The sequence below is a fragment of the Bacillus rossius genome, chromosome 3 (genome assembly GCF_032445375.1).
Source record: "Bacillus rossius redtenbacheri isolate Brsri chromosome 3, Brsri_v3, whole genome shotgun sequence".
Classification (NCBI taxonomy): Eukaryota; Metazoa; Arthropoda; class Insecta; order Phasmatodea; family Bacillidae; genus Bacillus; species Bacillus rossius.
The window spans coordinates 24,390,079-24,534,257 of NC_086332.1; the positions used below are offsets into that span (position 1 = coordinate 24,390,079).

The 144,179-nt window shown below is 38.4% G+C and overlaps 1 protein-coding gene and 2 non-coding genes across 3 annotated transcripts; 2 read left to right on the forward strand and 1 right to left on the reverse strand.

Annotated features, from left to right (window-relative positions):
- Positions 1–1,909: 1,909 nt before the first annotated feature.
- Positions 1,910–1,982, forward strand: Trnak-uuu (transfer RNA lysine (anticodon UUU)). Its single transcript has one exon. It is a non-coding gene; the product is annotated as a tRNA-Lys (tRNA).
- Positions 1,983–14,293: 12,311 nt separating this feature from the next.
- Positions 14,294–64,269, forward strand: LOC134530032 (arginine-glutamic acid dipeptide repeats protein-like). Its single transcript, XM_063364560.1, has 10 exons — positions 14,294–14,403; positions 14,458–14,625; positions 26,405–26,898; positions 59,939–60,108; positions 60,269–60,374; positions 60,464–60,641; positions 60,684–60,907; positions 61,021–61,174; positions 61,217–61,352; positions 64,063–64,269. The coding sequence occupies exons 1-10, from the start codon at positions 14,294–14,296 to the stop codon at positions 64,267–64,269; spliced, it is 1,947 nt and encodes a 648-aa protein (XP_063220630.1).
- Positions 45,397–45,469, reverse strand: Trnai-uau (transfer RNA isoleucine (anticodon UAU)). The gene has a single exon. It is a non-coding gene; the product is annotated as a tRNA-Ile (tRNA).
- Positions 64,270–144,179: the final 79,910 nt, after the last annotated feature.

The window sequence follows — 144,179 nt, forward strand, 5'->3', positions numbered from 1 at the left end:
ATTAACTACCGCATAAAATGGCAGGAAGTGTAATATCATCAAGGTAAACTATATCCTCGATCAGTCTAAAAAATAAGTTTTCAAATTCGATACCTAATCTTTACTAAAAATTAAAAATAGCATACCCATAACTACTTCGAAAACGGTTATTTTACAAAATATATTTTTATGCACCTGACGATTTATTGTGTCTGTTTATTTAGTCCAAATATTGGGAATTAATCATATATACACTTTTTTAAATTGTAAGATTTTAGCAACCCTCTTAAAATTGCAAGAGCGAAGACGCGAGTTATTAGCTATTCATTTAATAAGATTCTTCTGAGCGAAGCTTGGTCATCCAGATATTGTAAGGAAAATTTAGGTCACGCTTGACACCTCGAATGTTACAAATTTATTTACTTCCAGTTGTTATAACATTTTGAAGTCTTGTTCATGTAATTTTTAGACGAAATAAGTTATGCTTAAATTTACTGTCCATGCCGAACATTTCAAGTGGATATTATTGTAACAAACAATAGTCAGCTGAGTCGTCACTAATCTCAGCTCCAATGATATTGTCAAACTTAAGTTATTATGAACATAAATAATTGCACATAATAAAACGTAAGTTTACAAAATTAAAATAATCTAGTTTTGTTCTGAACTATAAAATTTTATTTGCAAATTAAAGCTTTTTATGAACTCAATACAAACAAAAAAGAATGGCCACTACTTTGTAATTGAGTTTCTAACGAACCTTAATAACGATAAACCATTTTATCTACCTGAGGAAAGTTAAACACAAGAAAAGTGTGGTGAAATGAAAAAGATTAATCGTTGTTTAAAACGGAGAGGTAACATTTAACAGTCGTTAATAAAACATTGTTTAACGACTGTGGTTCAATTGGTCCTTAGCCTTTTTTCATACACAACCGTTATATATATTTATAAACTGCTAGTGTGGTTAATTTATATTTTAATTTTAAAATATATCAAACGTAAATTGTTTCACCAATGAAGTCTCGTAGGCACGATCAAGCAGTATACGTCCATGCAATTTCTAAGCGCCGGATACTTCTGTTGGTTCGGCTCCTCTGCTGGAAAAAAAAAAGGTCTTGCGGGAACGATCATGGCAAGCAAACGTTCCTGCTACCTCCATCTGCCTTGTGGTTCCCGGATACTTTAATTAAGAAAATTAGCATTATTTCCATTATTTACAGTTAAGAAAACATAAAAGTTTCATTAAGTTTTTCTATTGGCTTAAACATTTCGCTACCCGCCATTTTACGAGTCTTTGCCGCCGCGCGGGGGGTCCCACCCCATAAGCTGGGCAGACAAAGGGCTGGCAGGATGTCTCTTGGAGGGGGTGCGGGGGGGTCCCACCCCTTCTGCGGGGCGGACCAAGGGCTGGCAGGATGTCTCGTGGAGGGAGGTCAAAGCAGTGCAGGGGAAACGGTCGGGGTTATGACGAGGTCGGGGAACTGTCCACTGGCCTGTATTCCCTATACTCTTTTAGCTCTCTGTATTTAATTTTTATTGATAGAAGATACCTCTACGAAGGCCCTTGTGTATCATACTCATCCGCATCACGGGCTATATTGATTTAATAAAATAAAAACGTGTAATTACTTAGGCCGTTGTTATCCCAAGAACGTTGGGCGATGAAACACCCGGGTCGCCGGATAGAGCTAACATCAGCACAGTCTATCGGAAGTACAGGCAATTAAGAAACAGGCTACGTTATCTCGCTCAAGATGATTTGAAATTAGGCTTTCATGAAGCTCGGCTTCTGTGGACAAAGTACAATATTTTCAACATATCTCTTAGAGTTAACCTTTATAGTGTTGGATCCTTAAACGGAATTGGAAATACATCACACTTTTTTGTGCCCTTTATATTCCATGTGTGATCCCTATCATCTCATCGAGCCCGGATAGCTCAGTCAGTAGAGCATTAGGCTTTTAACCTAAGGGTCCAGGGTTCAAGTCCCTGTTCGGGCGATGATTATATTTTTATAAAGGTAATATCGCGGATAATAGGTAAAGGCGTTATTATAAACATAATACAATTTAAGGTGTGTAATGTGAGTTCATATTGTAAAAATAATGATTGTTTAGCAAATTTTAGTTACCACCTTTATCAAACGTTAATTCCACGATGTTGTCATTACTAGATATTTTAAGAAATGATTTGGCACAGCTATATTAAGCAATACAATTATTTCGTCTAAAATTCACAATCAACAGCTTTGCCATTAAATTATAAATTCCAATAAAACAGTCCCATCCAAGCTTAGATAAATAATAATTAGCTTAAGTGGCCTACATTATCGAATTAACTATTTTGAAATGAAAGTAAATTTCAAACTTATTTTTCCACCAAATTGAAACACAACAATAATGAATGTAATGAAAATTGTTATGGATATAATATTTAATCTTAAATGTAGTTCTTTCATATGAAAAGAGAATAGTAGGACGTATATCAGCATGGCGCTATCGCAAATTACTTCGATAGTTAAAATATGCGGTAGCTAATTCGTTTTTGGGTTACACTACGTGTCAATCACAGGTAAAAATAATTTTTGGCCTGCGAACACTGCTTTTGACAAATCAACCACTGATAAAAACGATGAATTTAGAAAATATGAGAAACATCAATCATAAAGTGCAAAATTTCAATTCATTTTGATAATCTTTCCTCATTGCGTTTCCAGTTTATATCAAAGTTTTATCATTCATATTTTAAATATCAACTATGTTTGGGTTAAGTTACACTTTCGCATCACAAACACGTTAAATTAATTACTTTATTTCAATATTTTACGTTAAAAACAATGCGATACGTTACAACGAACAATAACATCTCCCGGGGACGATATTCCAAATTGTGCATCTAGTTTATACCAAAGTTTTATAATGCATATTTTCCATACCAAAAATACTTTGCTAATTGTACAGTTTCAAATCACAAGCACATTCAACTCCTTTCTTTATTCCAATTTTTTACGTTAAAATATAATTTTATATGTTAAACAGAATGGCCCCCGATAAAATAAATCTCTAAATTGTATACCTACATATTTTCAAACCAAATCTGTTTTCGTAATTATACAACTTTGCATCACAAACACGTCCAATTCATTTATTTATTATACAATTTTATGTTAAAATAAAACCGGATACTCAATAATGACATTATTTTTTCACTTTTTTACTTAACTTCTAGTTTAATTAATTAAAGTGCTTCCGAATTTTGTTCGGGATTGGTTTAAAGTATTTATATTTATTATTTTCAAAAGAACACATGCTTGTGTGAAATATGTCCAGAATACACTCACCGTGGTGGAATATTGCATCCTGGAGAAATGTTTACGCTTCGAGACAAAAACATTTAAAGTAGTGTTCACGTGTCCTTTCACGTGGTTTTGTCTCCCACTCGAAGATAACGATTCATTGACTGCCGATCAGTCCCGGACATATCCGAGGTTCACCGTGATTTTAGAGAATTTAAATATCCTTGACCTAAATGAGACGCGTAAAATGTAAATATTAAACATTTATTTTTACGTTTTATATGGGTTATACATCTCATTGACCTAATATAATTAACTTTTAATTTTAATTATCATCAATAAAACTTGCGAAAAATTACCGTTCTGATAAAAAAAATCGAGAATTTATTCATGAAAAGGTGGACTCTCAGTGATGTGTCGTGTCCATCCGTCATCCGTTCATACGTCAGCTGTTCATCCGTCAACTAGACTATCGATTTACAAAACTGCGCACGACCAACATAATTTTTTTTTTTCCACTTGGATGCTGCCAACTGACCAGAATACTTAAATTTTTGAGAAAATTTATCTTGTTAAGTTTTATTAATTTGAAGGTCATGTAAGCTAAGTACTTATAAATCATTAAATTATTTTTTTCGTTTTAATATTTATTTAAAATATAATTTCGAGTTACCGTACGTTATAAAGAACACTTGTGTGTCTCGGTAAATTTTTGTTTCAAGAATTAAACTTTAAAACGTGTTCAAACGTAAGTTAAATCATATTATTGAAGCAACTAAACAAATAAACAAAATAAAAACACATTTCTAAAAAAATGAGGCGCACATTTTTGAAGCTATGATTTCATCTGTCCGTCTATAGAAAATAATAATAATAACAATAATAATATTAAAAACTTGTAAAGGTTTTGATGTACGGACAGGTGGACATTTTCGGGCCATCTGATTGGCTGCTTCACGTGATCGACGGACGGATGCGGCGGATCATTGTTGAGTCCATCTTAACAAACCTAACATAATCTACCTTTTACTTTAACAACAGTTGAAAATAATTCCATCTAGTCTTTCAGTACTTTCCAGTGATGTGTAACATCTAACACCTCGGTAATGAGAAAATTCACGGGTTCTCACGTTGCAAACAAACTTATAATACGAAACTCGGACACGAAATTCAACTGCGAATTCTTTAAAACAATGCCGATTGTGATAAATAGGTATACGAAAATTATGTTCTCAACTACATTTCTTGACGCAAATCTAAAGTAGTTTACGCACTCGCCGCTAGAACCCGTTGCCGGAGCAGCTACGTCGACAATGGAAATCGTCTGATTACCAGACCGAAATTTAAAACTATAATTAAACGGCTACGATTGAAAAGCGAAAACGACTTAAAAATACTAAACCCCCGTCTTCGCACCTAATTTTCGACAAATAAATCTTGTGACACTGCCCATCTTGTTAAAATTCATTGAACAGTTAATACTTTGAAGTTTTCCTCCGGGATTTCTGAACTTTGGTTCACACCATTCGTTATAAATGGCAAAGCTGTGGTTGCACATTTCCGTTCCATTCGCGAAATGACTCGTACCAAACGCGGTATGCCGAGAGACAAGATGTCACACACACACACACACACACACACACAAAGTGTGGCTGTGTCATGGACACGGCCGTGTGTTGTACGTGAATACGAGTATGTAACAGGTAATATTTTTCAATACAAAATTTAAAATATGCTATTTTTTATTTTAACACCATATATATTCACTGTAACTATTTTACACTAATGTTTTATATATGCAATCGATAGATTTTGACGAGAGCTGACGATTGAAACTCGAACGAAAGTCGTAGCTTCTCCGAGTCAAAAGTTATATTAAATGGAAATCTCGAGAAACGCATCAAAATGACCTCAAAATGGCGGTACTTCCCCCTCCACCGCGCGCGATGCGTCACAGTTCTCACTTAGCGTAACGAATTCTCTGATCCTTTAGCTATCCAGTGGTGTAGTTAAATTTTGGATGGAGATGATAGATATGTAGCTGCAACACCAAACGGTATCCCCCCGATTTTGTTATCATTCGTTTTTTCGAATTGCCTCCCGCTATGGAAGCCATTTTAAAGACGTGATTCGGGCGTCAGACCCGGGATCGCTGACTACCGCACGGCTCGCTGCGTCACGGCGACTCGCAGCTCGCTCGTAACCGTAGAGCTGAAAGCACGACGGAAGGCCGCTTGTTCCGTGACTGCGTCCTGAAACCCGAGTGCGGCGGCTGCGCCACTCTCCGTTTCCCGCCGCGCGCCCGCCTACTACCCGTCCTGCGAAACTCGACCGCCTGCGGGCGGGTCGACAAGCTCCTTTGTTAACAACCAAGATACACGAGAACACAGTCCAATAGATCTCATTTTTCATTAAAACCCGGAGACACAAATATGATTTCTAGACACAAGAATTTAAAGCCTAATAAACTAACAACATTTCATTTACATTGTTCCGGGTACTCTACAGTTGTATAAAATAATTTATCTGGAATAAGTCTTTTTACATGTTTTACTTTTTAAATTTAATTTTCCTTTATGTATTTGGGGAGGCTATTGACAAGTTTAACACCGTTATGGAAAACACTATGGTTCATTGCACATTGCACGCGCGTATCTTGAGGTTTGATATGGTTTCATAATGATAGCAGTCAGAATTTGTAATAAATCTGATGATATTTAAATAAATATGGTATTTTTCCAATATGACACTAGGAACTATACCTCCATTTTGACGGGGGACGACGGAAGACTGTCATACTGGAAAACTACCATAATCATAAAATTCCGCGACGGAAAAGTGCCATAATGAAAACTACCCCATACAGTCCTAATTCTCGAATGACATGAGTAAATTATGTCTGTTAACTTAGAAAGAATTTGTATAAATAAGCACAATGCAAAGTCTTGTGATTCTAGTTCATGTTTTAACTCCAGGTCACTAGTTGAAATGAAATGCAATCTAGTGACAGAAAAACACAATTCCCTGACAACCGATGGTTAAGTAAGTAAAATATTGCATGATTTGTATCATATGTTTAAAATACCACGACAGATTGTCACCATCAGGTGTATAGCCATCGATAGTAGGTACCTACTGAGGCGGCAATTCAAATGATTTTATTTTACGTCATGTCTATCAAAAGAACAATAAAATAAACTTAGGCTAAGCATGAATCATTTCACAGAAAAATATGTTTACGTTACTACATCATTAATAATACACACATTATGTTTCTGATGGGCTGTTGGAGTTCAATTTTCGTGGGCTGACTTCACTACGACCTTACTTCTTAATGGCTGTGGTATTGCTTTTGTCGTGTCGGGGCTGTCACAAGATGTTGTGATTCCAGCATTATGTTTATAGCATGGGCTGAGAAAACCATTAGAAGAGTATTTTAATATATAGATCTAAAGAAAAACAATTGCCATTAAGAATAGATAAAAACAATCACAACATTTCCAACCTGATAACTGTGAATACTGAATATTTCTTATAAGTACTTTACTTGGGAACGATTTGCTGTTTAAGTTTTTTGATTGAGTATTTGTGAAATTAGGCCTATATTTTAATTGCGTCAATGACTAAGAAATCATTTAGAAGTACTCAAATGAGCTGGTTAAGTGAAAATATTTCAAAATAATTTATGAAAGCTTTGAAGTCATTTTTATGTATGTTTACTAGAGGAATAGCCTATTTATGATATATTTCTTCTTATTCTAAATGCTTGCTTGTCCGTGAACAGATTAATAGCGAGGTCAATGCAGACGGCCAAACACAACGCCACAGTAGAGCGACAATGTGAAAGGAATTAGCCATGACCTATAGTAAGGAAGCATCCTACCAATTTTCTAGCATTATTTCAGGAATCAGCAGAAGAAATCGGTGGGGCTGTATCGGGACTCGCGGCCGTTTGTTTCGTATGAAACGTCGATGTCAGCGAGTCGCTTTTAGTGTAATGGTTTAAAATAAAAACAATAAAAACGAGACAGTGACTACTTACCAAATTTTTTAATTAAAAACAGACTTTAAATGGTAGCTTACTATTAATTTAAATAAATATTCGACGAAAATTTTATTTAACATTAACCTGTGATATGAGATATCGAAGGCTTAATACCAACATTAATGTTTTTTTTTGGTGAACTTACAATCTGTTCTGCCCAGTGTTGTCGGTTCTCTATACACAAACACACGAATCACCGCGCTATCACGTCTGAGTTGTGAGCTACACTGAACATAATTTTTTTCCTAAACTAATATAAAACTAAGCGTACCTATGTTGGAGGTCTAGGTATAAAAGACTCTTAAGTACGTCTCAGGTCGAAGCCTATATTGTTAGAAAACTATTAAAGCAAGATGATATACAGACATTTTCGTCTGTTCTGGCACCTATATGTTTCGCTGTTAATAATTTAAGACGATACGACAATGGCCAGCCGAGATTTGAACCTGTGTTCTCTGGAATATGAATCTAGTGTCTTACGACTCGGTCCATAAACTTGTATTGATACCCCATGCTACAGGCGTGTGTGTATGACGATTCCATAACAGTACAAATACCTACATAGTTGCAGACTAGATTACTCCATGTAGACTATCATCGCATGTCTTGAACAATTATTGACATCTAATATTATAAAAACAACTACTATTTTTTCAAAAATACAGTCACCAAAAATTTTAATTCTCGTGTTTCGAGTATATTGTGTACTAGTGAGTGTAACTACGTGTGATTTTGTTTACACATTTACCATGGGTGTAGCCAGTATTTGTGGAAGGGGAGGGCAGAAGCCAGTCCCTCCTACGGAAACTCTTTTACAAAGATAATGCTTGAAAATACATTTTTAGGCTAGTTGACGATCCCTTAAGTGCTTTTTTAAATTCCTGCCATTGTAATTTTTGTAAAATAACATTGTTTGTCTAAATAAATCTGGCAACCCTATACTCCCCCCTTTTTTTTACTACGCTCTTGACACTACAGAATCAGGTTTCTCTTTTGAGTAAGCTTCTCTGCACTAAAACCAGTGCCTTGTTAACAAAAGTGTAAACAAATATACACATAAAACAAATAAAACACAAATCTGTTTCAAGAAAGTCAGTATCTATGTGAATTTCAACAAATTCAGTGTAGTTCATTAAAAAAAATTTGAACTGACAAACGAAATTTTAAATAATAGGTAAATTAATTCAAGATGTAGTTTCGGACATACGCCATTATTCATTAAACATATGTCATGACAAACCTAATGCCTGTTTGTGCCTTAAGAAGGGAATATATCTCTTTCCCGAAACGTCTCAACTGTTCTCTTAGGAATCATATTGTTACGAACGTGAGCAAGGCCGGGACACGTGCAGATGCACAGCTGGCTGGCGGCTGCCGCAACATGATAGCTATGCACCGCGCGCGCCTGGAAGATAACAAGGATTGTCGCTTTCCCACTCCTTCCCACCACTCCCCGCGCGGCGCCCTGCCTTTGACACGTAACTGACACCGGACAGCTGCGGAGTTACGCGGGTCACCGACACGTGTTTCGAGAGATTTCTGCTGTCGGTTCGGCGCGGAATGACGCGACTGGCCCCAGCCGCGCTCGGGAGTTCTGGAAGGTGACTGGGCCTATATATATGTGCCCGGGATGCCGGCCGAGAGCAGTCTGAGTTGAGTTCAGAGTTCAGAGTGAAGTCGGGAGCTTTCCCGCGGCGGAGTTTCCAGGCGATAGAGCGGCGAAGTCCCAGGACGAAGGTTCCAGGGCGAAGAGTTCCGTTCCGGGCGATAGTGTCGCGGGCGCGGCGGAGTTCCGAGCGAAGTTCCAAGCGAGGCGTGGAGTGGGATATCGGTGAAGGGGAAGTGTGACGGCGGCGACGAAGTCCTGCGACGGAGGACCACGAGGGGTGCTGCGGCGAGAGTTGCGCCAGAGGTGCGGCCCAGCGAGGCGTGTGGATTGTGAGAAACGAGTGACTGGAGGAAGCAACCTTTTTAAGTACAATAGATTAATTGGCATTTTCAGATTATTTGCTAAAAATGTAAATAGTGGCAATAAATAAAAATGTATGTGATATAAAAATCTTTAATTGGGCTATCCCTTTACGAACCCTGTAAATCGTAACAATATACTGTGTTAGTCTAAACTATCAAGGTTGTGGTTTTCAAAATATCTGTTTTTTCGCTCAACTGTTGCTTACCTACGTTGTTCGTCTGTGCTGTAGTCACTGTTTATTCACATCGCTGGGTTCACCTGTGCGTCTCTGTATAGCTCTTGTTGTTTCAATTTTTATCTAAGTTTCATCGTTATGTTTGCCGTTGTGCACCGTAAATTTTCATTCTAAATTGAACAGAAATATAAATGTAAACTTACATATTTGTTAATTTGTACATTTACATGAAAATTAGTGTATCACTACAAAATAGTGTTCCCATTTATGCTTTGTATTGCCCCAGTAACTCCAATATTTAAAGTTATTTGCAAACAGTTTTTTGAATAGCTTTACAGTATTAGCTGCGCATATTAAGCACGGTAAAACAAAAGAAAGTCAAATTGTTGAACATTCGATCGATTATCTTTTCCATGGTTTAAAAAAAGCTATTAATTAAAGTATAAAATTATTAGTTAAAATTTGTAATAAATACTCTGTTATACCGCGATAAACCGTAGGCCTATTTCATATATGCAAAAATAACCAAAGCCATGTGATGTACAAAGTTATAATATATTTATTTTAGTATTGCAAACAATTCCTTGTCAACAGGTTTTCAATAGAATTTTTTGTAAAAGTACTGAAAAAACAATTCTGTGAGTTGTCCAAAGTATTTTTTGTCTTTATTTACTGTTCTAGTTGCTATTGTCTCGTTCTTTGTTAGCCCACTTTGTCTGTCTGTGCTGTGATAGTACCAATTATTTCGACGTAATTTTCTATGTTTTATATGTTTTGATGTTCTCCGATTTTCACTTGTTTTCTTGTCTGTTATTGAGGTTTTCTTATGAAATACATTGTAATCAGCACTGGTGTATGTCGTAAACTATATATACTTATATAATCAATCTCCCCTATTGCAAGAACCATTAAAAAAAGAAGAATAAAATGTTTTATTAGGTATTTGAAACCCGTACGTTTGCAAAAAAAAAAGTATTAAAAATAACATTACATATTAAATGAACTTTTGATACTGTAACAGTTAAAACATAATATATGTTTTATGCTATTACACGTAGAAATAATACACAACAAAATATTTAAAACATCGTATTCCAAATTTTGTTATAATTAATATTACAAATAATTTAAATAGCGATGTCACTGCGATGTGCACAAATAATAAAAAACACTTTCTGTGGTTGTGTAATCAAAGAAGTTAATGTTTAATAATCCCGATGATTTAATTAAATTTTTGAGTGTTTCATTGTATGAAATAAAAAATTTATGCTCCTGCTAAACTCTGATTTATGTTCCTGCTTAACCCTGAGGTAAGCTATTACCAAGAATTTTGTACTCAGGAGAACTGCAAGTACCAATAAAATATAGTTGTATTCAAATAATTTGAAAATTTCTAAATAAGTAAGCAAATCTCACAAAACTAGTGTCATCTAAATTCTTAGTCTTTACAAACTGAACGATTTATTCACTACCGGTACCTGGAATTCCGGTGATGTCAGTATGCAAATGTATCTTTTAACTTGACATCTGCAACAGTATCATAGATTTAGTACTTAATTTAATATTTTGAAAACGCCTATTTGCAAGCAGTTGTTAGAATAGCTTTCCAGTATTAGCTGTGCATATTAAGAACGGTAAAACAAAAGAAAGCCAAAGGTGATATAAAAAAGTTAACTTTTCTGTGTCTTTAAAACCAAATAAATAAAATGTTTATACAATAACTTCATGCTTCTAAGCACACACATATTTTAACTAAATACACTCTTTTAATATCTAACATTTATTTCAAAATAACTTTACCATCGACAATGCAAGCTCTTACATATGTTTTTACTAGTCTATATTTCTATATAATTATTGTACAGCAGAATTGTAAGTTTGTTTGCAGGAAAGTAACTAAAAAATTGCCAGACTAGTTTTACAAATTATATTTCACTGTTATGAAATTACATAATTCATGCTGAACGAACAACATAAGAACACATAAATTTGTTCGTTACCGAGGTTAGATGTTACTGCACGTACTGCACGTGTTAATGACACACGAAACTACAGTAAACTCGTGGAATAACATCATGTCAGTGTTAATAAGACTGCAAGTATCCGCTCTACCACTCTGGTTCTGGGGTAGAGCGCCTGCCTTGTGACTTGTAGGACCCGGGTTCGCGCCCCGGCTCCTCCAAGGCGGATTGCCCAGACAAAATGGTGGCATTTTCTCTGGTAGGAATACAATCCCTTGTAACAAGTCAGGCTACCAAAGAAACGGTGGGTGGAACAGAAAAAAACCTTCCAGGTGGCTTCCAAATGGGGAGCCCGTTTCTTTTCTTGGGCTCCCCATGCGGTGGCCATTCCGGGGGTTTCTCCGGGGGAACGGAGTTTTGCAAAAAAAAAAAAAAATAGTTTTGTAGCTTTTTTTAGTTTTTAGTAACTGCAGCATTATCATTCCACCATATAATTAAAGGTCAAACAAACATTTAATTTTTTTTTTGCTGTTGTGTGTTGAACCATTTATCGGTATATATTTTCTTGAAGTATTATTGACAGTTAAATTTTAGTCACAGACTATTGACCAATACTTTTTTTTATGTAGTAATTTAGAAGTTTTCGACGAAAAAATATTTATAGACACATAAATGTTTTTCTAAAAATATTAATTCTGAAAAACCATATCGTTTTCCAAAAGGAAGATCGTCTTTAACACACACACCTATTATATGTACCTATATATACTTATGTGTATATATATGTGTGTGTGTGTACCAGTATAACATCCAGACATAAATAAAATATTCTATTTATTTCAATATGAGGAAAGCCTTTGATACTTTCCAACACAATCTTATGATTAAAAAATTATCAATTTTAGGCCTCGTCAAGCAATGTGTGGTATGTATATATTTTTTAATTCTTACAAATAGACGATTTTCAGTCACATTTGCAAATGCAATTTCATGGTATTAGGTGTTCCGCAAAGTAGTAGTTTATCTCAACTACTCTTTAATATTTAATAAATGATATTCCAACTGTAATCAGAATTGACCAAAAAAGATGCTGATGAAAAAATATATAATTGGAAAACATGTTTGTGAAACTATTCAGAAAGATATTTCAGCTGTCCGGATCTGATTTTCAAGCTAAACAAACGTATCTGAATGATGATAGCCTGTATTGTATAATATTTAGTAAAAAAACTAATTCAATTAATCATAATTATCACATAGAAATAATGACATTAAACATGGTGTCCTCTTTTAAGACCTTAGGGTTATATTGGATGCCAAGTTTTTTTTCCCACCAACATGTAGATAATAGCTACTATTAGCAACACATGAAGATCTTTAGGTCTTATTTAATTTAAATTTTCTCATCATCAAAAGATTTTAATTAGAAAAGAATTGAAAGTATGCAGAAAAAGTTCTTAAATTAATATTTAAAAATGTCAGGCATTTAAATTATTTTGATTATGCTACATTCCTATATAACCTATTTGCATTTTCTATTTATTAGACGTTCGATCAATGATGCACTTTTTATTATAACATTTTATTACTATTTTTGTTGGTTCAGACATAATGACTCGGTTTGGATTAAGAATTCGAACTTCCAATTACAGAATTAGTGACTTTTTTAAAACCATTATTAACTATAAAATGTGTAAAAAATTATAACTCTTTTTGAATAATCTAGAATCATTCACTAGTAAAAAAACTTAAGCAAAATGTTATTTTAAACTTTTGTAATCTACATATTTATTTTGTATACACCATTTTAGTTTCTGTTTAAGATTTTTGTGAAAACCAAAGTAACCAATTAGTTAACATGAACTTTATCTATCCGTGTGTTGTGTTGTTTCGTGTTTTGTCGTAAAGTTATTGATACGTATCAGTGTATGTCATGTGTTTTTTTATTATTTTATGTGTCATAATTCGTTTATACGTGCTGTACGGCAAAGACTGAATTTCAATTTGATCTGACAGTTTTAATGAAGCATAATAATATGCTATAAAAATACTTAAATATTAGCAGAGTTTATTTTGGAAAGACTTCAAGCCTGTGCAAAGCCCACCTGCATGCGATGTACGAGCCTATGTCTCCCCTAGAGCGCCTGCGCTGCTTGACCTGTGCCTTCTACATCACACAAAAATATTTTCCTTGCATTTCAGCATCTTAAAAATACATTTTGAGACTTTAAATAATTTAATATGGATATTAAAAATCTTAATATCTGATTTTTTTTGTGTTCATTCACCCTAATAATGAAAACATTACATAAGAAAACCCTTGAATATTTGCGTTGGATTTGCACTCATTAAATTAATAATGATCTACAATTATTTTAATTATTCCAGTGTGGGCCCCTTCACAGTTATGTGGCCCTCCGACGGGTAATGGACAACACTATGACCTCGACAGATCGTCGACCCCTTCCCCTGCACTGCTTTGACCTCCTACCACCTTTAGGGAAGGAACTGCTCGAAAATACGCTATTATTTTTAACTTTTACAATTTTTTAAATTTTTTATTTATTTATTTTTTGCATTTTTCTATTGGCTTGAACATTTCAGCGCCACCCATTATACATTAACTTCCCCTCACAACCCTCACAGCCCTCTACCAGAGTGGAGAGAGAGAGAGAGAAAAAAAACGGTGGTGAGCTGACGAGGTCGTAGAGGTGTCATGGTCCCCCTCCGACATGCATGTTAGTGGCTAGGTGGGGTTGGAGTACAGATGCGTTCCAGGCCAAGCCCTGTACCCCCTAGGGCGGGGGGTTTTATCGTAAAAAATATCGCGTGCATCGCGGCCGTAGCAGGGTTGTCCGGTGTCATGATTGCAATTGTGGCCATGGGCAACCCCCGAAGTAGGAAGAGTCAGGTGACGGAGGGCGTGTTGGGAAAACCTGCGCGGAAGTCGCGGGTGGGAAAGCTTGGAGGAGGGTATGTTGGTGCGCAGGTGAAAGGGGGTGGAGAGGTTCCCTCGACGCGCGGCAGATGGCAGCAGCTAGCGGTGTCGCTCCCACGCGGCGCGCCCACCGCGCTGCCGCAGGAAGTGGCTGATACTCGGCGCGCACGCGTCACGGCCGCCGCCTTCGCTTCCTCCGGGCTCCAGTTGCATCCCGCCTCCACCTCCTCCCCTCATCTGAAACAACACAGCTCGCAGTACCTATTGTGCTTCCAAAAACATGTCCCGCCAGTTTTATACTTAATCCCTATTTTGCTACACCCACCCGAAAAAATGAGTAAGTCTTTCAATATTCGCCAGAGATCTGTAAAAATATAACCACGGTAACGAGCAAATTCATGTGCTCTCATGTTGCAAATACACTTATAATAGTACGAAACTCGGACACGAAATTTAACGTAAAATTCCTTAAAATAATGCCGAGCGTGGTAAATATACGAAAATTATGTTTTCAACTACATTTATAAAAAAAATTTGATTTGATTTTATTCAATTTTTTTTTTCAAATCATAACAATTCTGAGAATTTTAAAAGGCTAGCTAAAATAACATAAATTTTTTTCTGAAACAAATTAAACCATGTTATATAGTAGTCAGTAAAATTTAATTTAAACCTAAAAAGTTCCAGTTTTATATTCCATTTCATTCTCATTATCCATACTGCACAAAAACGTTAAAAATGCAACTTTAACAGCTAGGTACCTAATTATGTAAAAAGTATGTGATACATACCTATATATATATTTTTTAATTTTGTGAAAGTTCAGCCACTCAAAAAGTTGACAAGTTCGACAGTGTGTAACAGGTAAGGTAACTCGAGAAATCTACGTAAACTAATTTTTATCTACACGAAACTAAAGACCATTAGACGTAGGGGAGACCGGGGCAAGTTGACGATGTTAAGCTTTGAAATGGCCTTTAACAGATAAATAAGCATTTATTATATCTAATTTGGTACCAATACGAAGTATATACTATTTTCTACCTAAAAACGTAACAAGGTTGTATTAATGTGTGTAGTTCTGAAGTTATTGACAAGAAACCAATAAGTTAGCACATTCGTCATCTTGCCCCAGGAGTGGGGTAAGTTGACGAACCTATTGGGGTAAGATGACGAAACAAAAATAAAAAATATTTATAGACAAATTACAAAATAGTTTTATAGATATCCTGCACTAAACAACATGCATGCTATAAAGAAGATATATTGTAACATATTTGAACGACTTTGATACAATTCCTTGCCACATAGTAACGAAAAACTGCAAGTTTTTGCTTTGAATAATGTCATCAACAATAGTCACACGCGTAATTGGAACAGTTTTCGTGCCACCACTCAGAACATGTGGGACATTGAATCCAGTCTTCATTTGGAGGTTCCACGTAAACTTCTTCACGTGCAGGGCAAGAAACACTATTTTGGCTTGATGGTTTTGCTACAGAATGATCAGAGCTTCGTTTTTCAGTTTTCTTAGTTTTTCTTTCATTTTTCTTCTCTTATTTCTGCTTCTTCTCTCTATCTCTTTGTAACAACATGTTCTTAATTGGCGAGCTTGTTATTACTGAAACTGATCCTGTACTTCTTTTCCTTGTCGCGGTTGTCCTGTGGGCTACTGGCAATGGTTTTAAATCATAAAACGATGTCTTTTTACTAAATGAACTTGCATTGGCCTTCCCAGAAGAAGGCCCTGCTTCATCGATAAGATCACTATTTTTATGGCTGGGCTAATGAATCAGCTCCTGAAGCATTAGGCATATAATTTAACCACACATCGTTTGATGCATGGTCATATTAAATTGGTATTTAAGTGGACATTGCTTCTTCACTTCCGGGAAGTTATCTTTCCGATGTAGCCGCAGCAGCAAAATCACATTCTTTGAATATCTTAGGGTTGTAAGGCTCTATCCCAGTAGCCTCAGACCCGTTGATGGCATTGCCTACAGTTGCTGCTTTTGAATAAGCTGCAGCGAAGAGATTATCCCACATTACGATCAGTTATTTGTTGTCCGGGATGTGATACCAAATAATTGTCACAGGTTTGTGAGTAGAATGTCTTCAAAGGGTCGAATAAACGAAACATCCAATGACTGCAACCTATGCGAAGTATGTGGTGGCAATCCGACCATCACAATACCATTATCACGACAAAAATTCACAGCAGCAGTCATATCTACGTCACTCCAACTTTTTTCCGTTCTCCGCTTATAATGCCTGGGCATCTACAAAAAAAAAAAATCAAACAAAATCGTTACGACTATTAACACAGGAAATATTTATAATATTATATAATTTTATTATTATTTTTCTTTTACATAAATGTTCTTCATATATGTACATCATTGGTTTAAATAACACATTTAATACAAAATAATGCTCACATTGTCATTACCTATGACAAGTTGGCGATTGCAGTGGCAAGATTGCGAATTCGTCATCTTGCCCCCGTCAACTTGCTTTACCAAAATCACTAACAACATTAAAATAATTTCTTCAACAATCTATACATTAAAATAATCCTAAAAGTCAGCGTTTCATTTTACATGTATAAACATTTTATACAAATGGACTCTTTTCTTGTAATAGCTTAACATATGCACCTTCGATATTACAACAATGGCTCACTAAACAGTTAGGCTCTCAAAACTGCCACATTCAAACTGACTGGAAATTCCGCTGCACCTGCCTAGTAGGTGCAGATGGTGACACTGAAGGTCACAGGAGCGCCAACCTTCTATCTGTGTTTCTGGATTAGTTACATACGATTCGTCATCTTACCCCGTTCGCCAACTTACCCCGGTCTCCCCTACTTCAAGCTTGCACTAACTATAGTTGTAATGTAAACAAGTAGTAGCCTATAGGATATACGTTACCTTGGTTACAAAATCATCGAAAGTTACAATACAGGAACAAAAAATCACACAACAAAAATCTCACGTACCAACGCTCAAGAAAACTAGACTAACATGGCTGACATTTTTGAGCAGTAACAGATTGATCTAGTTATGCTTATAGTCGCTCGATGGCAGCACCTACTTAACACACAAAAAAAAAGTTGAACTACATTCCACCCCGGTACCCCGTTGTGTCCCGTGTTCCCTACACGTGCTTAAGACTGGTCTCAACACTACCTGTTGATTTATTTTTCGTTTTCTCGTCATTACATTTACTTAAAGGCTATCTTAAAATTTTTAAACTCTATTGCTCCCTTGAATTTTATTTTCTGCCAGAAATATTTTCTGCGGATATTAACTAAGTGTAGTATCATGGGTGTTCGAAAGCGCACAAGCGGTGAACATTACAATATTTGTGGCGGAACATCAAATGCAAGGGAAGTATCGAAATAGAAATAGCCCTTAAGTAAACGTTATGACAGCGGCGTGAGAGGATGGGGCTGATTCAGACGGAGAGCTGGCCACGGATGCAGAGCGAGAGAGACAGAGAGCTCGACTGCAGTCCTCCCCCCTCCGGCAGTGGGCCTTGGGGGGGTGGGGGGTGGGGGGCAGGCTCCGGGAAGACAGCGGTGCGCCACAAAGGCATTCCTGCCGTCTAATTTACAAGACTTATGACGCTCAAGGGAGCGTCCCGACGCTCTTCATGTACGACCGGCGTCCGCCCGCTCCGATAATAACAACACACAACTTTTAATATGAGCCCGGAGGGAGGCCCCAGTCCCCGCGTCCCGGGGCCGATAGTCATTTGTCGCGTGCCGGAGGGTGCTCCGCCCCACCCCCTCCCGGCATCGACCCCCCCACTCCCCCTCCCCCATCGGGCATATCGCTCCCGCGAGTCGCCGGGGATGACTTAGCGCACGAACATCGTCAAACTAGGTTCATTTTTATTTGCAAATGGAACTCAATATAATCACTTGACATTACATATATTTGTAAATTTTTACGTGTACACGAACAAAGATATATCGCTACAAAAAAAAAACCTTGTTCGCAGTAATACTGGGTTCCAATTTTTGCCCGGGAATTCATAACTTTTGTTGTCCAAGTAAGTATACCTACATTAGTTAAAGGCATAGACATTAATAACAATAATAATAAAAAACAAAATAAAGTCAAATCTTTGAATTTTCGAATATCTATATTCCACGGTGAAAAAAGGTTATTGTGTTTGTGAAACACATGAATCAAAATTTAAAAACTATGCACCGATTTTCGTAAGCACGACAAGAAATATTCAGTATTGTTTCAAAAAAACGTAGGGGAGACCGGGGCAAGTTGACGATGTTAAGCTTTGAAATGGCCTTTAACAGATAAATAAGCATATATAATATCTAATTTGGTACCAATACGAAGTACATACTAATTTCTACCTAAATATGTAAAAAGGTTGTATTACTTTGCGTAGTTCCGAAGTTATTGACAAGAAACCAATTAGTTAGCACATTCGTCATCTTGCCCCAGGAGTGGGGTAAGTTGACGAACCTATTGGGGTAAGATGACGAAACCAAAATATATATATTTATGGACAAAGTAAACAATAGTTTTATAGATATCCTACACTAAACAACGTGCAGGATGTAAAGAAGATATATTGTAACATATTTGAACGACTTTGATATAATTCCTTGACTTCATAATTGGAAACGTTTTCGTGCCACCACTCAGAACATGTGGAACACTGAATCCAGTCTTCATTTGGAGGTTCCACGTAAACTTCTTCACATGCAGGGCAAGAAACGCTATTTAGGCTTTATGGTTTTGCTACAGAATGATCAGAGCTTTGTTTTTCAGTTTTCCTTTCATTTTTCTTCTCTTCATTCTGCTTCTTCTATCTATCTCTTCGTCACTCCAACGCCTCCTTTCCGTTTTCCGCTTATAATATGCCTAGGCATTTACAAAAAAATCAAACAAAATTGTTACGACTATTAACACAGGAACTATTTATAATATTTTATAATTTCATAATTATTTTTATTTTACTTAAATGTTCGTCATATCTGTACATCATTGGTTTAAATAACACATATAATACAAAATAATTCTCACACTGTCATTACCTATGGCAAGTTGACGATTGCAGGGGCAAGATGGCGAATTCGTCATCTTGCCCCCGTCAACTTGCCCCAGCAGCCGTATTTTTGCTTTACCAAAATCACGAACAACATTAACACATTTTCATCAACAATCTATACACTAAAATACTCCCAAAAGTCAGCATTTCATTTTACATATATAAACATTTAAAACAAATGGACTCTTTTCTCGTAATAGCTTAACAGCTTCAATATTACAACAATGGCTCACGAAACAGACTGCCTCTCAAAACTGTCACATTCAAACTGACTGGAAAATTCCGCTGCACCTGCCTAGTAGGTGCAGATGGTGACACACAAGGTCACAGGTGCGCCAACCGTCTATCTGTGTTTCTGGATTAGTTACATACGATTCGTCATCTTACCCCGTTCGCCAACTTACCCCGGTCTCCCCTACGTCATATAATGCTAAAAATAAACATAGCCATGTGTTCCACAAATTATTATTTCTTGGCAACTGGTTTCCAAACGAATCTTTTGTAAAAGTACAAAAAATAGTTTTATATTCAGTAATTTTTTTTTTTTGCGGCGGGAATTCATGACGTTGGTGCGCATGCGTTTTTTAATCAATGACGTCACACCGTGGCTTGAGACACTCGGGGTTCAAATATCGCGAGCTGCAGAAACGCACGCAGATGTTCTACGTAATTCGCACGGTATGAGATAGTGACGGTCAAAGGCGAATCCGGATTAAAATGGAAAGGTATCCTACCTCTTTTCATATAATAGTAGGTACCTATACAATAACAAAAAAAGGAATAACATTCTAAGTTTGAGTGGCGCATGTAAGGGTTTAGTTGGGGAGGTTATTGGAAAATGAAAAAATAAGAATTTTTGTATTAAAAAAGTTACGTTAACAATAAATGGTTTGGACAGTTAAATTATCATTCTCAACCTGCATTTTTTTTCCTGTGTGGCTTGCGAATTCAAGTGTTGTAACAACTAACCTTGCGTCACTCATAATAACACACTGCCTTTGATGAGATCTCTGATATTATGTCATAATTTCAAGGGAGGGTAGGGGGGATATATTTTACCTATTCCCCTATCCTTGTGCTGTCTGCTTCTGTTAATGTTTTAGTTCTTATGACTTCTCGCAGAAAACGCAGTTTCTCTTCTTCGTCCTGTTAATAATTTTCTCGGAAAATTTATTTTATATTATTAGTGGTTGTTTTATTTGTTTCCACTCTTCCCCCCCTCCCATACTCACCACCCTCCGCAATGCTGAGGCAGGCCCCGAGGGAAGCTGGCCTCGTTGCTTCTCGCCAGCACAGAATCAGGGGCGTGCCAGACCTGCGAGGAGTCGGTGCGGTCCAGTTGGTCTCGCGGTCCCCAGTCACTGCCGGGCTGTGAGTGGTCGTCGGAGGCTCGGGAATTTGGTACCAGTCACAGCCCTACACGTGTACTCGTGTACTCTACCGTGCAACCTCCCCTTCTTTGGAATCGGTCTCTTTACTGCTAGCTACACAGAAGAAAAAAAATGTACCATTTTCCAAGAAATAGTTTGTAATAGACACTACAAGAAACGTACAAATTGAAATGCGGTTTTTTTTTGGAGATAGTAAACCTACTAGGCCTATGTATTTGTTTATGAACATTGGAGCATAATTTTATATCTTAATTTATATTTTTAATTCTGGAATGTATTTTATTGAACCGTTGTAAAATATAATCGAATATTCAATAATTTGAATTTATTTTTTTCTATTATCCTTATTATGTTTGTTTTTAAATTCTGGAAAGATATTCAGGGAACGGATTGCAAATAACTTTAACTATTGGAGGTAGTGGGACAACACGAAGCATAGTTGCCCGGGTGAGAATCCGAACCCAGTATTACTGAGAACACACAGTTATTTTCATATAATACATAACTTTATAAATATCAGGCACGTAATAAAACATACGTACTGGCTACACGACTCGATTGGAGGGTCGAAATACGAAATGGCCAATCATAGACTCCGCAATGTTCAAGTTTTATAAATAGGCCTCAGTAAACATAGATACTTATTAGGTTAGTTAACTTTTGGTTTGACAACCCACAGGCGCTATAGCTTAAATCTATTGTTGTTGGCAAAAATGGTTGCCTACACTGTACATTGTTTTGTAAATGAAACTGATACAATCATCTAAAATTACAGATGTTTGTAAATTTGTACATTTACATGAAAAAATTGTATCTATCGCTACAAATAATGTTAGCAGTAATAGCTACTGGTTTTGGATTTTTGCCCGGGCATTTATTATTTGTGTTGTTTCAGTACCAACATTAGTTAAAATTATTTGTTAGCAGTCCTCTGAATATCTTTCCAGTATAAACTGTACAATTTAATAAACGTAATAAAATCAAAGTAGACTTTGATTGTTGAATATTGGATTATATTTTCCATGTTTTAAATAATTAATGTTTGTTTAAAACATCAATGTAAATTTTTTAATAATGCACCAATTCCGTATGCGAGACAAAAGTTATTCAGTATTATTCCAAAAATCGGATTTCGTATGTAAAAATAAGCATAACAATGTGTTGTTCACGTTTACAGTATTTTACTTGTAATATTACAAACAATTTATTTGCCGCATGTTTCTAAAGAAAATGTTTTCGTAAAATTACAACAAAAAAACATTTAGGGTCTATGTGTAGTGTGACTGTGGCAACATCTGCAATAAATGGTGTGAAATAATCAGTAGATAAATTCACAATGTTATGTTATTATTTGAGGACAGGAGAGAATCCATATCATTACACGCATGATTGGCATTTTCATTGGTTCCTGGGTAGGAACAGCAAAAATTCGTGGGTTCAGTGACCTCTAGGATAGACTCCATGATACTGTATGTATTCGGGAAAATGACTCCTGCTCATTGGTTACTGACTCGTGACACCTGTTAAATTAATGTTTGTGATTCAACAATTCTTTCGTTGAGAGTTATTCATTGGCTCAGATACCTTTAAGAAAACTGTGGTCCAATCAGCAGCAGCGAAACGTTAAACGCATATTGATTCTAGCCTGTAGCGAAATGAAACTGCGATTTTTTACGGTCTCTAAACATGGGTAGTTTGCCTCGCCTCGGACAATAAACCAAAAAGAAAACTTGGATTATTTTTAATTAACTACGGTTCATGCTAACAGAAAAGAAGAAAAATGGCATCAGCCAATGCAAAAAAAAAATACAGTAGCTAGTTTGCGTCTAATTGCATTCAAAGCGCACACGTGATGATAATTATGACGCTTTGCATGAATTTTTTTTTATGATACTTCACTAAATGAGTATCTGGTGAAAATATTTGTGACATAACAACAAATGCAAGGGCGATATCGGGATAAAATTATAGAAATATCCCTTGAATAAAATTAATTAAAAAAATGAAAAAATCAACATGGCACATGAGACCGAGCCACAATGGCCCCCCTAGTCAGCGGTGTATCTGCGTTAGTGAGGCGGGATGATAAGCGCGACGCTCGCTGATATTTCAAGCGCGGCATCGTCTCTAAGCGCAAGGCTCTGAACTGGCGTTTGGAACTATGGAATATGAGTGATTACCGTAACATTAAATGGTGGAAAAATGATGATAAAGGTGTAATGAAAATATTCCCTTAAGTGCTTTCAAAAATCCGTACCGATTGTTTATGCATTAAAAACTACTCTGAAAAACACGCCTTTTAGCCCTTTAACTCTTATAAAAATACAGTTTGAAAAAAATTATACTTATCAGCCTTCAGTGAATTCTTAAATGCTTTTCCTAAACATACCCCACTGGGCGGACATCTTGAGTAGTTTTGAAATCGCGTTGTTTTTTTTTTTGTTTTTTTTTTCCTGAAGCTCTGCACACCGTTTGTGTGCCTGGGTAGGCGGGGACTTTACGACAATGCCACGCATTCATTGGCTGCTGGCACATTATTAAACACCCCACGAGTCGCACAAGATTAGGTGTGATGGTTTTATAGGTGTTCGTCATTGGCTTCTAGTCCTGCAGGACAGTTCCATTAAGCCATGATCTTAAGAACAGGGTCATGAAGTTCACAAACATTTGCATTCTAGACAGTTGTCATATAATAACCCAAATCTAGCAGGTCTTTAGAGATGCACATGTTGAAAAATTTTTCATAAAAAATTATTTCCTGGTAGTCAATAGGTAGGCCTAAGGTTTTGTTAGTTCGCAAATAAGCTTCTGTGAGTTTATAATAAAAGGTAGGCCTGTGTATGTCCTAAAGACAGTTTCCGTACATTTACAAATATTAGGTATAGTCTACTACCTGGTTAAATTGTAACGGTGGTTTTCGTTCATTTATGGTAAATAATTCCTAACATTGTGTTAGCATGAATAAAGATTTAGACTCAAGTAATTTTTAATAATGTATTTAAGATATTAAATTAAATATAATACATATATCGATTACTTTTTAAAGAATCTTTCTGTGCACATTAATGGATAGTTCAGCAATTCGATGATTCTATAAATAGGCTATTTTGACACACATCGTTGTGGAAATAATTTTATACGGAATAATTTGGTATGAACAGTGTTTTTTTTATAGAAGTCTAAATATTAATAACATAATTATAAGTGGATTTATTTACAGAAATTTATTATTCAATTCAAAAATATATCTATTGCAAAGTTGATTTTATTTATTTTAAAATAAAAAGTAAATTCTTAAATTGAATATAATTATAAATAATTGATTCAATTTTATATAAATTATTCCTGCATCAATACGACTATGCGGTGCTTTGTGAAAATCAATGTAGCTACCTATCGTAATATACATTTTTTCACTAGAAGTGCAGCAAAATTATAATTGTTTCATTGTTTTTATTTTTCGAATGTAGGTAATCTAAGTATATAATTAATAACATTAGCCAATAGCAACAAAAACATGCTAATGGTATTGAGTTTGGCCTGGATGGAGGTCCTGCCAAGGATACCTATACCTACACATTTTCAACACAGGAAATTTGTTGTCAGAACATGAGGGTAAGCTTGTGATTTATCTGTTTTAATTTCACTGTGGTTCTTCTACCTAAATCAGTTTGTGTGAAAATGTTAGTATAAAATAATTTACCAATTTCTCTCTTTATTTTATAGCGGTTAAAGAATGGCATATCACTTAAAGTCGTGTTAAAGTTTTTATAGTTTATTTCGTAAAACACAACCCTATAGCTATAAGCGATGATCCACATCATCTCCAGACGCAAATACAGGTGTCTGCATTAAAAATAGAAATTTTCTATTCAAACTTGAAGATAATTATGGAACTTGATTTTAATAATGAATTATTATTTAACCGATAACTCAAACGCCTAGTTAGTTTGGGAGAATATTAGTAAAAAAAAGTAAGCTGTATGTATTAAAATGTCTATGGCTTCATTCCTTTGTTGTTGTGTCTAACCTGTGAAATACTTACAGTTTGTTCTTGCTTCGTGAGCATTGAAAATGGGAGTGCAATTAGCCAACATAGGCCATGATTGTTGGATTGCAGCAGTTTGGACTGCTGAGCGAGGTGGCAAGGACTTACGTTTCTGAATAATTCCGTTCCGGCCTTCCTGAAACCTATTCAGGAAAAATGCTGCCTTGGTTTCTGTTCAGGCGGCGATCGGTCCGTTACTGCTTCTAAACATTCCCCGATGTGGTGTCTTTTTCGTGTTGCCGTCACCAATCAACTAGTTTTTGGCAACATTTATAATGTTCTCCATCCACCCTTCACCCACAAAAAAAGAAGGAACCAGGTAGTCGACTCTCAGTAATGCCCCTAGACCTCTGGGAATATTAATCTTCATTTGTAACGGAAGGTTTAGGTAAGTACATATAGGATTCGTCAAAATTCAGATAGCTATGTTTCCAACCGATACCTAGTTATAATGAAGTACTGAATACGTAGTTGCCCCCTCTAATAATTGGAAAAAAAGACCCAGCAAAATTAAATATAGGTTGACATCTTGCGCATCATACTAAAAGTAAAAAAAAAATTAGAATAAAAATTTTTCGTATTGTTTTTAAGAGTCCTAATTAAAACTCTACGATCGACTTGGTATGGTTTGTTTAGCTTATTTTATGGTTGATAAATGTTCCGGTCGCTCAATGTGATAAAAAAACGAGAATTAAAAAAAATACAAATGTTTAATTGTGCGTATCACCTTACAGATAGGCTAGTCACCTTACAACACTTTTGTATCAAATAGAAAAGTATTGTCTGTAGTATAAAAATAACGTAATAATTATTCAGTCGTATGAAATAATTGATAGATACCTATAGGTAATTAATAATTTGAAAAATGTACGAGATGAGTTTAATTTGATGAATAAATTTTCATAATCATTTAGTACGACTCGTGAACGGAAGATATCTGACCGATTAAGTTTTCACGTCGTTTTCATTTTTGTTGTATAGGAGACAACGATTCCACGCTATAGAAAGCAGTTAAAAAAAATCTTTAATTTCTTGACTTATTCTAGTGTTGGCTGTGACTAGAAACGGTGACAGAGCGTTCTTGATTAACCAATTAAATTCGCGAATAGCGAAGCTGGCAGTTTCCACAAGCGTATCTGCGGTGCTGACTGAATTCCTGAATCACGCGTTTCTTAGTCCCTTCTGCTCCCGGACGCCGCAGGGAGAAAGGTTGAAAGGTACGGAGGAGAGAGGGAGTATAAAAAGTCTCGGTCCCCGCACGGAAAGAAGAGGCGTGACTCTTTTTCCCCCCCTCGGTTTTCTCTCTTCATCGCCACATCACTTCTCATAAAACAGCGGCGCGCGGGGTAGTTCCCCCTCCCCCGCCGGCGGGGCTGCAGGCCCCGCCCCCTCGGGCCAATGGGGCCCCGCGCGTCCCGCGGCCGCGGCCAATGGCAGCGCGCGGCTCGCTGCCGGCGAGGGGAGGGGAGCAGGGAGGGCGAGGACGCGAGCGCGTGTGGGTGAGAACTTCATCAGGCGCCGGCCGGGCGGTCTCGCTGCCCCGAGGAGCTGGAGGTCCCGTGGCCGCAGCGCGCGCCGTGTTGTAATTAAGACCTTGCACGTGTGCCGGGCGGGAGGAGGAGCGGGCGAGGGAGGGGAAGCGCCGCGCGCGGGAGGGAGAGATGTTGACGGCGCCGAGCGGCGCGAGGACCGGCTGTCTAGCAGTGGCGATACCGGCGTGACCGCGATGATGCAGACGCCCTTGCTGGGCTACCCGGGCTTCCCGCACTTCCTGGACCTGCGGCACCAGCACCTGGTCGCCGCCGGCTCGCCGCCCCCGCTGCTGCGGCCGCCGCCGCCGGCGCGCCCCGCCCCCGCCAAGGCCTTCACCATCGACGCGATCCTGGGGCTGCGCGGCGGCGGCGAGCCGGCCAAGGAGCGCGCCGCCCCCGGCCTGGACCTGAGCACCGGGGGCCAGCGCCGGCCGCCCCACGCCGCCTTCGCCGCCCCAAACTGCAGAAGGCCCGCAGGTCAGTAGCCTGCCTTGGCAGCATCCTCGTCACTGACTAGACACCTCTAGTATGGAACTGTGTGTTAGCTTATAGAAGCTGTGCTCTGGATGGTCATTTCTAATGCAATTTGTGCTATGTATTTTGATACATTCAGCACTTATGACTTTACTTGTTTCGCATTAGCAACGCTTTAACAAGTCGTTCTATATTAGACTTTTTAAACTCATAACTGTTTCGGTGACATACTTCGGGCGTATATGAAATAAAAAAGGTCAACTGGCTCATATAAGTATATTTTTAATCCCCTTTATATTCTACTCATAATTTTAAGGAAATAATTGAAAAACAATTAGGGAAACCATATAGTTAGTTATCTAGTTACCTAATACCATTCATAATATTTAATTTTTAACTTCAAGTAACTAATATATGTCCACCATTCAAATACTTATCGTTAGAAATCAATATCATAATTTATAAATAGGAAAATACGCCTCTTTTAAGTTTCGTAACATAAGCGTACAAATTAAAAAAGTGTTCATCTCGAAGTCGTTGAAATATGTCATACATTCATAGGTCACATGAAAATTTTATCATTTAACTACATAACCTACAAATAACATTATATTTATATTTAAGCATATGGTAATTTAGGATATAACGTGATTGTAATAAATCTTTGATAAGTCACTGTCGTATTTATTACATATCTTTTCGCTTATCACAAGCCTACCTACTACGCAATTGCGATTATTAGGGCTTATATACAAAATTTTATCGCATCGAAAATACTTGATTATAATAATGCTGGGAAGGATATTGTCCCGAATAATTTAGGAATCATAACAATTTAAAAAAGGCTTTGAAATTTTTGTTTGGTATTCGGATAAGCATAAGTCCACAATTAATAAGTCAAAAGTATTACGATCCCTAAAAGTGCATAGTCAAAAAATTGTGTGTTAATAAATTTCCAGCGGGAACATTCAAATATTTCTTTTCTTTTCAAAATTGAATGTTTAGGGAATACACAAAGCGAAACCCAAACCAAATGAATTGGCCCACATCTGTCTTTTTAAAAAGAAAATTTCAATCATTTTAAATTCTGTAACGTGTCTCAACCGACTTACGTGTATAAGGCATGGGACTACGTTTAGTACTTAATTATAGTCCAGTCACATGTGTTCATTCCTGAAGCATGCATAACTGTGCTGCCCCACAGCTTTTCAGGCAAACTCGATGCATTTGAGACTTTTTTGGTTGTTATAATTAAAATGAAAAACTAAGAAATCTTCAAAAGTATTTACATATAGGCTAGGCACAGCATTTACATAGATACAGTTTAAATAATCTTCAGATAAAAGCATACTTCCCTATTTTTTAATCATATTATAAATTTCATGTAAAACACGATCATTCTAGCTCACTGTAGTTTTTTTTGTACTTTTACAAGGATGGTTCTTGGTAACTCAGTTGTCAACGTTATCAAAGCTCTCCCTTGCAGTTTTACAAGCGATGACATTGGCAACGGGCTTTCCGAGGATTTTCCTTGTAAAAATTTCAAATATTTGTTACAGTGTTAGAAGTTGAAAGGATTTCCTCTACATAGGTTTGCTACCAGGGATACAAAAACATGCACAAAATGTGGACTTTTTTATCTAAGCACTCACTATTCACAAGTTTCTGCATTCCATTCCATCTAATATTTTTATAAAAATGTTCAGCCTGTTTGCTGTTTTACTGTAAAAATATAGGCTACAAGGGAAATATTTCATTACTTGTAGGCCTAGTGAAATTTATGTAAATTCATTAGCCTTTTTTTACTATAAACCTATAGGATGTTGAAAAATAATTTTATAGCTGTTATAAAATAAAATATATAGGTAGGGATATTTATTCTCTTCTGTACAAATTTACTTGTAATGTTGTCACTATTCGAGCATTTACTTTAGTACTATTTTAATGGGTTTTGAATTTTTTACTACCCATTTCCAAATCTATAAATTAAATACGTTCTACTTTTACCTTAAAGTAAGTTAAATGTTACTTTATAACACACATTAATTGGCTTAGTTAGGGTTGTACCTATATATTTTCTTACTAACTGTATAAACCACTATTCGAAGTGTGTTTGTTCTGTTTATCGTAACTTTATAAACAACTTTATAACGAGTACTTAGGTATAGCTTATGTTTCTCAACGCATTTACCCATATTGTCATTATTTAGGCGAGTTACAAAATAGAAAGTGATAACCTAAAAACATTTTACAATCCATAAAATTTACAAAAAATACTGAGACTAACTATAATACTTATTCTGTAATATTACAATGTAGTGAATTAATTATACAAGCTATGATTACCTATAATTGTAGGCTCTGTACTTAAAAAAAATTTAAGTTCTCCTGAAACACTAACTATCTGCGAATTGAACACGGCTACATGATGATGTAGCTATTGTTTCCGAAGAGCAAACAGGCCTCTGCATTTATTATATACCTACGATCGTTTATTTTTTTTCCAAGTGGGGCTTAACTGTGTAGATAACAAAGTCATTCGAGGCGTACTAACCAGGCGTGTCAGGGAGCCACTGAATATTTTTTTTTTACAAGGAATATTCTTGTAAACTCAGGTGCCAACGATAGCACTTGTAGAACTGCAAGGCAGAGCTTTCCACCACATTTACCAAAGGACCCAGCTTGGACGCTTGGTGAAGTCAACATCTGTGGCCTGGTGTGGGCAGCCAGACATTATACGTCAGTTCAGGCGATAACTGAACGGTTTGTTGAATACGTTATCAATTAACACCATAGACAGCAGAGTTAAAAAAGGCCCGGACATCAAAATAGTTTACTACGCATTGTCGTGCCAACAATTACTACGATACATGTTTGAAAAAAAAATGAAATATAAAAAAATTGACAAATCCAAAATGGCGGTGAATTATTCACTTTGAACGAACATTTGCCCCTCCATATTGAATTTTAAAGTATATTGCCATAAGTTGCAGCATAGTTCACGTATTAAGATCTCTTTTTTTTTACTCAAGATGGCACAGGACATAGCTGTGTGTATGTAGTCTACTTGTTATAGTCAACATATGTGGACTGGGGTGAATATTGTGACAGTTGCTGAAACCAACGTGAAATAACCACGTTCTTTGAACGGGGGACGATTGATTAAACATAATATATCTATTGGGCATGAGCTACTGCTGGTTTACTCCGTTTGTCATAGGAGAAAAAAGAAATTGTGACATGTTGGAAAACACAGGTGAATCCACGGAGTTGTCAGACGGACACAGAACGCTGACAACGACGAGAAAGTTGCAGCTACAACAGGAGGTAAATAAAGCAGAAACCCGGAAACACAACCACCGACGTAGGTACGTACGAACCCAGAGACGAAACCAAACAAATAGGTAATATGGACGACACAACAACGGCAGCACAGATTGACACAGCAGGCTTCTTAAACTGTAATTATTTTGTAAATGGATCAGAAATATTCATGCAAAACTACAGATTTTTGTAAATTCTTTAATTTACATTAAAACAACTGTAACTTATCACTACAAAATAGTGTTCGCAGTACTAATGGGTTCGGATTCTTACCCGGGCACTTATGATTTGTGTTGTCCCAGTTCCTCCAGTAGTTAAAGTTATTTATAAACCTTTCCCTGAATAGTTTTCTAGCATTAACTGCGCACATTACTAAGCACGATACAACAAAATAAAGTAAAAAATTTTAATATTGTATTATATTTTCCATGGTTTATAAAAAAACATTATGCTTGAATGAAACATCAATTATAATGTAAATTTGTGTACCAATTTTTGTAAGAAAAAATTACTATCACGAAAAAGTATTTCATATAGGTATGCAAAAATAACCATAGCCATGTGTTGTACAAAGGTAAAATATATTTCTTGTAGTAAGTATTACTAACTATTTCTAGGCAACTGGTTTCCAAAGGAATCTTTTGAAAAATACAAAAATTGTTTTCTATGTAACGCAGTAGGCTTTCTATAAGATAAAAAATTGACGCTGTCATCACGCTGTATTCAGACTAGGCCTACTCCTAATGGTAAATAAATTAATTTGAGATTGTAACCAAGTATAAAAATCTTAGGAATATATGAACTATGCCTTGTGATGCAAAAAAAATGTATAAATAGCCTAAAATTTTAAATCACAGCAAATTTTTTTTTTACACGGTTTCCACAAAAATTGCTTTGCTCAAAACTATCGTGAACGTGCATGGCCACGCTGATCAGCATCTACAGTGTTAAAAACGTTCACCTTAAGTATACGAAGAAAAATTGATTACAAAAAATTATCCCGGGATCTTCATGAATTTACTGACATCTCCGTATAATTATAAATACAAGTTTTCTTTCTACCTGGCCTCACAAGACTCATAAATTATTTTCTTGCACTTTTACAAAATATATCTTTAGAAACCAGTTGCATCAAAATAGTTAAAACACCCTATCCACATATGACTTGTGTCTGTTAAATCCAAAATTCCAAAACTCCCCCTTTTTCCAGAAAATATCAAGCGGCTCCCTCCCACCTGTCACGGGACCGTTCATTTTTTGCGAAAAGATTTACAACCGTGTGTTAAAAATTTTGTAGAATCCTCTGTGCTTTGTGATTGGCTGGGTTTATTGCAGGTACCTACATGTCAACCGCCAGTACACCAATCACAGCCATCCAGTGTGTAAGCAAACTCGTCGGTAAATGGCCCGGCCAATTAGAGTAACGGCTTCTCTTGCAGACGACCGCCAATTACAAGGGAGCAATAGCTGGTGCATGCATACCTCAATGCAGTCTAATGAGTAGGAGCAGGCATTTTTAGCGAATAAATCGGAACGCCTATTAGACTGCAACAAGGTATGTCCGCACCAGCGGTTTCTTCCTTGTGATAGGCGGCCGTCTGCGACAGAAGTCGTTGCCTTATTTGACCGAGCCACTCAGGACGCGTTTGCTACCGCACTGAATTACTGTGATTGGTGTTTTAACAATCGACATACACCTGGGAGAAAGTCACCCAATCACGAAACACAGACGATGATACAGTGTTTCAACTTTCAGCTGGTTTCGGAATCTTTTCGCGAAATATGCATGGCCCTACTAATGAGCGATCAAATTTTTTCCCGCAAAAATACACGTCCCTATGTATACGGTTTTAGCCTACGTATACGTAGGCCTACACCTTAGAGATAGGAATATAAGTACACATTAAGAGGAATGGATGTGAGCAAAAAATAACCTCGACTTTGGAAAAAATATATATGTTTTAAAATATTAATTTTCTTTGAGTAGCCTTCCTACCGCAAGCCAATAAGCCGGACAGGAAGTGCACACAGCTGTTCCTGTTGATAAACTACACTGTAAAACAAAGTGTAATTTTACACCGGAGCTGGTTGCAGCTCCACAGATGTAACTCTATTTTTATCCCACATGAGTGAGCGTGTTTTACCCTACACATGTATGTACTTGTAGAGACACAGTTTTGTTGTAGAATAAAACCAACAAAGTAGGGGTAATTTTACACATCACTGGCAGGTAATTTGACTATTTAGCATTGAAAATCGCATACCTATAGCCTGTATGCGTGGTTTTACACACTACGGATGAGTAACTTTGCTCATTTAAATGTATTATTTACACCTAGCCTACGTTGTCTTAGGAAATTATGCACTGCCCGTATGTGTAACATAGTGTAAGATAACAAACTTTTTGTCTATGTAAAACTACTATAATATATATATTATATCATTCATAAAACTACATTATGAACAAAATTTGTGTTTTGTATGATGACATTCATGGTCTTCTAGTTCGCTACTAGGTGTCGCTAGTGTGGCTTCTTGTACGTAATACCGAGTGCGGTGGCACGGGCTGGAACTATGATCACAGATGTCATCTCGTGTTCCTAAAGCCACGACATCCACACCATTAGGCTACACAATAATTTCGACATACTGGAATTAAATAATGTGCATAAACTAAGAATATTTGTAACTTAAAAATAGGTTCCTAAGAAGCCATTGTAATTACCCGGGGATCGCTGCATGCTTCTTCCAATCACTTTTGTTCCACTCGCAATTTGAATCTACGATACCAGTTGCCAGGTGCGCTAGTGTCGCTTGATTTAGTTCCAACCAGGGGCGCAACAACTAAATTTCCAAGGGTGGGGGGTGGGGGCAATATACCTTTTTATAAAGAATCATCGATCCCCCCTATTGAAGCGGGGGATCCGGGGTTCCTCCCCCGGGAAAACCTGTATTTCAAGGTGGAAAATGGTGCTATTTAAGCAGTTTTATTATCTAAAAATTGATTACACAGCTCTTTCTTTGCCCCCGTTTGCCCCCACTTAAAGGTTTCAAGGGTTTGCCCCCCCCCCCCCCCCCTGTTGATGCGCCCCTGGTTTCAACAATTACATCTTATGTCCAAGTAATTTGTTCACAAGGTTCAGTGTCATTATACTCCGATAATAGAGAAATTTATCACTGACTAACGAGTAATTTTACACGACGAAACATGTAGGGCCTAAAGTAAAAACAACATTGCAACTGTAATTTTTCACCAAAGGCATGTTTAAAAAATTTTTATTAATTTTATACATACCAAACACAAGTTTTAATTTCACACCTATATTTGTTTAAAAATACACGAAGTCGATGGTTTTTATAAAGTTTTGATTTGTAGTAGGTATTTGTGGCAGCGACTGATGCTACGATTAACTGTCTTAGATCTAGACCCTCACTAGTTAAGTTTGGCCCAGGTAAAACCCTGGGCTCACTCATGCGGGGTTAAATGATTGCAAGGCAGGTTCAGCGCAGGACCAGAAGGATGGTCGAGGAAGAAGAGTTGGTCAGGGGCATGCTGGGGTCGGGAGCTTGTGCGCGTCTAGGTTGGTACCCGTGGCGCATGCGCCCCTGACGTCACCCTACAAGCTGCCAGTCAGCACGTGTGCTTATTCCAGATTAAGTCACGTTAGTTAATCGCGAGACTGGCCGGGATGGTGCAAGGTAAATTGGCGCCCTAGGCGAAAAACCTTAATGCCCCCCCATACCCCCGGCCGGACACACCAAAAAAGTTTTTCCTTGCCTCAAAATACATCACGTAAGCCAAAGATTTTGTCAACAATCAAATGTAAGCAGGCTTGTGTTTTTTTTTTTTCCTTATCACAAATCATAAACAGGTCACCGTGGACTTTAAATAATTACTTATATCAATATAAACATTCCAAACTGTTACAAAAATCCATTTTCATCTAGTTTCAATAATCGTTAAACATATGATATGAGCTGTTATGTGTCGTGACGCGCCGCCCCCAGCTACTTGGCGCCCTAGGCGGTTGCCTAGTTCGCCTGTATGGACGCGCCGGCCCTGAAGACTGGTGATGCCTGCGCACCAGAGGGGCCTCAAACCCCCTCCTCGTCGACAGACATGGAGAGCGCGCTGGTGGACGTCGAAGCGGTGCCGAGAGTAATGGAGTTGCACTCCACCCCCTCCCTACCTGTCCCTCGCGGCGGGAGCCCAGCCGCCACGCTAGTCACGCGCGTGACTAGCCCAGCCGCCACGCTAGTCACGCGCGTGACTTATGGCCGCCAGGTGAGAGGCGCACTCCCCTACTCTGTCATCACGCGTCCTCCGATCCGGCACGTTCTCCAATCCGGCACCGGTCCAGCCTCTCGCGTCTCGGGTGGATTCAGCTTCTCGTTAGGCCTTGACCGCACAAGACGTTTGTAAACATTAACACTCATTTTTATTTTTTCTGTTCATTACATTACAACTTGTTTTAAATTTGTCATTTGTACTGCACGTCAACTTTTGTGTAGTATTCCTTAAAAAAAAGAGCGAGTTTTCCAGTAATCGCCAGTGATAGGTGAACATCTAAACTTGGTAACGAGCTGATACGTTTGTTCTCATGTTGCAAATAAACTTATAATACGAAACACGGACATGAAAGTTAACGTAGAATATTTATATTAAAAATAATTTCGAGCGTGTTAAATATAGCTAAATATATGGTGTGTTTTAACCACATTTCTGGACGCGAATTACACGTAGTTTCCGCACCCGCCGCTAAAATTCACTGTAGGAGCAGGTGCGTCGACTAAAGAACCATTCGATTTGCAGACAATTTAAAACTATATAATGAAACGTCATCGATAAAACCGAAAAAGACTTGAAAAAATAAAATTCTAAACGACCCCCCCCCCCCCAGTGGTGAAACTGATTTTAAACAAGGAATTTTATTACAATACTGCTTATCCTGATAAAATTCATTAACTAGTTAATACTATAAAATTTCCCTTTGTATTTTTGAACTTTGGTTCGCGCCATCCGTCACAGATGGCAACACCGTGATTGTTTCTAATTTCCGTTACTCAACTTCCGTTGCATTCACGAACTTACTCCCACCAAATAACGTTTACCGAGGGCTAAGATGTTACACATAAAAAAAAAAACAGGGGGTGATTTATTACGGGATTCACAATGTTGTCTACTAAAAAAACATGATCGACAGCTCTTTTCTATTCTTTTACAGTTACTACCATTTTGTTAATTCGAACCACCGGTTAGAACTTGCAGTACACAGTGTATGTAGATAGGCAGCGGTTACGTTATCAGTCGCGAAAACACTTCATATAGTGCTCTCCCCCCCCCCTTTTTTTTTTCAGCCAGCCGCGTATTCATTTCCTCCTCGCGTTGAAATTATGTTAAAGCATGAACATATTTGTGCCGTGTCGTAACTACGTTTACACATAAAATATTACTAGAGTCAAAAATATTTCTATAATTCATAGGGAAGCAAAGCAGACTTATGTGATCTTGCTGGCGACCAATGGGCATCATACACGAGCTTTATCATGTCTGAGAAATTTGAGTATTGTGGAATAATCGTGTCTCTGAATAAGTATTAGGTACAAAAAATATAACATACCGAATACTCTATCTAAAAGAATGAGTGACATCCATTACTTATCGTTTAAAATAAAAAAATAAGGGAAAAAAATCAATACTTAACTTTGTTGGGGTTTGATCTTTGAACTCTAACAGGAACAACGTTGTTAGAGTGGTCAGCCCGAATTCTTTAACGTCATTTTTCAACACTCAATATATTAGGAAATACACAGTAATTATTTTTTTGTTAATGGAACAGAAATATCCATGCAAAATTACAGATATTTGTAAATTTGTACATTTACATGGGAAAAAAAACCTTTTTAACTACAGCATAGTGTTCGCAGTAACACTGGGTTCGGATTCTTACCCGGGAATTAATGCTTTGTGTTGTCCCAGTACCTCCACTATATAAAGTTATTTGTAAACTGTTCCCTGAATAGCTTTCCAGTATTAACTGCGCACAAGCATGGCACAACAAAATGAAGTCAAATTGTTAAATTTTTTATTATCTTTTTTTTACTTGAAAAAATTATGCTTGAATGAAACATCAATTAAAAAATAAAATAATTCGTCATTTTTTCGTATGAAATAGTCAGTATAAGGCCTATTTCAAGAAAAAAAAACGAATTTCGTATATGCAAAAATAACCATAGCCATGCGTTGTACTAAGATACAATATATTTCCTGTAGTATTACGAACTTTTTCTTGGCAACTGGTTTCCAAATGAATCTTTTGTAAGAGTACAGAATTTATTTTTCCTGTGAACTGATCTATGTACACGTATATAGGCTAAATACAAAACGAAGGGGACTGATCAATCTTAACCAAATTCAGCAGGCGTTCGTGCAGAACGTGAAACCGCTCTCCCCCTCCCCCTCGGCCGGTGGTGTCGAACCTTCGACCTCTCGACCGCCGAGCGCCTGAGTGTGACCCACCCCGGCGCTCGTGACGCGTTAGAGGGCAGCACCGAGCATCTGAGGGTAGCTTGCCGTCTGTAATGCCATAGGCGTTTCCACGGTTTTCCTTTGAAGCACGGTCCAGTATTGTTTCTCGGGTGGCTGAAACGGCTTATAAGCAGGGACGGAAAAAATGCATTGATTCATTTCGTGATACGCTAAAATTCAAATACGTACGTACTTATAGGTAGAGACGGGAAAAATTCGCGATTTCTCTGACCTCTAGGATAGACTCCACAATCCCCTACACACTCAGGCAAATCCCACCTGCTCATTGGCTATTGACTCATAACACCTGTCAACTGGGACCATTGCGATTCGATACTTTTTTGGTTGAAGGTTTTTCATTGGCTCAAAGTGCTTCAGATAAACTGTGAGTCAATCACAGAAGCAATATAAAGATATAGTTGTTTGGATTATAGCATATCATGAAATGAACCCGCGAATTTTTCCGGTCTCTGCTTATAGGCCTACCTTTGTGCTGCTTGTGATATTTTATCTGGTACCAAAGTAGACTGAACGCACTTGGACACGAACCAATCACTGGATGCTGTCGCCACATTTCTCTCCTTCTGTCAGGATTGCAGATGGTTGGCAGAAAAATAATTTCTGTATTTTCTGGTTGGTTGGTTGGTTGGCTTTCGGGTACAGCGACAATATTCGCAGTGGTTGTAGAACTAACTTAATTCAATTAAACATATTCCAGACTTTCGGTGCTTTCTTTACATGATTCATGCAATTGGGAATTTTGATTTAATGCAGTTTTTTTGGACATACGCAATTTCAGCTCAGTGCTTTGACTTAAACACTTTCTTTGTTATTTACAATAAAAAAAGTTGTTCACCCCCAACTTCAGCCTTGGGAAGCACTTTAAACCATAAGTAGGGCCAGGCATTTTTCGCGATAAAGTCTGAACGCCCATTAGACTGCAATATGGCATGCCCATAAGTACTGGTGATTGTAGATGGCGGCCGTCTGCGAGAGAAGCGAGTGCTTTCTAAGACGACGCGTTTTCTCCCGCACTGAATTGTCGAGATTGCTGTGCTGACGGTAGACGTGTAGGTACCTGGCAGAAACTCAAACCAGAAGCACGAAGCACAGACGATGCTACGGTGTTTTTAACTCTCTACTATTCTCGAAATCATTTCGCGAGAAATACACGCGGCTAACTATTTGTCGTGTTCATAGGTGTCTTCAACTTGTCTTGTCGCGACGAACCTTGATCTGAAGCTTGTCGCTCGAGTTCAGACTCATTCTGTATATGAGTACAGTAAACTCCCTATTATCCGCAGGCGGATGATCCTGCCGTGCGGATTATCCGCGCATGCTACGAAAAAATGCAGCACATATGTAAATCTGTAATTTTATTACAAGTGAGCAAATTTGAACTCTTCTGACGAGTGTATTGTGTGCAGTATACATACAGTAAAACGCCACAGGCCTTCTCGTAACACACGCAGTGTGTAATGAAGTCTCTGAGTACGTACAGTACTGTATCCTTGTTACGAAGCAAGTACCGAACACTTTTATGTTCACATTACTGAAATGTAAATTGTATGTTAATTATTCAGTAAAATACTAAAATTCTAGCATCATTAAAATTTTTTTTTACTGTTAGTTGTAACTTTTACTGTAGGTACATACATTTTTACCTTTTTAAGTTGAAATTAATGTTTCCATTTTTGTTTCCCATTTTCGGCTCTTTTGCAGATCATCCGCGATTTTCGCTATCCGCGGTGGCCCTGCCACTTAATTTCGCGGATAATTGGGAGTGTGCTGTATTGAGATATTTCGCGCGGAAGGAATGTGGGGTCCTCCGAGGGTCGACGACCCCGCCACGGAGCGGCCCGAGACGAGGCGCTTACAGCCCACCTCGGCGTGACACCCGGCGGGACATCATTAGCTCCCGCCGGCCCCGTTAGTCCGGGACACTGGCCTCCCGGACAATGGAGTCGTCTCCGCGACGGCCTGGAGCAACTCCCCCCCCCCCCCCCCCCGGGAGTCCCGCGGGAGCAGTGCTCCTCCCGGTCCGGTCATTCCGCCCCCGGTGCAAGCAAGCCCCTGCCCACTTGGGCCGGCTGGGGGAGTCGCACAAAGACGCAAAATGCACATACTTATCCTTGCTTATAAGGTGCTGCAGCAGGTATCACCTCATTATATGTCAGCCGGTATTAATTACCTACATAGTTACCATAGCCATGACACGCGATCCACACGCAACCCAATGCTATCTATCCCAGTGCACTCATCCAAATGTCTGTCGGGATCTTTTGCAACCGTGAGTAGCAGGCTCTGGAATAAATTAGACCAAGCGACAAGGCAAACAAAAAATCTAGCATCCTTTAAGTACAGGCTGAAAAAACATCTTTGTAACAACTGCTTACCATGACCACTTCACTGCTACCCTACTGCTTGATTCCGTGTGTGAATGTGCGAGTGACTGGTTTTAATGTAGTAGCACCTAATGTTTTTTTCTTTTTTTTTCGGTTTTGATACTTTTTGCTGTATGTTTAATTACTTTCCTTTTTATGTATGTCTATGCTTAGTTTTTAATTACTTTATAATTAGTTATGGTTGAATCTTTTGTAATCGTTAATATTTGAACATTAAGTTAAAATTTTAATTTGTTCTCTTAATATTTAGTCTATATCATGCTTAGTTTTTAATATTCAAATCTTTGATGTAATTGCAGAAAAGTGGTTAAGTGTAAGAGAAGGCGTGCCGCCTTAACTTCGCCACCAATAAAGACGATAAACAAACAAACAAACAAACAAAATTCGCGGATTCATTCGGTTAATAGGCTAGAATTCAAACACATACCTATACCTCTTAGATAATTTTGCTATTGGCTTACAGTTCATCTGGACGAATCTCAACCGGTTATAAAACCCTCAACCGAAGAAGGATCGAATCGCAGACAAACCAGCTGAGACGACTTACAAGTCGGCAGCCAATGAACTTGCGTTATTTGCCCGAGTGTACAGGGGTATGTGCAGTCTATCCTGAAGGCCATCGAAACCGCGAATTTTGCAGGTCCCTACAATGCGTTCTTTAAATGATTCATGCAATGGGGAATTTTCATGTAACTTTTTTTTTATATACGCCATTGCATATTCACACTGTTTGTCATGGAAAAATTTAAAAAAAAAATGAAGATAAAATTTTTACAGAAAACAAGACTGAATCAGCTGTTGCCGGACAAACGTGACCAACGATGAAACAAAACAAGTATTATGAACAACACAACGACGACAGCACGGACAAAAATAAAGTTCAACATTTAAATATCAGACAGCACAATAATTCCACTGAAGGAACTTATGGGAAGAAAAAATATTATAACGACACACAGCCAATAATTTTCAAATGTTTCAGTCGAGTGATAAGACAACTGTGCAAAAACATTTTCATTTTGTTTCCACGTGCTATGAAGACGCGGAAAATAATGACAACGGGATTGGTTTTATACCGAAATATCATTGATCACGATTAACATCTAACGCACATACACGATTGACATAGCAGTGTATCGATTTTGATTTCCACGTATTTAAAATAAATGAAAATTAAATACTTTTTTTCATATATCATTCGGAGTCATTCTAACAGGTTGAGTGTTTCTTCGAAACTTAAATTTCTATGTCTTTGCTCATATGCATATATTTTTTTTTAATCCTGACTTTGGAAATCAAGATTCGGATTCAAGGTAGGTACTCTTTCAAAAAATCGAATTGGTTATTCTGATTTAGGAAAAAGAGAATTCGACCCATCACTAACTTATAAGGTATACCTACTTTGTAAAACAGTCGAGGAACTGACACGCCCAGGTTACGCGTTTTCGGCCCCACAGCACAGACGAGTCCTTACAGCTCTAAAAGTAGAACTGATGGTGCTCTAGAAATCAGTCTCGTACGGGAAAACTTTGGAGGTTTTACATTTTGAGCATACGACTTTATTTAGGCCTATGAGGTTAGTAAAATTCGAACCAGAATTAATGCTCAGAGAGGAAATAATTACATTGATTCGCTTGATACTTACAATTAAAAATACCTCTTTAGCTACTGATTTTACATTTTGCTTTCATCATAACCGTCATTTTGTCTTACTTCGCATTCAGATTTATAAAAATCCCATTTTGAAATATTTATTTCCTTTTGATACGCTAATGCACCTATACTAACAGATAATACACTCTTATTGTTTTGTAAAGCAAGTAATTATTATGTTTGAAAACCTTATGTCGGCTCTAATTTAATTCAATAACTAGATGGGAGATAAAAAAAAAATAGCAATCGTTGGCCGTACAAAAGCCTGACAAAAATTAAAGTTAACACCATTCAAACACAAACTTATCCCATCGCTACTTCGATACAAATGAAAAAAAAAGAAGAGAATTATGCGACTGCGCACAAAATACCTTGTATTACATATTTCTTCAATTTAGATAATAAAAAAAATGAATCGCGCCTGCATGGGTAACCCGAGCCGCACACAATGACCAACCCGCTCACGGAACGGTCATTCTTTTTTTTTCTCTCCCCCCCCCCCCCCGCGTTGGGCCGCTCGAGTTGTTAAAATAAAAATATTCCGGACGTAGATACCGGAGCGCAGACCCCCCCCCCCATCCCCCCAGGCTGGATTCCTCCCACAAAACGATAAAATGCGAGCCGCAATCCCGCGTAGCGAGACCCATTATGACCGGCGCGCACAATGCCCTGTGCGCGCGAGCTTTTTACCGCTACATTTTTGCTCGTAAATGAGAGGCGGCATGCGATTGGAGGATCGCCGCACCACTCGTGTGGAAGGGGGAGGGGGGGAGGGACGCCCGTAATAAAGTATGAAACAACAGCCGACCGCATTCACGGCGATTGCAGCGACCGAAATTCCAACACAAAACAATTTTTCCCTCCACATCATCCCCCACCTCAAACATCCCCGATCCCCCGAAAAAAGAAAAATTTATTTTTTACCATAGAAAAAAAATTCAAAGATAGCCTTTTATAAATTTTAACATTTTTCTTCGCTCTAGAATGGTGACATGGCTATAAAATATCTTTTTTTTTAAACAACAAACGTAGTTACGGGTACAAAGCCTTTTTTTTTAGATTAAAAAAAATGGACGCACTTCGTTGTTCGAGTACTGAATAACGTAATCGACGCGAGGAAACTCAGTGTTGCCAATGCGACAAGTCTTCCTGAAAGCGGTGGAACAAAGGATGAAAAATTTCCCTCTCGAAAAGAAGCAATTCATTAAAAACAATCACCGATTCGCCTCTCTCTCTCTTTCTCTCTCTCTCTCTCTCTCTCTCTCTCTCTCTCTCCCTCTAGGTAATATCAAACAAAACCGCTTTGTACAGCCATCCGCATAACATTTTTTTTTCTGCATACAAAAGAAAAAAAGTCCAATAGTTACAAGTAAAGCTTCCGTAAAGGTTCTGATCAATTTTGTTAAAAAAAAAAAACTCAGATTTATAGAACCAAAAACTTCATGTCTTGACACCCAAAAAATACTGTTTCTTCGTTCACAATTGATTTCATTTAATGGTACTGGTACAAGGCCCTTCTAATAGTACTATGGTCCTAATATTTGTGCCTTGTATAAAATTCTACAATTAGCACGTATCGTGAGACCAATAGGATACCGTACCTACACTTAAAGATGCTATGAGGTTAAAAAAATCTCGCTTATAAAAATAATAGCAAGGATGTGAGAGATGTCTGCATTATATTTAAAAAAACACAGCCAAGTTAACTGAGTGAGAACGACAGTTGCTGAAACAGCTGGCTTTATTATTACAAGATTTCATTTAACTTTCAATGTTTGTTAGTTTGCTTGGGTCAAATCTTGCAAGCTGAATTAGAACCAGTTCCTCCAAACGGATTTTGCTGAAATTCTGCATAAAACTTAAGTTCTGGTGCCAATACAATATGCAAAATCCAGTATTGTAATATTTTCAAAATGGCTGCCGCCACAAGATCACACTAAATACAGTACTTGTCGCTTTACGCCTGATGTATAGGCTGCTTGTAATCTTTCTCTCCTTGAAGCCTGCTTGTTAGGCACCCAGTGATGCAGTGCATAATAAAAGGCTTCTGTCAGAAAAAGTGTTGCTGGTCAGAAAAAAAAAAGTGTTCCAGGAGTAAAGAGTCGGCCATATTACTTCCCCAACTTCCTGTTCAGGATCGTTTACGGGGCTTTGTTCCTCGTGGGAGGTACCCGCGCCTCGGGTCTTAATGCCCCTTCCATAGAGGCGAAGTGCAGTAGCCACTGAGCCGAACACATCGACTTTGCTGTCACACTCCAGGTCGTCGCCCCGCCATTACGTCGTTATGCCGAAAAACTCTGGTATGCCATCTTTATCACTTACGATCTGGCTGATAGAAGTTTTGACGTGAATACGTCTTTAAAATTGCTTCCATAGTGTGAGGCAATTCGAAAAACGAATGATAACTAAATCAGGGGATACAGTTTTGGGTGTTGCAGCTACATATCTATCATCTCCATCCAAAATTTAATTACACCACTGAAAAGCTAAAGGATCAAAGAATTCGTTACGCTAAGTGAGAGCTGTGACGCATCGCGCGCGGTGGAGGGGGAAGCGCCGCCATTTTGAGGTCATTTTGCTGCGTTTATAGATTTACATTTAGTAAGTATAACTTACGACTCGGAGAAGCTAAAACGTTCGTTTGAGTTTCAATCGTCAGCTCTCGTCAAAATCTATCGATTGCATATATAAAACATTAGTGTTAAATAGTTACAGTAAATATATATGGTGTTAAAATAAAAAAATAGCGTATTTTATATTTTTTATAGAAAATATTACCTGTTACGTACACGTATTAACGTACAACACACGGCTGTGTCCATGTCACAGCCACGCCTTTTTTTGTGTGACATCTTGGCTCTCGGCATACCGCGTTTGGTACGAGGCATTTCGCGAATGGAACTAAATTCTCGATTTTTTTTTTATCAGAACGGTAATTTTTCGCAAGTTTTGTTGATGATAATTAAAATGAAAAGTTAATTGTATTAGGTCAATTAGATGTAGGCCCTATATATAAAACGTTAAAATCGATGTTAAATATTTACATTTTACGCGTCTAAGTTAGGTCAAGGATATTTAAAATTCTGTAAAAACACGGTGAACCTCGGATATGTCCGGGACTGATCGGCAGTCAATGAATCGTAATCTTCGAGTGGGAGACAAAACCACGTGAAAGGACACGTGAACACTACTTTAAATGTTTTTGTCTCGAAGCGTAAACATTTCTCCAGGATGCAGTATTCCACCACGGTGAGTGTATTCTGGACGTATTTCACACAAGCATGTGTTCGTTTGAAAATAATAAATATAAATACTTTAAACCATTTCCGAAAAAAATACGAAAGCATTTTAATTAATAAAACTAGAAGTTAAGTAAAAAAGTAAAAAAAAATGTAATTGTTCCTTATTGAGTATCCGGTTTTATTTTAACATAAAATATTATAATAAAGAAATGAATTGGATGTGTTTGTGATGCAAAGTTGTATAATTACGAAAACAGATTTGTTTTGAAAATATGTATAAAATTTTGAGAATCATTGCTCCCGGGGGCTACATATCAAATTGTAAATTAACGTAAAAAATTGGAATAAAGTAAGTAAGGAGTTGAATGTGCTTGTGATTTGAAACTGTACACTTACCTAAGTATTTTTGGTATGGAAAATATGCATTATAAAGCTTTGATATAAACTAGATGCACAATTTGGAATATCGTCCCTGGGAGATATTGTAACGTATCCCATAGTTTTTAACGTAAAATATTGAAATAAAGTAATTAATTTAATGTGTTTGTGATGCGAAAGTGTAAGTTAACCCAAATATAGTTTTTTTAATATGAATAATAAAACTTTGTTATTAACTGGAAATGCAATAAGGAAAGATTACCAAAATTAATTTAAATTTTGCACTTTATGATTGATGTTTCTCATATTTACTAAATTCATCGTTTTTATCAGTGGTGCGATTTGTCAAAAGCAGTGTTCGCAGGCCAAAACTTATTTTTACCTGTGATTGTCGCGTAGTGTAGATCTAACCCCAAAACGAATAGGCTACCGCATATTTTAACTATCGAAGTAATTTGCTATAGAGCCACGCTATTTATGTCCTACTATTCTCTTTTAAATATGAAAGAACAACATTTAAGATTAAAAATTATATCCTTAATAATTTTCATTACATTCATTATTGCTGTGTTACAATTTGGTGGAAAAATAAGTTTGAAATTTACTTTCATTTCAAAATAGTTAATTCGATATTGTAGGCCACTTGAGCTAATTATTATTTATCTGAGCTTGGATGGGACTGTTGGATTGGAATTTATAATTTAATGGCAAAGCTGTTGATTGTGAATACAAGACTAAGTAATTGTATTGTTCAATTTAGCTGTACCAAATGATTTCTTAAATTATCTACTAATGACAACATGGTGGAATTAATGTTTGATAAAGGTGGTAACTAAAATTTATTAAAAAATCATTAGTTTTATAATATGAACTCACATTACACACCTTAAATTGTATTATGTTTATAATAAAGCATTTACATTATACACACCTATTATTCGTTATATTACATCCATAAAAATACATCGATCGCCCGAACAGGGACTTGAACCCTGGACCCTTAGGTTATAAGCCTAATGCTCTACCGACTGAGCTATCCGGGCTCGCTGAGAGAACCTGGCTCACACATGGTATATAGATTCACAAATAAGTGTGATGCATTTCCAATTCCATTTAAGGATCCAACACTAAGAAAGTTAACTCGTAGAGGTCCGTTGAAAAGATTGTACTTTGTCCACAGAAGCCGAGCTTCATGAAAGCCTAATTTCAAATCATCTTGAGCGAGATAACGTAACTCTGTTTCTTAATGATAACTAAATCGGGGGATACAGTTGGGTTTGCAGCTACATATCTATCATCTACATCCAAAATTTAATTACACCACTGGATAGCTACAGGATCAAAGAATTCGTTACGCTAAGTGAGGACTGTGACGCATCGCGCACGGAGGAGGGGGTAAGCGCCGCCATTTTGAGGTCATTTTGCTGTGTTTAGACTTTTCCATTTAGTATAACTTTTGACTCGGAGAAGATACGGCGTTAGTTTGAGTTTCAATCATCAGCTCTCGTCAAAATTCATCGATTGCATATAGGTATAAAACATTAGTGTAAAATAGTTACAGCGTATATATATGGTGTTAAAATAATAAAATATATAATGTCGGCCTATACGCGATTTCTTAGTGTTTAAACATGATTATAACATAGGTACATAAATTGGCGTATTTTATATTTTGTAAAGAAAATATTACCTATTACTTACACGTATTCTCGTACAACACACGGCCATGTCCATGTTAGTAGTTCTTCACGAGAGATCACCCAGAGTTAAAGTCCTAAGGCTTGTAAGAACACAATACGTTAGGGCGTAACAATTCTGAGGGGCGGCACTGTTGACTTTGTTGTTTTTATAAGTTACCTACATTTTGTTTGTTTGCTCTGTCGGTGCTTTATGTGGACCGAGTCTGTTTGTAGTTAACGTAACTTACGTAACTACGTAACTTTACAACTTAGTAAGTTTGGTGCAATATATGTTTTTGAGCTCAGATGAGTTCTCTGAACAACATTATTAAACATTAACAATATTATAGTACAAGATAGTCTATAAGATTGTACTCGAAAAAAAGACAATTCAGATCTACATAATATTATACCATCCGATATAATCAAGACAGGAGGGCTACCCAAGGAGGTGGAAATATTCGGTGCGGCCAAGATCATGTTTCGTTACAATGTAGATGTGTCCAAAGGTCTGGTGAATGGTGCCATTGGACACATTACAGAAATCATACGGCTCTGCTTCCGGAGAGCCCAAATGTACGAAATATAGTATAGACTTTGGTAAAAATGGTGCTCCGGTTATTCAGCCCAAATGTGTGCAATTTTGGGGAAAATATAATCACGGCGCTGCTAAACGAAGAATTTTGCCAATAATATTAATCTGGGTTTGCACAGTACACAAAATACAGGGTAGGTACTACTTTCGACGCTGCCGTTGTCCATTTAGGCCCTAAGCTCTTCGCTGTTGGCTAAGCACATGTGGATTTAAGTAGGGTCAAGTCCCTAGAAGGTCTCCTTATTGAACAACTAGGCTGTAGTATATTAACAGGCAAGCAACAGTACAACAATGACGCAATCATTTATATGAACAGACTTAGAAACAGGTCAAGCGAAAAATAAAAAAAATAGAGAATTTAAATAAAAGCTTGTTTGAAATTTTTTTTTACTTATAAATTCGTTGTGAATAATGTCAGTTACACAAAAAGCCTTCTCAACAGCGTAATACTAACGCAGCTAAAGAACCTAATTATTGTGTCTCTGAATTCAGTTCTTCCACCCTCCACATTTTATCCCTGTAAGAGATGTAAAAATGTTTACGTTAGTGTTAAATTAAATTTTTGTGAGCGGAAAGATTCACCATGTAAAGTCATTTCCTATGTTAAATTGTAATTATTTAGACCGGATATGGATAATTTACCATGTATAAGTATGAACAGTGATTGTCAATATCGCGGGAAAATTCCACTTTTTGATACATGGGCGTAGATCTCGTGGAGAAGGGGGTGGGGGAACCCGGGCCCTCTTTGAATTAAGAATCCCCTCATTGTAGAGCAATTGTAACTGTGAAATGGGGATGATAAACGATACACGTAAAAAAAGGTCAAAACTATGTTTAAAGAAAACCTATTTGAGTGTTATAAAGTTTTCCGCTCATTGCATACATATAGGCCTAGACCGTCTAGTGAGATAATTAGTGTCGGTTAGCCCCCCCCCCCCAAAAAAAAAAAAAAACCTCACAGATTCCGTGACTTCTCTCGATAATCCCTTGCGAAAACATCAAACGAAGATTGTTCTGATACTTAAAAAAAAACTTAACTACAAAAATATTTCCTATTCATTCCACGTATGGTAATTTGGAGGTGTGACACCAAGCCATATTTTTATTAATGTTAAACAGCTGAGGTGCTCAAATATCCCAAACATAAATAAAATCCCTGAAAAAACGAAGGAAGCAAAAATGTTATAGTAAAAATGTATTTAAACAAAAAAAACGTAGGCCTAGTACCATTTTTTAAGCTTATTAGGTACATAGTAGATTTTTTAACAGATATTTTGCTGAATACAGGTAAGCAACAACTAGACACATTTTCCATGATTCTAAGTGAAATAATATAAGAGCGTGACAAATTGTTTAACTCCGATTAAACCCCAATTATACCCGAACTTACAAGCTCATTGCGTGTTTTTTGCGTACATGCGACATATAAATTGATGCACCCCTTCCCTCAACTGCTATCTGTGTCCGTCCTTGAACACCGCTAAATAACATAAATAATCAGCAGACTCTGAGACGGGGGGGGGGGGGGAAGGTTTGCAGCCAATTTATTTTTCCCTAACGTAAGTAACACTAACTTAAGTGTAGCTATTTGTCTGGGAGGGGTCTGGGTTAGGCCGAAGCGCATACACCTACTAGTCACGCTGTGTTTCAGCCGTGCAGAAAGGGTTAGCCTGCATCACGTGCTTCGTCCGGGGAATATTGGCCAGCCGTGGCAGCGACTGAAGCGATGACCGACTCCCCTAGCTGCTGATCTAGATTATGACTATGGCTGAGCTGGGCCCAGGTATAACCCTTGCGCTCATGCATGCGGGGTTGAATGATTGCAAGGCAGGTTCGGCTCAGGACCAGGAGGATGGTCCAGGAAGAAGAGATGCTGGGAGCTTGGACATCCGCGCTGGACAAAGCCCTGTGAAGGGGGGTTGAAAAGGAGGGGGGGGGGGTGGGGGGGGCAACACGCCGGCTGCGAGCGGGCGCGCGCGGGTTATTGATGCCGGAGCGCGCGCGCGGCCGACGAGGCGACACTTAATAAAAGTCACCTCTGGGACGCGACAATAAATATCGCCGCCGGGAAGGTCATTGGGAAGCTCTGTGGGGAGAGGGGGAGGAGGGGGTCTGGTTTGCGGGCTATTATCACGTGGCTAATGACCCGCGCATTAGTCTACACCCCCTTCTCCTACCACCGTCCTTTTCCAACCCACTTCTACGAACAAAGAGACGGGCTGTCGGGTCGCTGTTTCGATCCCCAGGACAGTCGGTGAAAGGGGTGAATTTCCCGGTTTGAGTTCCCAAATATATTCTTGTGTTCATGTTCACCCTGAATATAGAAAAAAAAACATTACAATTCTATTGTGAATAAAATTCATTGGAAACTTTGAAAGCGTTGCAATATTTTTTTCCTAATTACGTTTTTTTTAGATATTTTATAAGAATGTAATTGTGAGGGTTTGATAAATTGTAGACTACGTTAAGTAACAAGCCAACGTAATTATTATTTGCCCACCAACCCTTGGTTTTTTTTTACGAACGGCCCTTCACTTTATTCGGAACAGAAATGATGATGTAAAATTACAGATATTTGTAAATTTGTTCATATACATGGAAACAACTGCATCACTACACAATAGTGTTCGCAGTAATAATGGGTTCGGAGTCTTACCCGCGTATTTATGCGTTCGTTGCATTGTCCCAGTAGGCCTACCTCCAATAGTTAAAGTTATTTGTAAACCGTTCCTTGGACAGATTTACAGTATTAACTGCATACATTAAAAAGCTCGATAAAACCAAATTAAGTTCAATTGGAATATAATATTATCTTTTTCATGGTTTAAAAAAAATTATGCTTGAAAGTAACATAAAAAATATAAAATATTTTTCGTAAGAAGTACTCAGTATTATTTCGAAAAAAACGTATTTCATATATGCATAAATAACCATGGCCATGTGTTGTACAAAGTTACAATATCTTTTTTGTATCTCAAAATGTTTCTTGGCAAGTGGTTTCCAGAGGAATGTGTGGTAAAAGCCAAGACCCTCCCCACAACCATAGCAAGTGTCGAGTCGCTCCGTCTCACGCGTTTTGAACTTTTCATTTTCTAGTCATTGTTGTTATTTGAGGGGCAAAAACTGCATGTGTTATTCTCTCACTAATATTTCCAACAGATATCCACCAAGTGTAATATCATACGGTAGAAAAAAAGCGCATTTGTATCCGTAATTGTCATCACTTGCGAGGATTTTGACCCCCGCTATATTACACTTAGGTATTAAAAATCTGTTGGATTTATCTGTGAGAAAAAACATGCAAATGAGGTATTGCAGTTTTAGCTTCTCAAATCATATCAATGACTAGAAAAGGAAACTAGTAATTCAATATTTCGTGAAGTTATGTTTTATGAGTTTTATTTTGCCCTCTTAACTACTATTTTCTTTTAAATTTTTTTATCACATGTACTCTCCCAACTATTTTCCTCGTCATCACTTATTTCACATGAATATCGACACACGGTAAAGTCCGGTAGCTTTTCATTTCTAAGAATAATTTGCTAATTATTCGTCTTTTACACTGCTTTATTTATCTATTACTGGCTTAGTGTTTCGTAGAAATGCGATTTAAAACAAATGCATGACCTATTCGCAAGTGGTTAAAGTTTTCCAAAACTTTCCTAACTGAACTCATCACAAATCCACGGAAGATCTACCTTTTTTGGTAGCCTCTTTTTGTCTGAAACTCCTGTAGGTAAATAACTCTTCTGGTCATTATTTTTACTGTTTTAAATTATTCTCCTTAGCTCTCTCTCACTCTAACAAAATGTGTTTCGTTCCAAATAAGTTCGCCATAAATTAAATAGGTTTTATATAATATATGTAAAATGTCACGCAAGTGTTTCTTTCTGTGATAACTTGGATGACTTTTTACAGCTTGCAAATAAAGTTTATTAAATATTTTATAAAAAAAATATTCCCAGTGACGGGAATTGAAACAGGTCCTTTGAGATTATCAAGCGCGCGCACTATCGCTGTGATATTTTTTTTGTATTAGTGTTTATTGACAAGTTTGGTGCTGGTACAGTCACATAACAGACACGTTAGGCAGAAGGGTATACAAGAGGGTTACATACTCTCACACAAACGAACCAACACGTATTGCCATTACAGTTATCAAAACAGGAAAAGGTAACGTCCAAATCGTCTTCGTAAGGTGTTGTTTTTTACCACCAACCATCTGTCACATCGTGACTGGGCGATGAAGTCCCGAAGTAGATACGGTGCCGGCGTTTGGAGCACGAAAGCAATCGAGTTCATCATGAGCCTCACAGCAGCCCTCCTCTTCACTATCGGAAACGTCGTCATGTCGAGATAGCACATCCTGTCCGCACACACGTCTCTCTGAGGTATGCCGAGAAGTCTGACAAGTGTTCGTTGACACCACTCCCACAGCGGGCGCGAGAAAGAGCAGTCATACACTCGATGTATAGCAGTGTCACGATAGCCACAGAGTTCACACCGGTCGTCCTGGGTCAGCGAGATTTGTTTCCTGCGATATTTGGCGGGAGTCGGGTCATTCACGAAAGCAAAGGCTGCGGCACGGAGATGAGTGGGTAATTCCGGGTCCGTGACATTTTTTCCATATTTGCGGCCACCGCAAGGAGAGAATCTTGGTCTGGATTTTCGGTACGAGGGTTGTTGTTCGTCGATGAAAATCATAGAGGAAACGAGTTGACACATTCGTTCCATCTGGGAGCTCGGAGATGATGGTCCTCAGATGCTCTGCGGCTGCCCTGTAGTTCCATGGAAGCCCCTCTAAAGCATCCCACGCTTCTGTGTACAAAGCCGAAGAACGTACAGCCTTTAAGACACGCTGTATGATGGACTTCTGGAATAGAGCTCTCGCTTTCTGCTCGTGTTCAATGAGTCCTAGACCTCCTTTGACAGCAGGAATCGTTAGTTGATCTCTGCTGACCTTAAAAAAAGAACCTTTCCAAATGAACCATCCTACATACGCTATTAAGCCAGTTAGGAATTAGAAATATAAAATGTATTATAATCATTGTAATGTCAGTTATCTTAGGTATTTAAAAAATGACATCACTTTTTACTATGATTATTTTAGGTTACCAAATATATTCCAGGGTAGTTTCACTATCATAAAGTTTCATTTGGCACACCAATACGTTTGGTAATTCCTCTAATGTTTACGAAAGTGACTACATAATAGTTCATGTTGCTACACGTGGGTCCGCCATCTTTGTGTCACATTTCCTTTCATCGACTTCCGTTACAGTTTCACGAAATTACTCCTACCCAATGCCGCATATCGAGAGCTAAGATGTTTACACATCAGAAGCAAATGCAAAAGAGCTATCGAGGTACGTTTACAAAATAGCCATTAAAAAAAATTAGTAATGACAAGACAACTATGAAACTCGGAAATGACCAATATGGAATGTAGGTCCGAGTCTAAATAAATCTGTTATAAAACTGACCGACCCTATTGACAGCCATTCTGCTCGAAGGAACACGTTGGAAGTCCGCAACACTCTTTCCTCTCCCGTTCGCAGCTCGGCCTGTGCGCGATTGGCATCTCCCCGCGCCGACCAACCCCGTCTTCGTGGGAGGGTTGGTCGGCTCTCCCGCGGCGATATTAATAATCCCCTCTGAAGGGGGAAGGGTGCGCGCGCACCCACCCACAATAACAACCCTCCGACATCATCCCCTAGCCACCCCACCGCAGCCCGCCGCGCGCAAACACTCAATCGAGCGGATTATTCGCTCGGCGAGCGCGCCGCTCCGTCTCCCACAATGCACCGCGGCGCGACAATGGCCGCCAGGTGCTGCCATCTCGCGGCGCGCCGGCCAATAAGAACTGTGATTTACGACGAGCGAGGCGGGACAAGAAGCGACGACGGTAGCAGGAAGGAAATAATAAAATTAAAATTAAAAAAACTCCTCGCTTGGTCGGGTGATCTGTACACGACATAATTGTGGGCGCTGGTTATTATTCTTTTTTTTTTTTTTTTTTTAAAGCAACTGGGACGGAAACCGTCTTCCATTGTGCGAAACCACCGACTCGTCTCTCACAGCCGGCTCCGTCGATGCATTAATACGTCGCGGGGGCATGAATTATTAGTTGTGTTATTGTTCCGTCAGACGCTCCGCGCCTGAGGCATATTTACGACGTGTTCGGATACCCTGCATAACAGACTCCCGCGCTAATTAATAACATGTTTGCTCGGCCCTGCACGGCGTCGAGCGTCGACCGCGGGCTGAAGAGGCGCAATCCACGCCGAACAAACACTCCCGAGTCTAAATTACCACGGGACCGTGCTTCGCGAATATAGAAGATTTACACTCTTTTAAAAAAATAAAAAAATAAAAAAAAATAAAAAAAAATTGAACTAAACCTGAAATAATCTGCTACACCGAAAGAAAGGTTTGTTTGCCTCCACACAATATTGGTTTGTATGTGGCGAAATAAATATATTTTGCTAATTCAAACAAATATTTTGTAGTAGGAAAGATTCTGTTGACCCAACCAAAATGATTTTGTCAACTCAAATGTATATTTGGTTAGGTGTAACAAATCATTTTTGTTACTTACCGAGTTTGTTTAAACTAAAAAAAATTTTTTCCCCACCAAGTAAATATTTGTTTCGCCATGTATAAACAAATATTTGTTTGATTCAAACAAACCTTTTTCTCTGTGTACCTGAGGTGAAGATTGACAGCATTCGTGAATGGTCTTACATTCATTAAAATATATTCCTTTTTTAAAATTTCCTGTGATAAAATTTGATAGCATTAAAATTAAATCACTAGTTTTGAATGACAATCAAGGTTCTGTCTCACATGCAGAGTTGGTTATTCCATTATTGTGTCTTTACTGTTAACTTAAGGATTTTCCTGTTATATTTATTCGTAGATATATCTATATTTTGCAACTGTTTGTTGTTGGATCACATATTTTTATCACCAAAAAATTTATACTGATAGTTATTTCCTGGCAGTAGACGGTCACACAGGTGTTCATAATTATATCACATGGTAAATAGCCTTCGAGAAAATTTTAGACGAAACATAAAATGAAGAGGGCTATCGTGATTCGCTTACAGTAAAAAGCGCTCACATAATAGTAATAGCAGGAAAATGGATTGTTAGACCGTGTCTTAAGTGCTGTGCGAAGCTGTGCTCACGAGCAGCGGTTTATAGCCTAACTTTCACTCCATTACTTCATATCTTTGAGATAATCACGCCATTTTATGAGTATCCCTCGTAATTTTATTTCCATTAGCTAAATTTTTCTTAGAGTGCATGTCCAGATTTACATACAGCTAGCTGTCATTCAAGGGGGTTATTTTTACGATTTTTGTAACATTTTATCTTTGTTATTACAAACTAAACATTTAGAAAAACTAAGAATATAATACAAAAAATATCGGAAATGGCTAGGAATTTTTAACTTCTAAGATAATATAAATTTTTAAAAGCGCGTGAAAAAAAAGCGTAATTGTAATCCACCAAATCTGTGTGATGGTTGGTTATCTGTATGAAATTAGTAGAGACATGCAAAATTCGCGGATTCATTGACCTCTAGGATAGACTCCACAGTCCTTTAAATACTCGCGGAAATGACACCTGTTCATTGGCTACTGACGCGTGAGACGTCTCAACTAGGCTGTCCGTATTTCGGCACTTTCTTGGTTTAGTGTTTCCCATTGGCTCACAGTTCCCCGGATAAAATGTGGGCCAATCGCAGAAGCGGTACGAAGGTATAGTTGTTTTGATGCTAGCCTATCGCGAAATGAATCCGCGAATTTTGCATGTCTCTAGAAATTAGTTAACTGCATGCTTATCTTTAATTATTCATTGCGGTGATAAACTTTCCTTGTTATGTTTATAGTTTAGAGAGAGAGCTTTGGCTTTTTTCGGAGTCATACGTCCCATTAAGAATAAGGTAATAGTAATTACAAACTTATTTGCTCAGCTGAAACCATAATTTTTTTCTGACTAAATTTTCATATCTTACAATGTCCACACTGTACAGTGTTTGGCGAGGATACAAAACAATTTGCTTATATGTACCACACAAACAACGTCTCATATAACTCAAATCAGTTAGTAAATAACAAATAAGTAAGTATTATCTGCTTACTGAAGGTAGAGATTAGGTTGGGTTATGGCTCAAGGCTTCCACCAATAGAGAAACGCGGCACAATATAGAATTTATATAACGACAACACCTTGAATTCTGAACCCTACTGACATAGCTTCATTACGTCAAAATTTAATTACTACCTCCAGTAATAAAAAATGGCGTTATGGTTTCTTTTAAGCCTGTCTTGTTTGTTTTCAGACTTAATTTCTTTAAAAGCGTATTATTTAAAAAAAATCTCAGCTAGTTTTTTCTGTAATTTTACCTAAAATAATGTTTTCAGTTTCGATTTTCTACGCCATGAAAATATACTTGAGTTGTGTATGTATAAAATACTTCACCAACTTGCCTTTCAAACAAGATACAATTTTACTGCATGTTTAGCCTAAACCCAATTACGTATTGTCTTTTCATAATATTATTAGTAGGTACGGGAAAATTTTACTTTCTGATATTGGCCTACTTCTATACCTAAGCTTTTTCCACATTTGCAATTTTTTTATTGACTCTGATTGGCAAAAACATCTTGTTCCGCACTAGACTTCACATAGACAATGCCCAGAGACCCGTAAAAAGTCCGTGAATTCGTTTGGCGTCAGGATAACATTCAAAGTCTTACGTTTGCTGTACCAACGTTTGCTTTTACATCTGCCGATTTCTTAGTGTGAATTTTTTTTTGTTCTTGTTTGGTAATACCTGATTCGCTTACTTTTCTCCTAGCGGGGCATTGTTGGCTCACGGTCGTAAATGGGGTGTGTCCAAACAACTACGGTCCAATCATGAATACATAGGGGCAGGTGTTTTTCGCGAATAAATCTGATCGCTCGTTAGACTGCAAAAAGTTATGTTCGCGTTAGCGATTGTTTCCTTGCAATTGGCTGCCTTCTGCGAGAGAAGCCATCGCCCTGTTTGGCCGGGCCAGTCAGAACGTGTTGGCTTCCGCAATGAACGACTGTGATTTGTGTACCGACAGTAAACATGCAACGGAAAGAAACACAACCAATCACGGAACACAGACGATGCTACAGTGTTTTAACACAAAGCTGGTCTATAAATCTTTTCGCGAAAACTACATGGCCCTATAGAATACAGTGTAAGAGTATGAAGGTTTGCATTCTAGCTTGCAAACAACTGCGTCAACGAAATTTACGTACCTGTATGCATAGGTATATATAGGCCTGGACCGACTTAGTGATTTTAAAATTAATGGTTAACTCCACGCTCCTTTGGGCCACAGATTCCTCGGCTCAATCCCTCTTGCGAAACCTACCGATTTGCTTCTCTGGTCGAGGACGTAGAGCTACGTTTACTCAACCCTCCAGACTAGAATCAGTCCTATGTACGAATTTTATTAATCCATAGGGGCAGGCATTTTTCGCGGAAAAAAATCTGAACACCTATTAGACTGCAACACGGCATACCCGCAACAGCTGTTTCTTCGCTGTGATTGGCGGCCGTATATACGAGAGAAGTCATTGCCTTATTTGGCCGAGCCGCTCAGGACGCGTTTGCTTCCGCACTGAGTTACTCGACATGCTGGTCCCTGAAAGAATCTCGCCCAATCACGAAACACAGACGATGCTACAGAGTTTTAACTCTCAGCTAGTCTCGGAAGCTTTTCGCGAAATATGCATACATCTATTAACCCACTTTAGTGTGCTCATTGGCCGATACCACGTTCAGAGGCATACCATCCTTCGAATTGTACTCCACATGATTGTGCCAACACAACTTCTCTAGGTTATTACCGAGAACTTTGTGATACGATAAATTTCAATCAACTTGTCTTCTATTCTGCTTCTGCAAATTGGCCCACATCAGATTGGGACGAGGAATCTGATCCAATGGAAAAAACTAAAAAAAAAAAAAATAGTATGAAATCACGGGCAGTAAAGTTGAAACATCTCTGAAATGAGCAGGAGGTCTATGGCGTCTGTCCTAATTTATAGTTTAAAGACCCTCGAATTTTTCCCAGTTTCTATTTCTGTACCTCAGAACCACCCGAACCTAAGTCACAATTGGGCAAATTTACGGGAGAGTAAATAAAACCTCAGTATTTCAACGATACTGTGTTTTCCATCAACCTCCATATGCGTGTAGCCAGCAAGATGAAACTTACCACTAATTTCTTCCAAACGAGGACTTTCTCAAACAACCAAAAGTACATAACATCGCATCTGGACTTACCCATTTTCTGGCTTAACTAAATCTTAGAACTAGGTTTATTGGATACAGGTCATCTAGGAGGTGTATGGGGAACAGTTTTACATTTAAAAGAGGGTTCTTTGTAGATCTAATTATTTGGATTTTCGTATAAACTACTTACGTCGGATTCAAACTTCTGAGTTTTGTGTCCTGTTATGAACAAGCTAATTACGCATGGCTCGCGGAACGAATAATATTGTTTTTGTTTTAGTTTCTATAAGTTTTTGAACGTCTGTTCACACTTCAACATGATTTTGTGAGTTAGAGTACAAAGTTAATAAACGCCATAATTTTATGAAGATTCTTGTGAATTCAAAATAAAAAATTTTAACTGCGAAAAAGCAGTAATTCCTGCGAGAAGCAGTGTCGCAGTTCGTATGGTGGTTGGAATAAGGGGCAAAAGGCTGAGAACATAAATTGAGACTTTCAGAAATTCCCTCAAGGTATTGGCCATTGGTAATGCCAAGGGCAATTTAATGCCAAATCCGCACACCCATTACGTTAAGCCCCTAGCGTCGAGGAAGCTCAGAGTGTAGAAATGCTCGGACATGACTCTGAATCCGTTCGCGAATGCAGAAGTAGGAAAAATATGGCTCCATGCAACATGTTCAGATAAGCAATGTTCGCATCGCTGTTTGCTCAGGAAACGGAGCTAAACAAATATATGATAGCTCATTAGACTGCAATAAGGTATGTCTATGCTTGCAATTATTCGCTTTTAAATGACTGCCGTCTGCAAGAGAAAACATTGCCCTGTTTGGCCGGGCCATTCAGGACGCGTTTGCTGCCGCACTGGATGGCTGTGATTGGTGCGCTGACAGTAGACATGCACCTGAAATAACCCCAGCCAATCACGAAACACGAACAGTGCTACAAAGTTTTAACACACATCTCGTCTTGTGGCGAAAAATATCTCGAGACCAGGAGTGCGTTTGAACACTGTTGGATCGTTTGTGTTTCGCCACTGATTGATCTAGGTTTAGAGGAGCGCCCCTTCTTAATCTGCGATCCCTCGCGCGATGTGGCTGTTCGCATTTTCATTGGGACTGAAAGTAACTGTTTCATCTTCTCGTCTCCGTTCTCAGAAATACTGCGCGAAACTCCACACGTACGTAGTTGTTTACGGACTCCCAAAGAGCTGAGTAGGGGCGTACTTAATATATATGTATTTTAATTTGTCGCCTATTTTATTAAGTATTTATTATCTTTACACGAACGTTAATTTTGTTAAAACCGTATACAATTTTGGGACCACCTTTATGCACCCCTAGAGCAAATGCGATCAAGATGCATATGCTCTGGAGCGTTTTGTCGACTGCGACCTATGTGCCAGCAGTTATTTGTTGTTGTTGTTGTTGTTGTTGTTGTTGTTGTTGTTGTTAAGTGCTTCACTGAGGGAAGAAGCGCCGTCTCACAGACCTCTGATCAGTCCCGAACATAACTGAAGTGCAACTACGTGGTCGGATTAAAAAAGCACTATATTGCAAGAGTTCATACATTGTCACGTTTCTAGATTATTTTGAATGTCAGTGACCTAACATAACCAACCTCTCATATTAGTTACGATCAATTATTAGACGTGCGGTAACCTAACCCTCTCCCCACCTCCTCCCTCCCCGAAGAAATAACAATTTTCTTGCTATAATTTTAATAGTAAAACAAATTTATTACGTATTATTTATTTTATTTACCTAACACAGCCAAACCTTTGTTGAGTGTAACATCTTAGCTCTTGGTAAATGGCGTTTGGTAGGAGTAATTTCTTGGATGTAACGGAAGTCGAATGTAACGGAAATATGTAACCACATTGCTGCCATCTGTGGCGGATGGCGCGAACCAAAGCTCACAAAGCGAGAGGTAAACTTCATAGCATTTACTTTTAAATGCATTTTAACAAGATAGACAGTATTTTATAAATTCATTGTCGAAAATCTGTTCCAAAGCCGGAATTCAGTATTTATTCAAGTCTTTTTCGCATCTTATCAAAGCCGTTTCATTGCATAGGTTAACATTCCGCTCTGCCAACCGAATAATTCGATGGTCGTCGTTAACTTTTCCGGCAGCGAATTCTAGCGATAGGTGTGGAAACCAAGAAATTTGCGTTTATATTTATCACGCTCGGTATTATTTTAAAGAAACCTTCTTTTAATTTCCTGTCCGAGTTTCGTATTAGAAGTGCATTTGCTCGTTGCCGAGGTTAGATGTTACGCATATCTAGCGAGTACTGAAAAACTTGCTTACATATGTCTACGACCAACTATAGTTGCAATTGACTCACCCTTTCCAGATAGAAAAAAAAAGATAGTTCTGGAGAATGTCGTTCATACAGTGACGTAGCTAAGGTGACTGGCGCCACTGGCCAGAATTGAAAATGGCGCCCCCTCTTGGATTAAAAGAGGGAGGGGGGGGGGGGTTCAGTAACGGGAAACCGTCGCGGCGGCGACCCCTCCTGCTCCGGCGCCCCTGGCAGGGGCCATCCCTGCCACCCGCCTGCTACGCCACTGCGTTCATACATGACACCTAACCTAACTTTGAGTTTTACGAAAAATAATCCGCGGACATGAAATATTCGGGTAGCTCGAGGTGGGAAGCCTACAACTCACGCAGTTTCGGTTCCCTGCAAGAATTTCCGAAGATTTCCGAAGTTTTGCGTTTTGGTATTAACGCCACTTCAGCCGCTAAATCAGAAGTTTCCAATAAAAACAAGCATGTTATGACTGACCCAACCTAAACTAACCCTTCGATTTTTTTAATTTCAATTTTTGAGAGAAATCCGAAGTTGCACGAACGTGGTAGGGAACCGAAGCTACGCGAGTTGTATGCTTCCCAGCTCGAGGTCTGGAAAAGGGAAGGCTGACCAGGCGGGGGCCGCGTGTTGCAGACCCGTCGGGGACGACGGGCTCCAAGAAGCCCGCCAAGTCGAAGCGGGTCCGCACCATCTTCACGCCCGAGCAGCTGGAGCGGCTGGAGGCGGAGTTCGAGCGCCAGCAGTACATGGTGGGGCCGGAGCGCCTGTACCTGGCGCACGCCCTGCAGCTCACCGAGGCGCAGGTGAGCGCGCGCGGCCGGTACCTGCCGTACTGTCGCCGCCAGACGTCCTGCCCCCCACTTCCCCTGCCCAGCAGCTCACCGAGGCGCAGGTGAGCGCGCGCGGCCGGTACCTGCCGTACTGTCACCGCCAGACGTCCTGCCCCCCACTTCCCCTGCCCAGCAGCTCACCGAGGCGCAGGTGAGCGCGCGCGGCCGGTACCTGCCGTACTGTCGCCGCCAGACGTCCTGCCCCCACTTCCCCTGCCCTGCAGCTCACCGAGGCGCAGGTGAGCGCGCGCGGCCGGTACCTGCCGTACTGTCACCGCCAGACGTCCTGCCCCCCACTTCCCCTGCCCTGCAGCTCACCGAGGCGCAGGTGAGCGCGCGCGGCCGGTACCTGCCGTACTGTCGCCGCCAGACGTCCTGCCCCCCACTTCCCCTGCCCTGCAGCTCACCGAGGCGCAGGTGAGCGCGCGCGGCCGGTACCTGCCGTACTGTCGCCGCCAGACGTCCTGCCCCCCACTTCCCCTGCCCAGCAGCTCACCGAGGCGCAGGTGAGCGCGCGCGGCCGGTACCTGCCGTACTGTCACCGCCAGACGTCCTGCCCCCCACTTCCCCTGCCCCGCAGCTCACCGAGGCGCAGGGGAGCGCGCGTGGCCGGTACCAGCCGTACTGTCGCCGCCAGACGTCCTGCCCCCCACTTCCCCTGCCCTGCAGCTCACCGAGGCGCAGGTGAGCGCGCGCGGCCGGTACCTGCCGTACTGTCGCCGCCAGACGTCCTGCCCCCACTTCCCCTGCCCTGCAGCTCACCGAGGCGCAGGTGAGCGCGCGCGGCCGGTACCTGCCGTACTGTCACCGCCAGACGTCCTGCCCCCCACTTCCCCTGCCCCGCAGCTCACCGAGGCGCAGGGGAGCGCGCGTGGCCGGTACCAGCCGTACTGTCGCCGCCAGACGTCCTGCCTCCCACTTCCCCTGCCCTGCAGCTCACCGAGGCGCAGGTGAGCGCGCGCGGCCGGTACCTGCCGTACTGTCGCCGCCAGACGTCCTGCCCCCCACTTCCCCTGCCCTGCAGCTCACCGAGGCGCAGGTGAGCGCGCGCGGCCGGTACCTGCCGTACTGTCGCCGCCAGACGTCCTGCCCCCCACTTCCCCTGCCCTGCAGCTCACCGAGGCGCAGGTGAGCGCGCGCGGCCGGTACCTGCCGTACTGTCGCCGCCAGACGTCCTGCCCCCCACTTCCCCTGTCCTGCAGCTCACCGAGGCGCAGGTGAGCGCGCGCGGCCGGTACCTGCCGTACTGTCGCCGCCAGACGTCCTGCCCCCCACTTCCCCTGCCCTGCAGCTCACCGAGGCGCAGGTGAGCGCGCGCGGCCGGTACCTGCCGTACTGTCGCCGCCAGACGTCCTGCCCCCACTTCCCCCCCAGATACCCTCCTCAAGGAACCAACCTCGCCCCTACACAGCAGGCGTGTGCCTGCGCCAGCCATGGAAGCCATTCGGGACGCTTCCGCTTCCGCACTGGTTGGCTGTGCAGACAGTAGACACGCACCTGAAATTAACCCAGCCAATCACGGAACACGTACAACTCTACAAAGTTTTTGACACACGTCTGGTCTGGAAATGCATTGCCCTAGCGAAAATATCTCGAGGCCATCAGGTGTGCGTTGTCTGTGTTTCATTTAAGTTTATTCCAGGTATAAATTTAGTGTCGGCACACCAATCACAGCCATCCAGTGCGGGAGCAAACATTTCTTCATTAGCCTGCTCGAATAGGGCAATGCTTTCTCTCTCTCTCTTTCTCTCTCTCTTTCTCTCTCTTTCTCTCTCTCTTTCTCTCTCTCTCTCTCTCTTTTTCTCTCTCTCTCTCTCTCTCCCAAAAGACCGCCAATAACAAGGAAACTATCACTAGCGCGGGCATACTTTATTGCAGGCTAGTGAGCTTGAGATTTTTCCGCGAAATTATCTGAAGCTAACAACGCCATTAGGATAACAATGTTCTGCAAACATTCGGCTGCTAACTTAAACTTATTTTTGGCAACTTAATTAAAAGTTTCTATTATCGGCGTAGTCACTGCTCAATTTTTTTTTATTATGTAGGCTATACGATTTACAACTAAACCGCCCTGAACGATAGTTAATCTACATTATTGAGAAAGTTATTCTATGAAACGAAGAGATTTTTTTTTAAACGGCACGAAGTATTTAACATGGTTTTACTCCCTCTACTTCTCTTCGAATCCCTTTCTAGGGATTGTCTTCCTGACCATCTCGGCTTGTGGCAACGACGGTAGCTCTGTGTCAACTGAAGCCTGTGGCTGGACACCTCTTCTTGTAGCGCCATCAACACGTACCTACAGAGAGAGGCAGGAACTGGGTTCTCGTTGGACTACAACCTAAAGGTCAATAATCCAATAACAGCATTACAGAATGGTCCAATCGCATTCGATTCGGTATGAAGTTGAAATGTGTAGACAGCCAATGGATGGAGACGTGAACACTGATTTATTTGTGTACAAATGTATGGAGTTTTTTTTCCGATGTCAAAAAGTAATACGAATTTGGTAGAATTCTAGTTAGTGAATAAAGCTTAGTTAATAGACGCAGGGTGGTCACAGAAAGAACGAATTATATAAAACAAAATTATTCGTTCACCGAAAAATTCTCGCACTAGGTCAATCTTCACCCTGTCAGTGTGCGTAATAGTTCCATCCTTTTACAGCAATTTTCATGGAAATACGTCATTGCTGTATTACACTGGATGTCATATGAAACAAAAAAAAATTACAATCTAGCGATGAACATACAAACATCAGAAAAGCAAGCCAAAATCAGATGGTGTCAAATCTTTACTTTTTCTCCTTGTTTTTATGTATTCATCTTTGTGGTCCATTCTTGAGGTTTTCCTATGACATCCAGTGAAATCCATCCATAAACTTGTTTCAAATCAATATTTCCCATTGTAAGAATCATTCAAACAAGTCTCATCCTGTTGGAACCATACCTCCTGATTATATTTGACCGCTGGGCGTAAAATATTTTTCCAAGCTTTGTCTTTTACAGGACTCCGTTCTTTCTGGCTGTTTCCCTGAAGATTTCCGTCTATTCCAGTTCTTTCAAACCTGAATATTTCGTTACGAATTGTGTTATCGCTATGAGATAATCTGGTATTAAAATGTTGCCTGTATTTCCTCTGATTTTCATAAGTGATCTTTTACTGGGATAGAAAAATCCAACGTTACTGGACACTATACATAGTCATTTTAATTGCCAAAAAATTCTATAAATTGTAAAAAATAATTGTAAATGAATAAGTAATGACTTTTTTTTTAACCCTTTGGCTTTTAGTGGTCACCCAAGATCTTTTACCATCAAAAGCTCGCTTGGAATATTTACCTATTGGTTCGTGAAATTGTTTGACAAGCCCCGATGGACAAGTAAACATACCTATTGACCATCACCAGTAGAGACACGAGGATTTCCCGGATTCACCTGGCAGCAAAGTAGACTTGAAGCACTTAAATGATTGGAGCACAGACGTCTTGACACCCTAGACGACCCTGGGCCAATGACAAACAAGGATAAGTGTTTACCCAACCGTGATCCACGCATTACTTAGAAACACACAACTTAGAACAATCATAATTTAGAATTCTCGAACAAACCACATAACTTAGAACTGTCATAAGTTAGACGATCATAAACACACAACGCCGAACCACACAACTTAGAATCGACATAACGTAGAAACCCACAACTTAGAACAGCATTAACTTAGAAAATTCTATTTTGAGTGTTTCGAAGTTATATATTTCTAAGTTGTGTGTTTATAAGATATGACAGCAACCCTGTGCAACCCAGTCCAGGGTATGGAAACCCTTTGATCTTGGTATTAGCCAACATGTTTCATCGTGCACAGCCTGACAACGGCTGTAATCGTGAGGAGTGGTCAGGCAACACAGCTGCGGTGTCGTGTGCGCAGGTGAAGGTGTGGTTCCAGAACCGCCGCATCAAGTGGCGCAAGCAGCACCTGGAGATGCAGCAGCAGCGGCTCGCGGCGCTCAAACACCAGCAGCTGCAGCTGCACGGGCGGCAGCTGGACGCGGACGACAGCGAGCCGGACAGCAACAGCGGCGACGAGGCCTCGTACCCGGCGCCTCCACCAAACGCCGCGCCCGCGGACTCATAGGGGGACCAGCGCGCCGGGACCACGTCCGTCCGTCAGCTCGCCGCGTCACGTCGGCTAGGCGCCCAAGCGTGGAGCCTGCACTGTGCCAACAGCGATTGTGTTGGACCACGGAAGTTATAGTTACACTTACTGTGGTCAAGCACCATTTCCGCCACGTTTCGGACGTGAAAAACACGGCGATGTCGAGGTATAAGAAGACAACTACGTCAGAGCATGCCGTCTCCCGAAAACTCCTAACTCGTTACTTTTACCTTTCCATTTCAATAGTGCGAACTGTCGAGTAGGCTTAACTTTTTTTCTTGTAAATATAGATCAGTTTGACGTCTACGTAAGCTTATGCACTTATGGTCATCTTACTCAATTTTTTTCTCGATCTTGTAATTATTTACGTATTTTCCGAGTAACCATTTCGCACGATTTTTTATTTACAAAATCAAAATTTTATGTGTTGTATCTACATCTTTTTTATATATTTATGGATGCAGCTAACAGTTGAACAAACTTCAAAACCTTCTAAAGTAACAATGACAGGCAAAACCTTTTAAATCTTTTGACGGTCACGAGTTCATCCGTCGACCCATCGGAAGTTAAAACATGGTTGGCTTTTGACGCAGGGATGAATGGATGGATGGAACATTTTTAGGCCATCTGATTGGCTACAGGTCACGCTGTTGACGGACGGATGACGGACGGGCGGAGGCGACACGCTTGTGTGATCCCAGCTTTACGCCCTTGCCAATGGAACTGTCATGCACATGTGGCATGGCGGACGCCGTCTGGCTCGATTTGACGGTCGTGAGATCCCTCAGAGCTCTGCATTTGCGAGTCACAGCGCTGTTCGATGTTTCATATTTCGATTGATAAAGCTATAAAATATTATTTAAAAACATAATTTTGGACTTACGTACGCCATTGCTAGTTTGAACTGCATGTCTCACAGAAATCCCCGAAGAATGGACAAAGAAAAATGAACACACAAAGGTACAGAAAACAAGCGCCAAAATCAACCGATGTAAAATATAAAGACAGCACAGAGAATTCCATTGAAGGATTGTCAGAACAACATCACACTACAAACGAACACAGATGGCTGACGCGACGATGAAGCAGTTACAACAAAAACAGCAAATACAAACAACTACTTTGGACAACACGGCGACAGACAAGAGTAACCCAACGATGACACCAAACTGCGATAATCCATGTTTCTCTACATACCTAGGCCTATATGACCCACAATGCAAACTAGCATAGGCTTATTTCCAAAATTATGATTTAAACCGATATTCCCCATTGAAAGCATCATCCAAAGAACGCTATAAAATATGTTGTATGTCAAATTACTGTTTTATATTTAGTAGTTTGAATTTTTAAAAACGCGTGTATTTGGCAGTTCCGTTTGCTGTAAAACACGCGTGGCGTTGCTTGCAGCAGCTGACTGTGACAGTTCTGACGAGCGTGTTGGGGTCCCGCGCAGGAGACGATATCCATCACTACTCGTAACGGCTCCGTCTGCAATTCAAACTTTGACGTTCCGAAAGACGTGCGGCGGCGTGGTTGCGTGCTCCGGTTGGATGTGATGACTTGTTGAGTTGTGGAGATACGTCGAAAAGGAAATGTACAGACGAGATACAGCTTTATTTGGTGAGCCCACCACCTCGTGCTACGGACACTGTGAAGTGACTAGCGAATTTCAAATTGTTACAAGCTATTATTACAACCCAAGAGAAAAAATAATAATACGATTGGTGAATAGTGTTTTCACCATAACTTGTACATCTGGTAGTACAAAATGATAGGACATAATGTACAAAATTACTGAATTTTGAAAGTTTCAAACTTAAAATGATGTTGTTTTGCATGTCACATCCTGTGCTGAAAAGTCGTTGGACGGCGCATCGGCCTAAATGTACACACATTGTAAAAATCATTTTATTTATAGCACAGAAAAAATATTCTTGAAAACAATTGTGTTAATATTTAATAAATATAGCTTTGAAGCAACGATAATATTTCAGAAACATACCATTACTAAAAATACTTATGTATAGTTTTTTATGTTATGTGTTACAAGTAACCGTTCTTTATGTTTACACTTCAGTATTTTAATGATACTGCAAGCTTTTTTTTTACAGCCAGTAGATATTTAAAAAAAAAAATTATCTGCAACAACGAATCCTTTGAGTGGTTAATATTAAAAAATAAATTTTTTTGCCGAAAATATTTCCTGACTATAGATATTAGTTTCATAAATTTGTGGAATTTCTGTGTTTCGTGGTTGGCTGGGTTCGTTTCAAGTTACATGTCTACTGTCAGCACACGAATCACAGCCAGCCAGTGCGGAAACAAACGCGTCCTATCACAAGAAAATCATCGCTAGCTCGGACATACCATTTTGCTGTCTAATTAGCGATCACGTTTTTTCCAGAAACATATATGCCCCTAGTTACCGTGCACTCTCAAAGCTGGCTTTCGATAGTGGTACTAATGACAGATTGAATTTTGAGTAAAATATTTTTTTTATGTGGGATAAACAAAAAAAATTGAATAAATTCAATTAAATGCGAATAAAACTAGTTAAGTATCAGTTAAAATCTGCGGAGAAAAACAAATTTAACTTAAATTAATTAAGATAACTACAATGTCAATTTGGAAAATGTGTCTTAGTGTCTTTTTTTTATGTGTTATAATTAGTAACGAAAAAATGTGTCGTTTCCAATATTTGTGTCTCTGAATGTCGACCATGCCAATGGTGACTCATTATAAGGTATGTGAACTGACTAAGGTGACAAAGACCTTTAACGTAGTGAACATGTCCTTCCGATAGATCTGCTGAAAATTATGTCGTCATTAGACATGTTTGTAACAACTCGGCGTGTCTGTTCTAAGAAACCTGCTCGCCATCTAGCTTAACGACTTAAAAAAGAGCGACTAAAATTTAAAAATAAATTCATTTTATCACATTTCAAAATAGCTTCTGCACATTCACTTTCTAGATGTTTTTGTTTTCGGTTTGGTATGAAGACAAGAGACTTCAGTAATAATGAAATATATTCACTTCAAAATCAAACGAGTTTAATATTTACGAGACTAGAATTTGCTTCTTTTTAATTATTTTTTTATGGAGAGAAACCTGCCAGATTCACATTATTTGGGTACAGACTATAATGTGAGTCATTATACGCTTGACTGGCATTTTTAACGGTTCGTGGGTAGTTTCCTACGCCTCGGACAAGATACCAATACAATAAGAAATAACATTTATTAATGCAATAAAACCACACATAGGTACCTTGACAGAAGGTAAAATGAGACAACAGCCATTGAAAAAATAAAGATATTGACTAGTTTGTGTACAAGTGAATATAAAGCCAATTTCTTTGGTCCCTGGTCATAGACATTGTTTCATGAATTCGCGCTCCCGTGTACATGTGTTTTATAAACACATTTATTCTCTTAATTTTACATTTGATTCTTCTGAATGGTAAGCCTAGAAAACGACCGTTTAATAAAAATAAAAAATAAAATAAAAAATTTGAATTTCAACGTTTATAGGTCTCATGAACACAAAAATTTAACCATGCCATAAACAAAGCCAAAACTAAAAAAATTTTGTCCACCGTTCGGTGAACAGTTGAATTAACTGGCCAATATTTTACATTGAAGGACTTTTTTTTTTTTTTTTTTTCATTTGACCAAGTGATTGGAGGAAAGCATGTAAGAGGCTGTAACTGGGTTTACTGACTCGGGCTCGATCCCTAAGGCTTGTAAAAAAAACTAAAAGGCAGTCAGGTTATGCCCATACCTCCTGGAATAAACGACGAAACAAAACTAGGTGAAAATAACTAGAGCGATACTCTGAAGGTAAAGTACAATGGCGTGAAAATAAGTGCAATGTTGTGAAAATAGTCATGTGTTTACGAACTGTTGAACACATGATGAACAAAAACTGTTACTCTCGTTTGTCTGTGATGTTAAAAAAAATTATACTTGACAAGTGGCGAGTGTAACCTGTAAATACAAAACACTAAGTGAAATTTTCTTCAAAAGTGTGTAGTGCAAACAATTTGAAAAAAATGTTTAAAACAGAATGGAAAAAAAATTCAAGTGAGATTGTAATCCTGTTTTCTTTCTTTTTCCGAAGTCAAATGTGAAATTATTTTAACTAACTTGTCCAGTGAAGTTTGTAATAAAAATCTATTATGTTCAAAGAAGTTGTTATATTTAAATTGCTCCAGGCCTACTGAGTGAAGCTAACACTGTGTCATATTGATATTTCGTGGCGACTTTCAAAAGTTGCGCTTCTTTGAGTCAACAGTCACCATACATAATCATGAATATTTATACTTAAATCTTCAATAATGTACATTACTTTATGTTTTAATCTTTAAGGATATGACATTGTTCATGAATAAATTTTTTCGTCTTTTAGTATACAGAAACTGTAGCTTATAATGTTTTTCTATAAAATACCCACAACACTCTTATAATATACAATACTCGCATGGCACTTCACCTAATACTTCACAATAACAGTATACATACTTATGTTTATTCACTAATCTGGTTTAATAAAGATCATAATATAGTCTGTTTTAAAAAAAGAAATGAATTGTGTCTAAAGTATTTTAAAAGCTACAGTGCTTGGGAACAAGACCAATCTACAGAAGTGATTAAATATCTTTATAATTTCGCTAAAATTGCGTGTTAAATTTGGGCAACATTAATAAAGAAAATGTGAGAACAATTCAAAGTAAGCCTGCATGTTCTGTATTATTACAAATTATTAATTATTTTAAACTTTTTTCACACGATATAATATTTATCGAATTCAGTTAATTGAATTCAACCTACTGTGACTTTAAATGCTATTTAAAGAATGGATTTAATAAAGTGTACTTAAATTGATTTAGTAAAATAGGTTTTATTGGCCTAAATAAATATTATTTTTCCCAGATAAATTTGTTTATGTATGGTTTATTTTTATTTTTAAGGATCACCATACATTAAAACAGTTTTTGAACTATGTATATAAAATTAATTTTTAAATATTTTAGTCGGCTATTTTCTTTATTTTATTTCTTCTTAAAACCCTTCCACAATATAACTTATATCGTTTCCATGATAAGTCAATTTCAGCCGAAACACTAATGCTATTAAAAAACAAATTCCGAAACATCCCCTTCAAGAAAATTTATAAAATTTACGAAAAGAAATTTTTTTTACGTAATCGGAGCATTCATCTCCATGAAAAACATGACCGCGGTCTTGACTTTGCCTTAAGTGACGTCATGCACAATTAAAGGAATATAACTAAACAAAAGTTGAATGTGATTTTAATCCAGATTTTATCGTATGTAATGGCCATAACAGTGTTAAAGTTTCTGTTGGACAGCCCTGTTGCTCTTTCGCTGTATTATTCACATTATTTGTTACTATCTAACGTATAAGTCACCATTGCACACTGAAAGCTAAAAGACATTCTATAGAATTAATATGTAGTAACTGAAAAAAAAATCGTGGGTTCAACGACCTCTAAGATGGATTTCTCAGTCTTCTGCCACACTCGGTCAAATGTCATCTGTGGACTGGTGACGTGTGAGACGTCTCCATTAGGTGGTCTGCGATTCGTCACTTCTCTGGTAGAGAGTTTCTCATTGGCCCAGAGTCCTCCTCGCAAGCTGTGAGCCAATTTCACTTTGGTATAAGTATTTTCAGTTTTAGCCTATTAATAAAATAATCCGCTGAGTTTTCCTACGCGACAGGTTCTTCTTTTAAGGGCCCTGTTGTTATCGAGGCAAGCTGCTTGCAAGCACAGCAGGGACTCGCGCATGGCGGTTCCCGCGTTACTGCACAGGCGAACGTCCAAACGGTTAATCACACGTGAAGTTAAAAAAAAATTCCCGAATTAATACGAAGGCGAGTATCCAGGCTTGTACGAAAACAATTTTTGGATCGAGGGCATCCCGTTGTTAGAGACGAAGGAAGGTGGCGAGATGCTAGTGGATAGTGACCCGGAAATGACCTTCAGGCTAGACTTAAGAGGGTGCGATGGGAACTGAAAGGTGCCATCACGATTTTGTTTATTGTTTAGTTGTAAAAAATTTAGCTTTGTTAGATCGTAGTAGATGCACAATTGAGAGAAAGGCCTTAAGTTGATAGTGACCGACTGTTATAGTTTGCTCTTGTTGAGTCGTTGACGTTTATTATTGAATACATTTACGGGAATGACTACAAATGTAGATATATTAATACTGTCGATAGGTGTACACTATTTGAAAATGTCTTTATGCGAGTTATCTGCCTTAGTAAAGGATAATTTCTATTATTTAATGTTTAAAACTTGTTATTGCTTAAAAACTCTGTTTAGTTCCCGTCTCTCTCCTACCCGGGAACACGTTGCTTGCCTTGCGCTTAGAGGTGACACCGCGCTAGAAGCATCAACGAGCGTCGCCCTTATTATCCTCACTTACTAACAGCAGTAGGCTACACTACATAACTTTATTTGTTACATCATTGGTCGCTGAACTCGAGAGAAAAAAATTCTCGTCTTGATTGGCAATGGGTTGTCGTTGGTTTGTTATCGTGTTCACTTCCGTTGGACCGTGAGCCGTCCTATCCAACGATTCGATCAAACTGGCGGGGATGCAGTCTCGAGCTGATGTGCCACCTGGCGAATCACGGTGTCGCTGTTACACGCTCCCTGCCTAGCATAGGGTCTCTTTCACACGAGGCGGTTTGGTCGCCTCAACTAAGTTGCCTGGTGACTATCAGCTATGGTTGACGACGCGGTGTTAACTCTTTTTGAGCTGGTTTCACACCAGGCAACTTGTGGAATCAACTTCCCATCCCAACAGGAGGTCAGTACGATGTTAGCACCAGAAGCGCAGGAGCACTTCTTGTACTTGCTCTCCTGCAAGAAGAGAAGCAGAAAAACCCAGTAGAAGAAAAGTGTGGGTTCATCCGTTGTTACAAAACTGTTTTCCTCACACCAAATAGCCCTTGTCGCGGGACTATTACGAATTTCTTCCACGTGGAAACAGACAGGAGGAACGCCCTCGGTGGACTCGACTAGGCGACTGGTGTGAAGGACGAATGCAGAGTAGTGTCTTGTGTTGAGTCTACTGGTGGGCACAGGTGCCTATTAGCCGCCCGCCAGAGCGGACTAGTTGCCTGGGAGTGAAGGGGGCACCCGCTCAACTAGTGGGATCAACTAGTCGCCTCGTCTGCAGGGGCCTGCAAGGAAGCAGCGGCGGGGAGGCGACCAGCAGGAGAGACTGAGAGTCGCCGAGCTCGGCGGACCACGGAGGCCTCCCTCCCCCCCCCCTCTCCGCTCCTGCACGGGCTCTATGGACGCCCGCGCGTCAAACTCTGCCCCCGTGCAGCCGGCCCGCCGGGCGGTGTGAAAGGACCAAGTTTCCCCCGGTGCAAACTTCCTCGGTGTTGCCGGAAATTAATGCCGCGGAGTGGCGTGGGGAGGGGGGTTCAAACTCTGGACATAATTAAACGGCGGTAGCACTTTACAAGCGGAGCAGAACCCCAAGTTGCTTCCATCACGGAGATAATTCTGCCAGACGCCAAGCATTAATTAACTTGATCAGAAAACCTGGAATAGCCTAATTAATAACGTTGGTTGTGGGATCCCCGCGTGGTTGTTGGTAAGTTTTCAATCCTCGAATAAATAACGATCATCAAATCACCTCATATTTTACACAATTTATGTTTGATCTAGTACATTTCTGTCTGCTCTGACAAATTTACAATAATCTAGTATTTTATCTTCTATTTAAGATAAACACCGAAATGGTCTTCATTACGCATGGGCTTTTCATGAATTTTACTAAGGACGAGACATTTAAGGACTAATTCTAAAAGAAGTGTAATCCTCTACACAGTAAAAATACGTACGTTTTACAAAATAATTATTTCATTAACTAATAGCCAAAAGGTTTACTTTACAAGTAAAACATTGTACTTTCTAAAACAAATTTCTGTGGAACCTGAAAATTGTGTGTTTTGCAACCCCATGTTCGTCACAAACATGGAGACTACAGTTCTAACTTGTTCAAATAACGCATCACAGTTTTATGCGGGATGTTTCGAGATTCTTTGTACACACGTTAGGGGTTACAGAACGTAACCATACAAGCATGAGTACTTTGTATGCTCGGAACTCACCCGATGGAGCGCAAGAGTGAGTCTATCCAGCAAACACTAAAAAGGAGCAGCTCACGGCAACCATCGCCATTTGCTCCGCGATATGGATGCTAACGCGAAACAAAAGAACGCCGACATGCATCACTTGCTTGGGCTTGCGGACGTGGATGTGTCGCGGGCGTTTTACCGACGACAGACCGTCCACGGCTTATGGGGCGCGCTGTTGCCAGATCTCTTACACGTTACGAACAACTTAGCGGGCTGTACTCCTTTGGAATTATAACTGCACGAGAAGCATTTTAAGAATACATTTTAATAATTTATAACATTTTAGGCATACCTATACCTACTACACATAACGCTCATAAACCTGTAATAAATCGCCTATTTTTTTTTTTTTAATTTAATACAAGTAACAATTTACACACATTCATTGATACTAATTCATATATATTGTAATGTTCACTTGATGAAAAAATAAACAATATGCAGTTACTTCATTTTAGAATAGGCCTACTTGTTATATTTGGCTACAGCGCGCGCAGAAACAAAGATGGCTCTCATGGCAGTCACGCATGTTAGTCAGATAGAGAACGCGCCCATTTACTTCCACACTGCAACCTAACAGTGGGACGCTGTACACACCATTATCTCTACGATAAGGGGCTGGTTTGGGAATTGCAGACGGAATGTCGGCCGTGCGAAGAGTGCGTCCTGTCATTCCGTCTCTTCTGTGTCATTTCTCATCATTTCATAACTCAGCACGCACCACTCGCTAGTGATTCACCATTGCCATGATTTGTACGAAGTTACAATACAGTTCTTGTAGTATTACAAACTATTTCTTGGCAACTGGTTTCGGAAGGAATCTTTTGTAAAATCACAGAAATTCGTTTTCCGTGTACACAACGCGGCCTAAGTCCTCTGACTGTACTCGGGGTAGCTTGTGACAGTCCGTACTGGTAGGTACAACATTCACTATCTACGTTCACGCAGTCGATGACAGCTTAAGTTTCCGAAATACACGTGGAGAACTTAGTCCATGCTGTGGGCATACGCTTTAGCGTTATAGCTAGGGGCATGCAGATTTCGCGAAAAGATTTTGAGACTCGATGAAAGTAAAAACACTGTAGCACCGTCTGTGTTTCGTGATTGGGTGAGTTTCTCCCAGGTACACGTCGATTGTAACAACACCAATCACAGTGATTCAGTGCGGAAGTAAACGCGTCCTGAGTGGCTCGGTCAAACAAGGCAACGACTTCTCTCACAGACGGCCGCCAATCACAAGTAAGAAACCACAGGTGAGGGTATCCTACCTTGTTGCAGTCTAAAAAGTGTTCAGATTTATTCGCGAAAAACGCCTGCCCCTAGTTATATCCATTCTGGTTAGCAATTTATAAGAAAGAAACCGTAGCTGAAAGGGCTTTGTATGTGTTTAAGTTGTATAAATCTCTCTTGTGAGACAGCGTAAATTACGTTGTTATAGGCTGATGATGTTATACATAGATATGTAGGCCTATGAAACTAGCAGTTACGCATACGAAAAATTTTTATTTTTAAATACGCCTCTCTGCACTGCTTCCACATAACTAAGCACTTATTTCTGCTATAAATATAATATCATAGTGTCTGTGGTGAAGAAAAACAGTATTTTCCTGTTCTGTACGCAATATAAATTTAAAAAAAAAAATCTACGTGAATGGAGAAGAAGAATTTCACATCAATAAGGTAATTTGTGTACATAAGTATGTATTCATAATTTTAGTTAAGTAATTTAAACTCACTTAAAAGTGTTTGCCCACAATTAGACCATAATAAATTATTTCAAAAACCGGATTAAAACATACTTTTAAGAAAAATATAATTATGTTGTTTTAATAATAATAATACAAAGTTCCAGATTGATGCACATAAAATATTTAATAAATATATTTTTAATGGCCAACTACTTTTAATTTTTTTACTTTCTTAAATAGGTATTCTTTTAAACCTGGTGCATTTTCATTTTATGTTTAACAACCAGTAACACTTGTTTGTAGTAAAAGTCATTAAAAAAATTCTCACATTTACCGAATACCGTTTGCTCATGGAAAAATTAAAACACATTTGAAGAAATTAAATAGAAATTTTGAAATTCACTTTTTATGATTTAGGTAATCACATAATTAATATTTATCATTCAATTTGATTTGCCCTTATTAACTATTTTGAATTCCACATATATTTTTTTATTTATCAATTACATAATCACATAATAATAATTTTTATTTCAAGAAGATTACTTTCATCAGTTAATAGGCTATCTCTAGGACAGAAGAATGATTGTGTTGAGATGTGCTATTTCACATAAGTAGAGACCTGAAAAATTCGCGGATTCATTTCGTGATAGACTAGAATCAAAATACGTTTGCCTTTTTACTGCATCAGTGATTGGGCCACAGTTTATCTGAATGACACTCGGCCAATGAAAAACTTTCAACAAAAGAAGTATCGAATCACGAGCGTCCCAGTTAACATGTGTCGCGAGTCAGTGGCCAATGAGCAAAAAGAATTTTCCCGCGTGCATAGAGGATCATGGAGTCTATCCTACAGGTCATTGAAATCGCGAATTTTTCCGGTCTCTACACATAAGCTTTTGAACCCCTGACAAACGTCACGAATATCGAGAGATGTGTCAGTTTTCAATAAAATACCTATGGTATTTAGTAATTTATAAGACTTTTCTCATTAAACTTAATTAATTGATATTGTTTTATAATTACTAACATGGAAATTAATCTATAAATTACATAACCAATAATTCATTAACAAAAAATTTATCGTAAAAAATCTCGTAGAAAATTGTTTAAAATATTTTTTTCTATCGGCAGTACAATTTTTTTTAATTAAAATAATCCACATTATTTTGTTTAACTTCAATATGTAAAAACTTCTTCATCACATCATTCATTTATTTGTCTTGAAGTAATTTTTTAATATTTTCTAATTTTCAGTATAATAAATAGCACTTTAATAAATAAAACCTAATGTTTAATATTTCTTATCTTATAATAAAATTTTATACGTGAAAGGCGTTTGTACACCAAACCTGTTCGTACACCGAACATGTAGCTATAACTTGTTTGCGCTTAAGTAAGCATTTCCAGGTGCTCTGTTTAAGATCTACTTTCCTTCCGACACAAGTCTGAATAACAGTGAACCCTAGATTTAAGTAACGGTAGGCAGTGAAATCCACACCTGTTACTTTTTCACCGATATAAAGATTTCACAATTATTCCTGCGACCAGTTTCTATAGGTAGCAGTGAAATTCGATGAAATCTGATACCTACAGTGATACCAACAAAAAGAGAAAAAATTCACCGTTAACCGAATGAAAGCCTAGAAAAATATTATGGAATAATGAAAATAAATCGAGACCAACTAAAATGTGGAGACCAAACGGTAAAGAACAACCCAATCCGTGAAGAAGAAAAACTGATTTAAATAATTGCAAATATTTGATCAGCGCCATCAAAGGCGAGTTCAACAATTCTATAAGTTGAAACCAAGGACATAAAAACTTAGTAAATTAATTTTTAATGTGTTAAAAAATCATTATTCTAAGACCATTTATATGGGCTACTGTAAGAAAATATACATAATACTCGTACATAACATTTATATACAATTTGAGCTACAATTGCTTAATCTTAACAATGTCATTTTACTTTAATTTAAATAAAATTGTAAGATAAAACATCAAAATCTTTGGTCTTATTCAAGTTCTCATCTATGTTGTACACTATCACGTGCTCGTTATATTATTGAGCTAAAAGAAAAAAAATGACATAAATATGGAATCAATATTATTACATCTATAACACAAAAAAAATTAATTTGAAGTGTTTTTTCAACTTAAACTGAAATAAACTCAAAACAAAATCAAAGGTTTCTGTGAAAAACACACTGCATGTGTCTAATGTCACCGATCACCGGGAGGCAGTAGCAGTTGTATGGTCTAGTCGGCAGTTACTTCTCCTAGCCCCTTCACTTCACCATTCATCGGTGCAAGGAAGCAGTTACGAGCACTAACAGATAGTGATTTCACCGTTCACTGTTTTTCACCGTTAAATTTCACCGGTTCATATAGTTCACTGGAACCGAATTCACTGATACTCAAAAGTAACATTCATGTTACCGAGGTTTAATGTAACACCTAAAATTTTGAAGAAACACACTGTAATACCTACTCAAATTGAAAAATATAATTTAAAATTATTAATTCCAATTCGCATTGGGGAATTTAAAATTCTTACTTCCACACAAATCAGCAAATAAGATAGAAATTAATTATTTTAAATATTTTTTTTTTAATTTAAATATATTTTGGGTATTCACATTTCACTTTAATTTTTATGTGTATTTCAGGCATCATGCAGTATTATCAGGACGTTTTGTAGCGTATAAAACATTTTGAACACAAACGTAGTTGCTGTTGTAGTCCATAAAGTCGCAATTCTGATTGTTTGAAATGTTAAGTTGTAGCTGAATTTGGTAATGGAAACTGTGAAATGCCATTTTGTTGGTAAAATTTCGTGAATGGAATTGTTTAATGTATTTATCAATATGAACAGTATTTTAAAAAAAATTCCGGGGTAATTTTTGCTTATTGGAGTGATTACATTTGATAGTTAATATTATATATATGCAACCAAAAAGTAGTTGAAAACACCATTTTCCTTTTTTTTTAAATAATTATCCGTTAAATTTCATGTCCGAGTGTCGTATTATAAGTGTAGTAGTTTTGCGTATTAAAACTTTTTGAACATAAATATCGTTGCTGTTTTAGGCCATAAAATCGCAATTCAGTTTATTTGAAAAGTGAATTTTTAATGGAAACGGTGAGTTGCCATTTTGTAGTTATAATTGCGTGAATGGAACTGTTTAATGAATTTTAGCAATATGGACAGTATTTTAATAACTTATATATTTTAAGAATAATTATCCGTTAAATTTCATGTTCGAGTTTTGTATTATAAGTTTATTTTCAACAAGAGAACACCGAGAATCACATAAGACTAAAACATTCGCTCACTTGTTTTATTTATTACCGTACAAAGGCGTCCCAAATTAACTACCAGAAGTAAGCACTTTTTAATAGCAAACCAAAATACAGTTAAATCTTGGAATAAAAGCTTTACAGTGTTAATAATAATGCAGGTCGCTGTTCTACCCTCTAGCTCTGGGGTACAGTGCCTGACTTGTGACTTGTAGGACCCGGGTTCGCGGCTCGGCTCCTTCAAGGCGGTTGCATTTTTTAACAATATATTTTGTTATAATAACTTTTAATGCAAGAATTCACAATAATTATGTTAAAACGTGAGTAAATCCAATGTATAATTTAATTTACTAAAAAAAATTGCTGATATGTACACACATGAAAATTTCTGTTTAGGTCTTATAAAAAAACCTACTTTTATCCACCCTCCATCAGTTATTTTAAAGAATGCTACACTTTAAATTTCGTGTCTGAGTGTAGGTAAGCCCTACACCAGCTTTAAGTGATCCGTGGGTGTGTCCCGGTGAAACTGTCGCGTTATAGGCTGTATTAAATATGTTGCTAGCATTAGCCTTTTTTACTGGTACAGTTTTTTTTCGTTGAACAATTGCTAACCATAGCTTCAAAGCATAGTCTACGTCCACTCCACAGACCAATACCGTCACGTGAACATCGAAGACTCCGAATTCCTCGACGACGGTGTAAAAGTGCTGAATTTCATACGGCCCTACTTTTATACGTACCGCGTACGTACTGGTAGGTAGTCTTCTCCGAGTAGGCTACGTCCAGAGGACCAAGTACTTAACGTTTCGGACTGACGTCTTGTGACGTCACACAGTGCAAGCCACGATCGGCCAAGGTGGTAAGATCACTTGTTTCCCACCAAGCCGTTCTATACCTCTTAAGCTTACATGAAGAAAACCAAAGCCAATTTTATCAGCCACCAGTTTTACGTGTAGACATTTTTTAATGAAAAGAAGAAAATCCGTTTTTTTTTTAATATCGTGCCAGTTCGACATTATTGAGAATCTTCGTATAGGTAAACTACGTGCTACAATCAGAACTCTAAGATTTGCGTTCGTTCCTGTAAGCGGGACCAAACTGTTGCTCCGGGATTAAACGCACGCAACATCGCTATACTTACAACAACTCATTGACTAATACATATATAATTCAAATATTGTATGTACAAAAGCAAAATTTGTTTTATGTTTTAAATGTTTGTTTGAGCTTTATTTATAACATGTTGGAATGATAATGCTACAGATACTAAAAACTAAAACGCTACAAAACTACAAAAAAAAAAAACATTTTTGCAAAACTCCGTTCCCCCGGAGAAACCCCCGGAATGGCCACCGCATGGGGAGCCCAAGAAAAGAAACGGGCTCCCCATTTGGAAGCCACCTGGAAGGTTTTTTTCTGTTCCACCCACCGTTTCTTTGGTAGCCTGACTTGTTACAAGGGATTGTATTCCTACCAGAGAAAATGCCGCCATTTTGTCTGGGCAATCCGCCTTGCAGGAGCCGGGGCGCGAACCCGGGTCCTACAAGTCACAAGGCAGGCGCTCTACCCCAGAACCAGAGTGGTAGAGCGGATACTTGCAGTCTTCTTAACACTGACATAATGTTATTCCACAGGTTTACTTCTAGTTTCGTGTGTCATTAACACGTACAGTACGTGTTATAACATCTAACCTCGGTAACGAACAAATTTATGTGTTCTTATGTTGTTCGTTCAGCATGAATTATGTAATTTCATAACAGTGAAATATAATTTGTATAATTAGTCTGGCAATTTTTAGTTACTTTCCTGCAAACAAACTTACAATCCCAATGTACAATAATTATATAGAAATATATATGTAAGAGCTTGCACTGTCGATGGTAAAGTTATTTTGAAATAAATGTTAGATATTAAAAGAGTGTGTTTAGTTAAAATATGTGTGTGCTTACAAGCATGGAGTTATTGTATAACATTTTATTTATTTGGTTTTAAAGCCACAGAAAAGGTAACCTTGTTATATCACTTTTGGCTTTTTTTTTGTTTGACCGTGCTTAATATGTGCAGCTAATACTGGAAAGCAATTCAAACAACTGTTTGCAAATAGCCATTTTCAAAATCTTAAATTAAGTACTAAATCAATGATAGTGTTGGAGATGACAAATTAAAAAATATATTTATACTGAAATCGCCGGAATTTTAGGTGATGATAGTACTGACCTTAAATCGATCAGTTTCTGAAGACTAAGAATTTAGATAACACTAGTTTTGTGAGGTTTACTTACTTATTTAGAAATATTCACATTATTTTAATACAACTATATTTTATTGGTACTTTCAGTGCTCCTGAGTACAGAATTCTTGGTAATAGCTTACCTCAGGGTTAGCAGGAGCATAAATGTTTTATTTCATACAATAAAACCCTCAGGAACTTAATTAAATCATCGCGATTATTAAACACGAACTTTTTTGAGTACACAACTACAGAAAGTTTTTATTTAATATTTGTGCACATCGCATTGACATCGCTATTTAAATATTTGTAATTTTAATTGTAACAAAAATTGTAATTCGGTGTTTTTATTTTGTATGTGTAATATTTCTACGTGTAATAGTATAAAACATGTATTATGTTTTAACAGTTACTGTATCAAAAGTTCATTTAATGGTTGTGTATGTTGATTTTCGTCCAAAAAATATTTTGTACAAAAAAATATCATACAACAAGAGATTTCACTTTTCCTATAATTTTGTTGTTTTAAATTATTATGTTAGAATCTTCCTTCAGTTCAACAACTTAAGTAGATATAATAATTTCTTTATGAAATTAAATTCTTCATACATATTTTGAGATTATTACGAAATAATATATCATTTTATTCTAAATATATATATTTTTTTTTTTTGCAAAATTACGGGTTTCAAATACCAAATAAATACTTGAATTTTTCCTTTTTTTTTAACGGTTCTTGCGATTGCGGAGATTGATTATATATAATTTAGGACATTTACCATTGCTGATTATAATGTATGTCATAAGAAACCTCAATAACAGACAAGAAAGATAATTGTGCAAACATACAGAAAACAAAGCAAAACTCAAGGAACATCAAAACATTTAAAACATAGCACAGACGGACAAAGTGGGCTAACAACGACGAGACAATAGCAACTAGAACAGTAAATAAAGACAAAAAATACTTTGGACAACTCACAGAATTGATTTTTCAGTACTTTTACGAAAGATTCTATTGGAAAACAGTTGACAAGAAAAAGTTTGCAATACTAAAAGAAAGCTATTATAACTTTGTTCACCACATAGCTTTGGTTATTTTTGCACATCTGAAATACGGTTTATCGAGGTATAACTGAGTATTTCTTGCAAAAATTGGCTAATAATTTTATACTTCAATTGATGTGTACATTCGGCAAATTTTTTTTAACCATGGAAAATATAATCGATCAAATATTCAACAATTTCGCTTTATTTGTTTTACCGAGCTTAATATGCGCAGCTAATACTGGAAAGCTATTCAAACAAGGGTTTACAAATAACTTTTAAATATTGGAGGTACTGGGGCAACACAAAACATAAATGGTAACACTAATTTGTAGTAATACAGTTATTTTCATGTAAATGTACAAATTAACATATATGTAAGTTTACATAAATATTTATGTTCCATTTACAAAAAAAAATTACGGTGCACAACGGCAAACAGAATAATCCAACGATGAAACTTAATAGATTAAAATTGAAAGAAAATAAACAGCGGCTATACAGAGACGCACAGGTGAACCCAGCTATGTTACAAAACAGCGACGACAGCACAGACGAACAACGTAAGCCACAGTTGAGCGACAAAACAGATATTTTGAAAACCACAACGATGGTAGCACAGAATAACGCAGAATGTTTTTCCCAAGACATCAGTTGCGACGTTTCGGGAGAGAGATCTATTCCCTTCTTAATGCACAGACTGAGGTTTCTCAGACATACAGTTTTATGAGTAGCCTAATAGTGTATGTCCGAAACTACAGCTTGAATTAATTTACCTACTATTTAAAATGTTGTTTGTCGGTTGAAATTTTATTCAATCAACTACACTGTTTTTGAAATTTACTTAGATACTGACTTTCTTTAAACAGATTAGTATTTTGTTTGTTTTATGTATATATTTGTTTACACTTCTTGTTTACACTTTTATGTGTATATTTGTTTACACTTAAAAAGTAACAGGTATAAGTGCAGAGAAGCTTACTCAAAAGAGGAACCTGTTTCTGTAACAATAAGTGTCGAAAGCGTAGTAAAAAAAAAAAGGGGGGGGGGTGGCGGTATGGTGATCAGATTTTTTTAAACATAAAAATTTTTTTTACAAAAATTACAATAGCAGGAGTTTCAAAAGCACTTAAGGGATCGTTAAATAGCCTAAAAATGTATTTTCAAGCATTATTTTTGTAAAAGAGTTTCCGGAGGAGTGACTGGCTTCTATCCTCCCCTTCCACAAATACTGTTTACACCCATGGTAAATGTGTAAACAAAATCTGATGTAGTTACACGCACTACACGATATACCTACTCAAAAGAAGTGAATAATTTTCTTGACTGTAATTTTTGATAGTTTTACTTATATGTAATATTAGATGTCAATAATTTTTCAAGACATGTAATGATAGCCTACACGGAGTACTATAGTCGAAAATATGTATTTGTAATGTTATGCAATGATCGTACACTCACGCCTGTAGCATGAGGCATCACTACAAGGCAATCTGAAGATGAGAAAAGATACATTATCGAAGTTTATGGACCGAGTCGTAAGACAAAAGATTAGTATCCCAGAGAACATTGGATCAAATCCCGGCTGGCCATTGTTATATCGTCTTAAAGTTTTAAAATTAACAGCGAAACATACGGGTACCAGAACGGGTGAAAAGATCTGTATCATCTTTCTTGAACATTTTTCTAACTATATAGGCTTCGGCCTGAGACGCATTTAAGAGTCTTCCCTAAACATATACCTCCCAAATAGATAAACTTAGTTTGAATTTAGGTTAGGAAAAAAATTCTGTTCAGTGTAGCTCACGACTCAGACGTGATAGCGCGGTGATTCGTGTGTTTGTGTATAGAGAACCGACAACACTGGGCAGTACAGATTGTACGTTCACCAAAAAAACATTAATGCTGATATTATGCCTTCGATATCTCAATCAAAGGCCAATGGTAATAAAATTTTCGTCCAATATTAATAGAAATGAATAGTAAGCTACCATTTAGTGTCTGTTTTGAATTAAAATATTTAGTACGTAGGCAATGTGTCGTTTTTATTATTTTTATTTTAAACCATTACACTAAATGCGTCTCGCTGACATAGAAGTTTCACGTGAAACCAACGGCCGTGTGTCTCGATACAGCCCCACCGATTTTTTATAGAAAATTGGTAGGATGGTTCCTTAATGTAGGGCATAGCTAATTCCTTTCACATAGTCGCTATATTATGGCGTTGTGTTTTGTCCTCTGTCCTAGAGATATTAACTGATGAAAGTAATCGTCTTGAAATAAAAATTATTATTAAGATTATGTAATTGATAAATATAAAATATATGTGTAATTCAAAATAGTTAATAAGGGCAAATCAAATTGAATGATAAAAATAAATTATGTGATTACCTAAATCATAAAAAGTGAATTTCAAAATTTCTACAAATGTGTTTTAATTTTTCCATGAGCAAACGGTATTCGGTAAATGTGAGAATTTTTTATTGACTTTGCATGCAAACAAGTGTTACTGGTTGTTAAACACAAAATGCAAAGGCACCAGGTTTAAAATAATATTTAAGAAAATAAAAATTAAAAAGAAGTTGGCCATTAAAAACATATTTATTAAATATGTTATGTGCATCAATCAGTTAACTTTGTATTATTATTATTAAAACAACTTATATAATAGTTTTCTGAAAAGTATGTTTTAATCCGGTTTTTGAAATAATTTATTATGGTATAATTGTGGGAAAACACTTTTAAGTGAGTTTAAATTACTTAACTAAAATTATGAATACATACTTATATAAACAAATTACCTTATTGATATGACATTCTTCTTCTCCATTCACGTAGCTATTTTTTTTAAATTTATATTGCGTACAGAACAGGAAAATACTGTTTTTTTTAATCCCCCACAGACACTATGATATTATATTTATAGCAGAAATAAGTGCTTAGTTATGTGGAAGCAGTGCAGAGAGGCGTATTTTTTTTAAAGTTTTTTTTTCGTATGCGTAACTGTTAGGTTCATAGGCCTACATATCTATGTATAGCATCACCAGTCTATAACAACGTATTTTACGCTGTCTCACAAGAGAGATTTAAACAACAAAGCCCTTTCAGCTATCGTTTCTTTCTTACTAATTGCTAACCAGAATGGCTACAACGCTAAAGCGTACGCCCACAGCATGGACTAAGTTCTCCGCGTGTATTTCGGAGACTTAAGCTGTCATCGACTGCGTGAACGTAGATAGTGAATGTTGTACCTACCAGTACGGACTGTCACAAGCTACCCCGAGTACAGTCAGAGGACTTAGGCCGCGTTGTGTACACATAAAACTAATTTCTGTGATTTTACAAAATAAATACTACAAGAAATGTATTGTAACTTCGTACAAATCATGGCAATGATGAATCACTAGCGAGTGGTGGGGTAAAGCATCCTATTGTTGGCACAGTACCATTTATTGGCACTCTTTAATTTATTTTGAAGTAATAAGCTTTGCAGTGTGCTGGCTGCACTGTTTCCTGGTTTTTCAGTGATGCCAACCTTTTGTTTATTACTATCGACAGTTTCCACCACAAAACATAGTTAGTTAAATGGCCGCTGTGCTGACAGTCAATTGCTGCACATGAAGCTACTAATTAATGATTTTTCTTAAATGTAAGTTAAGAATAGTATATTCATTGAGTAGAATCATATAAGAAACATGGTTGATAAGAAACTTGATGTTTGGCTTTTGTGTGAATGTATACTATGGCAGTTATTTGTGAAGTAAATGAAACTCATAACCTCAAAAGTGTTGTTTTTGTAGGTATGCCAATTACTGGTAAACAAATTTGCTTGATTTCCTTTTATTGGCACTGGTGCCCATAACGGGATTATTTTAATTACTAAAATATATAAATGTTTTCGTATGCCAAATGGTTTTGGGCTGGACGTGTCGAACGAGGAGGACTGCGATGAAGTGTGTCGGTGAAGGGAAGCGAGAGCACCCGGAGAAACCCCTGCTAGGAGCCGACTGCGGAAACATCCCGGTTTAGGCCCCTGGCGTGAACCTTGGAGAGAGAAGGTGAGTGAAGTGACAACTGAACCATCGCATCCCCTCTTTCATTTCAATTTATATACCTGTACTCAGAAAAAGAACTGAATTTTTACAAAAAAAAAATCCTTTGGAAATCAGTTGCTAAGAAATACATAGTTTGTAATACTACAAGAAAGATATTGTAAATTTGTACAACACATGGCTACGGTTATTTGTGCGCATATGAAATACGTTTTTTTTCTCGGGATAATACTGAGCAGTTCTTAAGGAAATGACACCAAATTTTATGTTTTAATTATTGTTTAAATCAAGCGTAATTTTTTTTTAAAACCATGGTAAAGATGACCGAATATTCAACAATTTGCCTTTGTTTTGTTTTATTCAGCTTATTAATATGTGCGGTTAATACTGGAAAGCTATTCATGGAACGGTTTACAAATCATTTTAACTATTGGAGGTAGCCTACTGGGACAAATACCCGGGTAAGAATTTGAGCCCAGTATTAATGAGAACACTTTTTTTTTAGCGATACAGTTGTTTTAATGTAAATGTACAAATTTAAAAATATCTGTAATTTGACATGAATATTTCTGTTTCATTCATAAAAAAATTACTGTGATTTGGGAGACGGTTCATAAACTATTTCTAAACACATACATTTTCCGAAATGCTATTTAAAGGCGAGCGATATGAACCAAAATACGCCATCTTGATTTCAACAGTTTTCAGGCCATAAGAAATTTTTAATTTTAACATTTCAATTTTTAAAGAGCATTTAACTTACTAGAACTGGCTTCAACAAATATATTTCTCACTGGCGTCTAGTATTGTATTCATTTATGGTGTGGCTACAGCTGTAATCACCTTTACCTCAACAGATACTATGCTATGGTCTTAAAAATCTATTATGTGATCTCTGCCTTTAAGAAAGCAAATTTTCCACACTAAACGTTAAAATAATCAAAGAACAACAAAAAAAAAAATGGGAGCGAGTCTTTAGTACTCGCCAGTGAAAACATCTAACCTCGGTAACGAGAGAATTCGTGTGTTCTCGTGTTGCAAATAAACTTATAAATAGAATATCGTACACGGAAATTACCCTAGAATTCTTTAAAATAATGCCGAGCGTGATTAATATATTACGCAAAGAGTGTTTTCAACTACATTTCTTGAAGCGAATCACTTGCAGTTTCTTCATCCGCCGCTAGAATTCGCTGCCGGAGCAACTACGTCGCCTGTCGAATCATTCCATTTGCAGAGCGAAAGGTTAAACTATATAATGTAACGGCGAAAAAGACTTGAAAAAAATATTAAACTTCGGCTTTAGACCTGATTTGCGACAAAGTTATTTTTTTTTAAATACTACCAATTAAAAAGTTAATACTATAACGTTTCCCTTTATCTCTGTAAACTTTTGTTTGCGCCATCCGCCACAGATGGCAGCACGGTGGTTACACATTTCCGTTCCATGCGACTTCTGTGCCATTCACGAAATTACTGCTACCAAATGCCGAATACCGAAAGCTAAGATGTTACGCATCAAAAACTTGTGAAACCAATATGGCGTCTCTCGGTTCCTACCTGTTACCTTTGAACCCACAACCCGAGGGTTGTAAGTCGGGCACTTTAGCCCGCTGAAAGTCTGGGGCCAGCATTCTCCCTTGGAGATACCAACACAGCCAGCCACGCAATAATTTAACTAAATTATGTGTTTGAATCAAATTAAATTTTAGTTTACAAGCTTAGTGATATTAGTTTCCGACGACAGAACTGCTTATTTTCTTTAAAACATAAACTGGTTTAAATTAAAGTAAATTTACTATCTTTTCAACGAAGAATGCGTTCTTCGTAGTTATTACAACTGGATCATCATATAAAGTACGCCCTAGCCCAACTTCTTTGTTCTGAGTTCAGTTACAGCAAACTTAGTAAACATACTGGTGAATGGAGAAAAGTGGTTTTAACTGTAGGCTTAAAAAGTTTCTGAAGATCGTGTTAGCACTCGAATATGATAATATGATTCTAGTGAGTTCATTGTATACATACTAATGACTATGTTAACTATATGAAATAGGGTTTGTTCAATCTTTAAAAAAACAAACCCTTATATTATTGTCAAGTTTGTTGTAATGCTATACATATTTAATCTGTAATAAAAATGTTTAAATCTCTGCCTTTGTATGATTACTTGGACTTAAATATAGGTTCTTAAAGCTTTCAGTGAGTACAAATAATAATGTTATAAGTATACCTAGTTACACATTGAGCTGTTTGGTTCTGGCATGTGTTGATAGTTTTTAAAAAAAAAATATTGTGAGTAAACACTGGGCCTCATAGCTAGGTAGGCCTAAAACCAAAAAGTTATCCGTAAATAAACACATATCCCTAGATAATTTGTACCTAGTGTTTTTTGTAAATTTATGTTGAACATATTAAGCAGTTTGTTAGTAACGCAAATATTTTAATTATTTTAGTTCACGGTGAGTGAGACTTCGGGATGAAAGTTAGCAAGTTTGTTTCTACAAAATTTCAAATGTAGCCAACAATCAAAGAGGGTACCATTACAGATAACCATCCCAGTTTATTGGCTTTACTCTAGATTAAGAAATTAATACGTAACTTATTATATGGACTGTCAAAAAGGCACACTCCAACAATTTCACGCGAATGTAATTTTTACCACGTTATATTAACCACCATAAAATAGATCCTCTAGACCATTCGCACAAGCTGCACTACTACATCGCTAAAAATAAAAAAGTTCGCAGTAATACTGGGCTTGGATTCTTGCTCGGGTATTTATGCCTTGTGTTGTCCCAGTACCTACAGTAGTTAAAAGTTATTTGTAAATAGTCCCTTGAATAGATTTCCAGTATTTACTGCTCCACATTGATAAGCATAAATGAAAAATAAAGTCCAATTACTTATTTAATAATTGGTTATCTTTTTCGTGGTTTAAAAATGTATGCTTGTATGAAAAATCAATTAAAATTAGAAATTATGCGCTGATTTTCGTAAGCGAGTCAATAAATATTCAGCATTGTTTCTGAAAACGTATTTCATACAGCATATGCAAACATACATAATCATAGCATTGTGTTGCAAAAATTTACAATATTTTTTCTTGTAGTATTACTAACTATATCTTAGCAACTGGTTTCCAAAAAATCTTTTGTGACACAACTAAAAAAATTAAGATTACGTAATTACTTCTTTACACTCAAATAATGTCTGGCAAATTGTGCATATTTTATTCTTAAAAAAACACACCTATTCAACGTTCATGACATCTGCATTTTAGGGTACTGATTGCAAGCCTTATGCCAACGCTAGTCTCGCACGCAGGACGTAAGAAATGGACTGTATTATATATTTAGTCTGTGTTGTTCGCGACAGCAAACAACCAGGACTTGTAACCAAGGTCGCCCATGCCCGGTGGTAAGGAAAGGAAAAAATATATATAGTGTATTTAAGTGTTTTTAATTTAAAGAAAATGATTTTAAAGTCAGTAGCCTATTACGTGGAAGTGGTTCACACTAAAATATTTTCAAACAGCGGTTTTTTAAATATAAAATTAATTGTTATGGCTAGAGACCGGAAAAATTCGCGAATTCATTTCGCGATAGGCTAAAATACAAATAGTTATACCTCATTGCTGCCTTTGCTATTGGCTCACAACTCACCTGGGTGTCTCTGGACCAATGAGAAACGCCCGACGAAAGCTTTATCGAATCACAGGCTGCTACGTTGGGACGTCTCACAAGACAGCAGCCAATGAGTGGGTGACATTTGACCGATTGTAGGTAGAACTATGGAGTTCATCTTGCAGGTCACTGAACCCGCGAATTTTTCCGGTCCCTAGTTATGGCTACTTAGAAGTCACCATCCGTCTTAAAGAATATTATAAATACAGTAAGTACTTCAGACCCCCAGGTCTGGACGCCTCCCTTGCAGACACCTCGCGGGCGCCCTTGCTGGTAGCTCCTGACGGACATTCAGGGGCGAGCCTCCTGGAAACAGTTCCGGGTCCGACGGGGGACTTGCGACGCGGGGAGGGGGGAACGCCGTCTGCGGCGGCCGCGATCACTTATCTGGCGGGTGGCTCGAGCGGTTCAAACCTAATAAATTCCCTCGCGCGGGGGAGAAAAACTTTTCATCATTTTTCCGAGCACGGCGTTTTTCCCTCGGCGCCGCCCGCCGGTGAGCGCGCGCAAGACGGGACCAAGTGCACGGGGGAGTCCGTCGATGAACCGTGGGCGCAGCACAGCCAGCTGAACTGTGCTGGCAGTGTCAGCTGACGAGTTGTTACAATGTGAACAACTCGAACACAAATAACGATGCAAAATTGTAGATGCTTGTACATTTGTATTACTATAAGATATTGTGCGCAATAATATTGGGTTCGGGTTCTTACCCCGGGCATTTCTGCTTTGTGATGTCCCAGTACCTCCATCAGTTAAAGTTTTTTTGTAAACCGTTCCCTGGTTAGCTTTCCGGTATGAACTGCGCACATAATAAGCCTGATACAACAAAATAAAGTGTTATTGTTGTATATTCGATTACGTTTTCCATGTCTTAAAAAAAATGCTTGAATGAAACATCGGTTAAAATATAAAATATATGCGCCCATTTTCGCAAGAATTACTCAGTACCTACTATCTCGAAGAACTTATTTAATAACTGGAAAAAAACCATATCAAAGTGTTGTACAAAGTTACAATAACTTTCTTGCAGTATTACTAACTATTTCTTGGCAACTGGTTTCCAAAGGAATCTTTTGTTAAAGTACTGATAAATATTTTTCTGGGTACTGATTGGTAAATAAGTAAAATTCCCTGGGCGCTTGCATATGCTTTAGGCAATGAAATTCACTGGAAAATTCAATGAAAGTCACTTAATTTGCCGAAATTAAGGATCGGTCCCACGTGCCACACGTATAGGTTGTTTAATTTCCTTCTCATTACTATTGTTTGGAGCTGTTTTTCCCTGAGAATTTTTTAAAGATATCTTTCTTGCATTTCACATTATGTCTCCAAATTTGTTACCTGATATTTCATTAGTGTTAACTTTTAGTAGCGAGAAGTCTTGCAAGGGTGTATATTGTATAACTATGTTTACTCGTGCGACGGTTTACAGTTCGCAATTAAAGTTAAGTAAACAACTGGTGATAAAATTTTCGGCCGAACAACTAATCAAAGCGGTAACGTAATACATTGCAGGAATAGGCCGTAAAACGAACTAATAATAAGGAAATAAAACAACCTAATCGACGTATGAGATCTAGCTTTGGCTGTAGGATTTCACTGATATGTTTAGAGAATCATCATCAGATTTGAAAACAAATCCCGCCTATTTTGGAGCATTTTTGACTAGTTCAGATTTAGAGTAAACTTATTCATCTTATATAGGCCGAACTAAACTAAACAAATGTTTGCAAGCTATTTTTTTTGTTCTGTAGTCTACCTAAACATGTAATGTAAATTATTAACCTGTAAAATAATGCCAGTATTCCATGGTGTTTTCTTACATTTGTTTAGGGGGGAAAATGCATATGGAATGTTTCCACCATTTACATGGTAAATTTTCCATGCAATTGCAGAGGTTAATAGCTTCCGTACATGCTTAGGAACATTACCAAAAAATTACTTAAAGCGCAGTGTTAGATTCTGAATAACTTACTCTTGCGAATTCGGTGTGCCTGAAAACTGAAAGTCGGAAGACAACGCATCGGAAAGCTCCTTCTCTAATGATAACTTGGAAATCTCGGAAAAAAATTTTCGAACACGGACAAAACGACATGACGAGTGGGAGATACGACAGGGTAACGGCTTTTAGTCTGTGACAGAGTTAGCAGCTCTCAATAGTCGTACCCATTTCCAACCTGTCACATGCAAAGAAACATGGACAACCCCACTGCTGACAAAACAAAAGTGGCAGAAGAATACGTTGACCATTGGTAGGTACTTCTTTTGGGAGCTTAACATTTGAGACAAGCTTACATGACTCCTTTCCTCCTCCTCCCCCCCCCCCCCCATCCCAGCTACGTCAACAATTTACCACTTAAAAATAATATATATAAAATTATCCTCGATTTACGTAAAAAAATTTTGCTAAAACAATTTTTTTTTAAGATAGGGAATAACAATGTTTCCGCTATAATTTTCACTTTGTGTTATTTTCTACGTCATGGCATTAAAGTTTGCTCTCCATTATTTTTAAAGATGTTACAATTTTAGTATTTACCATTACCCATTTATCTACAGTGGATTCCAGCTAATGTGAACACCTTTCCGTCGAGAAAGCTTTTATCAAACTACTTGTCCGAACGCGTGCTTGGATGGAATCTTGTGCAGTTAGTAATGACAATCACAACTTGAATCTAACATATCCATATCGACGAGAATGCTCTTTCTCTATATATAGTAGTAGTTGGGGGAAGAAAAATTTAATTTCGTTTTTTTTATTTTCTGGCGACTCCGAATGCACCTAATACAAAATATACTCTATAGTTCACTAATGTTGACTTCAATTAGTGTTGACAGTCATGAATAGTGTCCTATCGAGCTATGTATAAAATAGTAACAAAACCTCTAATGGGTACATTTCTTGCGATATTAGCGTTAGTAAATGAAGCAGGTAGTTCTGGTTTTTCCTGGGGCAAACGATGGGAGCTCGGTATCCGAACCATCGTTTTTTACGTAATCCACTCCAAGTTTTGAAAAAAAAAAAAAAAATGTTTGTAGTGAAACTTCTTTGGGCGCGATGGGAGTAAAATTTCAAGGCCGAATTTTAATGGAACGTTTTCGTGGAACATTGTTGTGAAACTTATTTTTTTCCTAGCCTAAATTAAATCTAAAGTGTGTGAAAAGGGTCGTAATCGTGTCTCAGGCTTGAAGCCTATAATACCCTCTACTCATGCTGGGTTTAAACCACGAAGGAAAATGTCACGTGCATCTTGTGCTATTGGGGTTTATTGGCCAGTCATGGCAGCGTTTGTCGCCATCGCTGACTCCCCATTGGTCGCCCTAGCTTCAAGCTAGCTAATGTGACACGGGTAAAACCTGCATAGACACAGGGAAAACCCTGGGCCTGGTCAAGCGGGGATCAATTAACATGCATTAAAGCAAGCAGTTATAATTATTGTACAAAGGGAAGAAGGTCCAGGTAGGAAGAGTTGGGCGGGACAGAAAAATCAGCCATTTGGGGTTGGGACTTGGGCCTCTCAGCCAGCATTAATACTGGGCTGCGATACCGGGGCGCATGCGCGACTACACTTGTCAACCCTCCCATCAGCCAGTCAGCAGCCCTAGCGCCGGAGCCGTGGCTATGCCCGCGAGCAGCCTCGGTGCTGGTGATATCTGCAGCGGCAGAAGGCAGCAAGGCAAGCCTCGCAAGCGGGTGAATCCACTCACTCGCCTGCACAGAGGGGCACAAGTGCTCTCGGCGGTGGGCAGACGAGCCAGTGAACCAGCTCGAACTGCGGCCGCACGAGGATCCAGGCAGACCGGCGATGCTCCATCTTCATCTTCCATCTTTCCGTCAACAGCAATGTCTTTCGTGCCAGGGTGGCGGTAAGTCTTCCAGTCCGGTGAGGGTGTTGTCCTCCAAAATCCCCGAGACGGTTGTAAGTCGCGCCGTCCAGGGCTACCACTGACCCCAACAGTGGTGCCAGCCGAAGTCCATCGCTGTCTTCCTCCCGAGTTCCAATGTTTTTTCTGTTCCGTTGCGCGCGCAGCATTCCGCAATCCTCCAGTTCCTGCCCGCGGTTCGTCTACACCTCCACATCGAGCTCCCCTGCGGCGCCTTCGCCGACGAAACCACTGCCAGCTGCGCGCCGATCTTCATTCGGGCTGGCCTTCACGTCCACAGCCGTGATAGCGACTCCACCAGGCCGGCCAGTGGTCCGCGGACTGCTATTGGTTATTCACAGTCACCTCAGCGAGGTCACTAATCTCGCTGGGATCACGAATCCGCTACCCGCGGAACGCGGTCGGTAGCAGATGGCACTGCTAAGTCACCCTCAGCTCGCAAACTACCCGCGCACTGCCAGCCTTCGGTTACCCAAAAGGTCGCACGTCACATTCCAGCCCTCAGCCCGCGGGAGAGATGCGCGCGCCCCGAGAGTTTTTTTTTCCCTAACCTAACTAATTACTAAGTGTATTTGGGAAGGGTTTGGGTAGGGAAGACTCTAAGTGCATCTCAGGCCGAAGCCTATACGCTCTAAGTATGCAGGTTATGAACCATGCAGGAGAGGAAGCATGCATCATGTGCTAGGAGGGAGATTGGCCAGCAATGGCAACGTTTTAGCCATGACTAACTACCCTCACTGACTATTCTAGAATAAAAACTAGATAAGTCGGGCCCGTGAAACGTTTCTGACGCGAAAGGGTGGAGACTAGGTTACCGACGGTGCAGAGAACTCGTCCGGCCCCGATGCCTTGAGCGGGCTCCACGTGGCGGCGTGCGGCTCAGGTTGAACCCCGTCATGCTGCAGGGATAGCGACCCGCCTGCGCCTGAAGCCACCTAGTAAGGGAGTCTTTGGACACAGGACAACACAACGAGTTTAAGCTTATTTTGAAGTGAGTAACAATATTGTTGATTTATATTTATTTAGAAAATTGTATTAGGCTATATATATTTATATATATATATTTATATATATATAACTCTGTAGACGTGATAGACGTGAAACAACTTTGGCAATTCAAACCTCGACTCGTATATCGTACGGGGTAAAACGATACGATATACGAATCGAGGTTTGAATTGCCAAAGATGTTTCACGTCCATCACGTCTACAGAGTTACACGCGCACTTTTTTTATATATAGCCTATATAACCATACGCAATAGTAAAATTGTTACAAAACTTAATTTCATCTGAAACAAAAACTGACAATTTTTATTTTTGCAAAACTCGGATGGCTGTCGCGGAACCTCGGATCCCGAGCATCCAGGTCTCGTCCCAGAACCTGCCTGCTGTTTGGCAACAGCCTAGAATGTAAATGTCTGTAAACTACAATTATGAGCCGTCGACAAACACCAAAAACATCTACCCTTCACTGTAATATATTTTTGTCAATTGAACAGAATTATAGGTATTTGTAAATTTGTACATTTTCATGAACACAACTGTGTCACTACAAAACAGTGTTCGCAACAATACTGTGTTCGTATTCTTAACCCAGCATTTATTCTTTGTGTTGTCCAGTACCTCCAATAGTTAAAATTCATTTGTATAGGACCTTCCGTTCCCTGAATAGTTTTATAGCATTAACTGCGCACATTAATAACCATAATGAAACAAAAAAGTCCGATTGTTAAATATTTTGTTTGAAAACAATTATGATTGAATGAAACATCAATTGAAATTTAAAATAAGATGCGCCATAATTCGTAAGAAATACTCAGCATTATCTCGAAAAAAACGTTTCTCGTATATGCAAAAATATCCACAGGCATTTGTTGTACAATGTTACAATATATTTATTGTTGCATTACAAACCATCTCTTGACAACCTGGTTTCCAAAGGTATCTTTTTGTAAAGGTACAGAACATTTTGTTTTGTTTGTGTAGTCGTGTGCGACCGGGAGAGAAGGTAAAATGCAGAAACAGCCATTGAACACATGGCGTATGATTTTACTTTTTGCGCGTTTTTTTTTTGATACTAACCTGGTACGAGACAAAAAAAAAAAAAAGGAATCTCACAGCTCTCTAGCAACAGGCTGACTGCTGCTCATTGTTGCTCGACATTATAAAAGCGGGTGGAATGAGAGACACATTGTCGGCACCGCCACCAAACCAACACCTTACGCCTTGCTCTACCGTCGCGTCGGAAGAGTTGGCGTTCAGCCGAGGCGCTCCCCGCGCGCAATGCGAGTTGGCCGGTTCTTCCACGCGGGCCGCCCGCAGGCCCTAGAGAAAGAATAAAAGCGCACGAGGATGCGAGCCGAGGTTATTATTATAAAACTCCGGAGGAATATTGAATATGATGGAGCTCTTGTTCTTATGATATTACCCTCCAGAATATTTGGAACACGAACAAACAATATTGTGGTTTCTTATAACCAGCACAGGTTCCGCGCAAAAATGTCTGAAAGATTTTTCACATCTTGATTTTCCCGTCCTATTATGCATATATATATATATATATATATATATATATATATATATATATTTTTTCAGTTACGAAAGTATTAAACTTAATTAAATTAAGAATTACATAGAAAACTTTTCAAATTAGGAATACTTTTGCGTTATGGTTTTCTTTATTCCTGTATCGAATAGCATGCACACAACACAAACACTGCCAATTCATTTAACTTTTCTAAACTTTTTAATTGTTTCTTTCAACTGCCGACACGCACTGATTATGAGACTCCTGTTAAAAAAAAAAAAAAACAGCGTACGACCGCGCGCTGTTTGTTTGAGTCTGCACTAATCACATTTTTTCACTGAACAGCTGCTGCGTCTTGACATAGTCTTTAAGTGGCTTAGTAATAAGCCGAGTGAAAATATTCCGTTTTTATTCCTCCCGAGAGGCGGGCAGAAAATGTGACAACAAAGTGTATTTTAATGGCGAGCGCTTGTTTTCCGTTCTCCTGGTTTTAATAAGGGCCCCCGTGACGCTATAAGGTTTCATTAAGCTGCCGCGTTTAATTTTGTTAGCGGTGCAGATGGCAATTTGAAGGTACGAAATGGGTAGCTAGAAGGTAAAACACAACGACGCTGGAGAATTGCGAGGAAAATATGAATGTCATGTCATTATTTCTTTGAAGTTCGTGTAATAACAAATAACCATCGGAATCGTTAAAAATAATCCATGTGTTACCGTTCTATGGGAACGCTAAAAATACTTACTAAATACAAAATTATGATATCATTGTTTATGTAGCAAGAAACATCACCGAGTCCTTTCCTAAACAGTTTGATTGAACCAAGCATTATATTGTCAGATTTCGTACATGAAGTTTTGCTTCATAGCAAGAAGCAAACTACAAAAACTTACGTATTTTGTGTTTGTTTTGAAAGATGTTGTCAGTGAAATTTGACTGCAAGTATTAGAAATTTCGTCTTAAGAATCACTTAAATTTAACTAACTATGCCCACGTATGAGACCTCATGAATTAGTGGTAGGTACTGATACAATAATTGTCTGCAGTGACACATTAACTGAATTTTCAATGATTGACATTCTACATTTAAATCACTGGTTTAATCGTATAAAGTAGAATACTTTGAATCACTGTAAAAAAAATTTAAAATTTTCATTAACATATTATTTTAATTCTTAAACATAAACCTATCTAAAACTCATTTGTAACTATCAAATGTGTAGAGAACGAACTTCTTTTTCATACGCACAACACAAACATTTACACATAGCTATACACATAGACTCAGGAAGTTCTATTTATGTTGGAAAGAAGGCTCATAATTATTAGGTTTTGAATCTAAAAAAATCTAACATATGCTGTTGTTTTTAAGTAAAATTATAGAAAAGGTGAATGAAATCTGTATTAAAACCTTTTTTTATGTTAAATATATAGGCTACAATGTTTTAGTAAATTTTATAGTGGCATTTATAGTAGTTGGATAAATAATCAAATTTTATAAGTTTTTATACCTTGTGGTCATATAAGTCCCATATTCCATCATCGAACATTTCAAAATATTTACTTAGTTACTGAACTAGGTTGTTCTTCGTTGGGGAACTCCGGGTATGCATGACTAACACGTTCGCGACACCCAAGAGTGCAAGTCTACCACGATGTTCAGAACAGTAAATGCTGCACAAAGAGCAGTTAGCAGGTGCACAGCTAATACAGTTGCACTTCACAGGATGAACTGTGACTCCTACGAAGTTGAAATTGATTAATGAAATTTTTCATGAAACATAAAATACTTACTATAAACATATTTGTTCCGCAATAAAGTTTTACTGATATTTGTATCTATAAGGACTGTCAAACGAATTAATTACATCGATTCCTACGTATACAAACGTGTTTCATAGAGGTCGTTTATATTATCACTGTAAGTATTTAACAGTCACTAAAACATATGCTATACATAGCCCAAATGGATCCTCTTAATGTTTCAGTTATAATATTGCTTTGAAATAAAATGGTCATCAATTGTCATGTCATCTAAATTGCTGCCATATAAAATTAAGAATATTTGCCGATTTCAGTAAGTAGTTAAGATGAAAAAAATGATTAGGGACTCTGATATTACCTATATTCAGTTCGGTCGCTTGAAATTACCATGCATTTTTATTAATTCGGGTGGAGAATTTTTCTCTGTTTTCGATCAAGGCTCGTTCTCACACACCGAATTGGTTATTTCATTTTCTTGTCATTTAATATTAATTATGTGATTTGTCTCTATATAACTTCACAATATCTGTTTCGCGATAATAGTTGGGTCAGTAATTTTTTCATCAGCTGTCTACTGAACGTTATTTTCGAGCTGTAGAAAGTTTATTAACAGTAACATACCACATAAACTACCACATAAAACTTAGTCAATATTTGTTTACAAAATTGAGACGCAACACAAAATGCAAGAGAGCTATAGGGATACACTATAAGAAATTACAGTAAATCTACGGGATTTTCCAGGAATAATTAACCTGAAATAAACGAAGAGTACTTCGTAATCTCAGATAACTGGATGTTCGTAGAATATACCTCGTATTCCGACTTCTGAAATGCATGCTTCATTGTAAATAAGGTAAACACTTTTGCGGATGAAAAGAGAAGGTTTTTGCTGTAGACTCAAAACGTTTCTTTAAGATTTTGTTATAATAGTAAGATTGTTATTGTTGATTCATGTTCAAAGTAAGTGAACCCAGCAATAGTAAACTTACGGATAAATCAGTAAATTTGCAAAGATATCTGGGTAAATTGTAACCAGCGCTCTCCGTAAAGTTTAGGTGAAAGTTTTTAACAGTTTACATGAAGAGGAAAAGCCCTCAACTAATAGTAATCACAATAAAATAATGTGAGACCGAGCCAATTAATTATTTTAGCCCTGTTTTTACACTTTCGGTTAAAAAGCACGAATTTAGACGTAGGCATTTAATGTTATACTAAAACACGCTAAATTTAATTTACTATGTCATTTAATTTTTTTAAACCCAATTATGTCGATATATGCAATCGCTTAGCTTAATTTAAGTTTTTTTTCCTACCCCACTTCTTTATGATAGTGAACCACCTGACTATACGAAAGTATATCTGACGTGTTGACGAAGAAAAAAAACATTAAAATAATACAGTTTATTAAAATTAACACCCAAGATTCTCTTCAAATGCTGTCCAAATTTTAAGTGACTCCTTGATCATGTAAATACATTTGCAATGACAGCAGCAAAGATAAATATGAAAATATATCTTAGACATAGGCCTATCAGGCGTTTACTTACAAATTTCATATTTTCCATTATCCATCTGTTGCCTGCATTGGGCTACTTGCTTACAGCGCTCGTAGGCAGAGGGGAAAACGTACTTTCTTTTTCCCAGTGGGGAAAAAATATATATGTGTGTATGTTATTTAATTATTTGGAATTCATTTTTAATTAGTGAACAATTATACCAATAAATGCATTTTTACAAAGAATTAAAGAATTAGATTACTGTATATTGCAGAAATTCTCATTCCCATGGATCAGTGTGGTTATCTGGTACCTTTTCAACAAAGAAATATTATCAGGTACACAGAAAAATATTTTCTGCACTTTTACAAAAGATTCCTTTGGAAAACCAGTTGCCAAGAAATATTTTGTAGCAGTACTACAAGAAATGTATTGTAACTTTGTACAACACATGGCTATGAATATTTTTTTTCGCATACATGAAATGCCTTTTTCGAGATGATAATTTCTTACGAAAATTAGTGCATAATTTTATATGTTAGTTAATGTTTCATTCAAGCATTATTTAAACCGTAGAAATGATAGTCTAATATTCAACTATTACACTTTATTTGGTTTTATTGTGTTCATTAATGTGTGCAGTTAATACTGGAAAGTTATTCAGGGAACGGCTTAGGTACAAATAATTTTAACTAATTGGGGTACTGAGACAACACAAAGCATAAATTCCCGGGTAAGAATCCGAACTCAGTATAACTGCGAACACTATTTTGTTGTGATACAGTTGTTTTCATGTAAATGTACAAATTTTCAAATATCTGTAATTTTGAATGAATATTTCTGTTCCATTTACAAAAAAATACAGTGTACACTGTTGTGTATTAGCAGTCTTTTTTGTTGCATAAATTCAGAATATGTTTTCAGGAGACACACATATGAAGCCATGATATACTCATGGAAGTACTGGAAAATATTAATTATATTTTTGTAATGTATAAGTATACTAGCTTATTTTTAGAGGCACGGAAAATTCGCGAATTAGTTTGGTTTCAGGCCAAAATTCAAAGCCTTGCGTTCGCTCTACCAACGTTTGCTTTTACACTGACTGATTTCTTAGCAAGAAGCTTTTTGATCCGGTTAATCGGCACTATCTGATTCGCTTACTTTCCTCCTAGCCGGACATCGTCTGCTCACGGTCCTGGAGGGGCGTGTCCTAATAACTGCGGCCCAATCATGAACGCGGAGCATGAGTATGAAAGTGTGCATTCCAGCTTTCGACTAAATGAATCCGCGAAATTCCCGTATCTCTACCTATTGTTTCATGATCATTTTTATTAGATTTATAGGTTTGTATGTTTTTGAATACTATTCACTCTAAAAAAAAATTTGTACTTTTACAAGGGAATTTCTTGGAAACCCTGTTGCCAAGGATATTTCTTGCAAAACTACAAGGCAGAGCCTTGCAAAATCGCACATCGTACAAAGCTCTGCCTTGTAGTTTTACAAGAAATATCCTTGGCAGCAGGGTTTCCAAGGATTTTTCTTGTAAAATATACAAAAATTTCTTTCAGTGTTCTTGAGAAAAATATATTTTTCAGTATTTTCATGAAATGCTACATAGGTACTGTTTTTACTGGTTACTCTACGAACTAATACGACATTCAAAATTTTTGTAAAAAATTTGGTTGAATATTAAATTTTTTGTTAAAAAAATTTTAATATTTTTTTATAATGTCTGACGCTCGTATTATTTTTAAACACGATATATGGCCCTAGAAGATATCGAAGTTGGCAATCACTGCCAACTGCCATAATGTTGTAATTACTACAGGTGCAGAGAGCCACATTGAGAAGCCAGTCAACTGGGCGAGTGTAGAGTCAACTGGGCGAGTGAACCCGCTCAGCCATGTTCGTTCAGCTCCTGTCCGATCTGAACTGAGCGGACCCGACCTGAGAAGATCCTTAAATATATCGGTTCCACCCACCGTGCTGAATGACGCATCATAATGCCGATATATTTTTTTTTATCTAGCAAAAATTTCATCGGATTTTCCACTTTACCCACAAGCATTGCATGTTGTGTCTTGTAGCAAATCTTGTCACAGATATATTTGCTAATAGTCATTTCCTATTTGTAAAACTTTAGTCAGATATTCATAGCTAAAAATTTTCCGTGACAAATTGCTTTGTAGCCACCCATTAGAAGATTATTAACTGGGAATTTTGCAGCTGGGTTACACAAACACAACTACGTCTATGACATCATTTTCAAAATTATTCTTCATAAAAATCTGCAATTGGCGAAAAACCAAAAGTTCAACTTGAACGATCTCTAAAAGCGCGGGGGCGTTAAGGGCGACATTTGGTTGCGCATCACACGCCTTTTTTCGCCTCTTTGTGCCTGGCACAGAAGTGTCTTGCAGTTTTCGCGTCGTTAATACCCCTCTGTGAGCGACTCTAATATTTCCAGGTGGAATATTAAAGTATATCTTTGCACGTCCCTATAGTACTTAGAATATGTTTGCCAATTTTAACATACCTTAAACGTTTGTGAAAACACCCATTTTTCTCTGTCCAAAATATACTCTTTAAAACGTAACTTTTATAGGTGATTGTGCAATGGCTCTTAAAGGCCCCGCCTGCCTAGGCACACATACGGTGTGCAGAGCTTCAGAAGAGACCATGCGATTTGAAAACCGCTCAATACATAAGAGTATTCGCGAAAAGCAATTAGGAATGCGCTAAGGGTGGATGTGTGGTTCCTTTTCCGTACATCGTTTCAAACTGTATTTTAAGGAGAGTAAAAAGGGCTAAAACACGTGTTTTTTTTTAGACATTAAACGCCCGGTAAAGATTCTTGAAGGCACCCAAGGGCCTTGCATTTAATCTTTATCTTCATTTCTCTGCCGTATATTGTTTTGGTTACCGCTCAAATTTCATAGCTGTCCTATGCACGACGAGAAGACTGCGCGCTAGTTCAGAGAGGAGATATCGCGCTAGAGGCACCAGAGAGCATCGTACATATCTATCATCCCGCCTCACTAACATACACCCATGAGTAGGCGGACCCCTTAAATGCTATTCTTAATCAGACAGCGATTAATACATGACTGGTGCATCGACACTTGGAGCTCTGCCTGGCTGGCTTGCTGTGAGGGTCGGGGTCCCCCCCCCCCCCCTTCTAATGTCTCAGCCCACCGCTGCTTGTTTATGCGAGATGCTCCTCTGATTTCCGCAGAACGGAAACACTCGCGGCTCCAACAGCGCGCGCTACACACTCCACTCCAGGGAGCCCCAATGTTGGGCGCCACTTTCTACCCCCTCGTCACTTCCTCGACGGCACACATGCGCAGTCTCCCCTCCAACTCCCCTCCCTTCATACCCCCTCTCCCTCTCTCGCTCGCTGCTCCTCCAGGCGCTCCCTGCCCCTCCACCGCCCCTCTCGGCGTCTTCCGGCCCGCACTCTTTCAGCAGGTCTGCAGTCCCCGGCGACAACCGCCCAAGCGCCCCGCCACCCGCTGTAATTAAGCAGGTGGCCCTAAGACTTAACTAATGGGCTTTCTTCTTCTCGCGGCTGGTGGGGAGGAAGGGGTTGGCATTCTTAGCCCCTCCCTTTCCCTCCTTGGCTGGACCGACTACTTGGCTTCACCTGCCACCGCGAAAACTCTTCTTCCGTGCGCTACCTTCCTCTCCTTTGCTTCGTGCCTGCGGTCACTACTGGTGCCTCGCGCACTACTGCAACTAAATACAAGGTAAAATGTAAAGTACTGGAAAATAATTTAAGGTACTCTAAACCAATGTAAACATTTTTTTTTTGTCACAGATATAATTATAATAAATGTTTATAAGTTCATTCACGGGTATGTTTAATAATCTTAAACTGATTACATACTTACAAATTTGGAAATAAGTTTGGTTAGCCGAATAACACGAGGAATATTTCTTAAATTTTACATAGGTACGCTGTTGGTAATTGTTAATTCCGAAGTTACTTCTTTATAATCTAAGGTGCATAGAACTAACTTTCTTACACTAAGTCTTCAGATATCCAAGCAGTAGTTTGAGTCTTTGCAGTTATACTTTGACACACATTGCAAGTTTATATTAATCAATGTGGTTGCTGATTCTTTGATGTTTCAAATCACGTAAGGAATATTTTCTATCAGTTTTGAAAAGAGTTAACTTCAGAATTAGAAATTTTTCTTTCATTGACCCAATGTGCAATTTGTTGAACAAATAACGTGCATGGTATCATTTCTTCGTTTTCTAGCGGAGAATCACAGTAGTGGTGGTAGCCATATCGGTTTCGTTATTAAGGAGGCGAGGGTAGACACAATTATTAATAATATGAAAATATTACATTTTGTATAATTCTGTGTAATAAATAGACCATTTAGCATAGTTTCTCAATGAGATGTTTTTTTTTGGAACGAATAGGTATTTTGGTCACAAATTATGTGACATTTTCACTATTTATTTGTAGGCCTATAAAATAAACTCTGCCTTAATGCTACTTTCAGATAACTGTTTTAAAGTATGGCGTATAAGCCTAAAGTAATGAACATTTAAAAATTTGGAAGTTCAGTAGATTTTATATCTGCATTAAAAAATTTTTTAAAGGTCTCTGACTAACTTTTTATTTTGGTGAAGTGTAGATATTTTAACTAGGCTCAGCTTATGTAGGGCCTATAGGATATGTTTTAAGAAGGGTAGGATGGGGAGTATAACACAATGTTATGTTAACCTGCATACCTAATTATGTCACACAAGCTAACCACCCGTGACATCGCTCGCGCAAGTTTCAGGATAGTGCAAGTATTCTAACATCATTAAGTAAAGAAATACACTAAATATAATGCCATGTCGTTATAAGGTTTAATTTTTAAAAAAATAATTGCTAAAATTCAGAAAGTGGTAATATACACATTAGGCTTTATATTTTTAATAAATAATACGTGTGCCAAATTTTATCTTCAATTTTAACGTTGATATAATCACACTAACTTCTATCAGGGTGTGACCTTTGAAAGTGATAAAACATTCACTTTTTTTATGCAGATCATACCAGCTTTCATATTTCCTGATGCGCTGGCTTTAGTTACATCATTTATAAAAATCATACTTTTTTTCGCCTCATTTAATATGTATTCGGACCTACATAACTTAGAAATTCGTAAAACAAGCACACCTTAATTTTTTTAAATGAACCATATAAAATATTTTTCCAGCTTACTTTTTTTTTTTCACAAAGCGTGCAATTAAAAACAGTTTCTTCATTATTTTCAATGTAAAATAGGTAAATTTTTGATGAAACCCGCACCTCCCTCTGTAGTGGATTCGGTTATGTCCGTTGCCATTGTTCAACCAAACTTATTCCGTCTTACCCCCTCTGGGAGAAAAAAACTTCCCTTTATTTTCAAATTGTATAAACAATGTCATATTGAATATTGAAGAAGGTTCAAACAAATTATAAAACAAACCCAATGCACATTTCGTCTCGTTTAAGTGGGGAAAAAATGGCAAAACTTTCAATTGTTGGCGTTATTTTTAATGTGTGCAATTCCTGTTCAGTTTTTAAACTTCTTTAAAGTAGATTTACTTCACTAAACTTATCCCATCCTAACCCCATTAGAGATTAAAAAAAATTGAAAACTCTTAAAATAAAGAGTTGGTTATTTTTTTTCGTTCTATATTCTTACCCAATATTTTATATTTATAATGTGTTTGATTAGGTTCAGAGGTATGATTATATTATTACTAAAGCACAATTATCACATTTCACTCATTTAACAATATAATTTAGAAGAAAAAAAGATTAAATAATAAATAGTTTAAGTGTAGGTATATTATGTGTATCACATAATATATGTTAGCTTCGGAAATATTCTATGCTTTGTTATTTTAAAACCATATCTAGAAGTATAAATTTGGGTGGTTAAAAATATAGTTTTTTTATGTTTCTTTTCGTTTAAAATATTTTATTTCCCGCGTTATTAGTCTCAGAGCTATTATTATTATTATGACAAAGCTAAATTTCCATTTTTTCATTCTCATTAAATAAAAAACCACGCTTTGCAAAACTGCATGCGTGTTGTTAGGTAATGTCGAGATTCTTACCTCGCGCTCCTGTAGATTTGACGATATTAATTTGTATTTGAAAAATTTAACTTACACTTTTTACTCTCCTAAAAGACTGAATTTCGTTAAATGGTAAAAATGAGTTAAAATCTCTAGTTGTTTATTACTTACACCCAATATTTTACTTCCAGCTTTATTGAGTTCGGCGATATTATTTTTTTTATAATTGAATGAAACCTTTATATATATATATATATTTTTTCATTTTAACGGTTGCATTTCGTAACATACGTAAATCAATGTGTAAGTTGTTAATGCTTGGTTTCCGGAAGCATAAGCCGAGCGGGAGAGGGGGAGGAGGAATAAATAACACCCCCTTTCTTTTCCACGACATTCTAAAACATTATCTTTCCAACCAACAAAAGGAAAGAAGCACAAGCAAACTTTAAGCAAAGAGTTTTTACCCCCATCCTGTCAACCCCAAGAGGGTATGATATTCTGCTTACTTTCTTGCTAGTTTATAGCCTCCTACGCTAGTAGATTCAGATAGCATATGTATTTGTGGAATTCTGCATAATTGTAAAAGGGAGTTTGCGGTTTTGTATGTGAATTTTTCATACTAGGGATGAGCTACACAAATCATCACATCCTTAAATATGATCTAATCTTTAGTATTACTTATAAAGATTTGATATTCGAGGAAAAAGATTCGAAAAAACATATTGGAGGAAATAAAGTAAATTAAAAAACTTAACACTGACAACTATGAAGTTCTTTTAATGTTGCCCTGTATTGTTTGTAGGTATTAGTATTAGTATGTTAATATGGGAATAAAATTACGTTATGTCTTGTTTCGGGAATCTTCTTGAAACGAAAATTCAAATAATTAAATACATAGTTCAACACCATAGTTAATATCCATCATTTCTTATATAGGTATATATATACCCTTAAGACCTATATTCAGAATCAAGCTGTAAATTCGAGGTACCTACTCATTGTGACTCGAATTCAAAATTGGTATTCCGCCCATTATTAATTCATACCTATCCAAAATATTTACTCCAGATCGGTTAGCTTCGGACATATGATTAATTATTGTAAAATTATATTTACCCCGTTTGACCACTTTAAGGGTGGAATGTTGTTATTGTATTAAGTTATATAGCCTAGTGTTTAAAGGCCTTATTAATAAAAAAAGTTTCATCAGAATGCGTTCAGTAGATTTGTAGTGAAAACTGAACATACAGGCAAACAGACAAAAACACATTACTATATACTTGAGTTCAATATAATGTAAATCTATAGGTATGTTTTTCCATAGTTTCATCCAATATGCAGATTTTGTTTCACCGAACAGTTTTGTTGTTGGTTTTATATTTTGTGTTACTAATTTAAAATAGTATATCTACTAAATATATTCCTGATGCTTGAATGACGTCCAATTATATATTTAAAAATAAAATGAAAATATATTGTCTTTGATTAACAAATTTTAATCATTGTGACTTTTCTAATATGATATCGCTTGCAAAACTGACATAAATGTCAAAGTGAAAAAGAAAAAAAGAACACTTTGATATTGTAATTTGGAGTAGCTTCAGTGGCCAATATAGATCTGCAGAGATTTTTTTTTTTTACCAGGGCCTCTGATTTCTGTTAGTATTTAGCCTATTTACAATATTAAATTGTGAAGAAAAGCAAGCAAGGATTGCTAGTGTTAAAGGCCAGTGAAGAGTCGTACAAGCTTCATTTAGAATGGATAACTAACTTTGCTGCATGGAAAGATGCAAAATATGAATCTATTTTGAAGTGCTAGTGGGGTAACTAACCATTTAAGAATCTTGATAATTTAAATTTCCAATGGCATCACAGTTGCTTTAAACAATAATACATAAGATAAAGAGGCTAAGTACGAAGAAATTGTTTCAGTAACTACATAAAGAATTCGATCTTCAACCAAATGATAACATATCATGTTGCTCAACACCTTTCACTAGTCGTCAAAATACAACAATAAGTATTTTTTTTTGTGATAAAAAAGGATTTGTTAATTCATGTAGCCTACCTAGTGTTATAGCAAAAATTAATTTAAAAATAGATAATGATATCTAAGTAAAAACTTCGCGAGTATAATGTCCCAATATTGTTCGCACGCAACTAAAATTTTATGTCACCGAGAATATTAATCCAGCAATGTTGAAAATGTGCTTCGCAGTAAAAGCTGGAAAAAAAAAGTGAACTGCATCCCACAGCAATTATTGCTTCGTATGTTGAGTTCATCAGCGTGATGGTAGATTTATTGGGTGAAGAAATATAGCAATAATGGCTGAATTCACAATACCTTACGAACGTCCGCTCCTCAGATAGAGAAATAAATCTGTGAAAATTTGATCCCATAGAGAGCTGAAGCAGCACATCGAAGATGAAATACAAGGAAATGAGTACACACCATTTAAGCAGAGGAAAAAAAATTAATAAATACTCCTATATTGATATAGCTTGAAGATACTTATGAGGAAATATTTAAAGCACTTTTGACTGCAGAAAATATTTTGAGAATTCTTATAATAGTTTCAAAAAAGAGGACGTTCAATGGAAGTCTTGAATGAGACTGAAAAATACCTGATTAAATTATCATTATTCTTTAAATGGTGTTTGATAGGAATGGGTAGTCTAACATCATATTCTAAGCTGACTCAAACCTTGATGTTTAAGTGTCTATAAAACTATCAAAATGACCTTAGAAAAGGCTGTTGTACGCATGCAGGATCGTCAGATCATAATTATACACATAGTGTAAATATTGTGAATTGTCCACACACTATTTTAATGTCTGACACTACTCTCGTGTTTAGGAAATGGAGAATAAAATCGCCAAAATATATTTGACAAAATTATTGATCCAATTGGACTAAAGGTATCACTTAATGTAGTAAACCTATACGTTTCCTCACTTTGTTGTTGATAACATAAATTTCAAAGAAGACACTCCTGATGGACGAAATTCATTACGTGGGATAGTTATGGATGTTATAACTAGAGACCCGTAAAATTCGAGGTTTCATTGACTTTCATAATAGTCTACACAGTCCTTTGTATACTCGGGCAAATAACGCCAGTTCATTGGCTGCTGGCTTGTGAGTCGTCTCAACTGGTCTGACTGTGATTCGATACTTATTTGGTTGAGGGTTTCTCATTGGCCCAGAGTCGTCCAGATGAAGAGTGAGCCAATAGCAAAAGCAACTTAAATGTATAATGTGTTTGAATTTTAGACTAAAGCGAAATGAATCCCCAAAATTTTCCGGTCTCTACTTATCAGTCGATTGAGAACAATGAATCATGATTTCTTTGATAAGGCAAAAAATTATTCATCTGATATAGTTTAAGAATTTGTTTCCACACAAAATTATCCTGTGTATACCTTGATTGAACGCAAACAGTCAATTTTACGAGATTTCTGTGGCTTATATGCATTTAATATCCACATCTACAATGAACATTCTTCGTATTTGTACCACTTCACGGAGGTTCGGAATACTAAAAATGCCAAACCCATAGACTTCTGAGATTTGAGAATGTGAAAACAATAATTTTATTTTCAAATGCTGCAGTAGTGCAAAACAGAAACTCAACAATGCTAAAATGTTGTGCTTGGTTCTCTTGCGGTTTTGGTGTTGAGATCATTCATCTGTTTCCACTTCGCGACATTCTTCTTCCTGTTGTGACCAGAACTTCTGTCTTGTGAGATCAAAGATGAAAAGAGAGAGAAAAAAATGGAACAGCAAAAAACTATATTGAAGCTATTGTGTTGGTCAGACATGTACCCCTAATTTATAACTTATAATGGATTATGGTTTGCTGAAGAGCCTTGTAAAAACCTTCAGCACCAGAACATATATTAAAAATAATAAAGTACACACTTTTGAAGTATAAATATGGCAATATACAGTATTGTGAGAAATACTAACTTCTGTACACGCAATCCTAATTTCATCAGTCACAACATGGAAGCCCTTAATGTGGTTTAAAAACACACTTTTTTCATTATCCAAATGTGTTCATGGCAAAAAAAAAATAATAGACGCAAGACATAAAAAATCTGTTCAAACACCTTAGTGAAGATGATCAGCACTGTATAGAATGGATTTTGGAACGGTAAGCAAGACATCAGAACCATTATTCTAGCACCTTCCAGAACTGAAGGAAATATATTTTGAAGGTTAAATACTTAGCACATTAACATTATTTAAGCTTTTACTAATGACTCGGAATTTCAGAATATATTAATTCATGCATCTGTGTATTGCCAAACAAAAAAAAAGCCACTGATCATAACAGTTGGAAGTAAATTATTTATATGTTTTGAAGAAAGTCACGTAGCTTACATTTGTATTCCTTTGCACAGTAAATGTGTAAATAGAGCTTCTACGTCGTGTGCATAAAATAAAATCTAAAAAGAAAACATGTCAAAATTCTATAAACAGAGTATATTTTGAAAATGATATAAGATAACTTACGATGAAATAAAATATTCAAACCTTATTTCCGAACAGGGTATTTTATTCATACAAGCAAGCCCTTCTTCTGGCCATGTCCTCAGTAATGAACATGGCAGCCGCTCCCTGACTTGTTACCTCCTTGGTTGAAGGCCAAGGAGGTTGCAAGCAGCACCACTCCACTCCGTGTCCGCGGAGACCTCGAGACGCGACGCGCCCCGTCAAGGAATCAGGGGGTCGCGACCCTGTCACGCGCGGGAGGGGAGGTTCTGGCCACGCACGGGAGGGGAAGTGAAGACGCGAGGAGTTGCGCCGCTGTTGCCCGCAACCCTCCCCTATATCGCTATACTGTAGCTGGTGTATATACGTGGAATGTGAGGCATTTCAATTAATCGCGCGAACCCGAAAAGAGACCGTGAAAGGGGGGGGGGGAAGGCCCCACAGCACGGCTTTGTGTGTCTCCTGCCCGAGCTGCTTCTCTCTCGTGGCTCCTGGCCCTCTGCCCCCCCCCTTTCCAACCCTTAGCTCTTTCCACCCCTTCGCGTTTATATACAGTCAAAGATGAGCCTTTCCCCGCCGGGTCCCTCACGGCCGCTACCCCCTCCCGCTCATACAGACAACATTACCTCGCTCCAACTTTTTTTTTTTTTTTTTTTTCCGCGCAAGCACTCCGAAATGAGAAAGACCCATCCACGGGGGATTTCTCTTCTTCCATTTCCAGCTCCGCCATCTCTATCGTTTCCCTCCCTTTTTCCGTTGACGTTCGTTCTTTACACAGCCTTTTTTTTTATATTGGTAATTGTATCGCAATTGCTATTGACCGGCAGATTTCGCGTTATTTTTGCGGTGCCATGTTATGCTGCAAAAACACGTACAAAGTTAATTTGCTGCGACATTTCACCTTCACAAGACTAGGTCTGGTGTTTCTGTAGGTGTTTTGTCATTGTCTTATAGTCCGGCAGGGCGTGTCAAATAACTAGTGCTTCAACGATAAGGGCCTTTGAAGTGTACAAACATTGGCATTCTAGACTATTGCCATATAGTGACATAAACTTACTTCGCATGTTTATATTGACTGATTAGATGAAATCATGGATATACATTTAAGGATTTGAATCATGTTCGGCACGTTCACGAACAACTGGATAGAAATTAATACATAAAAAATTGTTTTTATAAAACAAGCTTTTATTAAATGCACTAAAATTGAAAATGTGTAAATAATTTTTTTTTAAGTTTTATTAAAATTAAAATAAGTAATTTGTTTTATAAATTTTAACAGTTTTCTCAGAATTGTTTGGATAAAAATAACGGTTTTACAAGATGGTAGCCAAAATTCAAAATGTCGGAATTTTATGTATTAAATAAGTTTATTTTCATCAGAACTGAACAAGTGTGTAAAATTTCAGCGCTCTAGTTCAAGCGGAAGTGGTTTTAATTTAACTTGCAAGATTTTTAACTACTGTACGTACTATGTAAACAGACAAACAAGCACGTGAAGTGAAATAAAAGGTTGTAATAAATAATGGCGCACGGGGTCACGCTCTAAGGATTGGGGAGATTCTGGTAACAGCGACTGCCAGACTTGGTGTCTGTCATGCTGGAATCACAATTGCGCGACGTCGCGATGCGAACATGGCGATGCGACTGCAAAATATCGCGTCATTGTGAACACTATGTTAAAAATAAACGATTGTGTATAAAATGTTTGTTCTAGTTACATAAGTAGGGTCATGCATTTTTCGCGAAAAGATTCCTAGACTAGCTGGAAGTAGAAACACTGTAGCATCGTCTGTGTTTCGTGGTTGGGCGAGTTTCTTTGAAGGTGCGTGTCTACTGTTACAACACCAATCACAGTAATTCAGTGTGGAAGCAAACACGTCCTGAGTGGCTCGGTCAAAAAAGGCAACGACTTCTCTCGCAGACGGTCGTCAATCACAAGGAAGAAACCGCTGGTGCGGGTATAGCTAGGCCTAGTTGCAGTCTAATAGGCGTTCAGATTTTTTCACGAAAAATGCCTGCCCCTATACATAAGCATCAAACACATGACAACCATCAATGCTTGCAGATAGTTTTAATATCTATACATTTTTGAGAGGGTAATTTGTCCAGATCAAAAGTGAACAAATAGCTGAATCACCACAAAGGTATTATTATTTGAGTTTTGGCATATCACGAGATTTATCCGCGAATTCCTCCTGTCTCTAGTTATTCGTAGGGGCAGGCATTTTTCGCAAAAAAAAAAATCTCAACGCCTATCAGACTGCAACTAGCTATACCCGCACCAGCGGTTTCTTCTTTGTGATTGACGACCGTCTGCGAGAGAAGTCGTTGCCTTTTTTGACCGAGCCACTCAGGACGTGTTTGCTTCCACACTGAATTACTGTGATTGGTGTTGTAACAGTAGACATGCATCTGAAAGAACATCGGCAATCACGAAACACAGACGATGCTACGGTGTTTCAACTTCCAGCTAGTCTCGGAATCTTTTCGCGAAAAATGCATGGCCCTAGTTATTCGGCATTCCCTTGCGGCTGCTACACTGTTAAAATTCTTCACCTAGAATGTACGAAGAACGCCGACTATAAATTACATGAATTACTTACTTCGAACATTAACTCACAAAAGTCACCTCGCAGTGTTAAGTAACATCATCAAATCCACAAGTAAAAAAAAGCTTCTTCCTTTACGACATGGATATTTTATCCCATTTACAAAAGACCACAATAATCGGAAGGCTTAATCCGTCGGTGCTTCTGCAAAGCTACTGTTTGCTTCGACTGTGAAAAACCTTTCGTTTATTTCAAGGGACTTATTCGTTTAAAATGCCCATAAATATAGGTACTGAACTTCTAATACAAGCTGGAGTTTTTTTTTTTTTTTTTACTAAAATCACATATAAGAACGTAAATAAGACTACACGTATTTTATTTATACTTTTTCGTGGCTACATTTTGTGTAGGTATATAATAATAATAATTTGCAATTACAATGTTTTGCGTCTACAGAATGAGTCTGAATTTGACTCACTACTTCGTCTGCACGTTCATCACGCCAAAACAGGTTTAAAACGTATTTACGTCTAAAGAACTTCTCGTGGCTGGTAATTTAATTTAATGGTATGTAATTTAAGTTGAAGCTGAACAACAATTTTACTATAAATAATATATAAAGTATTTAAGATAGAACGCTGAGAGCCCCTGCAGTGTTTAATTGAACAAAGTTCTACAACCACCAAAAAACTTTTTGCTGTAGAAAAATTATTTCTTTAAAATAACGTGTTTCTATCCCTAATTATTTAAACAAAATCATTTTACCTGACAGCGAAAAAACGTCCTTGCTGTTGTATAACTTTGTTCTATTAAAAATAATCCGAGCACCCACTGTTCCATATTAAATACTTTTTTTTGACGTGACAACGTCTAATAAATCGATGAACGCCGGCTGCACGCACGAAAAAGTGTCCCGTTACGCACATTGTCCCGTTACGCTGTGTCCCGTTACGCTCATTACACGCTTGCGCCGCATCTATCTCTCTTCCACTCGATTGGAACAACCATCGATTTGACTTTTTCGAGGTACATTAAACTTCAAACACTCCCATTCGATTCCTACTTTTCCTATCATCGTCCTATCCTTAACAGAATAATACAGATTGGAAGAAGTTAAATAGCAAACATGTATAAAAGTTGTAGTTAAAATAATATATTCATTAATGTAATAAACATATTTGAATTAATGAGTGCAAATAAAAGTAAACTTATAAATTAAATTGTAGATTTCATTTCACTCCTTTGTATCCACAAAAGAGTGATAATTCAATAAAAATGATTCAATTTTATTCATAAAAGTATGCAATCATTTCATCAATGTTTTGTTTTGACGTTGTCACGTTAAACTATCGTCCGTAAACCGACTCTACAGACAACCACTTGTTTTTTTAAATATTTATTTTATCGTGATGAACCTGCAACTGAAGTTTGTCCTTGTTCGAAAAAAATACAGACAAAACGAAAGACGGCGCAGTGTAGTCCCGCCTGAATGCACGGGGCAGGCCTGGAGTCGAGGAAGCGTCCGCTAGAAGAAGAAGAGTTGGGTGGAGGGGGGGGGGGGGTTGAACAGGGCGACACAACGTCAAGTTGGCCGGTTGTTGCGCGCGGCAAGCACAGCGGTAATAAATAGCGGACTCGTTACGGCGGGGGCTAGGGGAAAAGTCCCGGGGTGAAGGGGGTGTGGTGTAGGCTCTCGAAGACCATGTTCATGACGATATTGGCTTTGTTACGGCTTGTTAGCGGCCCTTTCCCCCTTACCCGTCCCAGCGCCGCGGCTTCGTCGCGCAGCATGTAGATCCCTCCCCCCCTCCCCCCACACCACGACACACGCCCTAGCGCTCGCCGGTGATATACTGGGCCACTTCACTCGTCTCATAATGCAGACGAGTCTTCCAGCCCCCAGTCCTCCTCTTTGAGCCGTGCCACCGCCGCGTCCGCGCGCGCTCCAATCGAACACTTTTAAACTGTAACGTGTCGTCGGTTATATATTGCTAAATCTAGACCTTTCTAGCTCATCTGAAACCTCAAAATATGCTAGAATTTCTATAGATGAGCGAGTTAGAAAATCTCACGTAGGGTTGTTTAAACACACACACACACACACACACATACATATATAAAAACTATCTAGTATGTGTATATATATATATATATATGAATATTTTATTTAAACTTTAATCCTCGGGAAAAATACAAGTGTGTCAATATCGTTAGTGTTATTAAACTAACTTATTATGTAAATAATATTAAGAGCGAGTTGGCAAATCTCACGTAGGGTTGTTTAAACACAAACAAATATATATTAATATATATTACTTTCTAGTGTATACATTTAAATATTTATTCTAAACTTTAATTCTCGGACAAAGTGCAAAAGTGAAAATGTGTCAATATCGTTAGTGTTACTAAACTAACTTATTAACTAAATAATATTATTATGGCCTAATATTAACTGTATGCATATCCATAGGTCCTATAAATTTCTGGGTGCACTTGAGAAGAAAAATCTCATGAATATAAATAATTGATGTTTCTAGTAACGAAGCGTGCAGTTGGTGTCATGAAAATGTGCTCCCAATGAAAGTATTTTGAGGTTTGGTTGGGTTAAGAGATCTGCAAGCTTACTTCATTAAATGTGTTCATCTTCAACTTAATCTCTTCTGACTTTGAGGATAGTCTCTTAGCTTGAGGCAATACCTATTCGAACTTTGGTTTATTGAAAAATCAACTTGGTGTTATGTGAATTCAAAATTATAATACATACCTTTAAGCAGTTGTAATTATTACCTTTTATATAATTTTGGGATGAAAATATGTTTTAGTTGTAAGACATAATATAAATATACTAGGCCTAAACTATATAAATTCTTGGAAATAAATTTTGTCCGCAAACATTCTTAAACTTTCCAACGTCCCTTCATTTATTTTATTTTTTTTCCCGATATGCCTATTGTCTTCGTAACACTTATCCCGTCGAAATGAAGCCCAGAAAGCGTCAGGGTTGGTCCTGTGCATCGTCTTACGTCTAACGGAAACCCTCTTTCATGTTTATCGCATTTCGTGGCCATGACCACTGCCGTAATATTTATATTTTCAATGTGCAGAGACCTGGAAAATTCACGTTCTTTTATAATTTCAAGCTATACTCCACAAACGTGTGCACAAGAAAGTCGACGTCAGTTGTTCAGTGGCTGTGGCTACGTTTTTACTTTCTTCCGCATGTTTTCTTACGTGTCTGCGAGTAGTTTGTAGTTAGGGGATGGAAAAATTCGCTGCTTCAATGAACTCCAGCACGACAGACTCCACGAATCTCTGCATTCTTGGGCAAGCGACACTTGTTCATTGGCAACTGACTTGTGAGGCGTCTCAACTGGGAAAGTTGTGATTCGATACTTCTTTGACGGAGAGTGTCTAACCGGCCCGCAGTCATCCAGATTAACAGTGGACCAATACCAGAAGTAGCACAAAAGCATAATTATTTGAATTGAAGCATATCACGAAGTGAAACCGAGAAATTTTCCGGTCTCTGTTTGTACATAGTCCTTCATGTCGTGTCAAAAAGCCCGTGATCCAATACCATGGGTCTTTCAAGAGTACTACAATGATTTGTATTCTAGTCTGTCGCCAAATCATAAAGCGAATTTTGCAGGTCCCTAATAATATGAGGTAAAAAAAAAAGTTTTCCTTATTGTACTGGATGTTATGTTACATTAATGTTGGAGTGGATCTTCTTTACATCTGGTAGGGTAAGTCGTAGCGTTACAAAGAAAGTGTAACGCTCAGAGTGTTACGTAAAGTGTGCCGATAAGGAATATATATCTATATCTCTTATATATATATATATATATATATCTGCATTGCAATTTGGCAACATAGGCTACGTGTACCGCTTGTACTTACATGATGAGACCAAATAAATGGGTTGCGGATACGTCAATTGCACATTACCTGCATTACTCTGTAGCCTCCAAAACTATAAACTGAAATTTCAGGTTTACGAATATAAATTCTGAAAACACGCACGAGCTGTGGTTGCACTGCAGTGGCAGTGACATCGGAGCCAACTCTCGCACCACCGAGCGAGGCACTTGCCGAGAGCACAGTGGTGGCGGCGGTAGCGACGAGCTGTGACCGGTCTGTGAAGTCCCGCAGTCGTCGTCATCCCCGCAGCGAGGCGCACGCGGCGGCTCGGGGCGAGGCGCATCGGAAGCTGATGGCATTCCCGGGGGGGGGGGGGGGGGAGGGGGGGAGTCGGGCAACGTGCGAACTTTGAGAGCCCCGAGTGAACTAGCGCTGACCGCAGGGACCCTGCCCCGCCCCGCCTGTGTGTGTGTAAAGGTTTGCTTCCATAACGCACGCAGGTCGGCGGTCTAGCGGCGAGGAGGGGGAAGCATTCATTGGATAATAAACGGAGCGGTTAGAGAGCCCCACAGGGGGGGGGGGTGAGCGGGGACTTGCTCAAAGCCCGCCTACCCCTCCTCAAATACTCCAGATAGGCAGCGAACATCAAACGGGGTTGAACTGCTGGCGGGAATATTTCCAGGAGCATCGTGACCATAACCTGGGGGGGTGGAACTTGGGATGTATGGGAGAAGGGGCGAGCAGGATGAGAGAAAGAGATAAAAAAAAATAATAAACCGGCGCACGCACGCCAATAGCTAGCAGAAGGGCAGGTTCCTACAGGGCGGAGCGACCTTTGAGGAACCCACGGGCGCGATGAAACACTCGCGGAACATCCGCGAGGTGGGCGGCGACGCGCCTGACCTCTGTGGTCGACACCGCGAACCAGGAGCGGCTACTGGTCCAGCACACAGAGGCACGCGCGGGCACAGAAGTTGGCGGGTCATGACGTGAACCAGCTCTGAGTTTCTGTACAGTAAGAGTTTGATAGTTCATCTGTAGAGACCCGTCTGTGTAAAGTCTCGGTCTCACTCGCCATGCTGGTATTTGAGGGCAATTTGTCGGAATTTTAAACACGGTACCTCCCTTGCATTCTTTGTGTTCTGTCACTGATACATTTGTAAAATATATCCACTAAGTGTAATATACAGGAGAACCTCGATTATCCCACGTGACCCGATTAACCGGGCATTCTGTTAACAGGGTTCTCAATTAAAAATTAAACATGGGGGGGGGGGGGTAAATTTCGTTAAATTGCATAGGGGCAGGAATTTTACGCGAGAAAATCTGAACGGCATTAGACTGCAACAAGGCATACCCGCAGCAGCGGTTTCTTCATTGTGATTGGCGGCCGCATCCGAGAGAAGTCGTTGCTTTGTTTGACCGAGCCACTCAGGACGCGTTTGTTTCCGTGCTGGATTAGGTACTGTGTTTGTTGTGCCGACAGTGGACACGTGCCTGAAAGAAACTCGACCGGTCACGAAACACAGACGAAGCTACAGAGCTTTAACTCTCAGAAAGTCAATGATATCTATTAGCAAAAATTGGTTGTCTGTAAAGTCGGTTTACGGACGATAGTTTAACGTGACAACGTCATAACAAAACATTGATGAAATTATTGCATACTTTTATGAATAAAATTGAATCATTTTTATTGAATTATCGCTATTTTTTATGGATACAAAAGAGTGAAATGAAATCTACAATTTAATTGATAAATTTACTTTTATTTGCACTCATTAATTCAAATATGTCTATTACTTTAACAAAGAGCTTATTTTAACTATAACTTTTATACGTGTTTGCTATTTAACTTCTTCCAATCTGTGTTATTCTGTTAAGGATAGGACGATGATAGGAAAAGTAGGCTAAATGTGCCTCGCAAAAGTCAAATCGATGGTTGTTCCAATCGAGTGGAACAGAGATAGATGCGGCGCAAGCGTACGATGAGCGTAAGGGGACACAGCGTAGCGGGACAATGTGCGTGACGGGACACTTTTTCGTGCGTGCAGCCGGCGTTCGTCGGTTTATTAGACGTTGTCACGTCAAAAAAAAAATGCCCCCCCCCCCCCCCCCTTCCCACCAAGTAATAGATGATCGATCTGAATTGGGAATCCCCACGGGAAAGTCTAACTTGATGGGTTCTGTGTCGAGGTGCTGTCGCGGCCACCTTCAAGTGCGACCACGCTGCAAGGAGGATGGCTGCGACAAGGAGCGCTCGAGACATGACCGTTCCTCGCGGGTCGCGGCCTGGACGGGAGCCCACCGGCAGTCGCGGTCCAGAGGCTGTGTCGACACGGGACACCCGAGTGAGCCGGCGAGGGACAGAGAGAGAGACACACAAGTAAATCTCCTCTCCGTTCAAATAAACTGACAATTAGACCGGGAGATTGCCGAGCAGTGCCGGTAATTGGCTGGTTATTGCCTTGCCCCCCTTTGTTCGTCGTCCGACGACGAAATTTAAGACTGTGTGTTCCGCCCGGCGGCCGCGCGCCTCGCCGGGCGCTGAATGTTGAATTAGGGAGGGGGGGAAAAAAAGAGCGAACCGTGGAAAAGGGAGTAGGATTTGAATTAACCCCCAATAAAGGAAGTTGGGGAGAAAAATGAGCGGAGGAGGGAAAGAGAGGGGGCGAACTCTCTATCTGCGAAACTTTTAAATTGCATTCCCTCCCCCCCCTCCCCCCTACTCTTCCAGCAACAACACGGCGAAGTAGGAGCGAGGCGGGCGAGCAAAGATGCAGGAGAGAATCGCGAAGACGCGTCTCTTGTTTTATATCTACGACTCAACTCGGGTCGTAATTTTGGACCTTTTGTTTCATATGGGAGGAGGAGCGGGGAGAAGGGGGTGGGGGTGAGGAGGGCGCTGGAGGCCGCACGGCTCGGCTGCAGTCAACTTGAGAGCCGGAGTCGGCGTCATTCCGCGAGTTACTGCCACAGCTTCTCTCGATCTGGTGCAGGAAAACTGCCACGCGCTTTTCAACTGAAACTTCGCAGATATAAATTTGTTTTCTGTACACACCGATATTAGAAACACGTGCTAAAAACCTCGCATAATCTATTTGAAAACCTACAAAAAAAGTTTACAACCCTAATTGAAATTTTACAGAGAACACTATGTATTTTACAGCGCAACGAAAAATGCAGCTTGCCCAAGAGTGAGGAGTGGAAGACTCAACACTCCCCCCCCCCCTCGCCTGCATCGAGGGCACCACTTCTGATTGTTTAATTTTTTGTTACACTCTTTGAGTTATCGCCTCGACATACACTACTAGCTGTAAGGAAATTTCTATTCCAAAAAAAGTTTGCCATCCAAATAATTACTTTGGTAACATAAGACCTACCAAATATTTCGTTGTGACAAAAAAAAATTGTCACTTACAAGCCTATTTTGACAAAACATTGAGTGGCCGCCTCCAAAACTACCTTTTCTCTAACGGGTGACAGAGAATTTTCAAGCCATAACTAGAGACCGGAAAAATTCGCGAATTCATTTCGCGATAGGCTAAAATACAAATAGTTATACCTCAGTGGTGCCTCTGCTATTGGCTAGCAACTCACCTGGATGACTATGGGCCAATTAGAAACACAAAACCAAAGCTTTATCGAATCACAGGCTGCTACGTTGGGACGTCTCACAAGACAGCAGCCAATGAGTGGGTGGCATTTGACCGAGTGTACGTAGAACTATGGAGTTCATCCTGCAGGGAATTGAACCCGCGAATTTTTCCGGTCCCTAGCCATAACCTATTTTTATCTTTTAAATTAAAAATTTGCGTTCTTTAAAGCATAAATCACACACTTGAGGGGCCCCCGTCTAGTCGGGGTAATATATGTTTGTTAATGATACGGGTTGATAAGTGCGACGCTCGCTGGTGTTTCTAGTGCGTTGTCGCCTCTAAGCGCAAGGCTGTGAACTGGCGCGCAGTCTTATCGTCCTGCATAGGACAACAATGAAGTTTGAGCGGTTACTGAAACATTATGACATACAAATGAAGGTAAAGGTGTAATGCACGTTCCGTAAGTGCTTTCAAGATACTGTACCGTTTGTTTTATGCCTAAAAATTACTCTGAAAACACGCCTTTTAGCCATTTTCACTCTTCTAAAAATACATTTTAAAAACTTAATCCGAAATCAAAAGTACTTTTCGGCCCTCGGGGAACTTTAAATGCTTTTCGTAAAGAGACCCCACTCGGATATCTTGAGTAGTTTTGAAATCGCGTTGTTTTTCCTGAAGCTCTGCGCACTGTATGTGTGCCCGGGCAGACTGGCTGTGAATGGCAGTCCTGTGACGGGCCGGTGGGTTTTCAATTGGGTTTTTTTTCTCAATAAACCCCAGTTGAACAATCCAATCAACGACCCACATAGTTCTTTTTAAATATTAATATAAATAAAAATATCAAGTACAAAAATTAGTATGTATTAATATGTATTATTAGCAAATACAAAATACGTACGTATATTTTAGATGCACAAAAAGCATAAAACACTGGTTGATATCAGCTAATTGTAACTTAAGTAATAAATAAATAATATTTCATTTAGAAAAACTAAGAGTGTAGACAATGCAACATAGGCTAAGGTTTTTGATAGCCTGAATATTAACAAGTTTATTGTTTAAAAAAAACACTTCAGAATACCCTCCAAAATGCAGAAAAATAAGGCAATGTCTAAAAACCCGGAAAAAAAAACCATGGGTTTGGTCTGGGGTTTTGCCAACCCTGCTCTCTCCCCCTTAAACCCTAGGATTAATTAATGCATAGTAGTTCCCCGGACTGCAGAAGAATGCCCCGAAGTGCAGCACGTGGCGCTCCTCGCGGAAGCACGGCGAAGTAACGAGCCGCGGGGTTCCACGTTGAGCCGCGCACGGCCCTTAGACAAAATGGCCGCCCGCCCGGGCGAGGGAGATTGCCTCGCCAGGGGGGGGGGTGGGGAGGTCGCCAGCGGAAGACAAGAGAAGAGAGAGAAGTCCTCCTAGGAGCAGCTTCCTTCCCCCCCCCCCCCCCATCTTCCAGCCGGTAAGTAATTGAAGGTCCTAGCCTCATTAAATCCTTGCTCTATTAAAGTAATTTGTAATTAACTTGGCGGGGCTCCTTCCCCCCCGACCCCCCCCCCCCCTTGTGACGTCACGTTAATGCAGAATAACGCTGCTAATTAGTAAGAGTTCCGCCGCCGGCCCGGCTGCGGCCGCCATGTTGCGCCGGCAACAATGTCGCGGCACGAGTCGACGCCAGCTCCTCTGGCGGCCGGGCGGCGCAACAACCGCGCAAGGCGCGCGCCGCCTCGGAGCAGGTGACAGCACAGTCCACTTCCGCAAGGATTCCAGTTCTTTGAAACTGCGCTTCGACCAATGTTTTTGGGCGTCCAGCCAGCAAGGCGCAGACCATCTACTCGAAGAGAAGAGATAATGCAGACGTGGTCACCCTTCCTCCAGTGTGTCGCCAAGACCCGTGCGCCCACTAGCTCTCGCTGCGGCCTGAAGTGGGTGCATCCGACCAAAGTAACGGACTCTGGTGCCCAGGGCCGGTGTGAGGTAAATTGGCGCCCTAGGCGAAAAACCTTAATGCCCCCCCCCCCCCTCCGGGCCGGACACCACCAAAAAAATTTTCCTTGTCTCAAAATACATCACGTAAGCCTAAGATTTTGTCAACAATCAAATGTAAGCAGGCTTGGGTTTTTTTTTTTTTTTTTTTACTTTTTTACTTATTACAAATCATAAACAAGTCACCATGGACTTTAAATAATTACTTATATCAATATAAACATTCCAAACTGTTACAAAAATCCATTTTCATCTAGTTTCAATAATCATTAAACATATTATACCATCTGTTATTAGTCGTGCTGCGCCGCCCCCAGCTATTTGGCGCCCTAGGCGGTTGCCTAGTTCGCCTATATGGACGCGCCGGTCCTGCTGGTGCCAGGACTTCGGAGTTGCCTGTCTGGCTGGCTTCTCGCGAACAGCAGAGCGGCACGATGAATCTGTCCTGCCACCAGATCATCCTCTTGTCCTATACTCATGCTTGCGTCAGTGCACGACCGAGCCCAGGGCGTTCTCTGGTGTCAACGCAGGTTTCACCTGGGCCCCACATTACCCGGCATAAACATGCAGTTACGGTAAGAATAGCATTTAATGTTTTATGAAGTTAACTACTGACACGTTTAATTATAGATGTTAACTACGTGTTGTTTGCAAACGCCTGGCAGAGAATGCCAAATCAACGAGGTTTTTTTTTTTTAAGACATTTACATCCGGAAAAGCATTGATAGGCGTAAGTAAATAGCAGGAATACATGTAGAATGGAGGGGTCGAATCCGTATAAATTTGATTACGTTGTGCAAGGGTTAGCAGCGCGTAGCTATAGCCTATTGCTGCAATGCCTGGCCAATACCCAGCACGATAAGGCACACAAGCTTGAACTGAGGCGCACTAAAAGTCCTTTCATAACGTGTTCTCAACATAAACATATAACATTAAGTAAGGTTGTGACAAATATTTGTCTAAAAATCAAACCCAAACGACGAACGAATGCGTATTCAACTTTGATGACGTAAGAGACGGTTAAAGAGTAAAACGGTGAGATAAATTGACAGGGTAGTGGGGAGGGGGAGATAGTGAGCACCTCGACTGCTCACGGAAACTTCCGCCACGTTCCTCGCTCGCGAAAAAACTAACCCCGCGCCCGACCCCTGCTGGAAGTGTAGTCCGTAGCAAAGTGAGTGATGTGTTCTCTCTATCGCGCGGCGCCATTGCGAGATCCATCAGGCGTTCAAGACCATTTGTACGTTAAGGTAACAGTAAGTTGGTTTTGGTTGTAAACTTCTTGTTTGAATTTATTATTCATTTTTTAAACGTATGGATATATTATTAAAAGCCCAGTTAGTCATTCATAATTTAATAAATCTTGTTTAAATTTCTAATAATACTTCTAAACACCTAAATGATTTCTATAAAACACTTCGAACAGAATTTATGTTGTTCGTTAAAAATTGTCATTAACTTTACGGTAGTTTCCGAGTAGTCAGAATGCGTCCTTTTATGATGCAGCCTTAACCAAAGCATCATTTGGTTTCAAGGCTGAATTCAGTGTATTTATAAACTAGCCGTGAAAAGCTACATGAATCCTTTCGACGCTACCTGGTGCATCAAAAAATAAATACATTTTCGGCTGTCATATATGTTTGTATTTTCAAAAACCTATAATTTTCGATCCACATCCAAGCAATATTTAATTCGTAGGCGTTCAAGTTGATCAATTCACAACAGTATAATAAATGTGAGCAGCAGTTGGCAGCAGTTACCGATACTTCTACTAAAGGTAGCGCCACAAACCCTCAACAGCCACGGAGAACCATAAGGGTACGCTTCGTCCTTTCACGAGAGGCTGCATCGGCTATTCTGCAAGGACCCTTGTAACTATTCGAAAGGTCAAACATAAATTGCCGACATCGTTTAAGGTGCATGTTTCAAGGATTTTTTTAGGCTCAGGGGTCCTTCAAGAAGGTCTCATGGAACAGCAATCGTAATCTCATACTTTTGAACCATAAATCGAAATAAATCTATTTAATTAAATAAAAATATTTAACTAACCTATTTAATTTATTTCTTTGCTAGGAAGTTATATCATAAAGCCATATCTGGCACGTCCTGGCTCCAGCCATCCCACGCGCACGCAAGGCTGCCAACTTCTTCAACGAGCTGCTCAGAGGGCTTCCATGCGCGTCAGCTGCTCAGCCTGAAGGTCACCCCGCGGCGAACAAGACATACCTATTGTTCCCAAACTTCCCGAAGCAGTGTTCACGCGCAAACTTTGTGAACTTCCTCAACATGTTGAACTTGCTACTTGTTTAACCGATACAGCATACGAGGGGGGAAAAAATGTGTAGGGGACAATTGTAGACATGGGTATAGAAAAAAAAAAAACATGTGTTAGAAATAGAAACTATCTAATTAAACTTACATTGCCTACTTATTTTTTTTTATTTTCTGTGAATGATACTCGTAAAGTTGTATTATATGCGCTGGTCATACATGTGTTATTAATTTTCGTATATATATATATATATATATATATATATATATATATATATATATATATATATAGTTATTTCTCTCAATGTATCGTGTTTGTTTGGATAAACACGTGTATGAATCCGATCTTTAAAAATATATATTCTCTAGATTATTTAGAAATTGTAAATATTCTAGACTGCTTCTCTGTAAAGGTCAATTTACCAACACGGCCCTTCCCTTTCTTCCCGCCTCCTCACCCTTTAGCAAAATAAAATAATAGTGCATAACATGATAGCTACCTTTTTAGAGCTACTACAAGACGTGGTTTACAGTTAACATTTTTTGCACGTTACGTGAAAGTTAAAACTTACATTTAACCTTTAGTTCACCGCATATACAACCTGAAAAAAAAAAATATTCTTTAAAACTGACCCAAGACCAAAATTATAATCTAACATAAAATAATGAACTGGTCTAAATAGTTAGTTTGGGTAGTAGTTACAAATATATTCCTTGGGACTTCAACATGTAACTTTCAAATATATTGGAAAACAGTGAACGTTTTTTGGCAACTATAAGATCTGCTTAAAAATTGATTTAAAAAAACAGAGCTTTTCGAACAGTTTTAAAAATTTGGATTTTACCGATTTACAGTAGTTTTCACAGTTTTATAATTAGTGTAAGAGACGTAACAGTTTACTTCTCAAACTTTTCTGTTAGAAATAAAATTAAATTTACGGACTTCACAACGAAGTGTGCAACTCAAATAAACCAATGGTATGTCGTAGCTCCAGACAAACTGTATCCTCGCAGAAACTACACCAGATATCGACTCCTGAGTTACGTCTTACGTTGTGAACAGACCTGTAGAAGGAAAAAGAGTGGTATTTTTATGTATACTTAAGAAGTTGATTAAGGTTTTGTTAATAAACCGAACAAGGGCGCCCATATGATAATTTGTAGGGGGGGGCCAGACTTAGGGGTATGAAGTATTTTTAATATTTTGGAAGACTTAACTGCGGCTTGTTACTAGCCATAAAATAGTTCCAGTTCTGACCCTGTTAAAATTTTTTGTCCTGTTACTAAAATAATAGACCACAGTACTCATTCGCCATAAAAAAATCTTTATTGGCTACTTTATTAATTAAATATTAACTATTTTATTGAAACAAATGAATTTTTAGAAACACAAATGCAGGAATAGAGTCCTTATACTTTTGAAGCGTCTCGGGTACACGGATATCAAGAATACAGTCCTTCAACTAATTGCTCTCTTTACCCCTAAATAAATGTCGCGTACAAATTAAATTAAAATAATTATAAAGTTTAAAACGTGTTGATCAAAAGATTCAACTTTGGGAGAGAAACGATTTGAGTATGTTATCACAGTCAGAAAACAGTTGTTTTTAAATGTAACACCTGAACTACGCTTATAATTACAGTCAAAAATTGTTTCACAATTAAATGAATATTACTATGTTTCGATATGAATCATAATTGCTTATCATTTAAAATTAGCACAGATGGATTCAGTAGTAAAGCACAGAAAAAATTAGTTTATTATTAAACTAGACTATTTAACCAAACAGTATTTAGATGTTAAGGAATTAAGTGACACCAAAACCAATGAAAATAATCGAAAATTTCTAAATGCTGACATAACTCATATATCAGCTTTCCACAGAAGAGTTTAGTTCGGCGCAATTAATCCACACAAAACAACTGGACATACTATGTCGACGCGTATTTTAAGAATATAAGAAGATCCACATCGCAGTATAATTTTTTTTTTTTCGTGTCGTGTGGTGCGGGCCCCCATTTGTGGTGCGGGCCCATAGGCTACAGCCTAGATAGCCTGCGCGTAAATACGGCATTGATAAACCCTTAAATAACATGTTCAGAACTTAACTTCAGAATTAAGAGTACATTAGAACCTCGATTTTACGGAGCCCGGACTGAACGAAGCCGCGATTTTACGAATACATTTTTTTCAGGAACCATCTAAAATTCGGAAAATTTGACACCAAAATATATTTTTAAAAAAATTAAAAAAACACTATGAAAACATATAAAGATATTAATTTTTAATGCACAGCGTATTCATATTTTAAAGCTAATACAACAGCCATTTACCGTTAGTGAATATTGTATAAGTTATTGCGGCATCAAACTCAAAATCGAAAAGAAAAAATGGACTAGGTACACTTTATTTGTCGCAAAGTTCGAAATTTCTTAGATTGAAAAATTATGCCAAGGCTGTAAAAATATTTATTTTACCGCAAATGAACTATACTCAACATTCCTTACCCATTCCAACATTTCCAGCTCGTGAACATAGCAACTGAGCTTGAAACCTTGAGAAGCGTGAGAGAAAGAAACGATATTGAGTAGCTACTTCCTCTCCTTTCCGCTAATATCCAGCAACCCAAGCCATTAGGCATTATCTTGACAATTTTCGCATTAATTACCTTCGCTGCATCGGTTTCCCAGTAAAAAACGCTCAAAAATGGTATAAGTGACGCAGCAAGTAGACGTGACGAGCGGATTTTCAACTAAGCTTTTTTTTAACTTACTATACAAACAAATAATTCCCTATGGCTATCACAAATTCAAGGGCTTCTCGCACTAAAATGTACTGTGTTTTTAATGAATGTCTGTCGTTAAAGAGCAGCGTTTTTTTTCACCAAATAAGCCTATGATTAAAGACCGTAAAAATTCGCGGATTCCTTTCGAGACAGGCTGGAATCCAAACTCGTTTAGCTTAATGCTGCGTCAGTGATTGGACCGCAATTTACCTGAAGGACTCTGAGCCAATGGCAAACACTCAACAAAAGAAGTATCGAATCATAAGAATCGCAGTAAACAGTTTCCCCGAGTCGGTAGCCAATGACCATGTGATAGTTGCCAGAGTACATAGGAGAATCGTTTAGTCTATCCTAGTGGTCATTGAAACCGCGAATTTTTCCAGTCCCTACCTATGATCACTTTTATGAAACAGTACAGGTGTACACTGAACTGTGTGCTTGTTCTCCTCGATTATGTTACTAAAAGTGCGTTCATTAATATTTTTCAAGCTGATTTGTTAAAGATTAACTGATAAATATGATAAGGTGAAGTCCATAAAAATGCAAGGCAGGGAATTCTTCCAGCTCATCAACCCGACCCTGGATAGTCTCGTCTGTGTTCAGTCGTCTCTGGCAAGGAGTGGACAAGTTTGCAAACTCAAATATAAATTTATTTTAGTAACACGCGTCTTACGAAAAGGAAAGATATCCAAGAAAGGCATGTCGGACAACCTACTGTCACCACACAAAAGTTAACATGATGCAATGCGTGGTGCAACTGTGTTTAGTCGCTGTGATGTCGCTTTTATATCACTCGTGCAATGAAGCAAGTTGTGGAATGTTAAAAAAAAAAATAAGGGGAGGGCAGAGGGCAGACAGCAGTCATTGTTTTTACTATTTAATATTATATATATTCCGTTCAATAAATTATAACATGTATCTTCACAGGGTGGGGTGTTTGAAATTTTATGAAGATAACGATTTTACGAATGCAATCCAAGCGACTGTGAGCATACGTAAAATCGAGATTCCAGTGTAAATTGCTTTCGAGTCTACTGAAGGTAGCGGAATCCTTATCCCTTTAAACACTTTTGAAGGGAAAAAGTGGTTTTCCTCTAAATTAAAAATTCCAACATAAATTTTACGTTGTAGACTTTTCTGAACAATAATTCTTATTTGAGTAACTTTAAAGGTGTTAGCTTACCTTAAAAATTGTGAATATTCTGAGCGGATGTGACGAATGAGGAAAACTAAGAAACACTACATAATAACAATGGTTTTTATCTTTACACTTTTCACTTATTTATTTGCACTTAAGTTATTTATACTGACTGAATACACTAAACTAAATCTAGACCAGATGCATAAAACTGTAGGTAGACCTAAAGACTATTGAAAAATCTCTGTTTTGAGATGTTATTTGTGAACATACACATTATTATGACGAAAAAGTAGCAAAACATTTCGCCGTCTACAAGCACATGTCAACTGTCGCGTCGTCTAACTCTGACTGGTCTAAATCTGTTGTGTTGTGTTATCGCGCGAGCTTGGGTAGGAATACGAAGGGGAATGACTCGCCACGGGCGTTGCGCTTGAACAGCGTTTTCTCCCTGTACACAACACCTTATATCGCAGCAGCAGAAACTAATGCTTGAACTAACATAACAAATGAAATAGACATGTAAAAAACGATATACAATAATATCTTCGTGTTGAATCACTTCTACATAATACCGAATTTAAATAATTTTCTTTAAAGTAAAACACCTGACTACACTATATTTTTTTCCTTCCCTGAAAGCTAGGGGGGGGCCACGGCCCCCCCCTGCCCCCGGGTATGGGCGCCCTTGAAACCGAACCAGTGTTCCGTGAAGTTACGAATAGCTAAATGTATACGTAAATTCGTGAATTCCTTGAATCGTTAGTAACCAGCGCTCTTCGTTAATTTAAGGTGGAATTTTCCAACATTGTACAGGAAAGCTAAGCAATCCTCCAAACTAGTATTTTTTTTTTGTCCATGAGTTCAAACTATAGGATGAGTCTAAATTTGACTTACAAACTTCAGCTGCTAGTTAATCACGATAAAATAAGTTGAAAACCTTTATACGATTTATGGTCTAAATTGCTTTACAAGGCTGGTATAGGTACGTCTTTGAAGTTGGAGATAAACAAAGTTTTTATTGTAAATAATGGAGAAAGTATTTTTAGCTAGAACACTGAGAGTCATGATTATATTTAACTGCGAATTAAAATCTGCGAATTTTATCGCTGCCGCATAATTATTTCATTGAAATAATCGAGAGTAACACCTTTATTTTTCACATACGACGTGTTAATGCCCCGAATGCTACCCCAAAGTCGTATAGAAGTTTTCAACTTATTTTATCATGATGAACCATCAGCTGAAGTTTGTCGCTCGAATTCAGACTCACGCTGTATAACTTACTATGGTTTTCTGGTAATGTATATAATGTTTTGTTTTGTTGGCCTCACTTGTTCCGCCGTGTTCTCGCCAGCCACGTGTCGGCGGAAGCGCTGCGAAGAGACGGCGGGACGTGAAACAAAACAGCATCGATATTCAAGAGTCGGAGCGAGGAACGGGCGCCGCCTGGCAGCCTCTCTTAGCAGCAGCCCGGCCCGAGAAACCCCCGACATCAAAAACATTATTAAAGACTAAATAAGGCGCATTAATAAACTGGGGCGTGCCCCCGGGGCTGGCTACGGCCCGTAGTTTCTTTGAAGACCAGCGCTAAAAATGGCGCCCCTTTTGACGTGGTGGAGGGGTTTGGGGGGGGGGAGGGAATTTAATTAACGCAGGTTCTGCCCGGGTCTTATTAAATAAAACTTACCCGCCCAAGGAAGAAGTGTCGTCACGAAGAATGTTTCAATGCCGTCTGACGGCATTTTCAACGAGTGGAACAAAGCTGAAGTCTGGATTGTTCCGTCTGACTGTCTTTCACTCGAGTAAAAATAATTACGAGCCAGGGGACAGGCAGAACACATCAGCATTTTTTTTTATCATTTTTGTATAATTATGTGTTCAATTTACTCTGTATGTTTCAAAAGTAGTTACCCTTGTCTACCTTCATGCATCGGTACTAATTTATAATTTAAAAAAAAAAGTCAATTTGTTACATATTAGGTATAATAAATCACGAGTTATAGAGAGAAATAAAAGTAAACTTTGTTTTTCATTTCTTAAACGGACTACTAATACTAGTTTGCAGTAAATATTTATTGATGTGTAAACATCTTAGCTCTCAGTATACGGCCTTTGCTAAGAGTAATTTCTTGACTGGAACGGAAATTGAGTGGAACGGAAGTGTGTAAACACAGGGCTGCCATTTGATTTGTTAAAGTCTCAGAAATCTCGAAAAGATGGCGGACCCCCGTGATTCATCAGTATATAATAACTTTCTGAACATCAGGGGATGTAGGGCCTACTAAGCGTATTAGTGTGCCAAACTAAACTTTAAAATAGAACATCTATCCTAAAATACGTTATGTTATAATTAATATTCATAAAAAATATTGACAACTTAAAAAATACGCATTACAATTTTGACAATCCTTAGTTAACTTTGAAATGTGGAGATAGCGCACGCAGCTTTCGTCATGCTGTAGACACACAATACATATTTAGCCTACATATATTAGACGTCATGTTAAATACATGAATTTCTTGATGAAATTTTTACGGTTAAATCTTAAATGTTGAATCACCTCAATAATTTTAAGATTTGTTTGAAGAAAGTAGCCTATTTACGGACCGATTTCTGTCATTAAGCAAAGACATATATATATATGTGTGTGTGTGTGTGTGTGTGTGTGTATATATATATATATATATATATATGTATATATATATATATATATATATATATATATATATATATATACATACATATAGGCTACTTAGTTTTACCTATAATATGTGTTTAAAAATGTTTCATGTTAATTTGTTTTAATTTTTCCATTGGAATCTAACTTTTAATTTGTAAAATTCTTAAAAGATAGTGCGTGGTAAAGATTTAGAGAACAAACAAAATGTTAAATGGCTTTGACGTCATGTTTGTCCCAAAACAATTTTCCTAGCTGCTTATAACTATTTTTAAAGTTAAGATTATATCTTAGTATGATATTCAAGTTTACAAAATGTTTCTATGATATTTTCACTAGGTACCATTAAGTTTACTTTGGCCCACCAATACGCTTAGTTTATCCCCCCCCCCATGTTCGCGAAAATTATAAATACGGCTGAATGTTGCTAGATATGTGTCCGCCATTTTGTCGACTTCGGTTCGTGGCTTTAGCAATTTCTGCATGCATGCACATTGGACTTTCAGCCTGTTGAATTTCCGTTGTGTAATACTCGTTTTCTCATTTAATTTCTGGTGCATAAGTAGGTACTAATATTTCAACCCCAACGCGCCTAAAGAATTATAACCTCAAAAACGCAGATGATGATAGTCACGGTCTAGGGAGAAATGCCGCATGTTCAGCGTTGAGGCATTTGCAGGCGACGCGTTTGGTACTCTTTTTTATCGGCCAGCCCTGAGAAATCAATAAGACCACCTTGTTAAAAAGAATTATGGCTAAGATTTATAAAAGAAAGAATTTTTAACGTTTTCCCCTAAAATGAAATTTGTCGTATATCTATCACGCTCTGCATTATTTTTTAAAAAAATTCTATGTTAAATGTGTGTCAGAGTTTCTCATTGCAATATGAGAACACATGAATTTGTTTGTTACCGTGGTTAGATGTCATACATCACTGGTGAGTACTGAAACACTCGTTCACTTTTTGTTTTGTTTTTGTTCAATATATTTTCATTTGCGTATTATTTTTAATTGCGTTATTATATTAACGTCAGCTAATAGGAAATATATACGCCTATTACATTGCGTACAACCAGTTAGAACCTGATTGGAGCGCGTCACAAGAGTTGACGACCGTATTGCCGGCCTTCTCGACCGCACCGCTGTAGCACGTAGCAGCGCAGCAGGGCTGGAGTGACGTCACGTCCAATCAAACTCCACAATTGGCTGCAGTACGTGGCGGCAGGTCTAAGGACCGCCGTAACGCAGCAGGGTCTGTACTGGGGGCGAAAATCCTCCTCTCCGCAGTGCAGACTGGCGGTTACAACATAACGTAGAACCAGTAAAATTCGCGGATTCATTTCGCGATAGGATAGAGTTCAATAACATTATTTTGCTTCAGTGATTGGGCCACAGTTTATCTGAAGGACTCTGGGCCAATGAAAAATCTTTAACAGAAGAATTAGCGAATCACGATCATTCCAGTCAACAGGTGTTACGAGTCGGTAACCAATCAGCAGATGTAATTTGCGCGAGTGCATAGAGGATCATGGAGTCTATCCTTGAGGGATTTGAAATCGTGAATTTTACAGGTCTCTAAACATAAGCTTTCGCGAAAAGATTCCTAGACTAGCTGGAAGTTGAAACACTGTAGCATCGTCTGTGTTTCGTGGTTGGGCGATGTTCTTTCAGATGCATGACTAGTGTTACAACACCAATCACAGTAATTCAGTGTGGAAGCAAACACGTCCTGAGTGGCTCGATCAAAAAAAGGCAACGACTTCTCTCGCAGACGATCGTCAATCACAAGGAAGAAACCGCTGGTGCGGGTATAGCTAGTTGCAGTCTGATAGGCGTTCGGTTTTTTTTCGCGAAAAATGCCTACCCCATACATATAGCCTAACCTTTTTATATATGTTTGTCCTTTTTTTTAACAGCTGATGACAGAGAGATTTGGCCACCAGGTAGGAAAAACAAAATTGCCTCAAAGGTATAGCAATAATGAAGGGAAAAAAAGTTGATAATTTTTGAAATGTAGCCTACTATTTTTGCACTTTTCAGTGGCAATGTGCACATTTAAGATACGAGAGCATTCGTGTTGAAATAAAAAATAAAAAGATAAAAATAACCCACAGTAATGGAACACCGTGATCCAAATTAAGAAAAATTAAATGGTATAGACTTATTTCAAAAATCCTAGAAACCCAAGTGTTCCAGTTTTTTTTTTTTTTTTTGTAATACCAATATACTCCACGCGTACAGTGTAGCTGAAACATTATTTTCTATTTTTCTACTTAATTACCTAGCAAATTGAAATAATTTTTTTGTTCACATTTCCACTTGTATTAAGCCTAACTTGGAATTTGAACATCACGTAAATATTATGTCATAAACGGTCTTGTTGACATTGTTTATTTATATTCCGAGAGTCATATATGTAATTATAATTACATTGCTTTATTTTAAATTTTTTGTTTGCTGCAAAATTTTCACGTAAATTTGGTATACGTGTTATTGGCTGTTGCCGGTAAAGGTTGAATTAACTTATCTTTGCTTATATTATTGAATAATAAATTAGAATGTTCAAGCCCTTTGCATCATGGAAAATGAAAAAAGTGAGATATGGGATAATATGTCTACTTAGCGTCACTGATTTCAGTACGCTTAAATCGAACTGTAGCTAAGTACCAATTACTGAAACATCTATAAAATTTGAAGCGCGTTTAAAGTGCCCGGACGTTTCGAAGTGTAATTGTACTATTTTATATATTAATATGCGCAAGTATTTCATTGTAAAATAATTTTATAAATTAAATGAACTATTCGACGCTGACTTAAGCCATATTGGTATTCTATCTATTTAGTCGTAACACGCATTTTAGTGACGCCGTCATGTTTTAGGCTCTTAACTAACGAGAAAGTATCTGAAAACTATCTAATTAAATGAGCAGAAGTTAAGTGTAAAATGCCAATGAACAGTTGGCATTTGCCCGAGTGTGTAGAGGATATTGGAGTCTATCCTGGAGGTCATTGAACCCACGAATTTTCCGGGTCTCTAGTCATAGGAGAGTTAGAAGATTACATCAATATTTAACTGGTTGTATGGATGGTAGAATTCGAACAGTGTGTGTCTATCACAGAAAAAGATATATGGTCTCACCAAGGTGGGGCGTTTAATATATATACACAAAACATACTACCTAGCTGTTATTAATTTTAAAAATACACCAATATTTTATTTATTTATTAAGGATATCCCAAAAATCAAGACTTTGACAATACAATGGGCTACATACGAACTTTTAATTCAAAACTACAGGTATGCCACACAACTTCATGCTCTTAATTCATGCTAGGATTTAAATACAAAATATCATTTGTAGTTATTGAAACCATTTAAAAAAAGCAGGCATTGAATGAATAAAGCTTTCTATAAACAGTTAACGACCAAACACAGTTAACGATCCATTTATTCAAAATCACGAGCAAAATCATGAAATTAAAGAAGCAAAACTATTCAAATTACTTCCCCTTTGGGTAGCAATGTCGTTCAAACTTATAATGTATTCCAGGTGTGGCATTTTTAAGCACCTGTGATTTGCGATAAGAGGGCTGCTTGCTGGGGCCGTATGAACCGACCGCGATGCAGTACTTACGTAAGTGTCTATATATATATATATATATATATATATATATATATATATATATATATATACATATATACATATATACATATATGTAGAGACCTACAAAATTCGCGGTTTCGATGGCCTTCAGGATAGACTGCACATACCCCTGTACACTCGGGCAAATAACACAAGTGCTTTGGCTGCCGACTTGTAAGTCGTCTCAGCTGGTTTGTCTGTGATTCGATCCTTCTTTGGTTGAGGGTTTATAACTGGTTGAGATTCGTCCAGATGAACAGTAAGCCAATAGCAAAATTATCTAAGAGGTATATGTGTTTGAATTCTAGCCTATCACCGAATGAATCCGCGAATTTTGCAGGTCTCTACATATATGTTTATGTATGTGTGTGTATTCTAAACTATAACTTTATTCTAGAAATGTTTTTTACATATTTGAAAAATTCAAACCTGCTTAACATTTGCCGTGCACACAACCACCAAATGACGACACAGGCCGTCGCAAAACGGATTACACACAGGCCTCATTAAATCCTCGATAAGCGCGTTATCTTTCCCGCGCTGGGACGGGAACTAATTATTTTCCACGTCCGCGCCACGGTGAAATGCAGTGACACGTGACCTTGGAAGCAGCTTTGTTCATCATCCGCAATCCCTCCAAAGCGGGACCCACGTTGTTTTGCGGCAGGGAGGGGGGGGAGGGGGCAGGCGGCCATTACGATAACGAAAGTCCATTTTCAACGCTCATTTATTCCGGATGTTCGGGACCGTTGGGGGGTGTAGGGTCCGGGAGGGAGGGGCATCAGAGGACAGGGGTCATTTAAAATTGTTTTAATCTGCAACTAACTAAACACGGGACTGTGGAAAAGATCAAAAGCTGCGAGGGGGCGGTCGTACCGGGCGATCCCGCTGTTAAGCTTGTTATAACCTCTTGTCCCCCCCCCCGACCCCCTGTGTACCCGGGGACCCGACCCCACAACGCTTTCCTTGCCACTAGAGATTGCAAAAAGAGGAGGGGGGCGGAGCAAGCGGAAAATAATCATCGCCGGGCGATGCGATATGGGATCGGGGTCAATTACTCGGCGCGCTACACTGTCGCCAAAGGGAGGATTACCTGGACGAGGGGTCGAGAGAGGGGGGGAGGTGGAACGCGAACGCACTCATTAACCGGCATTATGGATGGGGGGGGGGGGGGCCGCCCGCCGTGCGTGCTGCGACCTAGCGACCAGCCGGGACACTGAGCTCGCCACTCGCTCATGACGTCACGTGGAGGCACCCGCCGGTCTTTCCTCGTTCCTTTTTCCCTTGACATGTATTATCACCGCTGCATAGTGATGACTAGAGACCTGCAAAATTCGCGGATTCTATGACCTCCAGGATAGACTCTACTACACTCTATAAACTCGGGAAAATGCCAACTGTTCATTGGCTGCTGACTTGTGAGTCGTCTCGACCGAGTGTCTGTGATTCGACACTTCTTTGAGCGAGGGTCTCTAATTGGCCCTCAGTTCTCCAGATCAACAGTGAACCAATGACAGAAGCAGCACTAAGGTATAATTATTTGAATTGTAGCATATCACGAAATGAAACCGCGAATTTTGCAGGTCTCTAACAATAGCATTACGGCGATGTCGCGTGAAAACTTCAATTTGCGAGTTCTTACTAACGTAAAGAGACCAGCTACAAATATACAAATTATGGTTGTAAGAGTCACTAAAGGCTATGTTAAATTCTGCTACGCCAATTTACAGATGAACAAAATGTATGTTTTTTTTTTTTTTTTAAATAATATATGGAACTTAAAACATAGAGTCAGTCCATCTAGTTCGAATCACAGTGGCGCCTTGGACTATGTGTTCTGAATTAGTCCAGTTCTTTGACTTAAGAAATATTACTCTCCAAATTATAAAATGAAAATGTTTATAATATTATAAGTTAATGTGAGCCCCGCGTTTGTTAGCATAAGGCTCTGCCCATGATTGCAGCTGTAGCTTATTCGTAGGGGCAGGCATTTTTCGCGAAAAAAATCTGAACGCCTATTAGACTGCAAATAGCTATACCCGCACCAGCGGTTTCTTCCTTGTGATTGACGACCATCTGCGAGAGAAGTCGTTGCCTTTTTTGACCGAGCCACTCAGGACGTGTTTGCTTCCACGCTGAATTACTGTGATTGGTGTTGTAACACTAGTCATGCGTCTGAAAGAACATCGCCCAATCACGAAACACAGACGATGCTGCAGTGTTTCAACTTCCAGCTAGTCTCGGAATCTTTTCGCGAAAAATGCATGGCTAGAGACATGCAAAATTAGCGTATTCATTTCGCGATAGGCTAGCATCAAAACAACTATACCTTCGTACCGCTTCTGCGATTGGCCCACATTTTATCCGGGGAACTGTGAGCCAAGAAATTGCCGAATTACGGACAGCCTAGTTGAGACGTCTCACGCGTCAGTAGCCAATGAACAGGTGTCATTTCCGGGAGTATTTAAAGGACTGTGGAGTCTATCCTAGAGGTCAATGAATCCGCGAATTTTGCAGGTCTCTATGCATGGCCCTACTCATTCGCAACTCTCGTCCAGCGACGGTGCGTTCCCGTCTTGTCGACGCCGCTCCGGGTCGGCACGGCGATTCCGGAGTCCCGTGCCGCAAGGACTCGTTCCGGGTGCTGTCCCTGAAGATATAGCTGTGCAGCTCCTGACGAAACTACTGCCGGTGCCCCTCGGACAAGCCTCTGGCCGGCGCGCGACCGGGAGCTCGTGCTGAACCTGGTGTCGCCGGCAGAGCGCGGCTGTCGACTGCTGTGCTGGGTGCTTGTGTCCAGGGCGGGTGTGACAAGTCCGTGCTTGCCCCGTTTGTAGCAGTGGCTGTCTCTCGCTGCCCGCGGGGCGAGTCTACTCCCCTCGTGCAGCGCGCTTCCTTCTCCGGCGACAGTGCCGTGCCAGACAGCCCTCTCGCGGCCCTTGAGGCCGGGCTTCGGGGGTCACGCCGACGCTACGGGCCAATCAGAGTGCCGCAACGCGGGCATGTTACGGCGGGTCGCGGTCACCGTCAGGGATGCGGCAGGGGAGTTTCGCGGGCTGCCTACCGCCCAGGCGGGAGAGCGGTGACGCTCGTGTCGCTGTGACGGCGCGCTTGATTCAGGGGACCGTGCACACCACAACAATGCAACTGTTGAGTGTCATCTCGAAGTCTCAGCAGGTTAATGAAGTTCCGCAATTTATTCGCAAATACTTCTTAGTTATAGTTGATAACTACAAATGAAATACTCATTAACACTTTGTGGTAGAATACAATGTTGTTTTTTTTTTAATTAAACGATATTAAATATAGGGTCAATATTTTTCAAGGTTTCTAGCTTAGTAGCTTAAGTCCATAAGGATAAATTGGGCCAGGGAATGAAAAATAATTATTCAAAAACGAAGTTAAATACGTAAACATGTTCTATCGGAAAATTAATGAATCGGCTGTAGTTTGCACAATTCGAACAGGAATAGTGGCGCTACCGGGACGTGATAGTGACGGAAACCTCTTCGACTCTTGTCGGCCACTTGCATAACCAATTAAATCGCTTACAGGCAGCGAATAACGCTCCCGGAGCGTAAGTTCAAATTATTTGTCCTCTCTATAAATAATTCTAATAGTTGGGACTTGAAGGGCGTTGATCAAGCTGGGTAACAGCAACAAAGAACATGAGTTTTGTGTACATGATTTGAACTTCATGTTTTATAACCTACTGATTCACAACTACACATAGTATGGCGTCGTGGTGCGCATAGGAGGTAAATTAATATATTTTATTTACGCAACGGACACTTGGCGCAACAGCCAATGAAAGAAGAGTAGATTGGCATTTAAGAGGAGAGAGAGTTTGGAATTGTTTGTATTAGTATATGAGTAACTACCAAGATATAACATTACGTTGGTAATTTCTGCTTTGAAAATAAACACAAGTCAATTAATTAAAAAAAAAACTAACTATAAATGGAAATAAAAATATTTCAAAATGCTCCAAAGTAAAACTGTTAACTCAAAATTTGTCATAAAATCTTATATACTAAACTATTTTATTTGAAAAAAAAAACTATGTCTACAGCCTGCTGATAAGTAGCCGTAGACTAATTCACCAGTACTCACTAACACTACTTGTTGATGCCAGATACATCATGCCATTTCATTGACTGAAATTAATGCGTGGGTAGAGACCCGGAAAATTCGCGAATTCATTTGGCGTTAACTAACATTCAAAAAATTGTGTTTGGTCTACCGACGTTTGCTTTTAGAATGGCTGATTTCTTAGTGTGAAACATTTTTTCTTGTTATTCGGTACTATCTGATTCGCTTACATTTTTTTTCATAGCGGGGCATCGTTGGCCCACGGTCGTAATGGGGCGTGTCCAAATAGCTGCGGTCCAATATGAATACAGAGTAAGAGTATGAAGGTTTGCATTCTAGCTTGCGACCAGCTGGATCAATTAAATTCCCGTATCTCTGTGCATAGCTAATAATGCAAATGTGAACCTACCTCGCAAAGGTCGTGTACACAGTCGGGCTCATATCCTTCTCATGCAATCGCTGCCCAGTGCTTGGTTCCTCTGGGATCTGCTTCCTCGCAATCCCTGCTGCACTTCAAACCAAGGACGAAAGACCCCCCCCTCCCCTAAACAAAAGTTACAACTCCACGCAGACATGTTCATCCACCGAGAAACAACGAAAACAAATGGAAAATTAATTTAGAGGGCTGTGTGAAATAGGGTCCGAAATCCATGGTGAACGCCCTGAAACTTAACCTAATACCCATGTGAATCTGTAGAAATGTAAAAAATAATAATTATCAGATTCTGATAATAAAATCCACAACATATCCGAACAAAAAATTACTAATTCAGCTTGAATAGACATAACATTAAAATTAGATGATAATTTAATACAAGCCTGAAATTTATAACAGTGTTTCAAAATAAACTACAAATTGTTGCCCAGTTACAAAACTTAGTTTAACCTGATATACTTAATTAAAAATCACACACGAACTCTTTTGCTGTGTACATAATATACTGAATAAAACTATAACACTGAATAACAGACAACGCACAGCTTAAATTGACGGTCTAGAAGCATAGAATTTCGCACATGAGGACTTGGAAATTATTTTCGAAAATTCATCCCTGTAGGGGTTAAGTAGGGGATGAATATTTGTATGGAATTTCGTCATATTTGAAGTTAGGAATTTGAAAATTAGTATTTAGGATTCTGTTATACTTGTTTATAAATACTGATGAATCGGGCTTTCATCTCCCCGCTCCAGCTTTAGGACATGGTCAAATTTAGGCTATGTCGCCTTTTCTCGAGTCGGGCGCTTTCGGAGATGTGAAGGTTTTTGTGGCGGATTTCGGGAACGAAGGACGGATTGGCTCCAAAGTCTGCACTCAGATGTGGTATATCGTAAAGGCGATTCTTTGATGCGTGCAGTATAATTTTTCTTTGTAGGGTTACGTGTATAGTTTGTTTAAGTCTCTTTATACTTTATTTGTTCACGCGGAACTATTCCTCGCCGCGACCGAAAGGATAAACAAATGTCATATGCAGAGCATGTTACCCAAAAACATACATTTGAAAAGAGTCGAATGGTTCCTGAGATGTTGCCAACGGGAAATCCCATTGGGCACACGGCTAGTTAATTATAATCACATTACACTAACACATTATGATTTCCGTACTCTACCAGTTTACTTGGCAGCAGTAACAAACTTGGTACCAGCAGCACATTAAGATCCGATTACGTAACATAATTAATATTTTATATCAGTTCCATATGTTTCAAGAACATTGGCATAGTATCAACAACCCATGAGCCCTTTGTGGTAAGTTCTGTGGATAAGACCTGCAACGATATAAATATTAACATGAACACAAGCCATTGGTGGATTACACTGGTTCTTATAGAAAAAAAACCTGCCGTAGATATCGAATTTTGCTTTTTTCGGGCATACGTTTTTCCTCAGGGTAAGTACATCACCTTTTTCTTTTCACCCTTGCTAAATCATATTGGTGGCGTAAGGAAAAGGTATCCAGAAAATGTGCTTACTCAATACCGCTAAATGTTGCATGCAATTTTTTGAGAAGTCTGGAACATTGCAACCAAGGCTGAGTAGTTTATTTTATTTTGAGTGGAATTTAAACAACAATTGTACTTGGTGGCGGCTCCAAAGGTTTCTGATTGGTTAGAATTGTCCCTCCTCCTTTTTACTTATCACAGCTTTCACTAAAAAAAAAATTTTCGTTTCATGGTAAAAAAATATGTATATATAAATTTAGTTTCTGTACACGAGATTTAACCCCCCACCCATTTTCTATTTTTTTTTTTTTTCACCAGTTGCTGAATTAGTCAATGACCAATATGGAAATATGTAGTTTGTGAACAGGAGACATTTAACCCCTTTCCCTCTTTTGTTAAATTTTTTCCCACCATTTTCTGGATCAGTCAACAAATTTTAACGATTTTCACTAATTAAAATAATTTTGATCTAATAATAAATACACACGGACAATTTAGGAGAGAAATGAACTTTGTATTAAAAAAGATTTTTTAAAATTAAAAAAAAACACAGACTAAACATTTCTGCCACGCGCTAGCACCTCGACTTTATCCATCGCCATCATAATAATCACCACGCGGCTTCAAAGCTCTCCGCTGAATTATTAGTCTCTTCCCCCACCCCCCTTCCTCTGCCCCTTTCACATCCTCCGCAAAAATCCCGTTCGATAGGCTGCGCCTTTCAAAGTTCCCTCATTATCGTATTTGATGACGCATTAACCTCATATAAAAGAGATTATATAACTTTTTTTTATTATTATTCAACCACCCTTCAAAAAAAATTCCATCGACGCTCCGCTGCTATGCGGGCAATATAGCGAAGGCGCCGGTATTTTTATTCCAGGGCTGACGTGTGCGTGCGTGTAGATTTTTTTCCTTTTTTTTTAAAAAAAAAGAACACCGACAAAGTAGTTTGCGGAGGAAACCATTACGGGGCCGGCAATAAAGCATACTTTATTCTCTGCCGCGGACGAAGAGTCGCGTGCATCAAGGCTCTAAGAGACACCGCGTGGTCGTGGAGGCACGGCGCAGAGAGAGGGGGGGGGGGGGAGGAACTAAAAAAAAAGGCTAGGAGTTCAGCCAGAAATATGCTCGAGACAAAAATTAAGAAGAGCCGGGATAATTTCTCCGAGCCTGGAAGCCGTTTGCACATTATTACATCCGGTTCCCCTACGCAGTATTTTTTTTTTTTTCGTAAATGGAAGAGAAAAATATTCATGTAAAATAACAGATATTTGCAAATTTGTAAATTTACACGAAAACAACTGTATCACTAAATCTAGTTTTCACATTTATGCTTTGTGTTGTTCCCGTACCTCCAATAGTTAAAGTTATTTGTAAACCGTTCCCTGGACAGCTTTCCAGTGTTAACTGCATACATTAATAAACACAATAAAACAAAATAAAGTCTAAAAGTTGAATATTCGACTATCTTTACCACTGTTGAAATAATTATGCTTGAATGAAATATCATATATAACATAAAATTATGTGCCAATTTTCATGAGAAATACTCTGTGTATGCCTACGCAACAGAAACTTACTGTAAAAAAACTGTGCAATTTTAAACAAGGTATACCTGTGTGAAATGTTTTATTTACCCTCTCGATGTTTGCGTTGTTTTAAACTGCTTTTAAGTTTTTAAAAAAAATTGCAATCAAAAATGCCACAGTGCATTTGCAAAGATTTATTAAATTTTCCATAGCTGTTGAAATATTTTATTCTTCCGTATAGTGCGTACATTTGCATCTGAAAAAAAAACACTTATTAAAGTTAATTTTTATGTACAATATTTAGTAAATTTGACAAATTTTAAATTAATGTAGCTTGAGCCTTTTATCCCTGATGTTTGATTTAAACCATATTTTATTTCACACCGGGCAGACGGCTCACGGAAAGCCAGTCTCAAGTCCCGACTGCACGATCATATTGTACACTGACTGACTATAAACTAGAGGAAAAAGCTCTAGCATAATAATTTATTCAACTCGTGCTAAATAAACAATAAGCACATTTAAATTTAATTCGATTTTGGCAACATATTGTTGCACACACATCGGACATAGCGTCTATTACGCAATTTTACAATGACGCAAGTGTAGTTAAGAACTACAGTGTCGAGAAATTAGTTTAATATGTATCCTATTTTAAGTGTATTTCCAGATATACACCCAAATGTGAATTGTAACACGTCAGTTATTGTATATTTAGATTCAGATTCGTGTGATTTAATAGAGGAACGTAGGAAAATTTGGTTTTTCTATGAATGTGTAAAGCTACACAATTTCTACGTGCGTTTTTTAACTTACCTGAACATCACAAAAATGTAAAATTACTCAATATTGTGTATGCAATTTCCCGAAGTTAGAATCTGAACTCGCCGACTAAGAAATAGGGAAATACACTGGGAACCTTAAACATTCGCTAGCCGAAACGTTGTAATTTGAACGAATTTCATATAATGTCTACTAAAGTAATCATTATTTATTTTGACCTTCAAATTCTATTTTTTATCCTTTGCACTAATAAGTGGTCGCATAAAAATTTGCTTTGGACCTAGGTTTAAGATAACATTAATATGGTATAAATAAAATTCGAACGAATTTGATAGTAAAGAAGATTCTTAATTTTTAATTTCAACCCCTATTTTCACGGTAATAGCTTGTTTAATCAAATATTGATTCAACCAAAGATTTCAGATAGAGTTTAGAATTATTGCAATAAATTATAACGGATTTGATATATTACCTACTAAAAAAACATGATTATGTTTTGTCTTTCTGTACAGGGTACGGAATTTTTACCACGTTTTTATTAGCTTGACCTGTGTGTATGAATGGACTATGTATGTAATAAAATCTTTGCAGTCAATTTTTACCCAATTTTCGCCGTCGGAACGTGTTTCAATTTTGCATACATATAAGAAGAAGAACACACAGGCAGCGTAAGGAGTATTTTGTTATTAATGTTCTACACATTAAATGTTAATTTGAAAGTTCATTTTTATTCTTATTTTTGCCAACAAAATACTTGCACCTATTTTTATTAGTTACAAAATTTTCCCATCAACCCCGCGACAAATGTTCAGCTTCTCGTACAGCATCAGACAAGTATTAATAATTTATAATCTAGCCTGAAGCAGACTGAGGAGTGCATAGAGAGCAGCTTCAATAGAAGCTGAGCATTACTGGTATTTGAAACGGGAGAGGGTTTCTCTGTAAATGAGAAGGGGCATATATATTTTTCGTGGAAAAATCTCACTGCAATAAGTTATGCCTGTGCTAGCGATTGTTCCCATATGATTGTCGACCGTCTGCAAAGAGAAGCCGTTGCCCTTTTCTATTTGTCCGGGCCATTCAGGACGGGTTTGCTTCAGCACTATGGAAAGCCGTGATTGGTGTGTACCTGCGATAAACCCAGCCAAACACTTAACACGGACATTGCTAGAATGTTTTAACACGCAGCTGGACAGGAAATCATTTTGCGGAAACTACACGCCTCAAAAATGTTCTCAAAGTAAATACTATCTGAAAGCTGCTCATGATTCTAATTACTTGCGTGACCTTTAAAGTAGAGGTAAAAAAAGTTTTTTTTGGGGTGAAAATACGTATTTGTGAAATAAACGACGGATTGCAAGAGAGTTGTCAGAATAAATTTGAAGGTAAATTAATTAATTAATAGTAAACAAACTTAGGCGGGTCAGACTTGAGCTCCATGTACGTTAGTTCGTTTCAGCACCGAGGTCCACGGCCGCTGGTCCGATGCAAGTGAACGTGACTTCCCCTCCCTAACCCTTCGCAACCCCCCCCCCCCTCACCCTCCTCACCCCCTTGACAAAGCGGCTCTGAGGAAACGAGAATCAAAGCATAACAATAATGTCCCCCGGGGTGATTACACGCGGAAAGAAAAGTTGTCGAAGGGGTTGGGGGAGGGGAGGGGAGGAACAATATGTCCGCGCGGAGGGCAAGACAGGCCGGGAGGGTCAAGTGATAAGTGTCAATCACGTGTTGACAAGGAGATTACAAACAGAGGTCGGGCCGGCGGCGGGAGGGTGGGAGGGGGTGGACTGGATGGTGTCGGACAAAGCAAGGAAGCTGTCTCGCGGCCAGCGCGCGCCTGTCGATGAAAAATGGCGAGTGATGATTACCACGCACGGTCTTTCCTTCCCAAACATTACCAACAAAAAAAAAAATATTAAAGTCGTCAGCCCTCGCAGCGGCACGGAAGTGTAATTTCGGCTCGCCGTCAACATGTTTGTCCCGCTTAGTCTACAAATATGGCACATTTCTGCACTGGGTTCCGCAGTAGCTAGTCTTATTCTGACCAACATCTACGGTTCCTTGTATTTGCCAATCAGCCTCAGATTGTCGTGGAAGAATGCTTGTCGAGAGACAAAACGGTTCTACTTTTTTTTTATAATGTCCACGTGATCCAGCTACGCTGTAACCCAGCTATAAGTATGCGAGTAGGACTCCATCATTGAAATTAAACATTTTCACACGTTGCTCGTGTGAGAAATTTTATTATTTCGACATCCTTATCATGTCTTTGCACAATTAACAAGCATAATCATACATGCCATTTTATATTCGTGGTTCATCACTAGAAAAAAATACTGAACAGACTGAAAAGTAAAGAAACAAATATATAATTATAAAGTAACAGATAAAACTATTTGTGACAAAAGAACAGATTCAAGAGAGATATAGTTCAACTAATAGTAATGAAGAGAAATTAAAATAAATATCAACAAGACATGTGAAGCTCCTCCTTAATGCACGCATTTTGTAGCAACGACTCAACCCGAGAGTGTTCTGACAAGACGACCGGTACTTTCAAGTGTACCCTAAAATATTATTCCA

Bases quoted from the DNA above. Each gene is read 5' to 3' on its own strand.
- LOC134530032 (XM_063364560.1), top strand. From the start codon at position 14,294: ATGATTGCAATTGTGGCCATGGGCAACCCCCGAAGTAGGAAGAGTCAG. The intron at 60,109-60,268 runs GTGAGCGCGCGC...TCCCCTGCCCAG, and splicing joins TGCAGCTCACCGAGGCGCAG to CAGCTCACCGAGGCGCAGGT. The intron at 61,175-61,216 runs GTGAGCGCGCGC...TGTCGCCGCCAG, and splicing joins TGCAGCTCACCGAGGCGCAG to ACGTCCTGCCCCCCACTTCC.